The sequence below is a fragment of the Lepus europaeus genome, chromosome 16 (assembly GCF_033115175.1).
Source record: "Lepus europaeus isolate LE1 chromosome 16, mLepTim1.pri, whole genome shotgun sequence".
Taxonomy (NCBI): domain Eukaryota; kingdom Metazoa; phylum Chordata; class Mammalia; order Lagomorpha; family Leporidae; genus Lepus; species Lepus europaeus.
In genome coordinates, this window is record NC_084842.1 from 52,233,674 (window position 1) to 52,377,852 (window position 144,179).

The 144,179-nt window shown below is 38.1% G+C and overlaps 2 protein-coding genes across 4 annotated transcripts in view; both read left to right on the forward strand.

Moving 5' to 3' along the window:
* The first annotated feature begins 3,275 nt into the window (after positions 1-3,275).
* Positions 3,276-78,029, forward strand: GABRA4 (gamma-aminobutyric acid type A receptor subunit alpha4). 2 transcript variants are annotated; one of them, XM_062212926.1, is made up of 9 exons: positions 3,276-3,304; positions 3,795-3,913; positions 20,255-20,322; positions 21,353-21,573; positions 21,721-21,803; positions 24,385-24,528; positions 27,327-27,479; positions 35,394-35,653; positions 77,496-78,029. In XM_062212926.1, exons 1-9 carry the CDS (start codon positions 3,276-3,278, stop codon positions 78,027-78,029), a joined length of 1,611 nt encoding a protein of 536 aa, XP_062068910.1. The 2 variants fall into 2 exon arrangements, with proteins under 2 accessions (XP_062068910.1, XP_062068911.1); XM_062212927.1 differs by lacking the exon at positions 27,327-27,479.
* Positions 78,030-99,643: 21,614 nt separating this feature from the next.
* LOC133775336 (cytochrome c oxidase subunit 7B2, mitochondrial) overlaps positions 99,644-144,179 on the forward strand; it is a 155,970-nt gene continuing 111,434 nt past the window's right edge. Inside the window, exon 1 of one of the 2 annotated variants that reach the window (XM_062213599.1) lies at positions 99,644-99,697. The gene's annotated coding sequence lies outside the window, so the exon portion shown is untranslated. Of the gene's footprint in view, positions 99,698-102,410; positions 102,437-144,179 lie in introns of those variants that run through there. The other variant, XM_062213600.1, reaches the window with a different exon arrangement.

A 144,179-nucleotide genomic window follows, 5' to 3' on the forward strand; every position in this document is an offset into this window, starting at 1 on the left:
TAAATATGGGTACCAATTCAAGTCTCGGCTGCCCCATTTCCAATCCAGGTCTTTGGAAATGCTCTAGGAAAAGCAGAGGATGGTGGCTCAAATACCTGGGCCCCTGCAGCTACGTTGTAGACCCAGATGAGGTTTCCAGCTCCTGGCTTCCACCTGGCTCAGCCCTGGCTGTTGTGGCAATTTTGGGAGTCGACAAGCTGATGGAAGATCTCTCTATCTCTCTGTAATACTGCCTTTTAAAAAATATATAAATCTTTTGATAAAAATAAATGAAAAAAGAAGATATGGACACATTTTTCATATCTTCATATTTCTGCACATCTATATCAGAAGAATACACTCACAGTCTCGAGTCATCATGAATAGGAATTTACACGGAAAGCAAGAGCTTATTTAATGATATATAAACTTAAGGCAAATTGTAAATTTGGGGGATGCTGGAATTTTAAAAAAGCTCATGCGACAGGCAATATATTTTTAAAAAAGATTTTAGTTAGTAAAACTCAACACATATCTTCTTTAAGTAGGATGAATGAGAGGTTGTGAGCTACAATAATAAATAGTAATATAAATGATAAATACTAAAAACAATTAATATTTTCTTCAGCTGAATTTAAGTTAACAAAAGTGTAGGCTAGTTAACAAAAGTGTAATTGAAAGTAACTATACAGGGGCTGGAGCTGTGGCTCACTTGGTTAATCCTCCGCCTGCAGCACCGGCATCCCATATGGGCACCGGATTCTAGTCCCGGTTGCTCCTCTTGCAGTCCAGCTCTCTGCTGTGGCCCGGGAAGGCAGTGGAGGATGACCCAAGTGCTTGGGCCCCTGCACCTGCATGGGAGATCAGGAAGAAGCACCTGGCTCTTGGATTCCGATTGGCATAGCGGCCATTTGGGGAGTGAACCAACGGAAGGAAGACCTTTCTCTCTGTTTCTCTTTCTCACTGTCTGTAACTCTACCTGTCAAATAAGAAAGAAAGAAACTACACGGAAAGGAAGAATGCTCTTTTTATTTGAAGGGATTAGTTTCATATATTTAAAATTGCTTGTCTTCAACAACATGGAACTTTGTTTTGATTGTTTATTTTTGATATATAAAGGTTTAAAGTGGAAATTGTAAGGGAAATAGTTCAGAAAATACTGATTTAGGTTTGAGAAAGTATAGGAAAATATTAAGATTTGAGAAACAATACAATTAGATGTACTCTTATGATAATAAAGTGTATTATAAGATTTTATGTGGAGGGGCCAGCACGGTGGCACAACAGGATAAGCCCCTGTTTGCAGAGCCGACATCCTATGTGGGTGCTGGTTTGAGTCTGGCTGCTCTACTTCCCATTCAACTCCCTGCTAATGTGCCTGGGAAAGCTTTGGAAGATGACCCAAGTGCTTGGGCCCCTGCACCCATGTGTGAGACCCAAGCTCCTGGCTCCTGATCAGCCCAGCTCTAGCCTTTGTCACCAGTGTAAACCAGTGGATGAAAGATCTCTCTCCCTCTATGCCTCTCTGTGTGTGTAATTCTGCCTTCAATTAAATAGATATATCTTAAAAAAACAAACAAACAAACAAACAAACAAAAAAAAACAACCTTTCAGAAGTCGTTTATTTAAGAGAACACTAGGGGCCGGCGCTATGGTGAAGCGGATTTGTCCTCCGCGTGCATCCCAAATGGCCAGTTTGAATTCCGGCTGTTCCTCTTCCAATCCAGCTCTCTGCTATGGCCTGGGAAAGCAGTTAAATGATGGATCTGATGCTTGGGCTCCTGCACCCGTATGGAAGATCAGAAAGAAGCTCCTGGCTCCTGCCTTTGGATCCACCCAGCTGCAGCCAATGGGGCCATTTAGGGAGTGAACCAGTTGACGGAAGACCTCTCTCTCTGTCTCTCCCTTTCTCTGTCTGTAACTCTACTTCTCAAATAAATAAATGAAATCTTAAAAAAAGAGAGACAGAGAGAGAACACAAAAGTCACAGTGCTTAGTGTTCCCTTTCAAATTATAAATAAGTTAAGACTTGTTCTAGGGCCGACATGGGGTGAAAGGGGCTATGCCCTCCTGGGTAAGCCTGCATCCCCTATTAGAGTGCCTGTTGGAATCCAGGCTACTCTGCTTCTGATCCAGCATACTGTTAATGCACCTGGGAGGCAGCAGGTGATCCTGCCACGCACCTGGGAGACACCAATGGTGTTCAAGGCTCTTAGGTAGGGCCGGGCCCATTCCCGACTATTTCTGTCATTTGGGGAGTGAACCAGCAGATGGATGATCTCTCTGTTACTCTGCCTTCCAAATCACATAAGTGGACTTGTCCCCTCCATTTTAATCACTGTATCGTCTCTCTCTGTCTTGCAGTTTTTTTCTGTTCTCTTTCTTCTCCAGAATCCCGGGCGTCCAGCTCTGGACGGAATTTAGCTCCATTCTGAAACGGAAGCAAGTCCAGCGCTCCAGGAACTGAAAGTCGTGATGAGCAGAGCTCCCGGGCCTCTGTGTCTGCCCTTCCCTCTAGAGAAAGATGGAGCAGCCAAGCGGAGGGCGGCGGGTGCCGGGCAAAGAAATTTCGCATCTATAAAGCAATAGTTTGGCAAATGATCTGACTATGGCTTGAAGCTCCAGGCCACTTCCCAAGAGTTTGGCCATTCTGCCCAGGGAGTTGTAACCCCTCCAACCAGGCCAAATCTTCTTTCGTTTGCAACTGCCCCAGCTCCCAGAAGCTGTTTTTGCACACTCTTGAATCCCTGGGCTCACCACCGCCTCCCACCTTCACGCCCAGCAAACCCAGTCATCCCGCCCTTTGACAATGGGTACAGACCGGGTCGTCACACAACCTAGCAGCCTCCTGGGTTAGATCCGAATCTTCGCGCAAGGGAGGGGGGAACAGGAGGGAGAAAGGAAGGCCCAACACAGCTGCAGGTGGGGGACCCTCCTGCGGCGTCGCGGCCAGGGTCCGGGCCGCCAGAGTTACAGGTCGCCCCAAACTCGCTCAGCCGTGCTCGCCAGCGCGCCCAAGTTATTCCTCTGGGAGGCGCTGGGCGCGGGCGCGAAAGGGTGCGCGGTGTGCAGCGGCATGCACGGCTCCACTCACCCAGCGAACCCGCGCGGCAGCGGGAGGGGGCGCGGAGGCAGGTTCCGCCTCCCCTGGCCGGCGCGCACTCACGCCCACCGCGGCTCGGGCTGGCGGAGCGCCGGCGAGAGTGCGCGCGCCGCGGGAGCCGCTCCGGCCTCTCCACGCACTCTGCTCTGGGCGTCTTGAGAGCCTGGGAACGTGAACCGGCTTGAAGTATGGCATGTTGCGAAGATGGTTTCTGCCAAGAAGGTGCCCGCGATCGCGCTGTCCGCCGCGGTCAGTTTCGCCCTCCTGCACTGCCTGTGCCTGGCGGCTTGGTGAGTTCCGCGCGGGTGTGGTGGGGCCAGGGGAAGGCGGAGAAGCGGTGGGCTCCTGGCCCGCTCCAGCCACCCGCTTCCCCCTGGGCTAAGCAGATGTTCCTGTCTCCGTTGCAAGATCCGAGTCTGGGGCCACAGCTAGGCTTTCCTGTGACCGCGTAGAAGCAGAGCACACACGAGGGACTCAGGGTCCGGGAAGCGTGTTGGTGCTGGGTTGTGTGCGCGTGGGGTGCGCTTTTCCTGACCATTTTGGTCTTCCGCATTCCAACCCCCAGCTCTGCTTCTTGTAGGGACTCAATCCCTAGAAGGCAAACCTGCTTCCACCTGTTCGCTGATCAGTTCTTAAAATAGTCCTTTCCGCCCCCGTTTTATTTATTTATTTATTTATTTATTTATTTATTTATTTATTTTTGCGCTTACAGTTTAAACGAATCCCCAGGACAGAACCACAAGGAGGAGAAATTGTGCTCGGAAAATTTCACCCGCATCTTGGACAGTTTGCTGGATGGTTATGACAACAGGCTTCGTCCCGGATTTGGGGGTACGATTGCAAGTGCACGCGTGTGTCCCGTCTGTCCCTCTGGTCTCTCCGTCTGCCTGTCTGTCTCTCTGTGGGAAAGTCAGTAGGTATGCAAAAGAAATACCTCTCCCTCTAGCTTTCCCTCTTCCTCCCCCCCTGCCTGCCTCCCCCACCCCCTCTCAGTGAGACCTGTGACAAGAAGCCCGCCCCCACTCCTCCATTCCCATCTCCCTGCCCCCTCAGGAGCTTTGCCTCTCCCCCACATTAATTACCTCCGGGGACCTGACTGTTGGGTGGGGGAGGTTGGAGGGGAAGAGTCAAAAATGGAAACTCAGGGCTCTGCCGTGCCCCACAATGGAGTTTGGCTGAGCCTGGCCGGTTGGCCCAGTGCAGGTCTTTCTGAAGGCAGCTGATCCCAAGTCCTCTGTCCTCCCACGTGTCCGACCCTCTGCCCAGAGCTCTCAGGCCAGGACGTGGATCTAAGGCACTAAGCTGCCTGCTTTGCTAGGGAACCCAGTCCTTGCCTGTCCTCTTCTAAAGCAGGGTACATTTTTTACTTTCTTTGGAGACATGACATTTGCTTTCCTCCCTGAGGCTTTGGACCCAGAGCTGTTGAGCCTTTCTTCCTTCAGCAAACATTTATAAAAGGCGCACTAGAGGCTCATCCATTAATAGTATCGCTGGTCTTTTTCCTGTTCTTATTTCATTTGCATATGAAAGGAGAATCTATGTGGCAAGCTTTGTGCCAAACACTAGGTTCACAGAGCTCTAGATATAAAGGGTCCAGTTGAGCAAGGACAAGGGACTTGCTAGGGTGCTGGTCATAGAGTTGGCTAAGGTCTTCTGATGGCAAAGTCCCTGTTTTTTCCAATACGTGAGCTAGTTCCCTTCAGCAAAGGAGTTGAACTAGGCCTAATCTGTTATGTAGGCAGTTATATTTTTATAGTTAATTAATTATATTTATTTTGAAAGAGAGAAATAGCGATAAAGAGAGCTCCCATATGCTGATTTACCCCAAAAATGCCTGCAACCGCCAAAGCTGGGCCAAACCAAAGTCAGGAGCCAGAAACTCAATCCGGGTCTCACAAATGAGTGATAGAGATCCAACCACTTGAACTGTCACCTGCTTCCCCCAGGGTGGAGTCTGAAGTGCAGCATGTGCAAGAATGCAGAGACTCTGACATGGGATAAAGGCATCCCAAGAGGCATCTTAACTGCTGTGCCAAACACTGGCCCTTGAGCTTATATTTTAGTAGCAGCAGTTCGAGTGACAATAGCATCCACCAATATAGGACTTATTTAATTACATTTTCATATATATTAAAGGTTCTACAAGCATTTCTCTCTTTAACTCTGGCAACACCTAAGAGGAAAGCCATTGTTATTCCCATTTTACAGGTAATGAAATGGAAGCTTGTGAAATCTGGTCTGAGTTCACAGTTAGTAGGGGGCCAGACAGGATGTGAGCTGAGGTCAGGTTATAGACGTAAAACGTAAATGCATGCAGATTTGGATATCAGATACTGTGTGATTCGATTTGTATCACAGCATTAGAAGCACAGAGAAATTTTATGCTTCCTATTGAAAGTGGCTGGAGAATGGAGAATGGAAAGAGTGAGGAACAGTATAACTTTGGAAAAGAGGTTTCAGTGTGGTCCAATTTAGTAAGAATTGTTGGAGACAAAATAGGGCTGGTTGGAGGAGAGCTGATGATTCCTTGGAGTTCCTTTGCCTGGTTTTCTCATTTAACAGATGAGGGCACCGAGGACTAAAAAGGGAAAATGATACACACAAGGCATAGAACATCTTAATGGTAGATGGGGATCAGGTCTTGTGAATCCCCAGCCATTGAGATTTGGGGTAGCTCTTGAAGGAACTGATTCAGTATTTGAGGGTTGAGTGCGATAAAGATGGGTGAGAAGGAAGAAAGTTTCTCTTGGTTCTGTTCCTGCTGCCTCTGCAGAGATAGGTTGCCCACACTGCATTTGCCGTCGTGCAGATCTGAACAGAGAACTTCAGAGCAGAAATGAATCATTTGTCAAGGCATGATCTTTCATAAGTGACTAGGAAATTATCATTTTAGGTCAAAAATAGTTTTGTGGAGAATTTTTCAGACGATGTGACACCATTTAGGACTACATTTATCAATAAAATGGGATTTAACTACCTATAGAGGTTTTCAACTTGACATTTCAAGTAAAGAAAGAAAAAACAGGAATAGCAAATCACAATGGTTTAAATATTTATTAGAGAATTGATGTCACGGAACATAAATGAAAGTGAAAAGTTACCAAATGAAATCATAATGGTTTTATTATTAACTGTTGAAAGTCAAAATAGTATCTGCCAAACTGCTTATAAAGTAAGTTATAAATGTAAGAGGAAGAAGGGGTCCGTTGTAAATGAACCTTTTTTACCATGAACATAATTTGTCATCTCACTTAATACTGCCAAGTAATTTGCATTATCCACCTAGAGATTATATCCTTATAGCTTTATGAAAAGGGGTTGAATTTAAGAAATTAACTGTACTTTTATAGAAGTTGGCTGATCATTAAAAGTTTACTGCATAGCACCCACCATGCATTTTTTGGCTGTGCTCATAAATAACTGCGGTATTTGTAATTCACTTTTTAGAAGTGGGTCATTTTTGTAAATGTGCAGTATTCCAATTGAGACAGAGGAATCATGATTATCATCTGCAGAAACTGTATTATCTGTCTACAGGAAGCTGTAAATGTACACCATGAAAAATAATAAGAAAAATTATAGCTAGCACAAACTTTTACATATGTAGTTAGACCAAACTTTTAGTTTGATCTCTCTTATGACATTTTACACTTTGTGGAAATTTTGGCATTTTAAAAATAAAATGAAAACAATTCAGATTTTGACCAGTATGCTATAAATACAAGTTGACTTCCTGGTTCCTTTAATCCTGCTTCTGCTCTTTGTGGAACATTTACTTTTTATCTGTTTATACAACTTTGCTGTGTTCTATTTAAAATAAAGCTAAAAGCAAAGATTTGAATTGAAATTGGATGGTATGTGATTGCTCAGTAGGCCAGGCAGGGGTTGAAATAGATTTGGAAACTAAATTACATATTTTTAACTCAGCAGCACAGCTTGCGATGGGGAAATAAAAGGAACTGGAATGGTACTCTTCTTTTCATCCCTCCAGGATCTTCTCTCCTTTGTCCCCAGGTTCTCCCACTGGAGAAGAAAAGGGGAAAAGGTGAGAAGAGAAGGAAGGAGGCATGGGGAGAGATGCTGGGTTGGGACTTCTGAAAGAATGTGGTTCTTTGAGCCTGTGACAAATCAGTTGCAATGATCCTGAAGTAGTTTGCACCTGCTTAGAAGTGGCACACCAGTGGGTTTTTCCAAAAAGGAAATAGAAGATCATCCCTCCTTGCTCCAGCCCACTTTGAACACTTACTTGTCCTTCTTAACAATGAATGACTAGGGCACTAGCCACCCAGAGAAAGCTTAGAGACCCTGCCCTTACCCATTCTGAATTTATCTTAAAGATTGCACGGCCTTTTGTGCGTCTCAATCTTTTGAGGCACATTCTACAGAATAATAAGTACTTCAAATATAGATGGTTTTTCCTGTTGGGGCACATTCTATAACCTCTCTGAAATAGAACGAGATCATTAGGGCCAATTTTGCAAAGTTGCTCACTAACAGAGTAGGATTTCACATTAGTGGGGTCCTTTATGGGTTTGAAAACATTTTCACAAGCAATATTTATGAAGATTGTAACAAAAATGCAAGTGATAAACAGAGAAAACATCATCTTTCTATTGGAGAGAGACTGGGAAAAGTTCCAACAAACTGTCCAAGAACCCTACAGCTAGTATTTAGGGTCACAGCCCACACTCTGGTTCTAAAACCCTTAATCAGGCAGCTAGTCTGTTGCTATATCCCCTTCTGAGGACTGTTTTACTTTCTGTTTTTGCTTCATCTTATTTAACAAGAATCAAAATTTCCTGAACAGATATTCCTGTTACTAAATTGAATGAGTCTTATACTAAACAAAACTCCATTTTTTCCAAAGAAGTAAAATGAGAGCTTTCATTCTACCTTTAATAACATTTAAGATGGAGAAGTTTTACATGCAAAATTCCATATGTTTAGGTTAACTTGGATGTTTTACGGTATGTCAAATTGTTTTAGCAGTATTTATAGATGATCTATATCTTATTCTGAAAATTAAATTTCTGTGGCATATTCAGGCTTTATTAATTGAATGTCAAGAGAATATGTTTTTTAAAATATACAGATGTCAAGAACTCATCAAATCCACAGGGCAATAGAAAGTTAGCCTTCATTTTCTTCTGATTTGTCACATTCATTCATGTGTACTGGGAGACTGCAAAGTGTTGGGAACAATATTGTGTTGTGAAGATGTGATTCCGACCCAGTATTGACCCAGTATTGATCCTCATAGACTTTACAGCTAAACAAGGTAGAGAGATAAAAATAGCAATGATTAAATGAAGATGATATGGGAAAAATCTAACAGCTTGCAAGGGAGATAAAAAATTAAGTGAGGAATCTACTTCAGTGATAGTGGTCAATGTCTTTAGTAGAGACCTAAAGGTACTAGGCTTGGAAAATGTAAAGGTAAAGGTTATTCTCAGGAAGAAAACAGAACACAAGTCCAAAGATCCAAAGATAGAAAATAAATTTAAATTAGTGTCATTCAAACAGTGAGAGGAGTCTGGTGTGCCTGTAGCCAGAAAGTAAGAGGAAGACTCTCTAAGAATTCGGTGGGGTGGTGAGGAGAGGTCAGGTCATATAAGGCCTTTGGAATCCTGCAAAGGAAGTTGGATTATTCTCTCTCTCTCTCTTTTTTTTGGACAGGCAGAGTGGACAGTGAGAGAGAGAGAGACAGAGAGAAAGGTCTTCCTTTGCCATTGGTTCACCCTCCAATGGCCGCCGCGGGCGGCGCGCTGTGGCCGGCGCAAGGCGCTGATCTGATGGCAGGAGCCAGGTGCTTCTCCTGGTCTCCCATGGGGTGCAGGGCCCAAGCACTTGGGCCATCCTCCACTGCACTTCCGGGCCACAGCAGAGAGCTGGCCTGGAAGAGGGGCAACCGGAACAGAATCCGATGCCCCGACCGGGACTAGAACCCGGTGTGCCTGCGCCGCAAGGCGAAGGATTAGCCTGTTGAGCCACGGTGCCGGCCGGATTATTCTCTTAATGAACCTGGAAGTCCCTGGAGTTCTTTAAGCAGCAATATTGACTTCATGGCTTAGGTGTCAATATAATCCATCTGGCTGGCCTACAAAAGAAAGCTTAGGAAAGAAGGTGTTTCCAGTACTGGAAATAAGGACCCCAGTGAAGAAGCTTTCTCTTTCTGGGGGGTGGGGCTCTCCATTAAGTAGATGATCACTTGGAGTATGTTATTAGATGTGGCAAATATTGATATAAGTGGGTAAAATAGATATATTTCAAAGGCTTAATTTGACAAATAATTGCTGTTAGAGTGGTCAATTAGATAAAATTAGTGGTAAATTATAATGAATGTAAAATTTACTGATTCCCATTTTGAGAAACTGAGCAAAGATGATGTTGTTTATAGGTAGGGAGAACTGTGTAATTCCTTGTCCTCATGAGGCCTACTCTAATGGAAAAGACAGGAAATAAGCAAGAGAAATAAGTAAAATATAGAATTCTCAGATGGTGCTATAAGTACTAGAAAGCTCAAACTCCCATAAAGTAATATGAATTGCTATAGAGTAATATATTGTCTCAGTATTAACCTGGGTAGCTGAGAAGATGATATTTGAACATTGACTGTAAGTGGGTAAGAGCAAAAGCTGCACTTGAGGTAGGGTCTTGTTGTGAGAAAGAATTCCAGGTGCACTCATGGTAAGCATGGGCAGCAGTGTTGCTGCAATGAAATTTCAGAGGACTGAGATGGTAGAAGGGACCAGTGGGATAGAAGGATGAGGATGGGTAAAGCCTGCAGGCTGGTAAGGACTGTCCTGTTACTCTGAGTCAGATGAGAAGTCATTGGAGGAATTTTAGCAGGGGGAGGTCCTGAGATGACTCATTTTAAGGCTCACCTTGGCTGTTGTGTTGAGAACTCCTGGTTGGAGGTCAGGACAGCTGTGGGGAAGTTTTTCACAACAAATGAGACAACAGGTGATGGGCACTTAGACCCAGCTGGTAGCAGAGAAGTTTGTAAATTTCTAGAAATAAATGGCTTCTGGCTATATTTTGAAGTTGGATTCAACTGACAACAGCTAGCATATGGGATGTCAGGGCTGACTCCAAAGCTTTTGACTTGAACACCCAGGAAAATGGATTTGTCAAGACTGTGGTGGAAGCTGATTAGGGTATAAAAGAACAATTTGTGTGTGGTGTGTTAACTTGAGATGCCTACTAGGTATCACATGGAGATGAGCCTGGGTATTTAAAGCTGAAGACTAAAGAGAATATCAGGGGGATTAAGGGCAGTAAAGAAGAGTTACAGGTATTGAGCTCTGATGTCTCCAGTGTTAGGGATGGGAAGAGAGGTGAAGGAATCTTTGCTCCGGGGAGACTGAAGAGTGGCCTGTTAGGCTTTGAGTAGGGAAATAGAGAGAGTATAATTAAAGTTAAAAAAAATGTTAAATAAACAAAAAAATGTTTCAGAAAGGAGGATTGATTGGTTAAGTCAACTTCTCCCAACAAATCAAAAAAAAGTATGTACTTAAAATTTATTTATCAATGTGTGCATCTTCAGTGATTTTGACAAGAGTTTTGGTGATATGATGAGTGTGAATGTGTGAATGACTGAATGTGTTTGAGAGAGAATGGGAGAAGTTATTTTCTGGGCATTTGTATAAAGGAAAAGAGAAATGGCATAGTAGAGGGAAGCAGGTAAAATTGAAACAGCTTTTTTTAAAAATTGGAAAAATTGGATTACTTTTTAAGTATGTAGGAGAAATGCTATGCATGGAGAAAAGCTATGCTATTGACAGAAGGTATTTTAGTGGATCCTGATCATGAAAACCAGAGTAGAATAAACAATGAAATTAATAGGAAGGGAAGGATTAGAAGCAGTGTATACAGACTCTTTTTCAGAAGTTTAAATATGACAGGGAGGAGAAAGGGGGAGGACTGCCTTTTTATAAGACTGCAAATACAAGGGCACTTGAAAAAATTTGTAGAAAACTTGAGTTAGAAGATAAGTTTATTTTTGTGCAACAATTTTTTGAAATACAAGTATAGTTTTTTCATTATACACATTTCCATGAGGTTTTTGAAGACCCTCTCATAGAGTAAAATGACTGTGTACTACTGAGAATAATCTAGTAGGAGTTGATTTAATATGAAAGTGGAGGGAAGAGAAAGCTGAAAGTAAGGTGTCTTTGAGAACACAAAGAATATGCAATACAGAATGCAAACTCATTTTCTTATGTTCTATGTAATATATAAAAAGTTGTGCTATCATATATTTACATTTATTTAGGATAATGATGTGCAAAATGCATTTAGAGTTTCCTGAAATAGGCACTGTAAAACATAGATCATAGGATATTGTGCATTGGTAGATATTTAGGTAATACATCACTGAGTTATTAGATTCTTTTAGATGGAAAAATACATCAGCTTGCATTTGTGTATCATTAAAGATTGCTGCCTTATACTCTGATACTTTTTAGGTGCTTAGAATTGAATTCTGGGTAAATAATCCTTGGTTCATGAGACATTCTCTTCATTGGCCCACATATACCTTCTTTTCATTCATCCATTTATCTATTAAAATATAATAAGCATACCAGTAAAATCACCGATCAGCACAAAAAGTGAGACTTTGACAACAACTTTTATTCTAGTGTGTGCTTCCCCCATCCTACCTTGCTGTCTTCCTTACCTAAAGTAATCTCCCTTTTGATTCTTTTTGAAATTATTTAACAAGATTTCTCTGTATTTCATTTTGGGTCATCTTTAGTTTTTAAAGTGTGTTTAAAATATTTGCTTGTTTTGGGCCTGCTATATATAATCTTTTGATGCTTTTTTTTACTTAGTTGCATGCTGCTAAGATTCATTCTGTTGATGTTGCTAGATCATTCATATTAACTACCGTGTGATATTCCCATAGCACAAGAATCAGTTTATTCTCTGCTCTGTTGGCAGTAGGCTTTTTGCTTGCTTCCAACATTATATTGCTGTGAATATTCTGGCCCAAATTCCCTGCTGTAAATGTGCAAGAGTTTCTTTTGCATATATCTCCAGGAATGGATTTTTCTGGATCCTAGTGTAAGTGGGAGTTCTACTTGACAAGATAATGCCAAACTGTTTTCCATGGTTAGTTTACAAAATCAAACACCCTTTACACAATGGACATGAGATTTAGGATCCATGTATACTTTAAAACTGTAGAGAGTTGAATATATGTGTATATATGTATGTACACAGTGAACGACTTCAAATGATATTTTATTGTGTAGTTATTTTAATTTTTTTTTGTTTTTTTTTTCTAATGTGGTTAAACTTGTTTTCAAATATCTATTGGCCTGAAGTATTTCTCTTCTAAGAATTGCTTATTTTCATTGTTTTTTGATTTTCTTATTGATTGTGTGGCTTATATTATTTACAAAGTAGACTGGGATTGATAGCAGACCCATATGATTTAGATTTCAGTAAACTTTAATGTCTTCTAAGTAGAAGAAAACAGAACTTGTTTTCTGTTTTCTCAATGATATCAGTAGATGTCTATTTTAATGTTTTTGTTAATGACAGCACATTTTGAGATTTCTTTACATATTTTGCTTAGAGTTCTAGTTGTAGCTCTTACGTATTGTAAGTCTCTTCATTTTTGGAGACATGTTGCTGGAGTTCTGTAAGATGTAGGTGGATGAATGATGTAAGTAGCTAAAAAACATTCTGGTTTTCAAGTTTCCTCAAGTTCATAGCTGGAGAGAGTGGCGATGTGGAGAGAGCAAGGATTAACTAGTTTCAAGATCAGGTCTTTCTCATAATGTAACAGCAAATTGGACATGATTTTTGAACTAAAATGAAAATAGGCACCCTGTAACCAGGTCTATATTGCCAAAGTAAAATAAACAGTTGGAAATTTTCTGATGCATTGCTAACTGCTTTCCTACTTAACTGGCAAGTTATCTTCATCCGTTAGAGGAGGCTGTTTCCCTGAACTGGTCTTGCTGATCTTAGTTCTTTCTCCCAAAGACTGTTGAAGATCACCTTGTTTGCCTTATGGACCATCCACTATATTTTGAGAATTAAAGTAAACCTATTTCTTCATAATCAAAGAAGTAAGATTTTAATATAAGAGATGTCTTCTATATTAGATGAGTCCATATAAAATTATGGGAAGAAGTCCTTCCCAACAGGTTTAAAATTATCTGGTTTTATTATTTCTATGCAATTATGCTCTTAGTAAGGTTGATTTCAACACCCTAAACAATAGTATTAGAGGAAGTGTTTAAAAATTATTCTTAATTGCTTAGTGACCATTTTTTTTTTTTTGACAGGCAGAGTTAGACAATGAGAGAGAGAGAGAGAGAGAGAGAGACAGAGAGAAAGGTCTTCCTTTCGTTGGTTCACCCCCCAAATGGCTGCTACGGCCGGCGCGCTGCGCCAATCCAAAACCAGGAGCCAGGTGCTTCCTCCTGGTCTCCCATGCAGGTGCAGGGCCCAACCATCCTCCACTGCCCTTCTGGGCCACAGCAGAGAGCTGGACTGGAAGAGGAGCAACCAGGACGGAATCCAGCACCCCAACCGGGACTAGAACCGGGGTGCCGGCACTGCAGGCAGAGGATTAGCCAATTGAGCCATGGCACCGGCCAACCATTATTCCTTGACAACTAATTTATTACAGATATTTACATTTAAGGCCTGAGATTGGTTCTAGGAGAGGAAACACATATAAACAAGACATAATTTCTACTTTCATGGGAAATATTTTTAGGTTAACTGATTAGCAAATGAATCACACTAAGTTTTCCTTGGGAGGGTGCTTAAAGTCACTACTGGAATGATATTAGGATCACCATTAAATATATAGCTATTCAGCACCTAATTTGGACTTTTTCCACTGTTAAGGGTAGAATCAAAGAGACTATAACCAGAATGAGAGTAAAGCCATAAAAAGGAACAGAATTTAGAAACTTTATGAACAAAATGGGAAATATATATAGAGCATGTTATATGCTAGACACAAAATTCCACATTTGCTTAAGCAACCAATTATTGACTTGTTATTTTACGGTATAATTTGTGAAAGTTTTGTTTATTTGAGAGGCAGAGTTACAGACACACACACACACAGAGTGAGTCAGAGAGAGCATTCTTCCATCTTCTGGTTCACTCCCCAAATGGCCACAATGGCTGGAACTGCACCAGTCCGAAGTCAGGAGCCTGGAGCCTCTTCCAGGTTTCCCACATGGATGCAGAGACCCAAGCACTTGGGCCATCTTCCACTGCTTTCCCAGGCCATAGCAGAGAGCTGGATCGGAAGAGGAGCAGCTAGGACACAAACCTGTTCCCATATGGGATTGCTACTGCTTCAGTTAGAGGCTTAGCTTACTATGTCACAGCGCTGGCCCTGCTAGAACACACTTTTAATATCAGTATCAGGGAATTAGAATTTTGGCTCTGTCACACAATATGTGACCTATAGAAGCCCAGTGTCCAGATCTTTGAAATTCTCATGATAATAGCACCTTCTGAGTGTGGTGTGAGGATTAAATGAAATAGCAATGGTGGGGAGCCTGGTGTCCTGTCTTGACTATTTACCAGTTATAGTATCTCTGCTTCTTGTTCATTGGGAAAAGCCTATCCTCTGTGTTCAGTTGCACGCAAGTCTGCCCTTTGATCTCCATGTCACATTCTTCGTCTGGATCACCATTCTTCCAATGTCACTGGGATAATAGTCCTTTATCTACTTTTGTCTTCCTATAATTTATTTCCCACATATTTGCTGGAATAATTTTAGAAAAAGCACATAATTCAACCATATAATTCAAGCTGTCAGTGGTCTACTGATGACCCTGGGATACAAATCAAACTTCTTACCATAGCCTATAAACAAAGGTAGAGTTAGACTGAATATCAGAGGAAAACCAGGAGAAAAAAAGAGCATATGAAAAATGATTAATCTCTGTATTCTTTTGCTAGGGCTCCCTTAAAAAAGTAACATAATGGATGCTTAAATATAAAAATTAATGTTTTATAATTATTATTTTTTTTATTTTTGACAGGCAGAGTGGACAGTAGAGGGAGACAGAGAGAAAGGTCTTCCTTTTTGCCGTTTGTTCACCCTCCAATGGCCGCCGCGGTTGGTGCGCTGCGGCCGGCGCACCACGCTGATCTGATGGCAGGAGCCAGGTGCTTCTCCTGGTCTCCCATGGGGTGCAGGGCCCAAGAACTTGGGCCATCCTCCACTGCACTCCCTGGCCACAGCAGAGAGCTGGCCTGAAAGAGGGGCAACCGGGACAGGATCGGTGCCCCTACCGGGACTAGAACCCGGTGTGCCGGCACCCCAAGGCGGAGGATTAGCCTACTGAGCCGCGGCGCCAGCTATAATTATTTTTAAAAATCAATTTGAAAGAAAGTTTTAGAGAGACATACACACAGAGAGAGGCAGATAAGAGACAGAGAGAGATAGAGAGGTCTTTCATCTCTGGTTCACTCTCCCAATGCCTGAAACAGCGAGGACTGGGTCAGGCCAAAGCCAGGAGCCAGGAATTTCATCTGGGTCTGTCTCATGGGTGGTAGGGCCCTAAGTACTAAGCCATCATTCATTGCCTTCCCAGGTGCATGGGCATGAAGCCAAATCTGAAGCTTATCTGCTGTATTGTGTTATGGGATGTGGGTGTCCCAAGTTGTGGCTCACCCAGCTGCACCACAACACAGTTCTAGGAGCATTAAGGTGTCATCCAGTTTGGTTTCTTCTGTGACCTTTCTCCTTGGTTGCAGCTGGCCTTCTTTTCTTCTGAGTATCTGCGTCCCAGTCACTTCTTATAGGGATAGCAGTATATTGGATTAGATCCATCCTAGTGACCTTGTTTAGCTTAGTTATCACTTGCAATCCCCTATTTCCAATTATGATCCCATTGCAATGTTCTGAGAATTTGGATTTCAGCATATGAATTTGGAGGAAATGTAATTCAGCTGTCACCTCTTTATGCATTTCGCTGTCTTTCACTGGCATTTCTACAAGTTTTTCTCCATGTAGTTTTAGCAATGATCACCATAAACCTATATTATAAATATGTCGCTTAAAAGATGCCAGGGCTCAGGAATGGTGCTGTGTCCACTGCATCCTGGCTTCCATTCTGTCTTTGTGGCTTTCATTTCTTATCATTTTCTTCTTCGCTTGCTTTGCTTCAGTTCTACTAGCCTCTTTTCTAGAAAGTTCCTGAATACACTAAACTCCTTTTGTTGCCTCTGGCCTTTTCCCCTTGTAGTTCTCTCCTCCTGGAACTTAGTTCTAGCTCTCCCAGTTTCTCATGCTCATCTTTACAGTTTCAGTTTAAAAGTCACTGCCCATATCTCACATTGGAGTGATCAGGTTGGATAACTCTCTTTAATAATGACACCTAAGCCTGGCTCCTGGTTCCAACTTCCTGTTAATGGAACTCTAGGAGGCAGCCTCAATGGCTCAAGTAATTGGGGTTCATGCTACCAATGCAGAAAGCCTGGATTGAGTTCCTGATTCCATTCTTCTGCTTTGGCCTCCCAGCCATCCTGGGAATCTGTCAATGGGGACTTTCTCCTCCCCCAGCCCAAATAAATTTTTAAAGTCACTGCTCTGAAGAATTAACTCTAACCAAATCAGGAGTGCTCCCTCTTTTCTTTTACTATCTTACAAAACTGGGTTTTTATCCTCTTATAAATTGTAGAATTCTGTCATTTGATTTGTTTCTTTACTATTTATACTCTTTTAACTTTTTGAAGCAGGGACCTTGGCAGTCTTGTTTACCACTAAAGCATCAGGACCTTACATGGAACCTGGCATACATCTGGGGCTCACTCAATAAAAATTTATTAAATGAGTGTCCCAATGAAAACCCAAAGTAATCATGTTTTTAGGATATGAAACTCAAGGATTTGTGTTGTAATTATGTTTAGAAGTTATGGAACAATGCCACAAATACCAAGGTTATAACTCTTAACACAAAGCATTTTTCAAGAATCATTGAAAACACTGTGTTATGTAAGAATTTGACAATGCCTGTTATTATTACTATAGAATCACTATAACTACAAGAATTAATATACAGTTACATATTTAAAAAAATTTATTTATTTATTTTAAAGGCAGAGCTACAGAGAGAGAGAGAGGAGAGACAGAAAGACACAGACATCTTCCATGCACTGGTTCATTCCCCAAATGGCTACAACAGCCAGGGCTGGGTCAGGCCACAGCCAGCAGCCAGGAGCTTCTTTCAGGTCTCCCATGGGTGCAAGGGCCCAAGAACTCAAGCCATCTTCTTCTGCTTTCCCAGGTGCATTAGTAGGGAGCTGGATTGGAAGTAGAGCAGCCAGGTCTTGAACTGGTACCCATATGGGATGCCAGTGTTGCAGGTGGTGGCTTTACCTGCTTTGCCACAGCAACTGGCCCCCAGTTGTACATCTTAAAATAAACTTATGAAGGAAATTATTGGCGTGGCCTACTTCCTCTTTCTCCTAGAATTCCTCTCCTTGAAACACCTATGGCATTAATATTTTATAAGATGCAGTATTGTAAATATTGATCTAGAAAACAGGTGAACACTGTGTGTAAACTAAAGTTAACAGCCTTCCCTAAGAATGTGTTAGAAATGAAAATTGTGATACTCCACATTAAACCTTCTAAATTAGCTAATCTAGGGGTAGCATCCAGAAATCTGTGCTATAATAAGCCCTCTGGGGGCTACTTATGTAGTTGGAGTTATTCTCACACTTTAGTTAGTTGAAAGTGTGAGAATAACTTCCTAAACTGATCTTCAAACTAACTTTTAAAAAAGATTTATTTATTTATTCAAAAGTCATAGTTACTCAGAGAGAGGAGAGGCAGAGAGAGAGAGAGAGAGGTCTTCCATCCAATGCTTCACTCTCCAATTAGCTGCAAGTGCCGGAGTTTCGCTGATCCAAAGCCAGGAGCCAGGAGCTTCTTCTGGGTCTCCCACGTGGGTGCAGGGGATCAAGGACTTGGGCCATCTTCTACTGCTTTCCCAGGCCATAGCAGAGAGTTGGATAGGAAGTGGAGCAGCTGGGTCCTGAACTGGCACCCATATGGGATGCTTGCTCTGTTGGCCAGAGCTTTAACCCTCTGCTCCACAGTACTGGCCCCCAAACTAGCTTTTGATTTCATGAAAATCTTGTCAAATAGGCCAGTTGTCAGGATGTAAGCAACCTTAATTGTTCTGAGCAACTTATCTCCTGTTGCCATGGCTCAATGATATGAAGATAGTCCAAAAGTTCATGAGAAAATAGTTATAAATTAAGTTGTTTTCATGAAATTAATTCATAGCTTCTTCAGTATATGTGCTGCCGAAGCGAGCACGATAGCTTCTTCATAATGCACATTTCCATGAACTTTCTGAAGACCTCTCATATATTATTTCTGCTCTTTAATACTTTCACAATTATCTTTAGAAATCTAACAAAGTGATTTCTCCAACTCTTGAATCCATTTGATAAAACTTAATTCTTCTGGGGTTCAATATACACTCTCTGCTTCCTGGATTACCTTATTGTTGCTGGACCAAACAATTTAGCTCCAATGAACTCATTACTACTATTTCTGTTGCTTCCAATTTTTCATTTCAATGAAAATTTAGTAAACTTATGTGCTTTCCAGAGATATGACATTTTAAAAGTGAACACTGGGTAGATTAGGCTGATTTATACTTTTTCTCTCACCGTACTTCCAAAGGCTGTAGTGATATTTTTTTTTCTTACAATACTTATTCAATAAAAAAATTTTGTCATTCTCCCTCCAGCTATCTTTCCTTGTATGGCTCAATATTCACCCTTTAGAGTGAGAAATACTCAGTTTCATTTTTATGAGAATAACTTCAGACCTAGGTCATTAAGCTGTACCAACTACTTTTTGCCTTTTTTTGGCATAAATGTAATTTCCAAACCAATATCCAGGGGAGATATATCATCTTGATAGCAGATGTTATTTTGATCACTTGTGGAGTATTTAGCCCCTGGCCATACAGTATTATAAATCATCATTTAAGGAAATAATGTGCAAGGGGGCAACTATTTTTCTATTTTTATTAATAATAAAATGTTATATTATCTATAATAACTACTGCCATTATTGAGCATAACAAGTTCTGATGATAGGATGTGTGACTTAACATTGAGGTTACTTCAAAAAGTTCATAGAGAATTGAATTAGAAACTAAATATCTAGCAACTTAATACTCATTAAAATCATCTTTACCTGGGAGGATCCTTGACCAAGGTCATACAATTAGAGGTGTTAGAGCCAAATTTGAACTCCAAAATCCCAGATTTTTCAACATCATGCTAAACCCAGATTGTGGGAGTGATCTTTATTAGCTAAAACGTTGCCATGGTGCCACCTTTGTTTTCTTCCAAAATACCCACATAGTTGTTCAAGAACCAGTCTTATTTAGACATAGAAAAGAGTCTCAGTTGTGACAATTATCAGAAGCCAAACAAAACTGATATGGAATGAATAATTTCATGAGAGAATGACCTCGCTCAGCATCTTACTTCAGCAACATCATTTTGTCTCTATCAAAATGTTGCCCAACAGGTGTGATTGCTGCTACCAAGGGCTTCAGTGACTTGTCCAACATCACACAGCAGTAAGTGGCAGAGCACGAATAGGTGTGACTTTAAGGAGGGCTGTCTTTGCTCCCAATCACCAGTGGATGGTGAGCCTGTTGTTACAGATGACAGGGATCACTCTTAAAGTCATCTACCAGTACCCTCAACTCTCCAAAGATGCATTCCTTACAGTGTTTATGGTTTTTCTTCTCTTCGCTTCTGTGGCCACATATCCTCTTTTTAACAGCTTACTTCTTTAGGGGCCAATCCATGATGGGCTCTAAAAAAATCACAAAGACTGAAAGCTTTTGTGTATCTGCACTGCCTGTTGTAACAGTGCCCAGGGGTGATGTATCTTTGAAGAAACAAGGTTCCTGGTAAGTAATTGGGGTTTCTCTTTTCCTTTATGTAAACACTATTTTCCAGTTTTGTTGTGCTTTGGTCTACATTTTTTTTTTTTTGTAGAGATTCATTAGCTCACTGAAAACATAAAATGCTTATAAACACATGATATGATGTATCTGTATTTATTCTTTAATTAACTAACTCTCCTAGTCTGTAAAAAAGATAATTATTTTTCACACTTATTTACTTCAAACCTACTAGGTCCTGTTACTGAAGTAAAAACTGACATATATGTCACCAGCTTTGGACCTGTTTCTGATGTTGAAATGGTAGGTATTTGGGAAATTTAATGTACCTTTTGAGATTTGAAGAAAGTATGTCAGAAAAGAAGGCAATTAATATTTATTTTCTCATCAGTCAGCACAAAGCTGGAAAGCCAAAAGAGTGACCTACTCTACTAAATAGTAATAAAGAATTAGACACTGAATTTGCCTTTCAGCTCTAACATTTCAGTATTTGTTGATTTGGAGTCATTCTCAACAAAAGGAACATTTTTACTAATCCCCATTGCACAAACTGTGTGTAGTGTTTTGCTTGTGTGCTTCCTTGTTTTTTTTTTTTTTTTTTTAGAAAACTTTGGAGGACAAAATTATAATTAGTTTTCTTATAAAATAATTGTATACACTGTACTGTACTACTAATTGCAAATAGTATTTGCTTCTTACCACTACCCTACTCTCCCACCCCTCTCTCATGCTTAAAGAGCTTAAAAAAAACAGAAATTATTCAAGAGAAATTCATCCATTCAGTAATACTATAATATTAAATATATTTATTGTCCATGATAAAGAACGTACTTTATTTTTTCTCCTTGACCTTAGACTATTGGTGATGTGAAATCCTTGGGTTATTTGACTAATGTTAATAACCTTTGTGAAAATAAAATTAATCTTTTACATAGTATACTTTGTCTTAAAGAAATGCCTTCAATTTTATGATTAATTATGCAATGATATTTGTTACACATTTGACTGATTTTTGCTATCTGGTCTAAAGTAAAGCACAACTGTAATTACCGGTGCTGGCAGTTTCATTTAATTACAGTAATTATTCTTGAATGATTAATATGTGTGGTAATTTATTTCTTACGAATGTGGAAGACAAAGGTACTAAAATGGACATAATATATTCTAATTGCTGAGAATATTTTTGCTCCATTGATTTAAGTTCATTTCCTCTCCTGTTAATTTCATTTGGGGCAGGCATTTTTTTAGTTGGAAAGAGGCTACACTTGCATTCTTTCTGTATATTTATATGTAGTCATCTGTGATTTGAGTATATCACAACTGATTTCCTTAGGAATACACAATGGATGTATTCTTCAGACAGACATGGATTGACAAAAGACTCAAATATGATGGCCCTATTGAAATCTTGAGATTGAATAATATGATGGTAACAAAAGTGTGGACCCCTGATACTTTCTTCAGGAATGGAAAGAAATCTGTTTCACATAATATGACAGCTCCAAATAAGCTTTTTAGAATTATGAGAAATGGCACTATTTTATATACAATGAGGTAATGTTTTCTTTTTCCTTCTTTCCATTTTATCCTGTTTTCCCTCAACTCCTCCCTCCCTTCCTTCTTCCTCTCCTTTCCATTTTAAGGAGCTATAAAATTATTAAGAAAGGATTGATTTTATTTAATTGCATTTTTCCATCATAGACTCACCATAAGTGCGGAGTGTCCCATGAGATTGGTGGATTTTCCCATGGATGGTCATGCTTGCCCTTTGAAATTTGGGAGTTGTAAGTTACAATAAGAATATTGTTAGAAATTGTGATTTCCTCATGCAAGCAGATAATATTAATATAAGCATGTGATTTTTCATGATCCAACAGTTAAGTTGTGTCCAAGACAAAAATGACAGTATGAAGTTTGATTTTTAGGAGACCATTCATTAATTAGTATTTTAAAATAAATAAAGAAAAGCAACCTCTTTTCCTCCACAAAGCAAGAAACCCACTTGTATACATAGTAGAGGTAAACAGAGTCATAATTAATAGTTGGGGGTCTGTGGTGACATTTAAGGACCTCTGAACTCCATGTACTGGTGATATGACATAGAAAGTTATTTTGGCAACTTGAAAGTTTACATTTCAAGCAGAGCCCTTTATGGCAGTATTGGGAGAAAGCCAGAGAAGATTCAGAGCTTCCAGATATGACATGGGTTAAAATAACGTAAGCAGGACTGTTGGAATAAAAGTATTTAAAGCCCCACAATCACATAGAAGGAGGTGTGGTCGGAGTTCATATTGCACTTATCTACCACATTCAAGAGCTTGGATTCTACCTAAACTTTGAGGAGCCTTGGAAAGTTTTACAAAGAGGCGTGGCATCCTCTGATTGACACTTCCACAGTTTCCCTTTAGCTTTTGCATGGGGTTTGGATTTTGGAAAGGCCAGAGTGCAGCACAGAAGAGTTAGAGGCGTTGGGTTTTGTACACGTGAAGACGCAGTAGATTAGAAGAGGATGGTCCCCTAGGAGGAGGACTGGGCTAGATGAGTGAGGGAAATTTTGTAGAGTTGAAAGCAAGAGGATGAGCTGAACAAATCAGAAAAAAAATATCTACTATTCCCTTCCTCAAGCTCCCATCTCTGAGGTGGTAGCAAAATGTGATTGCCTCTTCTAAGGTCAGCCTCAAGTATTTGATTCAATCAGAATCTAACAAAAATAGATGCTGGCTTTTACTATTGCTTCAGACTCTTAGTTGTACTGATTGTGAAACTGTGTCCTGCTGTTATCCTTGCTCCTCGCTTAACTTAATGAGGATCTCCAGTCATCATTCTTTTTATAACCCCCGGTATTACAATATTCAGTGGGCTAACTTGAAGCCAGAGATAAATCATTTGCTTCGTGACCAATGACTTAATGAGAGAAGATAAATCAGAAAAATACACAGATAGAGTGGTCTCATCCTGTCCAAAATTAAAATCCATTTGTGCTATAATAATTCAAATTTCATTTAAGACACTTCTTATTTAGAGGAAGTTTTTTGCATCTCTTATACCCTCTAGTTCTCATAGAAAGAGTGACTTGAAGATAGCTGGTGCTCAGGGAGTGTTTGTATAAAGCAAAGAAGTAAAGAAATCACATCTTGGTACGTGGTGTTTTGGACTGAGGGTTAAAGAGTCGCACCCTACTCAGTGACTCAGGAAATAGGAAAATATTATTTCACTTTATTTATAATTCAGAGGAATAAGAAAGTTGAGGAAAGAGTTTATTCTAGGAAGGAAGGGTAGCAAAAAGAAGGATGCCTGATTTAAAATGTAATGGACAAGAACATAAAAGACAGGGGTTTTAAATATGACAAAGTATGAATATACTTCAGGAGGTAAACACTGACACATAACTGTAAAGTGCTCAGTGGCAACAGGAGCCTCATAGCTTGTTTTGCAAGGTTGTTTGTAAAGAGAGTCTCCCTAGGTATCAGCTCCTTTTGTAGAATTAAAAGAATTTCACTGAGGACCTACTGTGCTCTAGCCATTTTCGGATGGTTTGAAGGAAGGGGGGTGGCACAACATTCATTTTGGTTCTTTTGAGCTATTTGTGTGTGAGCCAGACGATCTGTTCTGGGTAGTCTGGGAGGCAAGCAGCTGGTCTCGATTTGAACTGAACAATAGCAAATGGGTCTAAATTGCTGCTGGGAGGGATTTGTTGAAGATGGAAGGGAAAATGTACTGATTGTAAGAGTTTAAAGGTAGTGGAACTGGTTGTATAATTATATTCCCTGGAGAGTTTTACAAACAGCAATGCCAGTTGTCACTGTAGAATGGTTCCTAAATAGCCTGGATTTTGCCCAGAGGCAGAATCCAGAATAGGTGGCCCCTGGAGAGCTCTCCCACCAGTAGGATTTTTTTTCTGTTATGTCATTATAGGCAACAACTGCTGTGCTTCTAAATGGCAGAACTGCATCAGGATGGAAGATGTCAGTATTGGTCGATCTTTGATGAGTTAGAGGTGGAAGAAGTAGGAGTTTGATAGTATTGTTCAGGGGTTTAACATATCTGCTTTTCAATGGCTTATCCTATTAGCATGGAATCACACCTATGAAAATTGATGCATATGGAAGATTGTAAATGTTTCAGTTTCAATCTCCCCTCCCCCAACATTTTGGCGTAAAAGCAATTCTGCCGAGTTGTAAGACTATTTAATAGTCCAGTTTTTTAAATAATGGACATCTTCATAATGAATGACAAATGATAAATCAAAATGAATATCATTTGTATGTACTCAGTTTTTTTGGACATGTGTAACATTCTTCCGTGTTGGACACCAGTGCTAATGAAAAGAGAGCACTGACTTGAACCATCTGTGCTCTCATTCAGATGCATATCCGAAGAGTGAGATGATCTACACCTGGACAAAAGGGCCAGAGAAGTCAGTCGAAGTGCCAAAGGAATCATCCAGCTTAGTTCAATATGACTTAATTGGACAAACCGTATCAAGTGAAACTATCAAATCGATTACGGGTGAGATACTTAATGACTGAAGTTGACATGCTCCTTGGCATTAGCGGTAGAGTTGTGTCCTAACCTTTTCACTGAAATATCTAGTGTTTTCAGGGAAACAACAAACATTTCCAGACAGAGTTGATGCACAAACTACAGCTCAGAATTTTATTCATATATACAATCTTGCTTTAGTTTAAAATACATCATAAGGTGGTGAGACATGATAAGTGACTTGGTTTTCATATTCAGAAATCAAAGTCAGTAATCAAATAAATTAAAACTATTTTTAACAAAAATATGTGGCAGAAAGTTTAGCCCTGTATTTTTTGGTGCTTTCCAAATTTCCTTTTTTTTTTTTCTTATTTTGCTCAATTTTATAGTGCCATCCTCTCTCTTTTTCCTCCAAAGTAAAGCAAAAGTCTAAATTTTAATTATGAAAAATATTGATGTATACATTAAAATGGTCACATGAGTAGATAGGTAGTTATAACTGATGATTCTTGGTCATTTTGGGGGGAATGTGAATGGAAATAATCATAGGACTTAGTTTTTTATCATTTTTAATGGGGTAATCAGCTGATTATAACCTGTTCCTTGTATATACATCATCAGGAAAAGAATTACTTGATGGTAGTTGTCTGTTATAACAAAATGCCATATACTGGATAGTGTTTATTTCTCAGAGTTCTGGAGGCTGGGAAATCCAAGACAAGACACCAACAGATTCAGTGTCTGGTGGGAGTTCATATCCTGGTTTATAAATGGTGCTTTCTCAGTGTATCAGCACATGAGGACTCTCACATATGGGCTGGGGTGGGAGGTGGGGACGCTCACACTAGGGTCTCTTTTTAAGGGCACCAATCCCATTCATGAGGGCTCTGCTGTATGATCTAATCACTACTGACAAAACTCACCTCCTAATACCACTGTGGGTGATTAGATGTCAACCTATGAATTTTGGTACAATGCAATATTTGGCCATTACAATAGTTAAATTTATTCAGAAGTTAATGGTCTCTAATATGCACCTTTCTAAATTCTTTTCATATTTCAACTCATTAAATTCTCAAAATCATCCCATGGCCTGGATGCTATTACTATCTGAATTTCACAGGTGAGGATCATATGAATACAGTGTGTTTTTATCTTGCTTGAGTCATTTAGCTAGTAAGTGACAAAAAAAATTCAAACACAAACATCCTAACTCTGCAGACCTTCTTAAAGGGTCAGATCAGGATGTTAAATTTGTATTAGTACAAAATGAGCAGTCATTACGTATCTGGAACAAAGATGAGAAAGACTGGAGGGGTTTTTCGTTTTGTTTTATGAAAAAAATGATCAAGCAGTGGTGTGTATGGGTAATGAATCTAAAATAGTCAAATTCATAGGAACAACATTGTCAGGGACTGGGGACAGGGTAATAGGGTACAAGGAGTTGTTAGTCAAAGAGTGCCAAATTTTAGTTGAAGAGGAGGAAGTTCTGAATTAGTAACTGGACAGCATAGTGCCTGTAGTTAACAACACCATATTGTATTCTGAAAATTGTCCTAAAAAAGAGACCAGAAGTCTCCTCATCACAAACAAAAAATAATAAATAAGGTGGAAAACCACTTTTTAGGCGATGGACAGGCTTTTGCCGTAGATTATGGTGTTGGTTTCACAGATGTGTACTTTTCTATGAAGTCATCTACTTGCATACATTCAACATGCACAGAATTTTTATGTCCATCGTACCTAAGTAAAGGGGCTTGACAATTAAAATAAAATATTATTCTATGAGGAAATAAAATTAATATGTGAGTTTTTGTTTAAAAGGAAAAGAATTTAGCCTGCTCCTTCCTGTATTAGAAACATTTTGTATAAATCTACACACCCTGTTATGAAGTCAGTGGTAGTGCATCTCTCTTCTAAATTCCCATGACTTTTGTCTTCATGACACCTGACACACCTGCCACCATTTGGGGGAAAGCGTCTTCACATCAATTATGAAATGACACAGCAGCCTTTGTTTCTCATCTGTCCAGAAAAAGTGACTATTGAAAGATACTCATTTTCCTGTCTGTGAGATTTAAACTGAATCTGGAAGAACAGGAGTCTGTAACTATGGCCACTGCTTCAGATGTACCAGTAATGAAGTTTATCCACAGCTCCCAGACATCTTACCATTTGTTTCACTCATTAGCTTTTTTGGTTTTCATCTATATGCTAGTAAAACATGCTTGAACTGAAGGGTGTTATACAAGGCATATCTTTATGTTCTATGTGTCTATTTGTATTTTTCTAAATACAAATAAAACTAACATAACTTCTTGTGTGTGTGCATGTATGAAATATATATATGAATGGCCTACATATCCATTTATATACATAATCTATAAAATTTTCTATGTAAATGAAATACATAGAGACCTTATTAATTTCCAAAATCAGGCTTTCCTTTTCCATATATATGTTGTATGAATGTATGTTTGGTTCTCAAAAAATACTAAAAATGAAAGCTAATTGCTTTAGCACTATTAGACCTTCATGGTAGAGGAGGGCATTTCAAGGTTTTTGGAAAATATAGCATTTAAAAAAAACTTACAGCCCAATTTATTAAATTGTTTAGTCACTAAAAGAACGAAAATATTTTTCTATGTAATGATGTCAAATTTCATTTTTTGCCTAGTTAGGAAACTGCATACTTTTTGTTTGTGTTGAAGTGAACTAAAGTTCATTTATTTGCCCAGAATATTGTTTGTTTAAAATATGACTATGAAGCTACTGTCTAATTGCCTGCAGGACCCATAATGCCATTTCTTCATGTTTCTTTGCAGGTGAATATATTGTTATGACGGTTTACTTCCACCTCAGACGGAAGATGGGCTATTTCATGATTCAGACGTATATTCCATGCATAATGACAGTGATTCTTTCTCAAGTGTCGTTCTGGATAAATAAGGAATCAGTTCCAGCTAGGACTGTATTTGGTAATTGTGATTCATTTCTTGGGTGCCTTTGTCCACATTAGATTTTGATCAGGATTCATGGGAATTACCCTAAGATAGTAAAAAAAATATAAAGGCTAGTAGGTTAAGCTGTATGGAATGAAGACTCAAGTAAGCTCTCATTTTTATCAGCCAATACAAAGTATTAAGGCTTGGGGAGGATATGGGCAATTGGCGCCTTTCTTGGGCTGTGCATACGATATTTCTTCCTAAGAACTAGGAAGTTGTAGACCACATGTGAATCTAGATACGACTTCATTTTCGGGATATCCTTGGGCTCCTAACATAATGCTGTGTAATTGCATTAAAATTATATCTAGGTGTTAAAATGAGCTGCACTGGTAGCTAAAATAAAACAAATAAAAGTCATGGCTGAATGGATATGAAAGTCTTAGAATAATTTGGCTTTTAATGAAGAGGAACAAAATGCAAATGGTTTAAATGCATTGAGTTGGAAAGTATTAAATACTTAGTTTATAAGTTCATTTTGTCCTCAATCAATATTTTTCTTTTTCTCTTTTTATAATTGCTTCTTACAGATAGTGTTATAAATCCTGTGAAGTCCAGACATACATGTTTAAAGTTTTTATAACTGTTGATAAGTCTTTCATGACAGCCATACTTTTAAATAATAGAATTAATTATAATTATATCCATTTAAGTTAATATCTTTTTCCTTTTGCTGTTTATTGTGAGTAGCAAAAGCGTGGGATAAGAAGGTAAATGACCAGAATGAATATGGAATGGAAGCTTAGTCCTCGCTATAGGTGGCAGTTTCTCTTTGCTTGCTATTTGGTGTAATCAAACTCAGGGAATGACATTCTCTGTCATTCAATAACTGAAGGAATGATGGAGAGAGGGAACTGGAGGGAGCAGGGGCTTTTCACCCTGCTTCCCATTCTTTCAAAGAACTGCGATCAAGGTATCTTAGTATCCTTGGTGGACCTGAAATACTCCTGCGAAGGTATTTTCCTCCTTAGACAGCCACTCTTCCTGTAATCTTAGGGTGATCCAAGGTGGAATCCTGCTGGAGAAACTCATAGGGAAGCTCAGTGTGGAAGGCAGGCCGTGACCCCAGGAGGGCAGTGAGCTGATGTAACAGTGCTGATTACATCATAAAATGATGAGGAGTTTATTTTGTAACCTGCAACTCTACTGAACTGGTTTGTCAGTTCTTTTTTTTTTTTTTTTTTTCTTTTTGACAGGCAGAGTTAGACAGTGAAAGACAGACAGGAAGGTCTTCCTTTTTCTGTGGGTTCACCCTACAAGTGGCCACTATGGCTGGCGTGTTGCTGCCGGTACGCTGCGCCAATCCGAAGCTAGGAGCCAGGTGCTTCCTCCTGCGGGTGTAGGGCCAAACACTTGGGCCATCCTCCACTGCACTCCCTGGCCACAGCAGAGAGCTGGACTGGAAGAGGGGCAACCGGGACAGAATCCGGCGCCCTGACCAGGACTAGAACCCGGGTGCTGGCACTGCAGGTGGAGAATTAGCCTAGTGAGCCGCGGCGCCGGCTGGTTTGTCAGTTCTAATCGCATGTTGGTGGGGTGTTAAGGTTTCTCTATAATGTAAATTAAAAATATCTACCTCAAATACTAAAAATGAAAAGAATAAAGGAAGAGAAGGAGAAAAAGGGATGTATTTTATTCTTAGAATTGTATCTAAGAACTACATTGAATCTATTCTCTTTGTATTAATGTCATATTAACATGAGAATTGATGAGCATTGTGTTGTAATAATTACCATGCATTTGTTGTAATATATTAATAAATTCTTTATAAAAATAAAACATGCATCCCTCAAAAATTATGAGGTTTAAATTAAATGCTAGTAGTATATTGCATATGTTGAATAAATTTAGCTATTGGATATAGATGTGAAAATGAAAGAGAGAAAACAACAAATCTAAGCTTTGGGTGCCAAAAGGTTGGAGTTTAAAACCCAAAAATACACCTTCTAGTGTGTACTACCAAACACTCTGCTAAGTCCTTGATGTTAATTAACTCATTTAACACACCAATCTTGAGTTCTTTTTTAAAAATACTTACTTGAGGGGCAGAGAGATAGAAATAGTGGAGAGAGAGGGAGGGGAGGAGAGAGAGAGAAAGAGAGAGAAAGAGATATAGAGATCGAGAGAGAGATCTCCCATATGTCCTCCTCAAAAAATGAAATCAATCCAGGTCTCCCATATGGGTGACAGGTGTCCAAGTACTTGAACCATCACCTTCTGTTTCACAGGGTGCACATTAGTAGCAAGCTGCAGTGGAGCAAGTGTTTGAACTCAGACACTCTTATAGGATATGGGCATCATAAGTAGTGACTTAACTTCTAGGCCATATGCCTACCCCTAATCTTGAGTCTTTACACATCATGTTCAGAGGAGCCTGACTAGGTAGAAAATATCTGTGGAGGATGAGCATGAGATCGAAGTCCCTTAATTATTCCTATAAAATATTAATAATTTGGAAGCCATCATTAAAAAATAAAGTCCTTATTTCTATTAAGTTTTACAACTAAAAATACTCACTGTGCAAGTATTACCAGCTTTTTGCTAAGATCCTAAAAAACTTCCAGAATAGAAAATATTGAGGGGCTGGTGCTGTGGCGCAGTGGGTTAGTGCCCTGCCTTAAAGCGCTGGCATCCCATATGGGTGCCAGTCCTAGTCCCGGCTGCTCCTCTTCCGAGCCAGCTCTCTGCTATGGCCTGGGAAAGCAGTGGAAGATGGCCCAAGTTCTTGGGCCCCTGCACCCACATGGGGGACCTGGAAGAAGCTCCTGGCTTCAAATTGGTGCAGCTCCAGCTGTTGGGGCCATCTAGGGAGTGAACCATTGGATGGAAGACCTCTCTTTCTCTCTCTCTCTGCCTCTCTTCTCTCTGTGTAACTCTGACTTTCAAATAAATAAATAAATATTTAAAAAATATTATATAGGATAAAAAATTATAAAAAAAGAAGATATTGATGCATCTTAGGTGACAGTGATGAAGAGGTGATAATGCTGTGAGTATAGACTCCGAGACAGAAATCCCAGATTTGAACCCCAGCATCTACCACTTATACTAATGTTAATCTTCAGTGTATTATTTCTACCTGTTTCCTCATGTATACCTACCTCATAGGGGTGCTGTGATAATTAAATGAATTAGTTGGGATAAAGCACTTTAAATAATGCCTGGCACATAATAAATACTATGTAATTAATATTTATTTTATGTCATTCCATGCTGTCATATACTCCATTTGAGAACTACTGCTTAAAAATAAAATATGAATATACTCTGTATTTTATAATTGGTGTGATTGGTTGATAAGCTTTGGGTATTTTTTCCATTGATTTATAAACTGGCAGCTACTATTATGTCTCAAGATAATGTAAATTTCCAATGGTCTAGAGAGGAATATCGTTTATTACAACTGTAGTCAGCAAACATTTCCCATCCAAAAAATATATTATAAGGAAGTAGCATATAGTAATTGTACTGGTATTACTAGTGCCAATGATGAAATGGATTATCATATTTTGAAGGGGTCATATTATTTAACCTTTGCAATAACTTAGCAAGGTAGGCATTGCTGATTTTTGTTTTTATGCACAAGGAAAGTGACTCAAAGATATAAGGGAACTTGTATAAAGTCACATAATTAAAAGTAGCAGACCTAATCTGTTTAATTTGGAAAAGTCAGCCATTCTGTCTTTACCAGGTGTGTGAGGATATGGGGACTTTGGAGAATTTCTGATCTATTGGGTGAGATTATATGGATGTGTGTTAGTTGTTGGATGTGGGCAAGTCTTTCCATTTCAAATATGAAGCTTTCATATCATGTGCCCATATATCAATATATTGGCTCTCAGGAAAAATATGCTAATAATTGTCTTCAAAGTGCCAAGAACTACCAACATGGCTAATATTAGACTATCTATTGAGGATCTAGGATGATACTTTCTTAAGGAAGTAATGTTTTAAGTATTTGGGGGACATTAGCAGTCAATTTCATATGAGATTTAGGTGAAAAGTGATTCTGGGCTTGTATATTTTCCCTCCCTAACTTTTACTTCTCTCTTTATGCATAAGGACAGACTCTTTTGGATCAGAGATGTTACCATAGGCCTTGCAAAGCTAAAACAAAACAAAACAAAAAATCAGTGTAAATATGAGAAGCAGAGTGTTTGCTAAATTGTTTCCAAAAAACTTCTGTTTCCAAAGTTGTATTCTCTAAGTGTTCTAATTATTTCAGGATTGTAAACCCTTAAACACAAGTAAACGCCAGCTGGCATATCTAAATCATTGCTATTTTATTTTCTAGGAGTGGCCAACCAAAACTTCATTCTTGTATATGGTCTTAGCCTTTTCTTACACATTCCTTCCCAGCTCCTAAGACAACCAATATGGTGTAGGTTCAGCCTTTGTAAACTAGGGAAATCAGCCTGAATATACCAAAAAATTAATTATGGCTTTGAAATGCCCTCAAAGTTGATGGTGGAAAAGTCATTTACTATGTACACCGCCTAGATGCAGAGAAAGCACGGGTTCTTTTCTGGTGGGTTGGTTTCTGCTTCCTCTCCGCTGTGTATTTATTTAATTATATGTTCCACCTAAAATCAGGGGCAATGTGAACATCCCTATCATGGTAGTTCATTCTTCATATCTGAACACCAGAGAGAACATTTTAATGTCCAAAGAGATGGTGACTTTCATACATGCAGCCAGTTGATTATGCCAGATACTTTCCGAATTTTGCCTACAGTCATAAAATAGAAAACATAACATCTGCAGGGCTACTACACAAACTTTGAAATCAATGAAAGAGAAGCAATGAAATTTGAAGCAATGGGAAATGGTTAGTAGTAACATATCCAGCATCGATTTTGGATTGGTGTCCACGGCATCATTTAAATCATAAACCTGGCAATCTATCCTCCTTAGTAAACACAACGTAAATTTTTGGATTTTTTGTTCAACTATTGCATTAGTTGTTAGCTTATTAGACCTCAATAGGGAATATTTTTTCATATAGAAATCAGAGAAGGTGGAGATGACCAGTTTTAATCCTCAGGAGAAATCATTCTGTTACAAAAAATGTTTAAAGTAACATGGGAAATCTTAAATTTCTTATGTTTAAATTTGAGTTTCGTTTATGATTATCACATTACAGTCCTCGTAGCTGAGTATCGAGTAGTATCCTTTTCTTAAGAATTTATGTATTTGAAAGGCAGTTACACACACAGAAACACACACAGAAACACACAGAAAGAGAAAGAAAGAGAGCAAGAGAGACAGGGAGAGAGAGAGAGAGAGAGAGAGAGAGAGAGAGAGAATGTCTTCCATCTGCTGGTTCACTCCCCAAATGGCTACAATAGCTGGGAGTAGCCCAAGTCAGAGCAAGGAGCCAGGACCTTCTTCTGGATCTCCCATGTGAATGCAGGGGCCCAAGTGCTTGGGGCATCTTCCTTTGCTTTCCCAGGCACATTAGCAGGGACCTGGATCAGAAGTGGAGCAGCTGGGACATGAACAGGTGACCACATGGGATGCTGGTGCCACAGGTGGCAGCTTTACCTGCTACACCACAGCACCAGTCTTGTTAATATTCCTATTTATACTGCAGTGTTCATATTTTATTTCCCAAGTCCTTTTAGTCCTTTAGGATTTCCTTGACATTAAAGGAAACAAGCTTATATATGTAAAAAATTGTAGAGCAATGTTTAATGCTTAATATTCCCATTAACTTTTTTATGAATAAAAAGAAACATTTTGATTTATTGCCAAATTTTGTAACTAAAATTTTCCAGGGCCCACATTGTGGCATAGTGGGTAAAGCCACTGTGAATCTGGCATCTCACATGGGCACCAGTTCGAGTCCTATCTACTGTGCTTCTGATCCAGCTCCCTGCTAATGTGCCTGGGAAAGCAGCAGAAGATGGCCCAAGTGCTTGGGCCCTTGCACCCATGCAGGAGACCCAGATGAAGCTCTTGGCTCCTAGCTTTAGCTTTGCTCAGCCGTGGCCATTGTGGCCATCTCAGGAGTGAACCAGCAGATGAAAGATCTCTCTCTCTCTCTCTCTCTCTCTCTCCCTCCCTCCATTTCTCCTTCCTTTTCTCTGTATCTCTGATTTTCAAATAAATTAAATTTTTTTAAAAAAAATTCACCTTTGGATTTATTCTGTACCTCACAGTCAGCATGGGAATGGTGCTATTTTTCTGAGATTTAAAATGGAAGCCTAAATATTCTAAGGTGTCTTTCTGAGATGATGTCTATTGATTTTAAAGAGTTTCATAAATATGTTTCATAAATATGTAGGTATATATGTATTTGAACTCATTTTAAAATCTATTTTAGAATAATAAAATGCTAAACATCACAGAAATTGAAAAAAGAGAATATAACCAAATCCTCAAATTTATTTCTGTATGTAGTTTATAGAATGTTTCTAAAAAGATCTATAGCTCATGTGATAACACAGTTGCTCCAGTTTTTCATCTTCTGTGCACTGGAGATGGAGAAGACAACCAGAATTCAGAGAAAATGGATTGGTGAGGAGCTGGAAAAATGAGTTTTTCTTTACTTTTCATTTATCACGTGCCCGGCACCATGTGAAATATTATGCATGTGACTCCTAGAAGCAATATTAGACATGTCTGTCCTCAAGGAGGTGATGCTCAACCAAGTGGAAACAAGGCTTGTAAATGTGGAGCAGTATGGGGACAGCACAGGGAAGGATGTATTTAAATGCTGAGTTCAGACAACAGTGCCAATTCTAAATCAAAATACTATTATTTTGTTATTGTTGTTTGGGGTTCACTATTTCTTCAGTTTAACTCATGTTATTTTCCTTTCAGCTGGGTATTGACATGGACTGGAATATCCAATTTATATACTTTCTTCATTGCCATCATCATCACCACCACCCTCACCATCATCATTACCCCAAACACCTCAATGTGTCAACTTTGGACCTATCCTAGGCATTGAATAGAATAAGTTCAAATGGAAAGGATAAATCCCCCCAGAAATTTTCAGCCTTAACTCCATAATGTGAATCAGACACAAAAGGACAACTGCAGAGATATTAGCATCTTTCAATAACAGATTGCTCTCTACTTCAATGACAAGAGGATTTTTTTCCAGGCTGAGGTGATGGATGCAGTGTTTGAAATCTGCTGATAGAAGAGCAGTACCTCTGTTCTTGCTGCAAATATTTTTCTCCCAGCCATAATGTGTTGGGTTGTACATATCCAATATTTTAAAAGCTAAATTGCTTTAGAAATTGTTGAGGAACATATTTTGTTGCTTTTAATAGACTCCTCAACAACTTGTAAATTTATTGTCCTAATTCAATAGATAACTTTTGATTAAAAAGGTAAGAAAGATCTGTATATTACTTGTGTTTTGTTTGGCAGTGAACCTCACTAGCTGTAGGCCACGCTTAGCACAGACATTCCGATGCTCCAATTCCGGAGGCCCATATTCCCAACATCCCAACAATTCTGGTTGAGAATCACTGCTTTGATGAGTCTCTTCCTGCTAGGCGGGTTGAATTCCACAAGTTTGTTGGCTCAGATCCAATATACTATTATGTACAAAATACCTTTTCTATGCCTTTAGTCTTTATAGAAAACCTAATAGGTAGGTACAAAATAAAGCCCAGTGAATATTCTAAACTTGATCCAAATCAAGTTCTAATGATTAGAAGAGGCAGGATTGGAACCATATCTGTCCCACTACAAAGCCTGTGCTCACCCATGAGGCTCTAAAACCTGCATCCAAGATGGTTTTGTTGAGTTGTTACTAACTGTGTTAAAACCTCTCCCCACCTCATCCTGTAGGGTTTTTATTCATTTGCTTGTTTTGCACTGAAATAACAGTAAGATTTTTTGTCTGTTTACTTTTTTGCCTCCAAGGAATAACCACAGTTCTCACCATGACCACACTGAGCATCAGTGCACGCCATTCTTTGCCCAAAGTGTCCTATGCTACTGCCATGGACTGGTTCATTGCTGTCTGCTTTGCTTTTGTGTTTTCGGCCCTTATTGAATTTGCTGCTGTCAACTATTTCACCAATATTCAAATGGAAAAAGCCAAAAGGAAGGCATCAAAAACCCCTCAGGAAAATCCAGCTGCTCCAGTGCTAAGAGAAAAGCAGGCTGAAGCACCTCTGCAGGTATTTGACTTAATCTCCTTGTGTTTGAAATTCCAGCTTCTTGGTCAAATGAATATTGCCATGGGGAAAACAGAACTTGAAAATTCCATTGACAGTGTCTTAGTCATTTAAACTCTAGAAAAATATAAAAAAGACATTTATGAATCCAAACTTTAAAATAATGATTAGATGTACCTGAAAATTTAAACAAATATGAATGAGTTAGAAGCAAGTGGAGCTAGTTGTTTTTGTTTAAGTTGCTTTCCAAATTAAAACTTTTGACAGAAGGGGGAAAGAAACTAAGAGGGGCCTGTGTACATATTTGATTGAGTTGGGTTGGAAAGGGTTTTAATAGAATTCTTTGAGCAGAGTAAAGTTCTCAGTGTGATTCCACCTTACAACTACCCACTATGGCTTAGTGGATCCTATGCCTTAGAATAAAGAAGAGAACAAGATCAATAAGTAACAAAACTCATAGTTGAAACTGATGCAAACCTAGGACTGAGAATTTTTATCCTAAAGGGACACATGTAAGAGAGTGTAGAAAACATAATATGAACCCAGTGTAATTTAAAATTGGCAATCAGAGATTAAAAAAAGTTTTCTTTGTTCTTCATGAATTCCAGTTGTATAAAAGTAGCAAGATATTCATGAAAATGGGAAGGGGAACTGGAAGCCTTTTCTTTTTTCTTCTTTCCTTCTGTACTACTCCACTCTCTAACACCTCACTAACTCCCTGTATTCAGCTTCTTTCTTGAATGAGTAGACAGATGTCTGTAGCCACTTAGATATAGTCTTCAATGACATAAATGGTAGTGTCAAACTTTTTGTCTTCATAAACCCTTATCAAAGTGTATACAAATCATCAGTGCTATTCTCTGCAGATAACAACTCAGTATCTTATTAGTTTGTTCATTTTATATGTGTATATATATAAAATTTATAAATATCCAACTAGTTGCCAGTCCCTGTTTGGGATCTGGGAATCAATATTGCACTATGAAAACTCCAGTGAATATCTTGCATTTATTTGTGTGGAGCAAGGGAGAGGAGGTAGATAATTTTTAAGCATTTAATAGTAAAGCAGCTAAATAGTAAAGCAGGTGGTGTGTTAGTGATAGTCCTATTAGCAGAGGACACAAAGTGCTAAATAAATGAGGGATGTTGTCACACAGAAATTGACAGTTGAACAGATCAGGTTAGTTGTCCACACTGGCAGAGAAGTACGGGTCAGGGTCCTGGAGTTTCTAGCTGTCCTCTTACAGGGGCTGTGGTGCTGTTCTCTTCAGAACACCATAGGAACAGGTGGGAAAATACATGCCTCTGCACTGAGTCAAAATAGTCCATAGTTTTCCTCTAAGTGAGTCCAGTTCATCAAGATTTTCACAATTGTCAGAGTGCAGTTCGCATTCTAGTTTGCTTAAAAATTACTGATCATTTATGGAGTTTTGTTCTCATTTTCTATAAATGCCCTCTTTTGCCTATCTTTTTTTGTAAGGTTTATTTACTTATTTGAAAGGCAGAGCTAGAGAGAAATAGAGAGGGAGAGGGAGAGAGGGAGAGAGGGAGAGAGGGAGAGAGGGAGGGAGAGAGAGAGAGAGAGAGAGAGAGAGAATCTTCTATCCACAGTTTCTCTCTACAAATGGCCACAATGGCCAGGTCTGGGCTAATCTGAAGCCAGGATCCAGGAGGTTCTTTTGGGTTTCTCACATGAGTGCAAGGCCCAAGCACTTGGGCCATCTTCCACTGCTTTTCTAGGCACACTAGTAGGGAGCTGGATTGGAAGTAGAGCAGCCAGAATGCAACTGGTGCCCATGTAGGATGCTGGTGCCACAGCCTGCTATGCCACAGGGCCAGGCCTCTCTTTGCCTCTTAACTTGTTGTTTTCTCTTTGGTTTGATGTATTGAAACCTTCCTGGAAGAATTCTACTAGTAGTTTTTTATTTAAAATCCAGTCTTGAATTTATTTATTTTAGTGTTTTTGTTTTCTTATTATCAATTCAAAATTGTATTTTAATTGCATCTATTTTATGGGCTAAATTTATTAATGATTTTCTCATTTCTTGAGTTTACTTTTTATTAATGTATTTTCACTGCTTTTTATTCAATAATATTTCCTTTGTTGCAATGAGATTTAGTTTGTACACAGCTTTGGTCATAATTCATAATAATTAGCATATAATATCACAATTATTTGCTAATGTTCTGTAATTATATTGCTGCTTTTCTCTAGAAGCTAAGAGTTATTTGTGGATAATATCAAAATTTCAATGTGGGTATTTTTGTTTATTTAACCCATTTCTAATTTTTGTTGTTTTGTATGTGTTCAAAAATATTACTTTTACAGATTTGAATGTTACAAGTCTTCTCATTGTACCTTGTTAGGCTAAAAGCTTATAAAGGTTTAATGAGAATTTGAAAAGAGTTACTTTTTAGCTACTTAATCTATTTTACTTTAACCTTATTATTTCCCTCTTTTAGTAGTTCACCTCTAGAGCAGGTGATGGCTCAGTGGGTTCCTGCCAGCATATGGGTGACCTGGGCTGAGTTCTAGGCTCCTAATTTTGGCCTGATGCAATGCCAGTGATTGCAGGCATTGGAAGACTGAACTAGCAGATAGAAAAATATTTCTCGCTCTCCCTCAGTCTGTCTCTCAAATTAAAAAAATGTTGCCTCTGGTTTTTGCGATTTTTCAAATACCATGAAATACGTGAAAAATTTTCTAGCTAATATTACAAGATTTCAATTTTTTTTATTTCAACTATTTTTAGTTTACTTGGATGATATTCTATTTAACATGTAAAGATTCAAACTATTCTATTTCCATATCAATCTATACATTTAATCATTGAATAAGTATTTTGTTTTTCTCCTATATAATATCTTTTCTTTTGAAATCAAATTGTCTGATTTTAGTATTTTTCATCATTTTTAAAAAATATTAACTTTGGCATTATATTTTTGTCATTTAATTTTTCATTATTCATTCTTTGTGTTCTTTTTAAGTTATATATCCTTTTTTTTTCAAGATTGTTTTGGGGAGCCAGTATTGCAGCATAATGGGTTAAGCTGCAGACAGAACTATTGGAGTGACAGTTCTAGGGCCACCCACATGGATAGGGTTCCTAACTCCTGGCTTCAGCCTGGCTCAGCTCCTTTCTGTTACAGCAATCTGGGGAGTGAACCAGTGAATATAAGATATCTCTCACTCTCTTGCCCCCTCTCTCTCCCCTGTCTCTCTCTTTCTCTCTCTCTTCTTCCTTTTCCTCCTAATTCTCTGTTGTTCTGCCATTTAAATAAATAAAATAAATAAAACTTTTAACATCTGTTTGGGGGCTGGCATTGTGACACAGCAGGTAAAGCTGCCACCTGCAACACCATCATCCAGTATCATGCCCCGGCTGCTCCACTTCCAATTCAGTTCCCTGTTAATGCCCTGGGGAAACAGCAGAAAATGGCTCAAGTGCTTGGGCCCCAGCCACTCAAGTGGGAGACCTAGATGAATATTCTGGCCTCTGGCTTCAGCTTGGCCCAACACTGGCCATTGCAGCCATCTGTAGGTGAACCAGTGGATGGAAGATTTCTCTCTCTGTCTCTCCCTCTTTCTCTGTAACTCTGAGTTTCAAGTAAATAAGTAAATAGATCTTTAAAAAGGATTTGGGGTGTGAAATATTTGCTTCCTTCCCCAAAACATTATCTTTAGCAAGATCAAACAGGCTGCCCTCCTTCCTTCCAGGTTTACCATGAGAATAGCAAGGGAGCTCTTCCTGACCTCACAGCTTATTGTGAAAAGAAGTTAGTTACCTACCCCATCTTTCTGTATGGTTTCTTGCTTTGGCAGGCCAGACAGGATGGGGAATAGTAAATCAGGCCTTTTGATGGGTCTGTCCCCACCTGCTAACTGAATGCCAATCTGATTGTCAAGTTGTTTTTTTTTTTTTTTTTCCTCCCAAACTGTACTTAAAAACCCAAATGCTGTGGGGCCTTTTGGAGTTCTTTCCTCTCTTGGAAGTCCCCACCTCCATGCCGCTCTGGCTGGAGGGCCTTGATTCTAATAAATACTTTTAAATCTCAAAAAAAAAAAAAAAAAAAGATTTGTTTAAATTTGCACTTCAGTGGATACCAGATGAGGGAAGCCCTAGTGGTGGTTTTACCCAATGCACTGTAAAACCAAACCTGCTTGGCCCTTTGTATTATTTTCATATCAGTAGTGATAAATTTGAGATTTTCTGATAATGTTGAAGTTATAAAATAACTGACTCTCATATTGATATTAACTTGCTCCAACCTCAAGATTGCTGTAGGTGTAAGCTTTCAGATTTTATATATGCATTTGTATTATTTTCATGTTTAATATGAGACAATCTAGTTCTCTTTTCATTTTTGCCAAGTAATGAGGCTCATTGCTCTAGTGCTACAAGAAAATATAACTACTTGAATGTGCCGATTAATTAGAAAAAATTATTCAGCAGAATTTCCAGAAATGAACCAGTAGTCTTCCCTGAAATGTATCTCTCCTCTCCAGCAGTTCCCATGGATAGTGAATGCTTAGTGAGTCTCCTCTGTTTGGCTCAGCCAGTTCTGATTCAGTCAGTGTTCTCTGCATCGTAATCCAGAAGCTCTGGTCACATGACACATCAGTGTCAAGAAGATGAAATGTGTGATTGGCCTAGAGTTAAGCATTGGGAGGGACTTTAAAATATATCTACTCAAAAATATGCATTAAAACTTCATGTGCTTTATATGTGTGCCTGTGTGTGTATAACAACTTAGATCTCCACAGCAGTTTACTTGAAGAATATCTGTGTTCTTAGGGTGGTGATTAATGGCTTGGGCCCACCTACCCTCCTGCATCCAGATCCCTGCAAAAGCACAACTGGCTTTGGAATGTCAGTTGTAATTGAATGGCTTCAGTATCAAGTTCAACTTTGGAGCCTGAAAATAAGGGAGCGTGAGATGGGAGTTGTGATGCAGCAGGTTAAGCCAATTCTTGGGACACTTACATCCCATATTGGAGTGCCAGTTTGAGTCCTGGCTACTCCACTTCGAATTCATTTCCCTACTAATGTGCATGGGAAGCAGCTGATAGTTCAAGTACTTGAGTTCTTGCAACACACATGGCAGACCCAGGTGGAGTTCCAGTCTCTCAACTTCAGCCTGGCCCATCCCTAGCTTCTAGTGGCATTTAAGGAGTAAAGCATAAGATGGAAGATCTCTCTCTCTCTCTCTCTCTCTCTGTCACTCTGCCTTTCAAATCAATCAATAAATCTTTAAAGGAATAAATAAATCTTCCAGTCCAGCTCTCTGCTGTGGCCCGGGAATGCAGTGGAGGATGGCGCAAGTCCTTGGGCCGTGCACCTTCATAGGAGACCAGGAGAAACACCTGGCTCCTGGCTTTCGATCAGCGTGGCCATTGAGGGGTGAACCAATGGAAAAGGAAGACCTTTCTCTCCGTCTCTCTCTCACTGTCCACTCTGCCTGTCAAAATAAATAAATAAATAAAGATAGATAAATAGAAGAAAATCAAGAAGAGGAAGTGTATTAAGAGAAAATTATACAATGCATTACTGAAATTTTAAAAAATCTGCTTAGATTTGGAATTTCAGTAGAGATTCTAATCAGACAGCTGAAGTTTGCTTATTCAGATATATTGTAGAGTTATTTATTTATTTGAATGGTACTGCCTTTCTTTAAAATGTGCTTGAACCCCTCATTTGGAATTGCCCTAAGAGTCCACGTGATGTTGATAGTTCAGTTTATCCTTTGAATGAACTCAGTACTACTTTGATTCATTTTTCACCAGTTGTGACCTGCGGACTGCTAATGGCTTATAGGGACTCTTTTTGTTCTTTGAATTAGAAAGTTTGTGGTTATGGACTATTTGTGAAACAAGGAAAAAAGGCCAATTGGCAGAATCTAAGAACAGCTCTAAGTAGCTCAAGTATGGCCTTGACCTCAGGAGACAAAGTGGCTGTTCCGTTTCTGCTCATCATTGAAGGGATTCTGCATTGACTCTGTCCTTTCAGGGTTTGCATTTGACTCCATTCATTCTTTACATATCCTTGTTAATCTTCATTTATCTGCTCTCATTGATGCAGGCAATTTGGATGAAAGAATGGTATGAAAAATAACTATAGAATTTTAAAAAATCTTTCTTAGTCATTACACTTAAAAATTCCTTGAAATATTCTCTTTGGTTTTGTTCAATTAAAATGTATGCATTAATATAGGCATGTTGTAATTTATGGAAAAATTCAATGATATGAGAATGGCTAACATTGATTGAATGCATTTTTGTGCCAGCTACTGTGTGATGTGCTTTATGTGTGTTACCAAATTTGAATAGTAATTGCTTTGCAGATAAAGAAACTGAGGATGATGGTTGTTATGAAATATATTCAAGATAAGACAACTAAAAAATGACAAGCCTAATAGTTAAATTAACTCAGCTATGTCTGAGTACAGAGCTTGTTTTCTTAAACTCAAATTTGTAGCATTTACAATGTCACTATGAGAAATAGCTATTAGAATGTGTGTATGTTTGTGTATCTAGATGTCTGTATGTATATACATATGGTGTATGTGAATATTGATACAGCTACAGAAAAGTATCAGCCTATATAGTCTTTTTGTTCCTATTTCTATGAATAATTAGTGATCACATAATACTCTGAATGCTTTTTATGTGCTGGTAATAAGAGCTTTTACAGATATGTCATCCATAATTTAATTCCAATTACTTGTAAGATACATCATTCTAAAAAAAATATGTCCTAGCAATGGGGAAATCAGTGGTTGGGGATTGAGATATCTGCCCAAGGTGACCCATGTGGTAAGTAGCGGGGTGGGACAGTGGGCCACATGCTTTCAAGTCTTAAACCTCAATGTCCAATTATCTATAATGGATGAAGGAAATAAAAGCTGGGCTGGGAGTGGTGGTATCATTCACCAAGAGCAGTGAAGCACATTGGATAAAGAAATTAGATCCATTTAGATAGGTGGGCATTTCCATAACTAGACTATTTGTTATTTCTCATAATAGTGATAACTTTTTGTTTTCAAACTATAAAGGCAAACTTTTTGCCTATGCATATTTTATTCCCTAATTCATTTTCTCCTTATTTTCATTTCATCCTAACTATTCTCTAGGAACTTCTAATTTTATAGTGTTCATGGATTCTTACAAGGATGTTTCCAAAATTTAAAAGCTATTTTCTCTTCTTAAAGTCTTTAAGAAAAAGGTGATATAAAAATTATATATAAATAATTCAAGATACCCCTTGGATTCAATAATTCAAATGCCCTCATGAGAATCCCTTTGTTTACTATCCATTCTTCAAAGTCACACTCTAGTCTTATTTTCCATATGGAGCTCATTCTGACTGAGCTCTTGGCCTCAAGGTCCTGATCTCAAAGGTCTACCTCTATCAAGCTGGGGGTAATAGTAGAACATATTGGGCAGGCTTGAGGAGGTGACTATGTTACATGATACATGTGAAGTATGCAGTGAATACTTATTGCCCAGCAAGGATGCCTGCAATTAGTACTATCTCATCTTTTAGAATCTTCTGACTTATAATTTTGTAATATTCTATGGTATTTTGCTTAAATTTTTTTCATATTCAAGTGCTGTATTTTTATAGCACTTGAGTTAATTACTATAACAGATATTTAAAATAGATTTTATTTTGTTCTTCCATACAGCATATGGTATACTTATCTATTTTGATGATTGGCCAATTATAGATACTGTAAAATATGAAATTTTATTTTTCTAAAACCCAATATATTAATCACTAACTTTCAAGTATAATTATTTTTATGTAAAGTTCATTTTCCCTAGAAATAAATATGACTGTATGGAAGATGTTACTGTGAGCTTTGGGGTCAGAAGATATTAATTTTTTGTATTTTTTTTTGACTGGCATGTAATTGTTGTCTGTTTTGTAGACGGTGATGTTGTGGTCCATATGCACACTGTGTAATAGTCAAGTCTGAGATGCACTTGTCAGTGGTTGTGCTTCAATAGTGTGCAGCAAAACAAAAAGTTGTCAAATCTACACGTGCAGCTGTGTATTCTGAGGACAGGGCAGTGAGTTACCCTCCGGCCCTCTTAGTTGTATCACAGATAGCAGTGGCTGTGAGTGACATCAATGTTAAACACAGTGATTTCCCAGTTGATTGATACTGTAAAAGCTTCATTCTATCCCTAAAGGGTATACTAACTGGATCAATTTCAGATTTTGACTTCAGTAACTGTCAAAATTTGTCTCAGAAATACTGTTCTGTAGTTTAAGCTAATGTGAAAAAAAAAATGAAAAAACCCTACTTTTCCATTTGTTGTTTATTTCATTTCTTAACTTAGTGTAAAATTGCTTTACTTTGCAGTTTGTAAAAGGACATGAAGTCACACTTCCAGTTCATTTGACATTTAGGTATGTTTGTGATAGAAGTTTAATGCTATTCCTTTTTTTTTTAAAAAAAGATTTATTTATTTATTTGCAAGTCAGAGTTACACAGAGAGAGGAGAGGCAGAAAGAGAGAGAAGTCTTCCATCTGATGGTTCACTCCCCAATTGGCTACAACTGCTGGAGCTGCGCCAATCCGAAGCTAGGACCCAGGAGCTTCCTCTGGGTCTCCCAAGTAGGTACAGGGACTCAAGGACTTGGGCCATCTTCCACTGCTTTCCCAGGCCATAGCAGAGAGCTGGATCATAAGTGGAGCAGCCGGGTCTTGAACCAGTGCTCATATGGGATGCCAGCGCTTCAGGCCAGGGTGTTAACCCACTATGCCACAGTGCCGGCTCCTAATGTTATTCTTTAGATTTCCTATGCACAAGTACCTCCACAAACTCATGTTTATAAGTACTAAATGTTCCCTGGGTATTCATGGTCTTTAGATAGTGAGTGAGTGTTTAATTGGACAACTATCAAACTGTGTAAGTGTTAAAGTGCCAGGATTATGTTTCATGTCCAGCCATTTTTAGAAATTTTTGTACATTTTCATATGTAGAGAAATGGCATGCTAGCAAGCATTGACCAGCTATTACAGAGCAGTCACCATGCAAGGCACTGAGTATTCAAAAACACACCTGCAGTTAGTATAGTAAGAGAGACAGGTATGATCTGACTATTGGATTGAGAATAATTTAGTAAGGTTTATAGTAGTATGACCTTACTCTCAAATTTTTACTTCTACCTTGAATCTATCAGCTATCTCTACATTCTATGCAATCTCTATATTCAATGCATACTGGGAAACTAATATATTTATGGAATATCCATTAAACTGCAGTATATCAGGAATACTGTGTTCATTCTGTTCATAGATATGATTTATCAGAGAAGATAAATATTCCACAATTAATTCAAAATAAATATTGACAAATGTGCAACATGCTGTGAGGTAGAGGTAGAGTGAGTAATGATGTATCAGAGAGAATTAAACTGAGATTTTGAATTGGCTTTGAAATGCTAAAATGGACAAGCTAATGGATATCATTGAAAATGGGGAAAAAAGAACAAATTTCAGTAATTTACTGGGAAGATACTCTATATATTTTGATAATATTTGTAATATGTCACATGGAAAGAAAAATACCAATTTAAACATCATAATTGAAGAGTTAGGCTTTTCTCTCTTTCAGAAAGGGAAATGCCATTAGGGAGATTGGCTATATTGGCTAGTGTTTATGGAAAGAGTAAGGCATGTTTTTAACCTAGTATAATACAGAGGTGTGTGTGTGTCTGTGTGTGTGTGTGTTACAATTATAGATGATGTAGATTATAGTATGTTTGTTCATTTATTTTTGTGTATTTGGTATTTATAAATATCATGCCAGATGAAGCAGCTCTGAAATCTATTTAGTGTAGAGTTTGGAAAAGTGGTTGATTATCAACATCATCATCGCTGAATACCTACTGTGCACCATTTGTCATACTAATTTCGTTATGTGTGCTGTTTCTAATCTTCACACCAAACCTCAAGATAAGTTGTGTTGTTATACACATAATTTTATGGTTCAGAAAACTGAGCCATGGTGAAGTATTTTGGTAAGTTGCCTAGAATATATGTATAGTAAATGGTAGACTTGGATTTGAGCCCTATCTGTTTGGCATCAGAAAGCTGGATGCTTTCAAATGCACAGTGCTGCCTCTCACCTAGAAATAACTGCAGGCAGGCAGTAAAAGATTTTTGTCTCCCTTCTCAGTTCTCTAGTGTAGCTTCGATCTCACAGCCTGATACTTGGGTTTCCATTTCTCCATCTGTTAAATGATGAAGTTAGGCAAAATTATAGATAAATTTCCTACTAACTTAAATGTCTGTTAACTACATACTCATCCACTCTGAATAAATAATGCAAGTTTGCTTTCTACCCTTTAACATGTTCTTGCTTCACAACACAGGATACATAGGATACATGAAGAGCTGGTTAGAAAGAGGGTGGTTCTTTTTTGGGGGAAGTTGAGTCAGATCAAATGAAAAAATCAGATTTATTTTATGCTTGCCTATATAGCAAAAATCCATACTGCTCCACCAGCAAAAAACCAGTCACTGATATTGTGCTTACTGTGTGCCACAGAGTATTTTAATAAATTTACTTACATCAACTTAAATTCTTCATAGATTTTTTTTTTTTTTTTTTTTTTTTGCTGGTGAGGAAATTGAGGCACATAAAGATCTAAATTATTTCCCAGTCATACAGCTGCTAAATACCAGAGCCACGGTTAAACCCAAGGATTCTGGATCCAAAGTTTGTAAAACCACAACCACCACAATGTGCTTCACTCTGGGCTAATCCACCACTGCCACTGCTGCTGCCCCCTGCTGTTCCCCTCACCACATACTCAGTTTTTTTAAAAGCCATATTAGTTGTTCACCTTGCTGAAAATATAAACCATGCTTTGAAATTCTACCCCATTTATAAACAAACCCTATATATGCCTTCCAGGGGTGGAGAACATACAGCCCATGGACCATGTAATTCTTTGTTCTGGCCCTGCCAGTGGGACTTGAACTTCAGTAAATCCGTAGCAGACTAATTTTTAAGTTGATAATTTTTATGATCTGCAGTAGCTATTACAAATATCGAAAATGTCCTTAGCAGAAAAAAGATTCCACACTCCTGCACAGTAGTTTAGTTTAAACAAAAAGTAAAGTCCTAGAAAAGTAATAACACTCTTTAACCTTCAAGTATGCATAAAACATATGTGGATTTTTTTCAAGGCTAAAAATAACAAATTAAATTATCACAGTCATTTCAGCAAACCATAGAAGAACCAACCCATATTTTTTTTCATATTTTTTGACTTTATAAACATTGAAAAGTTTTTTAAATGTCACTGTTAGTTTTTGGTGTGCATGCATCAATGTATACAGGTAACAGTATGTATTTATAACATACATTTCAAATAATTGTTTTAAATGTTAGGGGAAATGTTTAAAGAAATCAGAGGGTATCCTTTTGCCATAAAAGAATTTATATCACATTGGTTGATGAATTTAGTGATGTAAATAATCAAGAGGTGTAAATATTCTCTAAGGAACAAGGAACAGTGTAAAGAAATGTGCTGAGCTTTGGGAGATGGGGCCTGATGAGACAATTCAGACTGATGGTATTGTGTATTTTATTGACAGTCAGCAGCAAAACAGCCCCTTACTGTAAATATTATTAGTTGGTTTGTGATAATTATGGGCTAACTTAAAGATTATCTAGAGTTGCCATAGAATTCATAAACCATTAGCAAATTATTAGAATTCTAGTTAACTATCTATTTACTCCATTACTTCTTTAGCATAGCTGGTACATTTCCACTGGTGGACTTTTATTGATAAAAGTTATTTTAATGATGATTCAGTTATTTATTTGGTGATTTTTTCCCAGCAGTCTGAGTGGGCCAGCAGATCTCTGTAGAAAGGAAAAATAAAAGCACTTCAAAAATACATAACTACCTTAAACAACGTCTCTCACTATTTTGCTGTAAGTTCTCATCCCTAATAAACGGAGTAAGATTATTCATTCTTTCTGGTGTTTTTGGCTAAGCTGCCAATTTTCCCTTTTGCTATTTTGAGGAGCTCATTTTCTCACAACATAATATATATTACTAAGTCTCCAGCTCTCTGCTCAGTCTCAGATGACTTAGCAGTTTCAAGAAACATCAGTTTGGATATGACTTATCTCATTTCACCTAAATGAATTAGAGGATATTATGCATGAAAATGTCTTTGATAGAAGAAAATTATTCTGTGTTTTGGTAAATTTTCCAGCAGTTTTTAAAAAAGATTTATTTATTTGAAAGGCAGAATTACAGAGAGAGAGAGAGAGAGAGGGAGGGAGGGAGGGAGGGAGGGAGGGAGAGAGACAGAAAATCTTCCAGCCATTGGTTCACTCCCCAAATGGCCGCAATAGCCAGGGCTGGGCCAGAGACTGAACCTGATTGGAAGTGGAGCAGCTGAGAATCAAACCAGTACCGATATGGGATGCTGGCATTTCAGGTGGCAGGTTTGCCCACTATGTCACAACATTGGCCCCTTTCCAGCAATTTTAAGAAGAAAATATTTTCCATTCATATTGTACGCCAGGAAATGTTTTTCTTAATGATATCTCAAATTCCACAAGAGATTATCCTGTCTAGATTCTTTGCTTGAATAATACATTTTATGCTTTCCAAAATAATCTTTTTCTTCCTTTATTAGTGTGATCTAAATTTTTACCATCCTCTTCCTTATTCTATAAGATTCTATTTCTGTCTATAGTTCTTGAATTCTTCATTTTTCATGACTCTGGCATCTTCTTATGGATGACGGGCCTTGGGATTTCTTCATTCTTGTGACTCTCAAAATATCGTAATCCACAGATTTTTTTCTTCTTTGAAGACTCTTTCTTTTTGGAGGGTGAGTTGGCTAAAACAAACTTCTTGTTGTTGCTTTTAATTTTTCTTTGCTTTGCTATTTGAAAATAGTTTTAGATTGCACAGTTAGAGAGAAAGGCTATTCTTAGGGAATTCACAGCAGGGAATAAGGGTGGGGACACTTTGTATTTTTGCTTCCCTAAATTTTTTTCTATGCTCATTCAGTGTAATGGGAATATTAGGATTTTCATCAAAAGTAACAACAATACATAAATCTTGAAGGGTTAAGTAAGTGGAGGTGGTATAGAGAAGAGGGAGCATATCTGCATTTTCTTTTTTTCCTGTCTTTGGGACTTGAGGATTCCAAACTATGCTTGACAAAAGGTGTGTGGATTCTGTGAATACAAAGAGCAGAAGGTCAACTACTGCCCCTCCTTTAACAAGTTTGAATGCATGTGAACAACTGGGTTCATTTACTAGATAGATTTTTTTTTTGAAGAGTATAAACTTTATGTTCAGTGGTCAGTACAGAGTGGGAATTCAATGTTTGTTGACTGAGTCAATGAATGGAAAGATAAAATAAGATCTCTAAATATCAATAATCCCAAGAAAGTCTTAGATAACAACAATAATAGAGAAGACTCACATAGACTCATTCCAGCACTGTTGTGTTCTTTTTGAGGACCCCACAGAGTTGTGGGATAACTGAAAGTGATCTGTTTAACTTGTCTCTTAACCCCAAGCCCCTCTGGCCTCTTTGGAACTCTCCCATAGGAAGAAAATACTATCCCTGCCCTTCTATCAACTGTGCCTTTGACCATACCTTTCTATTTTTAAGATTGACTTATTTATTTTAAGGTCAGAGTTGAGAGAGAGAGAGAGAGAGAAAGAGAGAGTCTTCCACCTGATGGGTCACTCCCCAGATGGCCGCAATAGCCAGTCCTGGGCCAGGCCAAAGCTAGAAGCTTCATCAAGGTCTTCCAGGTGGGTGACAGGAACCCAAAGACTTGCACCATCTTCTACTGCTTTCCCTGGTTCCTTAGCAAGGAGCTGGATCAGAAGTTGAGCAGCGGGACATGAACTTTACTTGTTACAACACAACACTGGCCTCTTGACCTTAATTTTATTGAGTGAATTATATCTGTCTCCTAGCACAGATGGTATTAAATGGAAGAAGAAAGTCATGCTGAGCTCTGCTGGTTAGGTTTTTACCTGGATACAAGTGCATCTTCTAGTTGTATATAAGGAAAGAATCTAGTGCTATGGCATCTTCCTTGGAAGGTGAGAAAGGAAGACCTCTGTGTACTTTGACGGATGCTTCCCCACAGACTAAAAGCAAGAGCAGGCCAACCATATATGGCTTGAGAGCTATTTTCTTAGAGCACATCCTTGGCTTTAAAAACTGGGAGGGCAGTGATTAAGTGGATAGCAAGGGCTAGGCAGTTGATCTTTGCAAGTTGTCTTGCCATAAAGAAATAAGCCTGTAGTTTGTTTTCAGAAAAGCTAGATGCTTATTTGATTGACCATATGAAAATTCCATTTTTGCTGGTCAAAAAGGTCTACAAAAGGCTGAAGTAAAGATGAGGCTTAAATCTGACTTATAATTGCATTTATCAGCTGTCTTGTTAAGCATCAAAACAGATGTATAATAAGTAAGTGTACCAGTGATGACAATGATTAATATATTTTAATTTATTAGACAGGTTTTTTTTTTTTGACAGGCAGAGTTAGACAGTGAGAGAGAGAGAGAGACAGAGAGAAAGGTCTTCCTTTTCCGTTGGTTCACCCCCCCAGATGGCCGCTACGGCCGGCATGCTGCGCCTGTCTGAAGCCAGGAGGCAGGTGCTTCTTCCTGGTCTCCCATGCGGGTGCAGGGGCCCCAGCACTTGGGCCATCCTCCACTGCCCTTCTGGGTCACAGCAGAGAGCTGGACTGGAAGAGGAACAATCAGGACAGAACCAGCGCCCCAACCGGGACTAGAACCCGGGGTGCCGACACCACAGGCGGAGGCTTAGCCAAGTGAGCCGTGGCGCCAGCCGACAGTTTTTCAGATAAAATTATTTATCTGTCAGTTTGCTTTTGTTTTGAAAATTATTTATTAATTCATTTAATTTATTTGAATGACAGATGAAGATCTTGCATTGCCTCAAATACCTGATTTAATCAATAAATGCCTACCACAGTGTGGGGTAGGCCAGGCCAAAGCCAGAAGCTAGGAAGTCAATCCTGATCTCACATGGGTGGCAGGGTCCCAACCATTTGAGCTATCTATCACCTGCTGCCTTCTAGGATGCCTGTTAGTAGGAAGTTGGTATGGGGGTATAGAGTCAGAACTTGAACCAAAACCCTCCTATATAGGATGCGGGCATTCCAGGCAACACCCTGACCCCTGTGTTAAACACCCACACCCTGTTTATTGCTTTTAAGTAAAAAAGAAGAATTGAGCTGAGAGTATGAACACCTTGGAGCCATACTTTGTGTCTGGGCATCTTAATGCTCCCGGTAAGATTGGTTTTTTTTTTTTTAATCTATTTTCTCTTATTTTGACTTGGAGTTTTGAGGCTTGTATAGATTCCAAGCTTCAACAGATACTCTCCCTTGTACTTAGCTCTCTATTTCTTGCTACTCTAAGCAAGAAACCCACTTTTCTAAAACCTTAGCTGATCCAGAAAAATGGTAACATGCTTTTTGCCTAATGTTTGCCGATGGGCTGATCTAAAAATGGCACCAAGGAGGTTAACTATTAGCCACAGAACAAGAAATAGATTATGTTCGATGGAGCCCTGATCTGCTAACAGAAAGTTATTTTAGTATCCTCCAGCAATTCATAAAAAATAGCATGAGATTTTATATAGTGAATTCGGTTTGTGTTTGGTTAATTAAAAATGAATCCCTCTTCTAGTAGTTTTTAATATTTAATTTATTTTTCTTTCTTATTTGTTTTCCCACAGTGTTTCTCTATTAATTACATTCTTCATTCAAAATTTAATCAATGATTCATTCTGCACATTTGCCATGAGTAATATCCCTGTGGAATAGTTAGATTTACTTTGTTGAATTCATTACTACAAATGATTGTTAAAAAGTGCATTGGTGCATCATTAAGACAGGATATAAAAAGGTTTAGAAATCACTATTTTTGTATGTGACATATATATTTTTATGTTGTCTTCAAATTCCTAACAAATTAGAATCCTTTAATTTTTAAAATTAATTTTTTGAATAAGATATTTATTTATTTGGAAGTCAGTGTTACAGAGAGAGAGAGAAAGATCTTCCATCCCCAGATTGTCACAACAGCCAGGGCTGTGCCAGACCAAAGCTGGAAGCCAGGAGCTTCTTCCAGGTTTCTCACATGGGTGCAGAGACCCAAGCACTTCGGCCATCTTCTGCTGCTTTTCCCAGGTCATTAGCAAGGAGCTTGATGGGAGGTGGAGCAGCCAGGACTTGAACCAATGCCCATCCTGGAAGCAGGTATTGCAGACTGCAGCCTTACCCACTTGCTACAGCGCCACCCCTTAAAATTCATTTCTAATGGAGAAATAGACCTTGTCCTCATTTGTCTGCATTGCTGGAATTTATAACAGTCGTCCTCATAACCCCCTCAGCTTAACATTTGTTCTGTACGAAAGCAACATGGCTTGACCAGTAGATCACACAGTCACCCTAACAAGAGAGAAAATGTAAAAGGCGGTCTCCTTCTAGCAGTGAAAAATTTCTATTTAGCCCTTAATAGTAATCTATGTATATGTGACTGTTATAGACATATTATTATAAGGTTAAGGGTTAAAACTACAATCAATAGAGGATTTCAGCCTCTCATGAGACAATTTTAGAAATTATTGGCTACAATTAACTTCCTGATTGTTTTCCGGTCATCTTGTAGCCATTAAATATAACTACTTACAGTTTAGAAATCATAGCATTACGGAGTTTGAAGTTCCAAAGCACATACAATTGAAACCAAAAATAGATAAGTAAAAGGATCTCCAGTCATTATTGTGCTGCGATGTTTATGCAGGAGAAAGGCCAATTGTTCCATTCCATAGGACAGATGAATTTCACTGCTTTCCTCTCAGATATTTTACTGGACTGTCCTCCTCATTTAGAAAAAATAAAAGAAGACTGAAAGAAGTAAAATCTGGTGCTGAAACAAGTAGGGTGAAATCAGAAGTATGAAAGGGAGGAGAGAAATCCTGATTAAGATATTCTTTCTTCCACCTGCTGGATCTGCCTTTTCCATTTCCATGTGTAGGTCTGTTTTATGAGGCCGCAATTAAGGATACGCTAGTGGTTCATCAGATGGGGTGGTCGGAATGAGAATAGATGCTGCACTTTTATTGGGAAGAGAGTGGTATGAATTCCAAGTGTCACATTCTAGATAGAACAGTGCTGTTGTTTAGGATTATGGTATTCTGCTTGATAAACCTGATTTAGCACTGTATAGCACAGCTTAATTCATGATAGAGCTGTTCATCTCAGAAATAGCTACATGAAATAAAACATTATGTATGTTTATTCGAGGCCAATCTGCCAGCACAGTAGAGTGAGCACAATCATACACTCTCAGCAATGCAAGAAATGAGATGTAATTTGTTGCTTCTTTTTGACTAGCTCACATAATGTTCTTCCCTAGTTTGAATGTTCCCTCCACAATCTGATTATTGTGTTTACTGCACTGAGTTCTTTCTTCATGCCATTAATATCCTATTTTCTAACTGAGGGTCTCTTTATTTGTAACAGTTTGATAGATTTCCAAAGGGTAAACGAATGTGATTGTTTTGGTAGTTAAAGTACATATTGTGTGTTCAATGGAGGTGCTATGGCTGCTTCAGATCCGCCGGATGGGATTCAGGTTCATGATCTAGGCCACCTAGGTTCACTACTAGAACAAGTTTAAAGAGTGCTGCGAAGACAGTCAGTGTCTGTCTTGAAGCCTCTTGACATATTGACAAGAGGTATTAGAGCAAGAACATAAGAACGCAACTCCAGTGGGCTGTGTGTATAACCCTCTTAAAACAGCATTTCACTTGGTGCTACTCTTCCAGATATGCTGGAGGATATTCTAGCTGTCAGCACCAGCACAAACTGCCAGGCATGTGAGTAGGATGCCTTCAGAGTGACTGCCCATCAGCCCTTCTGACGGACAGCATGTGAAAAACTCTAAGTGAAAGCTGCCTAGCTGAGCCCTGTGAACCTCCCACTCCTGAAAGGTGACATTGCAACATTTGCTGCTGCTTTAAGCCACTATATTTGGGGGCAATTTGTTATCCAGCACTGGATAACTGGGAAACACACGCTTTTAAATTAGATAGACACAAGTTCAAATACTGACTCTGCTTCTGGCTGGCAGGATGTCATCCAAGTCCTTAAAGTTTGTATTTCTACATGCTCATCTGGAATACTGCAGGGGCTCAATTTTATGAGCCTGCCTTCCTTCCTCCTTCATTCCTTCCTTCCTTAGTTCCATTTTTCTTTCCCCTTTTGCTTCCTTCCTCGTTTCCTTGCCTTCTTTCTCACATAAATCCCACGGAGTGCAGCTGCTTTTGTGGTAGGCCATTTTAAAATCAAATATGTTAGTGCCAGGTGTGGATTTAATTGGACCTTTACTTAGAACACAGGCAGACAGAATTCAGGATGATTTTTTTTTCGGTGCAAACTGCTGATTCACTGTTTCCAAAATTGGCATAAAATATGCTCAGACCTTCCACAACCAGCATGTGTGATGTGATCAAATGCCTTGCAGGAATGGGGTAAACACATTTTTTAAAAAGAAGTATCTCCATCAGTTCATGGTGGATATTATTTGAATTCAGTTCAGTCAAAAATATCTTTAAGAGCTAGATAAAGGAACTGAAAGCTTGAGCAACATGTTATTTGTGGGAATGACATACATTATCTCCTTGGCAACTGCAGGGTGGCATGCAGTTTGGCAATCTATGTTGTGTCGTCTTGGATGCCTGGAAGTCACTGTTTCCTACAGAAACAAAGGAAAGAACAACATAGGAAAACAGTTCTGATTTTAGTATGCAAAAAAAGGATTTTAAAACCAAGGGAGCAGCAGGCTGCCACAGCATAACTAGAACTCAAATGGTATTAATTTTTCATCTATTAATTTCACAATGTTTTTGAATATGGTTTAGATCCAAAATGTTTTTGGCCCTGCCAAGCTTTTCATTCATGCTTGGTGGTCAAATGATGCCCTAAAAGACATTTGTGTGAAGCTTTCAAAGCACTGGTGTTTTAGTAAGTCTTTTATAAACATCAGGATCTCAGCTCATTTACATTTATTTATCCATTCCTTCTATAAATATTTGTTGGGTCTAATTTGTGCCAGGTGTTATGCTAGATGCTGAGGCTGTGTAGATCCCCTTAGTTTATTTATGTTTTACAGCCATCCTGCTATATCTGTGCGATAGTATGACATTTACTTACTTGAAGTGAATCAGTACTTTAGTAACCATTCACTTAGCCCCAGCCTGGAGACCCTATTATAATGGCAACCAAAAGTTAGTAGAAATGAACCACAAGGCAATTCTCTTAATGCCATTTCTTTGACCAGGGATTTTGGAGAACTTCCTTAGGTGCAGCCCACTTATTTTCAAGAAACTTCAAGTAAATGCCTTCAAAGTATTTATAATGGGGATTCATGCTCAATATAATTTCATTTAGTAGGGTTTCAACTGAAATTGAATGGCTTAGTGAAAGAAAGGCAGGTTGCAATATCGCTGGCTAGAATAGAAAGTTTCCATTTTGATGAGATTCAAAGAAGTATCAACATTACAAAATGCTGCAAAGGCAGCCTAAAGAATTGCCAAGGGGCTTGTTGATTACAGCAGGAGAATGATATGGCTGCTTATGTAAGATTAAAGCATCACATTAGTGTTGCCAGGATCACCAATGGGTTGCTGGAATTTTTTTTTTTTTCAAAAATAGTGCTAGAGATAAAAATTTGAGATTTACTGTGGAAAAGAAAGTTGAGTTCAACAATCAGCTCTTCCCAAGGATGACATAGCCTTCCATTAATCTGCTAGTGATTTGGTTTCATGTTTGGTTATTTTATTTGAAAGGCAGAGTTACAGAGAAGGAGAGGGATCTTCCATCCACTGATTCACTCCCCAAATGGCCACAATGGCCTAGGCTGAGCCAGGCCTAAGCCAGGAGCTTCATCAATGTCGGCAGGGTAGTGCCATCTTCCACTGCTGTCCTAGGTCCATTAGCTGGGAGCCAGATTGGAAGTGGAGCAACGAGGATAGGAACCTGCCCCATATGGGATGTTGACATAACTGGCGGTGGCCTAACCCACTATGCCACAGTGCTGGCCTCTGTTCGGTGTTTCTAAAACCTTGCTTTGATGCTTGTTCTTCATACATTTCCCACCTCATTATTGCAGAAGGTGAGGCACTTATCCACGTTTCTGGGGCTTGTTCAGGAATGACTTCAAAATAAAATTATGTCCACATGTAATGTCACAGAAAAACCCATTGGTTGATCTTCCAAACAGTGATTTCAACTATTTCTGTAGCTTAGAGGAGTGCAAACCATATGCCTGATCTGTATAATTTCAATATTAAAATTAACGACTGGATTTCACTTCCTCAATTTTTCCCCTATGGAATCTTATTTTACTATGTCCTCTCCAAGAGCAGTGTTTCAGATTAGAATTTTCTTGGGTTTGTGTTGATATTCATGGAAGATTTAAATAGCATTGCAGCTGTACAGAAAAGCTGTTCTAGTGTGTGCTTGGAAAATCAGCTTTTCAATAAATGATAGCTTTAGAACTATGATTGAGAGTGAAAGAAATCAGTCCTTGTTAAACGGGCTGTTGCGACCACTGGCTACATGTTCCAAGTCATTTGAAGCGGAAGTTTATATTTCTTTTAGCTTTGCTCTTATAGAGGCAGGTTGGTGCCTATGGGTCTCATGCCTTTGCTGTGTATCCCCAAAGGGAAAGAGAAAGGTGGGAGTTAGTCCAGGCGCTGATTATCTCATGCTTAGTAGCAGTCGCTTAGTCATGCTTCTCAACAGGCAGATGAATGCAACAGAAGAGGAAAAGTGTTTTATTCTGCTTAGCAATTAATATTCCAGGATTAACTCATTAAACAGTCCATTAACTACTGTAGTGGTCCAGGAAGTGTAATCTGGATAGAAAAATGACTGTCATCTGGTTTTCAAGTGCATTTAAATATGCTGCTTTTGGCTATGTAGTCTTGCCAGCTATAATCTCCTGAGACACATTGCTTGAAATTCATTTTTGCTATTTTGAATATACAAGGTGGGGGGAATGCTTTTGTTGCTGATTTATTTTAATACAACTTATTCATCATTTATTTGCATTCATTCAACTTATTTTTATGGAACTCTTCTCAGTATTTGGTTCCATGCTAGTTGATGGGGAAAGAAAAGTAAAACACTGTTGCCTCCCTAAACATACTCACAGCTGGGAGGGCTCTCACATGAGCATGTTAAGTGCTAGGCTAGGAAAGAGCATTAGGGAACCCCATGAACATATGTCAGTCTGGAAGTTCCTAAACTGGCAATGCTGACAGGGGTGGTAAAGTATCAAGTTAAACATCTCAGAGGAAGCAACATTTAGGTACTCTCTTGGAAAACATGTACAGGAGGCGATGAAGTCAGAGAAAAGAAGACCGAGAAGAGTCTGTGCAAAGAGCCAGACGCAAAGGAAGGTTGCTCAAGCTGGTAGGAACTAAATTAAGGACTAAAGTAAGACATCCTGGTTAGAGTACAGGTGTTTTAATTTGGGATTTCCTCAAATCAAATTCTGTTGCAAGGATTTGTGTGCAAGCAATTTATTTCTGAGTTGATCCCAAGAAATACTGAATACTCAAAGTTTATGAATGAGCAGATTCAATGCTATATGCTCTTCAGGACAAAGAGCCTACCTCTCCCAAGCATGTGTGGAAGAAGCCTCAGGTCTGGCTCACTAGGTGGCAAAGAGGTTGAGATACTTATTCTAAAAAATGCCATTTCTTTACTTATTTGAGAGGCAGTGAGCTTGGAGACAGCTTACAATTACTACTCATCTAAAATTTATATTCTCACTTATGTCCAAAATGTAATCAATGTGCAAATAGCCAATGAATCGAAAATATTTCTCCAAATATATCATTCATCAAATGCTGATTCACTCACTAAATTCTGGCAACAGCTAAAGCTAGGGCCAAATCTGGGAGCCAGGAATTCAATCCATGTCTCTCATATGGGTGATAGGGTCCCAGTAACTTGAGCCATCATCTCTGCCTCACTGGGTCTGCATTAGGCGGAAGCTGGAATCAGAAGCCAGAGCTGAGGATCAAACCTATATACTGACCTATGAAAGTAGCTGGCATCCTAGCCGAGAGGCTGTAGTTCCATCCTGGTACTTACCAACTCTTATCTCTTGTTGATTAAGGGTATTTTTCATTTGCATTGTATCTATTGAAAGTTTATCTTGGTAAAGTTTTGCTATACATGTCCATAGTGAACTGATGACTGCACTCAAACTAATTAACAAATCCACCTATCCACACTGTTTCCTGTGTGTGTGTGTGGTGTTAAGAACACTTAAATTCTATCTTAGCCCATTTAAAGTATATAATACAGTATAATTAACTATAGTCCATATGTGTATATTTGCTCTCTGGAGTGTATTCATCTCACATAATTGAAATGTTGTGCCCCTTGAGCAACTTAGTCCCTCTTTCCTCCTCTGTGTTCCAGTAATAGCCATTCTGTCTCTGAATTTGAAATTCTTGGAATTCATACATAAATTTGATCATGAAGTATTGTTTAACTCTTTCACACTTCTGATCCAATCTTCTCCCCTGGTCTAGTCAGGCTCTTGTAGACAGAGCACCTCTCAGGCAGTAAACCATCCATCTGTCCCGAGTAACCTCCTGGGTAAGCCAAGTGAATATGGACCAGACATTGGCAGCATATATTACACTAGGGTACCTGGAGTGGGTAAGAAGATGGTTTGGAGGTCAAAAGGAGATGAGCGGAGGCTTGACTGGTATGCAGGGTCTAGAGTATATAAAATTTTATGCTATATAAAATTTATATTATAAGTAAGTAAGCAAAAAACATCAATTTCCAAAACTTCAAATTTTTGATCCTTCCCTCAACTATCACTACTAGTTTTTGGAAAATTGTCTACAAGTATTATTTCTACTTCCTCATCTGTAATGAAAGTAATAAGGTGCCACTAAAAAGTTTAAGCAAGGAAATGAGATGATCAGATTTACGCAGTATAAATGTTATTTTAGTGGACTGTAGACAGAGGGAAAGGGCATGAGAATATATTGTCAGTGAATGTTAGCCTGTGCCGTAACCAGGTGAGAAACATTAAACATCTGTACAATACTGTGAAGAAGAAAAAGCAAATCAGAAAGCTTTTGAGGAACCTGAATGGAAGAGAATAAGGCAGAAGGAGACAAGAGAGAAGAAGTTTTGTGACTTAAAAAGCTAGCTGGAATGTGTGCTCATTTCAAAGATGTAGAATATAGCAGGAGTGATATTATTTGTGTGGAGAAATATTTTGGGTTAATTGGCTATGGATAAATGTGAACATTGATTACATTCTGGACCTAAGTGAAAGTGTAAATTCTGTCTGAGTGGGAATTGTAGGCTGTCCCCAGGTTTATAACACCAGAGTCAAGACCAGTGCCTGAAACCCCAGGAGGCACTAAGCAAATCTTTGTTTAATAATTAAATGAACAACTGAATAAATTTAAAGTTTGGTATGTAATTAGAAGCTGGAGAAAAATTAGGGAATAGACGTCAATTTTATGTCATTAATATAAATATTATAATCAAAGTCAAAGAGCACTTTCATTCAGTGAAGACTGAGAAAACAAAAAAAAATTGACTGGGAGCTGAACCTTATAGAAAGATAATGTTTTAAGATTTGGTAGATGAAGAGTATCAATGCTAGACATAGGGAAGGTAAATAGAGTTAGAATCATGAAGCAAATTTAATTAAATGAGGAATAAATAATCAACAATGTTAGATACTACTGAAACAATATGTAAGACTTAGATTTTTAAAAACAGGCCTATTAGAATAATTTATAGTTACAAAAGAAAAATTGGGAGGAGAGTCAAATAACAAAGTGTGGAGGAGTAAATTACAGATGAGGAAGTGGAAACAATACTTGTAGATAATTTTTCTAAAACTAGTAGTGATGGTTGAGGGAAGGATCAAAAATTTGAAGAGTTTTGGAAATTGATGTTTTTTGTTTACTTACTTGTAATGTAAAATAAATTTTAGAATATTGTATTTTTAGAAGATGTAAGTACTTTTTTAAAATGGTTACTCTAATTAAGTACAGTAAAGTTCACAGAAGTCATGATTTCCTGTCTCTTGAAGACTATCAGCTCAAAGGAAACCTTTTAATTAAGAGCCCGTAACTATTTCTTCCTACAGTTGGCAGGTCTGGGCATGCTGGGATTTAGCTTGTTCTTAACATTGCTCCAAGGAATGGATCTGATTATCCCACCAAGGAATAATAAAGAAAATGATTTATGAATATATAGGTTCCCATGAATTTCCATTTGGTGGAAAGTTACAGTATTCATTTGACATTTATTTCTGTTAAAAATACAGTGAATATCTTTGCATAGGGATAAATAAATTTCTATAGTGAATTTTACTTTACTGGGGATATGTGCAAGGAAGTGTCTCTTATCTATCAACAAGTCTAAGAGGTAGTTGTCATTATTATCCTCACTGTACCCAAGGGAAACCAGAAGCACCAAAAGGTTAAATTAACTTCCCCATGGTTACACAGCTGGTATTAAGCAAAGTTCAGGAGCCAGAGCTGTGGCATAAAGGATTAAGCCACTGTCTGCAGAGCTAGTATCCTTTCTGGGCACTTGTTCGATTTCCAGCTGCTCCACTTCCAATCTAGCTCCCTGCTGGTGTGCTTGGGAAGGCAATGGAAGATGGCCCAGGTCCTTGGGCCCCTGCACCCATGTGAGAGATCCGGAGGAAGCTCCTGGCTCCTGGCTTCAGATCGGCTAAGCTCTGCCCTTGTAGCCATTTGGGGAATGAACCAGCAGATGGAAGATTCTCTCTCCTTATATTCTTCTGCCTTTTTTTAAAGACTTTTTTTTCTTTATTTGAAAGACAGAATTATATAGAGAGAGGTAGAGACAGAGACAGAGACAGAGACAGAGACAGAGAGAGAGAGAGAGATCTTCCATCTGCTGGTTCACTCCCCAGATGGCTGCAAGGGCCAGAGCTTAGCCGATCCGAAGCCAGGAGCTTCTTCTGGGTCTCTCACGTGTGTGCAGGGGCCCAAGGACTTAGGCCATCCTCTGCTGCTTTCCCAAGTGCATTAGCAGGGAGCTGGATTAGACGTGGGACAGCTGGGACTCAAACCAGCGTCCATATGGGATGCCGGCATGGCAGGCTGGAGCTTTAACCCACTGCGCCACAGAGCCAGCCCCCTGCCTTTCAAGTATATAAATAAATCTCATAAATAAATCTTAAAAATAATTCCATAACTTACCTGCTTGACCTCAGAACCAAAGATACTTACTTTAATACTTAGCTATACTGCCACATAGAAATGGAAATTAACATTAATGGTGGTTTTAGGGTGTGTGTTATAGATGTTGATAGAGCACATATTTCCCCTGTCTGACTACCAGATATTTGGGCTTGCTGGTTTCCAGCCTGCCTGGTTGAAGTTCTTATCTTGGCAGTAGACATTAATGTGCTGATGAGCCATTTGCCATAAATTGCAACTCAACTCCTGGTTCAATTCATGCTAAATTTGCAATCTGCCTTTACTGAAGTGCAAAATTGGCTTTCTTGTCATAAAGTGGTAGAACATGCAAAATAGTCTAATACCTTATTTTCAAGCTCAAGTAAGATTAGCTAGGCTCAGAGAAAGTTTAAAAATTTTCCACTTTGAATGAACAGCTGTTTTCAACTTGAGAGCATTATTAAGTGTTGAATGATTTGATAATGGAAACTATGGCTGATACCATGAGGCTTATTCCTCAGGAAAATTATTTCCTGGAAAACACACAAATGGCTAAGCTATTTGGTGGTTGTCTATTTGACAATATGAGCACTATGAAATGATGTCACAAAAGAGCATGGATTTGTTCTGCTGACTTAAAGTGTTATTTTACCATAGATGGAGTAGATTTGGAATGAATTGTGTGAACAGAATAATTCAGCCTCTGCTTTATGACCAATTGACTGTGCTTCCATTTGTAAAAATACTAGCAGAGGGATTGCTTTTAAAAATACAAGAACTTGGCCGGCGCTGTGGCTCACTTGGCTAATCCTCTGTCTGTGGTGCCGGCACCCCAGGTTCTAGTACTGGTTGAGGCTCCGGATTCTGTCCCAGTTGCTCCTCTTCCAGTCCAGCTCTCTGCTGTGGCCCGGGAAGGCAGTGGAGGGTGGCCCAAGTGCTTGGGCCCTGCATCCGCATGGGAGATCAGGCAGAAGCACCTGGCTCCTAGCTTCGGATTGGCGCAGCGCGCCAGCTGTAGCAGCCATCTGGGGGGTGAACCAACGAAAGGAAGACCTTTCTCTCTCTGTCTCTCTCTCTCTCACTGTCTAACTCTGCCTGTCAGAAAAAAAAAATACAAGAACTTACACAATAGGTGACTTAATGAGCCATCCTTTGCTGCATATGCATGTGTACATACACACTTACCTTATACACAATTTGGTACAATGCATTGCTGAACTGAGCTTGAAGAATTTGTAGAGAAGTCACATATGTTAAGAATCATTTTCAAGTCAAAACCTAGAACTGGTGCTCATGTAGCTGAACTTTGAAGTGTCTTGCACTGGGGCTGACAGGGTTATATTTCAATCAGTTTTGCCATATATTTGGGATGGTAAAAATTTAAGCAGCTTTTTAAAGTGATGTATTTAAACTTAAGGGAGATTTCAGAAAATCAGGTTGACTAGTAATTTCCCCAATGCAGAACATCATGATAATATTTTTATCCTGTATTAGATGCAGATTTTGAATGGTCACATTGGTTCACTTTTTTACAATGATTTATTTATTTATTTATTTGAAAGGCAGAGTTACAGAGAGGCAGAGGAAGGGAGGGAGGGAAGGAGGAAGGGGAGAGAGAGAGAGAGAAAGTCTTCCATCTGCTGGTTTACTCCCCAAATGGCTACAACCACCAGAGCTGAACCAATCTGAGGGCAGGAGCCAGGGGCTTCTTCTGGGTCTCCCACATAAGTGCAGGAGCCCAAGGACTTGGGCCATCTTCTACTGATTTCCCAGGCCATAGCAGAAACTGGATCAGAAGAGGGGCAGCCGGGTCTCGAACTGGCACCCATGTAGGATGCCAGCTCTGCAAGCGGAGGCTTTACCCATTGTGTTACATTGCTGGCCCCATGTTGGTTCATTTTAGGAACAACTCAGAGAGAGTTTCTTCAATTAAAAAAAACCTTGCTAAGCTAAATTGTGTTTATTGTTGAGATATAGTGTTCTGTGCTGTGAAATAAATCCATGTATATGTGGATCTATTTATAAATAAATCTTGCTTTAATGGATATATATGATATAAAATAATGTCTGTAAAGCAATTAATGACATACAAACACCTGAATAGTAAGAATGATATGAATGAGAGTAAGAAAATTCAGAAAGAACTGTACAGCAATTTTTACATATATCGCAAAAGTAGATTATCTACTCAGAGGAAGAATTTTGTGTGATACAAAGAGTTGGTATAGTCTTTAGTGAATATTCAAAGCTGCATAAATATACATCAAATCCAAATATAAAAAGACACAGTGTTTACAAATGTCATTCATTTGACTTGGGTTATGCTGGATCTTTTCTGCTTTCTCTTTAATTCTGTAAACATATTTATTTGCTGTTTTGGAAAGACCCCAGAAATGGTTGAGTATCATTTGAGATTCAATTCACATCACCAACATTTTTTAATTATATGAATTTGACTGAGATACTCAACTTTTGTGGGATACATGTCCTCATTGGAAAAATAAGAATGCTAATACTATCCCATGGATTTTTGCAAGAACTAAGTATATTTGTGAAAACCATTTACTGTAGTGCTTGTTCTACAGTAAGTGTCTCCTGTGTAGATAATGATGATTAAAGATTTCACTCTGAAAGTGATACCATTAGACATTAACTGTGTAGGCTAGAATGTACAGCCTTGTCTTAATTGTTTCTAAAGAAATCAGGAGTAAGAGGAAATGGGAGATCCCTCAGGGATCTCAAGTTTTTATTGATAAGGAATATTATTGGCCTTCCATATCCTCACTACTTCGGGAACTCTTTGAAAATTATTCCTACCACCACTACTTTCTACGCTTGCCCCCAAACCTCTCTTTTACCTGGATATACCTGCTCAACCCTCATAGCTCAGTACAAGTATCAATTTCACAAAGATTTTTCCAATGCTCAGGCTAAGTTATGTACTCCATAGTTCCTCTAATTTCCTGTATAGCACTCACTGGTTATTATAATGTTTCTATGATTCCTAAGAAAAATTTCAGACTGTAATATTTCCCCTTTTTGGCCGGCACCACGGCTCACTAGGCTAATCCTCTGCCTTGCGGCACCGGCACACCGGGTTCTAGTCCAGGTCAGGGCACCGATCCTGTCCCGGTTGCCCCTCTTCCAGGCCAGCTCTCTGCTGTGGCCAGGGAGTGCAGTGGAGGATGGCCCAAGTGCTTGGGCCCTGCACCCCATGGGAGACCAGGAGAAGCACCTGGCTCCTGGCTTCGGATCAGCGCGGTGTGCCGGCCACAGCGCGCCAGCCACGGCGGCCATTGAAGGGTGAACCAACGGCAAAAGGAAGACCTTTCTCTCTGTCTCTCTCTCTCATTGTCCACTCTGCCTGTCAAAAAAAAAAAATATATATATATATATATATATATATATATATTTCCCCTTTTATACCTGAATACCCAGAAAATACTTGTAAGAAAAATTACCCCAAAAATACTTGTATATATTTATTGAATGAATTAATGGATGGATTGAGTCAGTGTCTTTAATAAGTCATTTATTGGTTATGAAACATAGGGATTCAGCTTTTTATCCCTTAAACATGAATCCATTAAATTTGTTACAAATGTTTGGTTCAGTAGGAAAAAATTCCTTTGCCATCCCAAAGAAATTTGACAAGGTTCGTGACTCATCTGAAACTTCTTTTGCCTGTATACCTGTGCTTTTACATTGGAATGCGGCTGACATTGCTTGAGCTGTGGAGTGTTTTCCCCTGCAGAAGTATCCTGAGGATTTGGTCTTGACAAATGATTGTGTTTTAGGCAGTGCCCCTTAGTTTTTTTTTGCTGATACAGATAAAACTGTGACTCAGACTATTTGCTTTGCCAGCCTCCTTCTTAGAGGACTGGCACAGACCCGAATCTTTCTGGAGGGCTATTTATCATAGCACAATTTCATTATGATCAAATCGCATCAAGTCTATATTAAGAATAAAACATTGTTCAAATGTCTGAGTTTGAATGTGATTTTCTGAATTACAATTCATTTTGAAGCTGAAGGAAATCATTTCAATAGTATGATGTGATTGCTTTAAAGTTGAATTTAGGGGCCATGTTTGTGGTATAGCAGGTTAAGTTGCTATCTTCAATGCTGGTGTCCTATACATGAGTGCTGGTTTGAGTTTCTTCTGACCTCCTTCTGATCCAACTCCCTGCTTATGTACCTGGGAAAGCAAGAGAAGATGGCTCAAATATTTGGGCTCCTGCCACTCATGTTGCAGACCCAGATGGAGTTTCAAACTCCTGGATTTGGCCTGACCTAGTGTCATTAGAACCACTTGGGGAGTGATCCAGAAGATGGAGGATCTCTTTCTCCCTTTGTCTGAATCTGTCTCTCTCTGCTCTCTCTCTTTCTCAGTCACTCTGCCTTTCAAATAAATAAAATAAATCTTTAAAACCATGACTTTGTTGGGCAACCTGAATTAGTACTTGGAAAACCTAGATTTCTTATCCGATGTTGAATGAGAAATTTACATATATTAAGTTTAGTATTATTTCTTTTGACAGGCAGAGTGGACAGTGAGAGAGAGAGAGAGAGAGACAGGTCTTCCTTTAGCTGTTGGTTCACCCTCCAATGGTCGCCGTGGCTGGCGCGCTGTGGCCGGCGCACCGCGCTGATCTGAAGCTTGGAGCCAGGTGCTTCTCCTGGTCTCCCATGCAGGTGCAGGGCCCAAGGACCTGGGCCATCCTCCACGGCACTCCCGGGTCATAGCAGAGAGCTGGCCTGGAAGAGGGGCAACCGGGACAGAATCCGTTGCCCAGACCGGGACTAGAACCGGGTGTGCCAGCGCTGCTAGGCGGAGGATTAGCCTGTTGAGCTACGGCACCGGCAGAGTTTAATATTATTTCTTATATTTTTTATTTACTTGAAAGACAGAGGGAGGGAGAGAGAATCTTTTTTAAAAGATTATCTATTTGAAAGTCAGAGTTACACAGAGAGAGGAGAGTCAGAGAGCGGTCTTCCATCCAGTGGTTTACTCCACAGATGGAGGCAATGGCTGGAGCTGCGCTGATCTGAAGCCAGAAGCCAGGAGCCAGGAGCTTCTTCCAGGTCTCCCACCCAGGTGGAGGGGCCCAAGAACTTCAGCCATCTTCTACTGCTTTCTCAGAGAGAAATATAATAGAGAGCTGGATTGGAAGTGGAGCAGCCAGGTCTCGAACCAGCACCCATATGGGATGCTGGCGCTTCAGGCCAGGGCGTTAACCCGCTGCATCACAGCGCCAGCCCCAAGAGAGAAGGGAGTCTTGAATCTATTTATTTACTATCCAAATGCCTCCAAGACCCGGGTCTGGGCCAGGCAGAAGCCAGCAGTCTGGAACAGTTTTGCTCTTTCAGGTGGTTGACATTGTTCCAAGTACTTGAGCCATCATCTGCTATTTTCCGTGGTGCACATTAGCAGGAAGCTAGAAACAAGTCTGGAACAGAGCCAAGACTCAAAACCAGGCACTATGTTATTAGAGTGGCAACTTAAGCAGCATCTTAATCACTATGCTGAATGCCTTAGTACTCAATACAAAATGTAAAAAAGTTATAAATCATGTTGTTAATGACATTTCCACTATTCAAATACCTGCTCCGAAATTCAAACATGCACACACACACACTTAGTCTTAGTTACAATCTTAAAGGATGAAAGTATTTATGAAAAAATATTGGATAATTGAAGAAAGAGCTGGAACTCTGTCTAAGCTGAAAAGTTAAATAAAAGCTCCAGTTAACTGGGTTCTTCTGATTAGGGTTAAAATGAGCTACAAGTGAAAGAGTCACAAGGAGGGTGTTTTTTTGAAATTAAGTGATTCTCTTAGTCTATACAACCTACAGGTTGCCATAACAAAATGCCATACCCCAGGTGGCTTAGATGGGAATGGGGGTGGGAGGGCAAGAATGGGGGGAAGAAACACTGTATCCCTAAAAGCTATAGATGTGAAATTTGTATTCATTAAATAAAAACCTTCAAAAAATCAAATCTATTTCTGACAATTTTGGAGATTGGGAAGCCCAAGATCAAGGTTCCCACAGGGTTCATCTCCAATAAGGACCCTTTTCCTGGCTTGCAAATAGTCACTTTCTGACTGTGTCCCTACAGAGTAGAGAGTGGGAGTTGGGGAAAGGTGTGGGGAGAGAAATCTCTGATGTTTCTTTTTCTTTTATAAGGACACCAGTTGTATAATACCAGGGCTTCACCCTATGATTCCTTTACCCTAACCACCTCCTTAAATGTTTTTTCTCCTATACATTCATATGTACAGTTAAGGCTTCATTAGATGAAGTTGGAAGGGACATAATTAAGTTCAAACAGTAATCATTATAATGTCTTGCTATTTCCACTTGCAATCTTCTTTGACATTTGTTCTTTCTTGTCTGGCGGTCTCCATTGCCCCATTTCATTCTTTCAATTTATATGTGGATGGAAGTCCTTTTGACCATTGCAATTAAAATAGATTAAGAAAAAACAGTGTCAATATATGCCAAACCAGCATATTCACAGATAAAATTCTTTGTAATATTCCATTATATTTAAGAGGTAGGCTGACCAGATTGGATAGCCAACATTGTAATTGTGGGCCAGTACTTTATGTCTGTCTTCTCATAGCATAATGAGATGTGAATATCATCTTGTAGGTTAGGATTACAGTTGTCCCTCAAGTCCTTGATGTTTCCCTGATGGCTACTTTCTAGATTTTACTGATAGTTGATAAACTCCTAACATAGACACACACACAAACACTCAGAGAAAGAGAAAGAGAGAGAGAGAGAGAGTGATCTGATATAATAATATCTGAGATGCCTTTCTTTTTATATCCACAGCTTTTTTAGACATTGAAATTCTTACAACTGTAGCTTTTCCTATATGGAGCATGGCATATAGTTGTGGTAGCTAGTTCATTTAAATGAGTGTTACCTGAGTGCTAGGTGGGACGAATCTTAACAAAGGTTAGCCATTGTTGCTATTGCTACCATTGCTATGTTTTTCCTAGAGTTCCCTACAGTTGGCCTATACAGTGTTAAGTCTTAACTTTAATACAAATAAGTATTTTCATTTTAATATTGCATTTTGTGTTTTGTATGTATTTGTATTTCTTGTATTGTTTGTATTTCTGCCAGTAACATCCTTTTTATGGTTGACATCACCATAGGTGTCTTATTTTCTGATGATTAGAAATGGGCATAATTTGACATAAATATATATTTTAAAACTTTTAAAACTTGTGTGTTGTATCTCTTTGTTTCTGAATGGCATGTTTTTCTGTAGGAGGCAGAACGTTATTAACTGAACTCAGTCGAGTTATTTCTTTATACTGTTTGATGCCCTCTGTGTGCCAGACATTGTGCTAAGTGCTTTGCTGTATTATCTTATTTATTCATGATGGGGAAGAGACTGTTATTGCTTCTGTGGCAAGAAAGTCTTTGAGACTTCAAGAGATTAAGTAAAACTTGTTGAATATCTTAATTGTGAATGGCAAATTTAATATCTGAATCCAGGCCTATCTGATTTAGCCAAGTTTTTTTTTTTTTTAATTGCTGACCCCTAGATCACTGACAATACAGCAGCTAATCAATAAACTTCCTACAAAAAAGAATTGATACTTTTGAAGTTTTTACTAGTGCCTAGATTATTCTCATAAATGCTTCAAACAACTACACTCCTGCTTTTCCTTTCTGAGAGAGAGAAGAGATTCATCATGTATGACGTTTAGGTTTAGAAAAAATGAATGCAATGGCTTTTACCTTCTAACCTCCAGAGTTTTGTTAGTGAGAACAGCCAGTGGTGCAATTGTAGATAGGGTTTTAGAGAAGTCCACTTGACCAAGCCAAGAACTTCTGCTCTGGTGTATCTCCAACAAAGCCGTGTCCTCCAGTGGAGCTATATGTTTAATACAGAAAGCATTTACACACAAAAAAAAGCTCTAATAATCACTAGGAAATAAAACTAACCACAATCATATATCTGAAAGAAATCCTAATTTTTTAAACCTTTAGCTGTAACTGTATAAGGACAAGATAAGTGAATTCTTTAAGATTTATTTTTCTTTCTTTTTTTTTTTTTTATTTATTTTTGACAGGCAGAGTGGACAGTGAGAGAGAGAGAGAGACAGAGAGAAAGGTCTTCCTTTTGCCGTTGGTTCACCCTCTAATGGCCGCCGCGGTAGCGCGCTGCGGCCGGCGCACCGTGCTGTTCCGATGGCAGGAGCCAGGTGCTTCTCCTGGTCTCCCATGGGGTGCAGAGCCCAAACACTTGGGCCATCCTCCACTGCACTCCCTGGCCACAGCAGAGAGCTGGCCTGGAAGAGGGGCAACCGGGACAGGATCGGTGCCCCGACCGGGACTAGAACCCGGTGTGCCGGCGCCGCAAGGCGGAGGATTAGCCTGTTGAGCCACGGCGCCGGCCAAGATTTATTTTTCTGATAACTCCAAATTGAAGATATAAATGTATCCCAGTGTCTGCTATTGAAAGTAATATTTTCATAGCTTATGGAAATGCAAACATTGAATTAAATACTAACATTGGATGGAAATGAAATACAATAAATAGAATTCTCAACATTTTCATTTCCACATTTTAGACCTCAATATATGATAGAGTCCCTTAGTAACTATTTGTGAAATATTTATCATGTTTATTTGGAAGTTTTGTTTTTTATTTCTTCATGGCGGCACTTTCTAAAAATGCTACTGAGAGACTTCAGTAAATCATTGCCTTGAGGTTTAGTTTCAGCTGCTCTCCTGTACTTATTTCCTTATTTAAAAAGATATTTGACTACCCTTTGATGCCCTGTCCAGTGGCCTTGGATAAATGTCTTTATGTATTTATATTACTGGATTTAGTTTTTTTTTTTCTTGAGTATGTGACTCATTGAGATTCTAAAAAGATAAGTCTGTTCATTATTAGCTTTGTTAGTTTTTAATTTAGAAAAGTTAAATTACATTTTATTAAACTTCATTAGCTTTTCAAGCAAGCAATATGAATATAGCTACTTGCATTCTGCAAACCTAATCTTAGTCACTTTATCTCGTTGCTGGTACAGTAATAAGTTGAGATGAATATTCTCCTTTGCAGTTGATAATCCTTCTTTAGAAATTGCGTCAGATCACAGTCATGATTGATGAATTGCTTGGATCAGCTTCTGTTTGCCTGTTGCTGCTTTAATTTGTTGGTAAAGTTTGAATCTGCCACCTCACATCCCACCAGTTTCTTTGCTTCAGGTTATTGTGACTAATGAAAAAATAATTTCAAACTAAATCATTTTTTAAAATTCAAATGAAGCTTAGGTGCTTTTCCTGTTTGAAACCACTGTGTATCTGCTGAATACCGATGGGGCTGCTGAAGTTTCTACACTCTGTGTAAAACATAACATAATTCTCACTGACACATTAGTTACTCCAAAAACTTGAGAGCTGTGTGAATATTTTTACTAGTGAATCCTGTGCCAAGTGGGTCAACAGATTCCTCAACCCCTTTGTGATTTGTCATCATGAAAAATGATAACTAAGTTTTACACAGTAGACCTTGAGACATAAGCACAAAATAACTTGTGTATCATTTAGCTGTTTGGCAGAGGGCACAGATTTCAGCCTCAAATCAATCCAATTCCACGTCCCTTCATAGAGTGTGTGACACACAGATATTGATGTTTTCACTATAAAGAAATGTTAAATGTTTGAGGAGATATATTTCCCTCTTTGGCCATTACACAAATGTATACATATATGGAAACATCACATAGTCTGCAATAACTATGTCCAATTTTATGTATGTTAAATTGTTTTAATTTAAAAATTCTGTGAGACCCCTTAGGAATTCTCAGTCAGACTTGGGATTGAGTCAACATAATTTCTTTGTCTGCGATGTTATTGAAATCAACCCTATAAACAAAGAAATATTAATATTGAGATAGGAACTTGAAAAAGGATTTTGATTCTGTACTGCATTCATTTCAAGGCAATTTATCATACATGAAATGGTTTCCCACTGTGTGCATTATCCTTCAATGATTAATAAGACAGTGTTTGTACTCTAGAAGCTTACTAACACTTTGCAGTTGGGGATGGAAAGATCTGATATTTGTTTTCTGATAGAAATCCTATTGATATTGCTTGCTCCATTTTGAGAAAGTCTGTTATGTCTAGATTCATCATTCTAATCACCTTAGACACATCCTTAGACAGATCCTATGTCTTTTGCTTTGGCATTACCTGTTTTCCAGGGATGTTCTTCCAGCCTAGACTTTTATATCTTTGTTGTGTATGACTTGTCCAGTAATAGATACTATCTGAATAAAATGTCTTTAAAATTTTTAAGTATTTTAATTTACTCAAAAGGCAGAGTGACAAAGAGGAATACACACACACACATACACACACATATTTAGAGAGAGAGATGAGTTTATTTCCCAAATGCCCACAACAGCCAGAAACCAGCGAGGCCTAAGTCAGGAGCTTGGAACTCCATCCAGGTCTCCCCCAGTGGCAGGAATCCAAGTCTTTGAGCCATTACTTGCCACCACTCAGTATGTCTATTAGCAGGAAGCTGGAATGGGAGCTGGGAGAGGCCTTAGACATTGCCACTCCAATATGGGCAACCCAAACATCAGCTTAACTGTTGCACTACAATGTCTGCTTCAGAATATAAATTTCGAGCTGTCAAAAACATGAGTAATTAAAATTTGGAGTGGAAATGTCAAAGATGTGAAAAGTGTACTAATAATCAAGGAATCACTTAGATGGCAAAATTGGTTCAAAATCTTTTTGAAGAGTGGCTATAGGCTTTTTAAAAAGGAATACTAGAATTAAAAAGCTTGATTAGAGATTGAATGGCTTAATATCCCACAGGGCAATAAAACCATAACCTTTGGTGATCTTTTTTACTAGAGAGAAATCTACAAGTTTATATTTAAACTTCACAATATTTGGGTTCTAATCAAATAGTAAGCAGCAAAATCACACTCAGGAATGTACTGCTAGAGACTTAATAATATGTAAATGATGCTCCATTAAGACACTGAAAGGATTTGCTATATTTCTTTCTGATTCCCAAATGTTGGTTAATTTTTCTTTTCTTTTTTTTTAAGTTTGTTTATTTGTAAGGCAGAATTGTAGAGGCAGAGACAGAGACAGAGAGAGAAAGAGAGAGAGAGAGAGAGAGAAAGGGAGAGAGAGAGAAAGGTCTTCCATCTGCTGGTTCACTCCCTAAATGGCCGCAGTCACTGAGCTGGGCTGATCTGAAGTCAGGAGCCAGAGCTTCTTCAAGGTCTCCCATGTGGGTGCAGGGGCCCAAGGTCGTAGTCCATCTTCTACTGCTTTTCCAGGCTATAGCAGAGCTGGATTGAAAAGTGGTGCAGCTAAGACTCAAACTTGAGTCTGTATGGGATGCTGGCACTACAAGTGGCACCTTTACCTGTTACGTCACAGTGCCAGCCCCTTGATTAATTTTTCTTAACAATGTACCTGACTATTAAAAATGTTTGCTGACACAAGTAGACAAGTGCAGTTTATTAAAACTTCCACCCTTTTCCTGGCTGCTGGCTTCGGATCTACACAGTTCCAGCCACTGTGGCCATCTGGGGAGTTAACAAGCAGTTGGAAGACCTCACTCTCTGCCTCTGCATCTGCCTCTGCCTCTCTGTAACTCTGTCTTTCAAACAAATAATAAATCTTAAAAAAAACCCAACTTCCACACTTGTGAATAGATAGACTGTTCAATGTAACAGTAAATAACTGGCTGTGTGACTTCCAGCCAAACATAACATTTGTGTTCTTACTCTGCTGTGAAATGAGGAACTAGATTAAGATGATTGTTAAAATCTCCCCCAGTTTTAATATGTTGTAATCCTTAAAGGATGGGATTATGAATAGCAAGCTATCTTGTTCATTGGCTAGTGTGTGGAATTATGCTACAGTGCCCCCTAAAGGTACTTTATGATTTGGGGGCAGGCCAACCTAATCCTAGAACATCTAAGGAACTTCCTCTTAGAAGAAGTTTGGCAGCACATCCTGTTAGGACCTTTGATTAAGTAGTCAATATTTGTTAGCTATTTTCACAGAAATTCTGCATCACAAACCATCATACAATAAATATTTATTTTCACTCCCAAGCGTATAAGCCAAATGGGGAGTTCTGATAATCTTGATGAAACTCGGTGGGAACTTAAATTATTCTTGGTGTTGTGTGAACATCAGGGCTGTTTTCTCTAATCTTTGCAGATGGTTCTTTTTTCAGTGTTGAGTAGTTGCTGCACACTCATAAACCCATCTGTGCTTAGCAAAGTGTTTAAATGTTAACTCTCTTCAGATTTTTTGGAGTATGCCTTTGTGCAGCATTCTCCTTTCTGGTACTTTGTCCCATGGAGTCAAGCCACCTTGATGTGCCAAAGATCTTTAGCTCCATCTCTTCAGTGTGGCCAGTTTGTCATTATACTCTACCCCTTTCCTGCACCAAAGTATAACTCTTGCCATCTTGTTTTTCTCTCCTAGATATTATGGCCCTGTGTTGTCTAAAGCCTAGTATCTTCAAAAAGTCATTGTTTTACATTTTTGCTAGTTCATTGTCATTTCAGGCAGCAGAGATAATTTAGTCTCTGTTACTCAATTTTAGCTGGAAGTCAAGGAAAAAATATGGGTTTCTAAGAATTGTAAACAACCTAACTTTTGGTGGAATAAGACAGTATACAACTATCGAATTATATTTGAATGTGTGTATGTATATATTTCCAGTTTGTCCTATTTGTCCTCTAGCAGTCTGTTTCCTTTTGTTCTTAGGATATTTAGGATTTTATCACAGTTTGGCATTGAATATATTTCACTTTTTGTTGTATTTTTTATTATATGTGTGAGCATATGTTATCTGACCAATAGTAGTATATGCTCTTTAAAGGTTGGAGCTATACTTTATTACTTTCAAAATTTTTATTTAGTATGTGTATAACATTTAAAATAATCAATTTTCATTCCATTTTGTAAAAAGAGATTAAAAATCTGAGGATTAATTAGGTGTCATTTATAATGTGTTTTGTACTGGAAAAGTTCAGCATAAGTGATGATGTCTTTAGCATTTAGGTTGATATCAATTTGAGTTTCAGTTGTCTTCACCAAAATTAGGTGCCATATGTTAGGCTGCAATTTCTCATGAGTTCAAATGCAACCTGCTTAGAAGAATACTCCAAGCTTGCATGAAGAATGTTATCAAAACCTCTCAGAGTCATTTTGGCTTTGTGTTTTCTGATGCTGTTTTTCTTTCTCTACTCAGTGACTTTGACATTGTAATTCAAAATACATGGGAGATGGATTGAACACTTTAAAAATGCTTGATGAGCATGGTATTGAAGATTATATTTATTGAATAAACCTTTATCTCTAAAATGAGTTTTCAGTTATACCTAATCTACTTTCTGTATTATCTGTGAGTTTTCCTGCAAGGAGGTTGCCTCCTTCCAATCACCCATTGGAGAGCTGCTTCTCTTCCTCTTTTCTGACTACTTTTTAAAAATTATTTGTTTATTGGAAAGTATTACATTGTACATCTAGAGTCAGGACAAGAGCTGATCAGGTCATTGTTTCTTATAGTGTCCATTTCACTTCAACAGGTTTCCCCTTTGGTGCTCAGTTGTCGCTGATCAGGGAAAACAAATGATATTTGTCTCTTTGGGACTGGCTTAATTCACTCAGCATGATGTTTTCCAGATTCCTCCATCTTGTTGCAAATGACCGGGTTTCATTGTTTCTTACTGTTGTATAGTATTCTATGGAGTACATGTCCCATAATTTCTTTATCCAGTCTACTGTTGATGGGCATTTGGGTTGGTTCCAGGTCTTAGCTATTGTGAATTGAGCTGCAATAAACATTAATGTGCAGATGGCTTTTGTATTTGCCAAATTAATTTCCTTTGGGTAAATTCCAAGGAGTGGGATGGCTGGGTTGTATGGAAGGGTTATGTTCAGGTTTCTGAGGAATCTCCAGACTGACTTCCATAGTGGCTTAACCAGTTTGCATTCCCACCAACAGTGGGTCAGTGTCCCTTTTTCCCCACATCCTCTCCAGCATCTGTTGTTGGTAGATTTCTGTCTGTGAGCCATTCTAACTGGGGTGAGGTGAAACCTCATTGTGGTTTTGATTTGCATTTCTCTGATTGCTAGTGATCTTGAACATTTTTTTCATATGTCTGTTGGCCATTTGGATTTCCTCTTTCGAAAAATGTATATTGAGGTCCTTGGCCCATCTCTTAAGTGGGTTGTTTGTTTTGTTGTTGTGGATTTTCTTGATTTCTTTGTAGATTCTGGTTATCAACCCTTTATCTGTAGTATAGTTTGCAAATATTTTTTCCCATTATGTCGGTTGCCTCTTCACTTTCCTGACTGTTTCTTTTGAAGTACAGAAACTTCTCAATTTGATGCAATCCCAAATGTTAATTTTGGTTTTAACTGCCTGTGCTTCTGGGGTCTTTTCTAAGAAGTCTTTGCCTGTACCTATATCTTGCAGGGTTTCTCCAATGCTCTCTAATAATTTGATGGTGTTGGGTCGTATATTTAAGTCTTTAATCCATGTGGACTGAATTTTTGTGTAAGGTGAAAGGTATGGGTCTTGCTTCAAGCTATGCACATGGAAATCCAATTTTCCCAGCACCATTTATTGAATAGACTGTCCTTATTCCAGGGGTTAGTTTTGGATCTTTGATCAAATATAGGTTGGCTGTAGATGTTTGGATTGATTTCTGGTGTTTCTATTCTATTCCATTGGTCTATCCATCTGTTTCTGTACCAGTACCATGCTGTTTTGATAACAACTGCCCTGTAGTATGTCCTGAAATCTGGTATTGTGATGCCTCCGGCTTTGTTTTTGTTGTACAAGATTGCTTTGGCTATTCGAGGTCTTCTGTGTCCATATGAATTTCAGCATCATTTTTTCCAGATCTGAGAAGAATGTCTTTGGTATCTTGATTGGTATTGCATTGAATGTATAAATTGCTTTTGGGAGAATAGACATTTTGATGGAAAGGCAGAATTACAGAGAGAGAGACAGACAGACAGAGAGAGGTAATCTCCATCCACTGATTCACTCCCCAAATGGCCACAACAACTAGGCCTAGGCAGGGCCCAAGTTAGAAGGATGAACTCCATCCAGGTCTCCCACATACATGCAGGGGCCCAAGCATTGTTTTCTCAGGCCCTTTAGCTGAGATCCAAAGTGGAGCAGCCAGGACTTAAACCAGCATCTCAGGTGGTGACTTAACCCACTGCACCACAATGCCGGCCCAACCTGACGACTACTTCATCTCTTTCCCTATCATTTGTTTCATAGAATGGCATAAGAAGATCTTATATAACCTTTATATTACCTCGGAATGAACGTGATTAGGGAGGACAAATGATTGCAAATCCTATATTATGATCTGAAGTCACACATCATTATTTGGGGGAATCATCTGAACAATCACTTTGCTTAATTAACATAGCCTTCTCTAGAGGACTATGTACTTATTTATTGTGCCTGTCAAAATTATAGGAGGAATTAATTTTAGTGGTTTATACTCTTGTTCTATAAGTAAAACAATTTGATGGAAAATAGTGAATTACATTTTATTTTAACCATTCTTCATTGGTTAATGATTTGAAAGCAGGTATCTGTGCAACTACTTGGTGATTATGTCTTGTGTTTATACAGTATTTTATTTAAAAGTGTATATTCTTTGTATTTTCATTATTAATTGTGGTAAAACCTAAAAATGTATCTGATTTTTTTTAATTTTATAATAATGTGTATGATTGGCTATTAAAGAAGTTCTTTTATGAAAATGGAATTTAGAAATTAAAGTCTTGAAATGTTTTTAAAGCACAGTTATGCACATATAGATAGTTGTTATTATTCTGTACATAAGACCAGGTCCAGTTCTTTTATTTATAAAACAAACATGCAACATTCTTTGAAACATATATGGCATAATACAGGATATTATTTATAATTAAACTGAACAAAGAACTTGTATACCTATGTCATGAATTCCTAAAATAAAATAACCAAATGTAGATCTCCCATGTAGGTTGCAGGGGTACAAGCACTTGAGCCATCATCTACTGCCTTGCAGTGTGCATATTTCCAGGAAGCTATAACTGGGAGTAGATTTGAGCCTAGCCACTCCAGTGTTGGATGTAGGATGTGGGCACTCTCACCAACCTCTTAATTGCTGCCCTGATCTCCTTCCCCCATTATCATTTAATTTCATTTTTGACAATCATTTTTATGTACCTTCTTAGAACTCTTGTTTTATAGCCCTAAAAACATAATCTCCTTAAGCAGGATTCTTTTGATTTAGAGTTACAAATATGTGCTCACTTCTTTCACCTATTTTAAGATTTTTCATTAAATTGAGTGGTTATGGGATATTAATGATTTTTTATGGACATAGTTAATTTTATGTACTTGCATTCTTTTTAGTTTTGTAGAAATCTTAATTAATTTACATAACCAATATAGTTTTTAATATACCTTTTCAGAATACAAATGCCAATTTGAACATGAGGAAAAGGACAAATGCCTTGGTTCATGCTGAATCAGATGTTGGCAGCAGAACTGAGGTGGGAAACCATTCAAGCAAATCTTCCACAGTTGTTCAAGAATCTTCTGAAACCAAACTTCAGACTTACTTAGCTTCCAGTCCAAACCCATTCAGCCAAGCAAATGCAGCTGAAACTATATCTGCTGCGAGAGCACTGACACCCGCTCCTTCTTCAGCTACTAGTCAGACTGCGTGTGTGTCTAGACGGGCTTCACTTGGATCTGCTTCTACTCAGCGTGTGTTTGGATCAAGACTGGGGCGGATTAAGACCACAGTTAATACCGCAGGGGCTTCTGGGAAGTTGCCAGCCTGCACTCCTCCTTCTGCTCCTCCACCCTCTGGATCTGGCGCAAGTAAAATAGACAAATATGCCCGTATTCTCTTTCCAGTCACATTTGGAGCATTTAACATGGTCTATTGGGTTGTTTATTTATCTAAGGACACTATGGAGAAATCAGAGAGCCTAATGTAATTTTGTTGTATAGTAGTTTCATAAAAGATGATTTAAATGTAGACTGTCTTTTAAAATGTTTTTAAAGATAGCTATTCTTTACTAAAATAAAAAATTATGTGTAATTTCTCAATTTAAAAAAATATAACCCAGTTACTGGGAGAGTTAATTTTTCAGCAAAGAATAAGTGAACCATCTTACTTCTGAGAAAGACACTTTAAAAGTGATCAGTTCATCATTCAAGTAAGATGGAGTGTAGACTGTACAGAAAGTTGAGAAGATAAATAAGGCTATTAGAGGTATGGGTTACACATTTTTGCATTGAAATTTGAAAAAAGACTATTGAAATGTTTAAACATACCCTATAAATATCAACAAGCCATCCCAAATTTCTCAGTGGCACCGTCCTTAACCAGAAGTGTTTATCAGATATCATTTGTAATGAGCTTTGGAGATTCTTTCAGTTCCTGCAAGAAAGGGACTTTCCTTGTTAAGAAAACATGGATAAAAGGAAAATGGAACAAAACAAATACTGATCAAGGGAGCGAAGTCTCCTGCATGAAAGACAAAGACATAGACCAGGGAAAATGTGTTCCCTTTCATATGTTGGCCAATAGTTGACTTGAAATTTTGTGCTCTGAGCCAAAGTTCAACTCATTGTAGGAAATATTTTTTTACAGTAGCTCATTCAGTTATGTGCTCTGTTCATTCACTACATAGTTACTCAGCATAGAGCCTGCTGTGCTAGGCACTGTCTCCTAGGAAAGCCCTTTCACCTTTATCTACAATATTACTTAAATAGAGTAGTCAATGCATGCTCAAGAACCATAAACCAGCAGAGGACATTGCATTCTTTAATGAAAGAAATTTATTTAGTCTGGCAACATATCCAAAATTATTTGTTTCTCGTATATCGATAGAGGGTAACTAGTATATTTTTTCACATAGCTACTTTGAGGTACGTAAATAATAGTACAACTTCAGATACTGGTTTTCAAAATATAATGAAAATGTGGTGCAGATTGTTCTGTAATTGAAAAGTGCTATGTACCTGCAAATAAAAATCTGGGAACATGAGGCAGAAAAAATCTGGGAACTATAAAACTGAATAGATTACATGTCTCAGATTTTATCAGAGTTACCTAATAGAATTAGATCAGAATCACAGGATCATCAGAAATAGGAATTCAACTCCCTTTTCAGATGTTTTTCCAAACATAGATCTATATTTGATGGTGAAATGCTAATCTTCTTGGGAATTTGGTGTCTCTAGTTCTGTATTTCTGGGCAAGTTTTGTGTTTGTGTTTTGGGAGTTTTGTTAAGGTTTCATAACTCACATGAGTATTTTAAAGCTAAAGGAGCTGCAAAGACAAGGAGTGAGGGAGAAATCATAGTCACAGGGTACAACCCACTGACTATTATGCAATTTTTCAGGATTTTCATGTACTGACTTTCCTTTCATTAGGTAGGCTTAACAAAATAACTGACTATCTGGGAGCTGTCTTAAGCAGCTCAGTTCAGGTCTGAATTGGTGTTGTTTTGTTGCTTTTGAATTTCTCTCCTATACCTCTTCCTACCTGTTTCAGATGATACGAATGAGTGTTTCTGGGGAACATTTTGATAGAAACAGCCACCCTGAAAAGAGAATCTCTTATTATTTAAAAACAAATGATATTAATTGACATTGATTTACTGCACTGATTTGCATTGATTGTATCAGACCTGCAAAATGTGAAAATGCCAAATAGTAACTGTTGTTCATATCTGATAATACTTTCATGGCTGTCTTTCTAGGTATTTCATAGAATAAACATATTTTAAAGTTCTAAGACTCTATAGAAATCATCCAATCCAGACCCCTCATCTACAAAATTATTATGGTAAAATGAGACCCACTAAGATCTGTATATATGTATATAATTAATAAAGAGTACTTGTACAAAAAGGTTGATCATAAATTATTTCATGAATGTGAATAGATTTCTGGCCTTGAATCAGTGCTTGTAATTGTGATTGGAAGCTATGATCATTAACTATTTCTTTGAAATTACCTTACTTCTTTGATGAAGAACACTTAGTCTTTGCTTATCTGCTAATCTGCTCTTTAGAAGTATTTCATTGCTTTCATTTTTTTCCCCAAAAATTTTTTTAAATTTCATATGTTTAAAATATATAAAAATAAATTATTTTAGATTTGTAGAGCAGAGATCAAAGAGAAATCTTGTTTTTTTTTTCTTACTTTTAGATATGAAGAATTAAAAATAAATCAGGTAGCCAAACAAACAAAAAGAACAAAATTAACTAAGGATTCATAACTGTTAATTTGGAAAGAAAATTGACTCAAAAGTCCAAATATTAGTATAAAAATTATAAAAACACAATGATAATTATAACACTGTGTTGATTGTTTCCTCTAACTCAATGTTAGGAAATTTAGTCGATAATTTTTTTTTTTTTAATTCTGTACATCATTTTTGTCTTCCCCAAAACTCAGAACTACATTAATAAACACACTTTTGTAAAAATCCAGTTACTCTTCACAATTAAAAAATGTCAAAAGATTAATTAGGGGAAGTCAAATCCCTAGTCATCCGTAAAGAAGAATGCTGGCTGAGAATGGTACCTTGTATGTCTCTTTTAAAGCTGACCTTTGGAATTTTTTATTTAGTGCTAGTACAATATTTGTATTCCAACTTTCAATTCCAAGTTAGCCACTAATTACTACAGAATAATTTTCAATTTCCTTCAGGCAGGGCTAGGTATAAAAATATATTTGTATGATTAATTCACATTTAAAAATGACTTACATTTGTGTGTATGCATAGTACTTGGAATAATGTATTGTATAATTTTGTTTCAAGTAAGCAAATTTCATTCATTTCATATAAACAGGTTTAGGGACATAGTGATACTTCCCACTCTACCGTCCCTCCTGCCCACACTCTCACCCTCTATTAATATTTACAATGATCTACTTTCAGTTTACTTTATACTCATAATATTACCCCTACACCAAAAGTTCAACAAATAATAATAAGAGCAAACGTTGTTCCTCAACATTTAGAGACAACTGCTATAAGCAATCATGGAATATCAAAATGTCAATTTTACTCCTATACATTACATTTTTGGTACTGTATTATTTACTGCAGATCAGGGAAAACATGGTATTTGTCTTTTCACAACTGGCTTATTTCAGTAAGTATAATGGTGTCCAGTTGCATCCATTTTTTGCCAAAGACAAAATTTCATTCTTTATTATCCCTGAGTATTATTCATATTCCATTCTCTCTCTCTCTCTCTCTCTCTCTCTCTCTCTCTCTCTCTCTCTCTCTCTCTCTCTCTCTTTCTCTCCCCCCATAATTTCTTTTTCCAATCATCAGTTGATGGACATCTGGATTGATTCCATAGCTTAGCTATTGTGAATTGAGCTGCAGTAAACATGAGGGTACAGATAACTATTTCATATGCTGATTTCATTTCCTTTGGGTAAATTCCCAAGAGTGGGATGGCTGGACACATATAGTAAATGTAATTTCAGCATTCTAAGGTATCTCCATTCTATCTTTCACAATGGCTGTACTAGCTTACATTCCCACAAACAGTGGATTAGGGTACATTTTCCCCCACATCCTTGCCCCATTTATTGTTTGTTGATATGTGTATGAGAGCTATTCTAAGTGTGGTGAGAAGACACCTCATAGTTTTTATTTGAATTTGGATTTCCCTGATGGCTAGAGATCCTGAACATGTTCTCATGTTTCTGTTGCCATTTGAATTTCTTTTCTTGAAAAATGCCTGTTCAAGTCCTTTGCCCATTTCTTAATTGGATTGTTTGTTTTTGTTGAGTTTCATGAGCTCTTCATGGATTCTGAATATAAATCGTTTATCAACTTTTACCTTGCAAATATTTTCTTCCATTTTGTTGGTTGTCTCATCACTTTGCTGAGTGTTTCTTTTGCAGTACAGAAGCTTCCCAACTTGATGTAATCTCATTTATCTATTTTGGCTTTGCTTGCCTGTGTTTTTGGGATCTTTTCCAAGAACTCTTTGCCTATTCCAATGTCTAACAGAGTTTCACTAATAACTTGATGGTATTGGGTCATGGATTTAGGTCCTTGATCCATTTTGAATGGATTTTTGTGGGAGGTGAGAGGTAGGTATCTTGCTTCATACTTATGCATGTGGATATCCAGTTTCCCCATCACTATCTGTTGAAGAGACTGTCCTTGCTCCAGGGATTGATTTTTAGCTCCTTTGTTAAAATAAGTTGGTTGTAGATGTGTGGGTTGATTTCTGGAGTTTCTATTCTGTTCCATTTGCCTACACATCTGTTTTTGTGCCAGTACCAGGCTGTTTTGATTATAACTTCCCTGAAATGTATCTTAAAATCTGGTATTGTAATGCCTCCAGCTTTGTATATGATGTATAAGATTGCTTTAGGTATTCAGGGTCTCTTGTGTTTCCATATGAATTTTTGCATCATTTTTTCTAGATCTGAGAAGAATGTCATTGGTTTTGGTTGGGATCACATTGATTCTGTAAATTACTTTCAGTAGTATGAACATTTTGAAGATATTAGTTCTTATAATCCACATGGAAGATTTTTCTGTTTTATTGTGTCTTCTTCTATTTCTTCCTTAAATCTTCTATTTCTTCCTTGAATCTTTTCTGTTTTCATCATAGAGGTCTTTGATCACGTTGGTAAAATTTATATCAAGGTATTTATTTTTGTAGCTACTGTGAATAGGATTGATCTTACAAGTTACTTCTCAGCCATAGCATTGTCTGTGTATACCAAGACTATTGATTTTTCTGTGTTGATTTTATATCTTGCCACTTTACCAAGCTCTTTTTTGAGTTCCAATAGTCTCTCAGTGATGATTTTTTGTTTCCCACTATATAGAGTCATATTATCTGCAAATAGGGATAATTTGACTTTCTCCTTTCCAATATGTATCTCTTTCATTTCTTGTTGTTTAATGGCTCTGGATAAAATGTCTAGGACTATATTGAATAGCAACAGTGAGAGCAAGCATCTTTGTCTGGTTCTGGATCTTAGTCAGAATGCTTATAACTTTTCCCCATTTAATAAGTGGTCGGTTTATCATAAATTGCCTTGATTATGTTGAGGAATGCTTCTCCATATTCAATCTGCTTAAGTTTTTCATCTTGAAAATATGTTGCATTTCATCAAATTCTTTCCCTGCACCTATTGAGATAACCTTATGATTTTTACTCATCAACTTGTTAATGTGATGTATCACATTTATTGACTTGCAGATGTTGAACAACCCCTGCATAATAGGGATAAATCTCACTTGATCCAAGTGAATGATCTTTCTGATGTTTTGTTGGATTCAATTAGCTTGTAATTTGTTGAGGATTTTTTTTTCATTTATGTTCATCAGGGATGTTTGTTTATTGTTCACTTTCTCTTGTTTCTTTTTCTGGTTTAGGAATTAAAGTGATGCTGACCTCATGGGAGGAGTTTGGGATGATTCCCTTCCTTTTAATTGTTCCTAATAGATTGAGAAGAATTGAAATTATTTCTTCTTTAACTGTCTGATAGAATTCAGCAGTGAAGCCATTTGGGCCTGTGCTTTTCTTTGTTGGGTGGGTCTTTATTACTGATTTAATCTCTATCTTCATTATAGGTCTGTTTAGGTTTTCTATGTCTTCATGACTCAAGTTTGGTAGATTATATCTGTCCAGGAATCTATACATTTCTTCTAGAATTTCCAATGTGTTGGCACAAAGCTGTTTGTAGTAAGTTCTGATGACTGTTTTTATTTCTGTGATATCTGTGGTTACATCTCTTTTTTCATGTCTGATTTTATTGATTTCAGTTTTCTCTCTCATTTTTTGCTTGGCTGGGCCAATGGTATATCAATTTTGTTTAATTTTTTCAAAAAATAGTCCTTCATTTCAGTTATCTTCTGTTTTTTTGTTTCATATTTGATTTGTACTTCTATAATTTTAATCATTTATCTTCTCCTACTAATTTTGGGTGTTTTTTTTTTTTTGGTCCTTAAGATGAATTGATAGCTCATTTATTTGATGCCTTTCCAATTTAGTGATATAGACACCAATTGCTATATACTTTCTAATTAACACTTATGCTATATCTAATAAGTTTTAGTAAGTTTTATTGTCATCTTCATTAATTTTGAATAGTTTTTTAATTTCATTTTGATTTCTTCTATGACCCACTATTCAATCAGGAGTGTGTTGTTCAGTCTCCATGTGTTTGCATATTTTCTAGATATACTTGAGCTTCATTCTATCAGGGTCAGAAAAGATGCACGGTATGATTTCAAGTTTTTGAACTTGCTGAGTCCTGCTCTTTGTCCTAGCATATGCTTTATCCTATGAAAAGTTACACACACTGACGAAAAGAATATGTATTCTGCAATTGTAGAGTGAAAGGTTCTGCTTATATTTGGTCTATTTTGTCCATTGTGTAAATTAGCTCTGTTTCATTATTGATTTTCTGTCTATTTCTCCTTTTGATGAAAGTGGGGTGCTGAAATCCCCTGTTATTGTATTGTCATCTATGTCTCTTTTACATCATTAACATTGGTTTTAAATATCCAGATGCCCTGGCATTAGATGCATATACATTTATTATAGTCACATCTTATTGTTAAGTTGATCTCTTAATCATTATATAATGTCTTTCTTTGTCTCTTGTAACAGTTTTTGTGTTAACGTCTATTTTGTCTGGTGTTGGGATTGCTACTTATGCTCATTTTTTTTCTTTCAGTTAGCATGGGATATCTTTTTCTATCCTTTCACTTTTAGTCTGCATGTATCCTTGTTGGTGAGGTATGATTCTTATAGGCAGCAAATTGATTTTTTTTTTCAATCTATTCAACCAATGTGTATCTTTTAATTGAAATACTTAGGCCATTTATATTTGATATGTAATGACTTGTCATTGCCATTTTTTAATAAATATTCCTATTGTTTGCTTTGGATTCCCTTTGTACTTTTACTGGGAGATGTACTACCTCCACATTCTTTTATAATTATTACTATCTTTCTGTGTGTAGCTCATCCTTAAGTATCATATGTAATGCTAGATGAGTGGTGACAAATTCTTTCAATTTGTTTGTTAAGGAAGGTCTTTATTTCACTTTCATCCATAATTGAGAGCTTTTCAGGGTGCAGTATTTTTTTGGTTTTCAAGTTTTTTTTTTTCCTTTAAGCCTTGGACTATGTCTCTCCGTACTCTCCTAGCCTGTAGATTTTCCGATGAGAAATCAGCTGTGAGTCTAATTGGAGATCCTCTGAAAATAATTTATAATTTCTCTTGTGCACATTTTAGAATCTTCATGTTTTACTGTTGAAAGTTTGACTACAATGTTTTGTGGTGAAGATCTTTTCTGGTCATGTCTATTAGGAGTTATATGTGCCTCATGTACTTGGATGTCCCTTTCCTTCCATCAAATTAGTGAAATTTTCACTGAATAGACCTGCTAATCCATTCTCTCTCTTTGCATCTTAAGGAACTCCTCAGACCTGTTTGTTGGGTCATTTAAAAGTATCTCATAAATCTTTTCTGAAATTAGGATAGCTACACAAGCTCTTTTTTTGGTTTCGATTACCATGGAATATCTTTTTCCATCCTGTCACTTTCAGCCTGCATGTATCTTTGTTGGTGAGATGTTTCTTGTAGGCAGCCAGTAGATGGGTCTTATTTTTTAATCCATTCAGCCATTCTCTGTCTTTCAACTGCAGAGTTGATTCCATTTACATTCAAGGTGCCTATTGATAAGTAATGACTTGGTTCTACCATTTTTCCATCTATATTCCTATCATTTACTTTGGATTTCCTTTGCGTTTTATTGGGAGATTTTCTGCCTTCACCTTTCATAGTGATGACCATGTTTCTGCATGCAGCACATCCTTAAGTATCTTTTTTAAGGCTGGACAGTGGTGACAAATTCTTTCAATTTCTATTTGTTATGGAAGGATTTTTATTCACCTTCATTCACGAGAGAGAGCTTTGAAGGGTATGGTATTCTGGGTTGACAATTATTTTTTCTAAATATTTGGAATATATCTTGCCATTTTCTCCTAGTTTGTAGGGTTTTTGATAAGAAATCAGCTATGAGTCTACTTGGAGATCCTCTGAAAGTAATCTGGAATTTCTCTTGTGCACATTTTGGAATCTTTTTTGGGGGTGTGTATGTTTTACTGTGGAGAGTTTTACTACAATGTGTTGTGGTGAAGATCTTTTCTGGTCATTTCTATAGCATTCTATGTACTTCCTATACTTGGATGTCCCTTTGTTTCTCCAAGTTGGGGAAGTTTTCTGTAGTTATTTCACTAAAAAAGCCTTTTAATCTATTCTCTCTTTCCAGGCCTTCAGGAACTCCTAATAGTCATACATTGGGTCATTGATAGTGTCCCATACATTTCCAAAACTGTTTTTTATTTTTCTAATTTCTTCTTTTTTTAATCTGACTATAAAATTTCCAGACTTGTCTTCTAACTTGGATATTTTTTCTTCTGTCTCAACAATTCTATTGTTAATGCCTTCCACTGCATTTTTTATTTGATCTATTAAATTCTATATTTTCAAATTTCATTTTGATTTCTCTTTAATATCTCAATTTCACGACATACACTTTCATTCATGTTGTGTATGGATTTCTTTAATTTGTGAATTTGCTTGTGATTACTTCTAAGTAATCCAATTGTTTGAATTCTGTTTCTGGCATTTCTTTATTTTCTTCATCTTCACATTCTGGTATTGAAGTGTTGTGTTCCTTTGGGGGTATCATCTTTTCTTCCTTATTCTTGTTTCTTGAATTTCTGTATTTATTTTTAGGCATTTGTAGAGATACTTGTGTTTTTTTTCCCTTGTGATTACTTGTATCATTGTTCTCTGCCTCTCTGGCTCAGTAGACTGTCTGCTGCTTTAGTAAATACTCAGAGGCATATGCTAGGTGTGGCCTGAGAGCTGTAAACAGTGCTCCAGGGTTAAGGGAATGTCCAAAGTGACACCCAAGTTGAGTGTGGAAAATCTCTCTGTTTTTTTAAATCAGTGGGTGAATGTTTGGTCTGCACTGTTGGCATAGTCTCATACTCACCTCCTCTCCTCCAAGGAGACCAATGCCCAGGCACTCGCCCCAGTGGATGCAATAATCATTGGCACTGCCACAGGATCCAGACAATCTGTTCAGACCTCAGTGTGAGCAAGGATCCCACAGCAATGAGCCTCACCAGGCAACTAGGGAAGCCCTGAGTGTGTGGAGCTGCCCACAGTGACTGCTTGGAGACCCAGCCATGCCCTGCCCCCTTCTACGCAGCCACAGTGTTTTTACAGTCCATTCCAACACACAAGAATCCCTCAATCATGAGTGCCCAGTCCCCTGTAAATTCTCCCAGCCACACTTAGGCATCTCCTCTCAGCTGGTTGCTGGGCACACGGACATAGTCTGGTGCAGCTGTTACATATGTCCAAAATGGTGCCTGCACTCACTTGATTAGTTACAGAATGCCGGTGCCAGGTGGTCGGGAAGAGAGAAATGTGCTCCTCCCCTTTTTTCCTCTAGGTTTGCAGGTACACTGTCTCATACAGGGCTCTAAGCTGGACTCACCTTAGGCTCTTCCTGCAGCTTTATCGCCAGTGGCTTGGGCTACTGCAGTCTGGTCCCACCTCACTTGCCAAATCCAGTGCTGAGGCTCTCAGCTGCTGGGATCCTGAGTCATCTGTATCCACACCCTCCTCAAAAACCCACCATGTCCCTCTAATTTGTGTGGACTTTCCTCTGCAGTTTTCTCCCCAACTCTTCCCTGAGACTGCACTCTCTCCACATTTTTTTCTTAACTATTTTCCCTTAGACTAGAGCAGTAAGCTCCCTCCATATTCTGCCATCTTGGAATCTCTCTGTTCCATTTAATGTGCTTTTAAAAGGCATATTAATATGTAAAGTATAATTTCCATGGATATCCATACATACTGAAGTCAACAGAAAACACGTTCTAGGAGCCAACATTGTAGCACAGCATGTACAGCTCCAGCCCGTGACACTCGCATTCCATATGGGCACCAATTTGAGTCCAGGCTACTCCTATTCAACAGTTTCCAGCTAATTCACCTGGGAAGGCAGAGGAAGAGAGCCCAAGTGCCTGGTTCACTACCACTCATGTTGGGGACTGGGAGAGTCCAGGCTCCTGGCTTTGTCCCTTTGCAGCCCCAAACCTTGTGGCCATTTGGGAAGTGAACCAGAGGGTGGAAGATCTCTGTTTTTCTGGCTCTCCCTCTCTCTTCACAACTCTAACTTTAAAGTAAATATATAAGCTTTAAAAAAAGAAAAGAAAACACATTCTTTTTGGAGGAAGAAAAAGACACTGATAACATGAAATGTATATTATTGCACTTAACCTTTGACTGACATATTCTTTTTAGTCTTATATTTGTGAATCATAGTCTGTAGTCCATCCTTGCTGATGTTGCTGGTACCTTGCATCATGCTGGTTTGTTACTTTCTGAGAAGTATACAATATATTACAGCTTTAACTTTTCAAGATACAGAGGAATTGTTGATGGATAAAATAAGGTTTTAGGATTTTAAGAGTTTTATTATATAATGAGTGAGAATTTAGTTTTCATACAAAGCCATACCTAAGCAATAAGACACTGAATAGTTTTAATTTAAGTAGGAGGTTAATTTTTCCACTTGTTTACCCTTGATGAAGAAAACTCTCCAGTAATTACTTTGATGCTTAAAATGTTGCAACTCAAGAAGAAATAAAGGCTCTCTTTGGATTTTCAAAAACAAAAAACTCTTGGCAAGAGATGCAGGTGTTTTGATTTCAAGGGAAATACCATTTTCCTACAAAGTACACATGTCTTGACGTTTTAGCAATCAGATTTGACTCCCTGAAATTAGTGGTTTTATTCTATGTGGGAACAAAAACTTGACATATAGTGAAGAGCACATACTCTTTAAATTTCGTTTAAAGAGAAGACACGTTTTCAAGTGTTAGTTGAGTATTTTAAAATAATTCATCAGGATATGATTTTAAATTTTTTATTCATTTATTTTCACTTCATTTGAAAGGTAGAGAGATGGAGAGATCATGTAACACACACACACACACATAAATAAAGCTTTTAAAGAAAATTTACACCAGAGCATAGCGTTTTAGAATTTCCCACGTCTTGATTTCTCACTGGAAAATGAGTCTTTAAAGTAGTAGGGGTTTAAATTTCTATTGAAGTTTATCACAGACACCTATATTTTAGGGTAAATGTGCTGAAGCTAAACTCTGGAATCATTGACTATAAAATAAATTGTATCTCCCTAATACATTTTTTCCGTTTTGAATTTGAAGCAATAAAATCTTTGTTTTTTGTTTGTTTTTCTGAGTACAAATATCTTTCCTTTAAGTTTGCCACAGTATTATGTCTGCCGTGATATTTCTCTATTGAATATTGCTGTCATGAGTAGTCCTAATTTTTATTGTTTCACTTGGATGACTAATATCTCCATCTAGATTGTAGTTTTACCATGTTTTAATGGTTGAGGAAATTCTTTTTTGGTGACATGGATGAAGAAAAGTTATAGTATCTGTGATATCAGGTGTGGTATATTAAAAATCTTTATGTTATTTTGATTTACTAAAAGGGTGTCAAATGTATATATACATAATTTTTTTTCTGATGGAGGCTACCCAAGGGAAAAGGTAAAAACTAGTGAAGCATAGTAATCAATCTACAACTTGTTCCCAACTTGGAAGATCAGAATGAATTTCCAAGAATCTGAGTGAGATTAACATATACTAGAAATACATGAACTTATGCTTTTTAATTAATTAAGAATATTTGATGTAATTATTTTGATGAAATGAAGCACTTGTAATAGTATGATGGTTTTTAATGGAAGTTTTGATTTTATTATTTATTTTACATCTTGTACCATTCCATGAAATATTTTAAATATAACATTCTAAAAGAACTGCTTGAATATAACTTTTATAAAAGATAATGTACCCAAGAGTAGAAAAATTGATCACAGGCTGTCCACAATATACACATGCACATTCATATATGACGACATATTAATACAATATAATACATAGTTGTCTTTTGTCTCCTTGTTATATGAACTTAATTAAATATTCTCCATATTTATTTATTGGTTAGTTATATATAATTCCTTAGTCTAATAAGAGAATTGCTGTTAAAATTTAATATTTAAATTATACAGCCTCATTATTGTGTAGTGATAAATATATAATACATATACTATATTAACCACAAATATAGCAACATATTTGGTACATATTTATCTTACACACACATATATGTTTCATATCTATATCTATGTTTTAAATTTGTTAAGGTCTCATTGGTTACCATACCCTGTTCCCAAGTGAATGGAATATTCTTCAGAATGTTCCTACTTCTTGTTTTCAGTGTTGATTATAAAGATGTTAAACTGATGCAGAAGTTAATAGTTAAGATCAAGTAAGTAAAATTATTCACAAAAAGAAGCATAGAGATATAGAAAATATGAATTGGTGGAAGATATGGAATATAAAGACTTTTCAAGCTGGATTAAATCAATTGCTTAAATCATGCTAGCTTCATTAGTTTTAGTTTTCTACAAATAATTTTCTATATAGGTCATTATTTTTAGAAGTATAATAGTCTAAGGTCAATTTACTTTTGATTAATTGGAAGTAGAAATTCAGTGCTGGTCTCTTAGTTATGAAAATAAATCCTGAGTGGTTCAGTAATTGTGAACTTGTTTACAATATTACATAATCTGCATTATTATCCTTTGTGTATTCTAAAAATTAATCTCTCTCACAAGAAAAATTACATGCATTCCCTGCTATTCTAGTATATTTTGCTGATGTCAGATACATATCCAACATGAACATTTTAAATGTCATCCTTTTCATTTTATTCCACAGAACAGAGAATAATGTCAGCCACTTAATACAGGTTTGGATTATGTTTGTCTTTGAAAACTCTTCTGGGTAACATTAATCATCTCTGTATTCTTGGCAGATCCATTAATCTGTATCTTTGGCATTAAGATAAATGCTAATCAGTGACACCATTTATTAAGTAAGCCCATTTGTTTGCTTTTGTAATAATACTATTGTCAAGATGCCTCATGTACAGCTATCAATTTATATATAAACAGATTCATACATATTTACTTTTAACAGGGCATATATTTCAATTACATGGTACTCCAACATTTTGATAGCATTTACAATTCTTCTTTGACTTCAGTTGCCCACATTTTGCCTACTCTCCCTTTTTTGTAAACAACATATGTGGTACCCAAACTCCATCTCTTACTGTTTGTGGTGTTCCTACTGGTCCCATGGAGAAAAAACAAAAATCTCTGCTGTATGCAAAATGGAAATGGTAATGACATCTTTCTATTTTTCTGTATTTTCAAGTGCATAATATTCTAAATACTATATTGTATATAATATTCCAGTAAAATAGCACAGTATATCATTCTCTCATAATTAAGACTAAGGTTAGGGGCCAGCTCTGTGGTGTAGCAGGTAAAGCCACTGCCTGAGGCACCAGCATCCCATTTGGGTGCCGGTTCTAGTCTCGGCTGCTCCACCTCCGATCCAGCTCTCTGCTAAGGCCTGGGAAAGCAGTGGAGAATGGCCTGAGTTCTTGGGCCCCTGCACCCATGTGGGAGACCTGGGAAGAAACTCCTGGCTTTGCTGTCAGATTGGCGCAGCTGTTGCTGCCATCTGGGGAGTGAACCAGCAGATGGAAGACCTCTCTCTGCCTCTCTGTAACTCTACCTTTCAAATAAATAAATTAACTAAAAAAAAAACCACTAAATATAATGTTTCTTTTAACAAAGCAAATATGAGGGGAGAAAACTGTTAACTATTTATTTTAGAATAGATTGCATTGTGAACAGAATAATACCTTCTGGCCACTCGATAGGATTGAAAATGCCCTTTAAAGATTGTATTCACTAAATTATTCAAATATATCCCTGACAGAGCAGACTAAAATGCAGGTGTTCATCATAAAGGTTGAGTGATACATAATCCATTTTCCATTACACGATTACTCTTTGCATTTCCGCTCAAGTGATGGACTTATTATGGGCTTCTTGATTGTGTTGTTCCAGATTCACCCATTCTACATGATGGTGTCAGAATATTTGTAAAGCATGCTTCCATTCATTTCTCACTTGCCTCTGAAACTCTATTGGCTCTCCAACACCATGAGATAAAATATGAATTATTTACCATGAGATTCAGGGCCCAACACAATCCAACCATAGGTCATCTACATCTTTTCTCCCCACTTGTTTTATGATTTAGCCACCCATGTTTACATGAAATTCTCTGATCATATGCTAAGTGACCATACCTTGATGCAGTGTCAAGGAAAATCCTTTGTCTGGATAGCTTCTCTTTTATTGGCAACTTTATTTAAATCAAAGCAATGGTCACCGCACTTGTTGAGGCCATCTCTGATTTTCCTTGAAGAATTAATCCACAGCATTTCCCCCATCCACACATCTCTTTTGTAGGAACTTTCATAAGAAATCATGAATATATGGCACCATATTTTTTTTTATTTGTAAATGGTGTATAAAGGATGAGCAGCCATACTCCTTGATCACAAGTTCAGAATTTTATTTGGTAATTATAACAGTATTAATCTTCCCCATTTGAAGACCCTAGTTCAGTACTTGGCAATTTGTAGATTTCGTTTTTTTAGGTAATTTTAATTACAGGAATAGTTGATGAATAAGGAGGACAAATGACAGCAACAAAGTTGAATCCCAAATTTCTCAGGTTATGTTGGAAATGGATTATGTTTAAAAGAATCATGTTAAAAACTAATAGCAACTACAGGAAAGGAGTTTGAATACTTTCACCATAAAGAAATGTTAACTGTTAGAAGAGATGAATATGTTTAGTCCAGCTAGATATTGCACAGTGTATACATATAAATTGAAACTAAGAATAGTACCCCCTAAATAAACATTTTGGGGTAGATTTTAAATATACACCAAATACATATTTAAATACATAGAAGTAAAAAAGAAACAAAAAGAAATCGTCTGACCTACCTTGTCTGGTAGTAAATGATGAAAGCTCCCATTTCTGAAAAGGTTTTGCTCCATACCCATGAGGAAGCAATGTTAAAGAATCAGGGCAGAAAGACCTCATTGGGTTTTCCCACCTAGTTTTTAGTATTGGATCAGACCTTTTCTGTCAGGTTATATTTTAGCACAATTATCCATGCTTCAATAATACATTTGCAATGAAACCTTCATAAAATCCCCAAAGAACAAGGTTCAGAGAGTTTCCAGATAGCTGATCAAGTAGAGGCTCCTGGAGGATGGCGTGTCCAGAGGAAGCATAACAACTCTATACTCCTCCCATTCCCTGCCCAAGCATCACTTCTTCTGTACCTTTTACAATACTCTTTACAACAAACTGATAAAAATAACTAATAACCTAATGTCACCAGCATATTTTGTAAATAAAACTTTGCTATTTTTCACATCAAAACTGATCTATAAGTACATGCCAACAACTAGCTTTCATTTTATTCAAACATTTATATAATATAATATTTAACCACTTAAAAGAAGCAGTCATAATTCATGAAGTTACACCTTAATATTGTGTACTCTGATTAAAACAACCATTTTTTAATGCTCTGGTATTACAATTGTTCTGTAATCACAATTCTGACATTAACAACAATTGAAGAGGTACTCGTGCATACTTTGTGGTTTTGAGAGGTAGTTCACTGTTTTTAACTATCTTTCCCTTGTTGGTTGCTTGGAAAGAGAATGTGTATTAAACAGAAGGATTAACATCACACTCATTTTGTGGTTGAAATCTTTCTCTTCTGTTTATACCGATGAAAATTTTTGTTTGCCATAAAAGTGCTCTAGTAAATTTGTGGTTGTTTAACAGCAATCACACACTTAAGAAACACTACTTACTTAGACTGATAAAAATGATTTTGAAATAAATGTTCTGCTATGTAAGACAGTTTGTTCCAATGGTTTCTGAAGTGGAACATATACATTATGTTGTTCCATGAAAACCTCATTGTAGTTAAAATATATTAGTACATTTGCTTGTGGCATGCAAAACTCCTTTCTATAGTGACAGTAGAGTGAAAAAGATGATATCAAGGAGGAAAGAGGGAGAGAAAAATTAAAAACAAAGTAAGGAGTGTTGCTAAAGAAGTTCCACAGTGGTTTTTAAAGTTGCCTGGGAGACCAAAATGAAATTCTGTCCATGACAGGGATGCAGTTCCACTATTTCAAGATCAATTTTCAAATATTGTATAATTAGAAGTTCAACTTGGGGCATAGGAAACAAGGTTTGATAATGGAGATGACAGTATGAAGAGCTTTTCTGAATTAACATTTTTAAAGGGATTTACTTAAAAGTCGTAGTTACAGTGAGAGAGGGACAGACACAGAGACAGAGATCTGTTTTTCTCAAGCCTCTAACAGGGAACTGGATTGGAATTGGAGCAGCCAGGCTACAAACCAGTGCCCATATGGATTTTGATGGTGCACGTGGCAGCTTTACCAGCTGTGCCACAATGCAGGCTGCAACTTAACATGTTTTTATGTATATTTAAGCTTGTTCTTATTTCTGAGTTGTTTGAATGGAAGCATAAGCATTTATTATGGTAATTCTGTGTTGTCTGGGGATCTGTTTCTCGCCATGTGAGTACCTAGGGCCTTTTCATGGCATGGCAGTCTCAGAAGTCAGACTTCTTATGTAGCAGCTAGCTTCCCTCAGAGTAACCATTTCAAGTGATAGAAAGTGGAAACAGTAAGTCTCTTAATGCCCAGTATTCAAATTGGCACTATGTTCCTTCTGCCATAATCTATTGACCAAAGTACTTACAACAAAATTCACTCAGATTTAAGGAGAAGGGCATAGATCTCACCTCTTGACAAGAATGTCTAAAAATTGTAGCCGTCTTTGTTACATATATTGGCATTTTTCAGACATCTATTTAATGAATGCTATCATTTCAAATTTTCTTGGCAAAAATAAAACTTCTGTGGAAGTAAGATACTTTGGCCCTAGAATCTCCAAATGAGATATTTTTAAAAATGTGATCTTTGAGTGATTAGCCTTGTGGTTAGTAGAATTGTAGTCTGAAAAAATAACCTAAGCTATTGTGTTCCTTTGACCTGTGTTATCTGGTGTGTTGTTGGGTACAATGTCTTTAATAGTCGAATACCAGTCCAAATAGGCAAATGAATGTAGAGGAAGAACCATTTATCCTAGGTAAAACCCATAGAGGATATATAGCTACATATTGAAAGATGACTGTGAGATAACTGGATCACAGATGTTTTCTAAGAAGAGTGTTAAAATCATAGGTCATTCAGGTTTCAGTAAAAAGTATTACCATAGCAGAGGGGATTCTTACCAAACTTACGTAAAAATAGCATTACAATTCAAGACAAGTGGTCTCTGACTATGAAAGAGACATATCCTTCCTGTTGGCATTACAAGGTTCGTGTATTTATTAGTTGATTGACTCCAAACCTGAGGGTTGGCAATTGAGGCATTAAGTGACAATTCGAACCTAGGCAAATTGGAATTAGTTTTTGAGATTCAACTCCACAAATCTAGACAATCCATATAAATAATCAATTCACATGATCTAAATAAATGGAGATGTCAGTTATGTCAAATATAACTCACAAATCTTTAGTTTAAAAAAATAATAAAAACTGGCCAGGAAGTGCAAAGCAGGATCTCTCATAAAATTTGTTAAAAGTGAGGCTGTGAGGCTTTTTAGGCTGGCATCATGAAGCAATTTTTTTTTTTTTTTGACAGGCAGAGTTAGACAGTGAGAGAGAGACAGAGACAGAGAGAAAGGTCTTCCTTCCGTTGGTTCACCCCACAAATGGCCACCATGGCAGGCGTGCTGCGCCAATCTGAAACCAGGAGCCAGGTGCTTCCTCCTGGTCTCCCATGCAGGTGCGGGGCCCAAGCACTTGGGCCATCCTCTACTGCCTTCCCCGGCCACAGAGAGAGCTGGACTGGAAGAGGAGCAACTGGGACAGAACCGGCGCCCCAACTGGGAGTAGAACCTGGGGTGCCAGGTAGAGGATTAGCCTCGTGAGCCGTGGCACCGGCCTTTTTTCTTTTTTTTTTCTTTTTTTAAACAGGCAGAGTTAGACAGTAAGAGAGAGAGACAGAGAGAAAGAAATGCATTTCACAAGGGCTGGTGTAGCTGGATAATATTTTTATACTTGAACTCTTTCTTGATCAAGATATTTTGCGAAAATTTCTCCTATATTCAATTTGTTGTTCTGTTTTTTCTTTTTAAAACTATCCTATCTAAATCATAGAGTTACAGTATGATGGTTAAGGAATCACAATGCAGCAATCAGAAATTAACTTCCAAGCAAATCAATTTATTTTGATTTTTAAACACAATGAAGTGTATACCTATAACATTAACAGGCACTTCTTTTTTCTTTTAAGATTCTAATTATTTACTTGAGAGGTAGAGTTACAGACAGTGAGAGGGAGAGACAGAAAAGTCTTCCATCCGCTGGTGTACTCCCTAAATAGCCACAATGGCTGTAGCTGTGCTGATTCAAAGCCAGGACCCAGGAGCTTCTTCCGGGTCTCCCAGGTGGGTGCAGGGGCCCAAGCGCCTGCCTGGGCCATCCTCTACTGCTTTCCCAGGCTATAGCAGAGAGTTGGAACAGAAAAGGAGCAGTCAGGACTGGACCCAGCGCCCATATGGGATGCCGGCACCACAGGCAGAGGTTAACCTAGTGCGCCACAGCACCAGCCCTGGACACTTCTTATAATCCTCTTTTATCTCTCATCCCTTTCCCTGTTTTCCACAGTTATTTCCATGTCTCTGTCTCAAAGTCTATGCACGTCCTATGTTTCTCCCAGCCCTCTAATATCACTTTATAATTAAAGAAAAGAACTGATATTGCAGTTCTGACTAATTCTGCTTTAGAGAGTTCCACATACTCCTTCTCAACTAACTTGGACTTTATAAGTGGAATGTAAACTAAGGTAAAGCAGAATGTTGATATTTTGGACAAAAAAGAGAAAGAGTTATACAAAAAGAAGAGAGGTAAACACAGTGTGCCTCTTCCCACGTCTAAAGCTCTGGGGCAGAGTCAGAAACAGGAAGTAAACAACATTTATGTTTTGAGAGAAATTAAGTGGGAGGACATCTTATTTCCACTTCTTATCTGGAGAATTCTGAAGGAATCAGGCTCAACAGAAGTATAAAACACAAAAAAGATGCATTCCATTTCCTGGTATTTTTTTCCACCATAATATTGATCTCAAATTTTTTTTGAAAAAAGTTGTATTCATGTTTGCATTAATGTAAGTCAGAATGGGTTTGTTAACTCTTGACCTTTTGATCTTGTACTTGTGCTTCTGTCTTCAGTATAGTTTTATTTAAAAACATATAAAACATGTCCAGTCATATAATTTTGACTTTATAAGATGGTTAAACTGGGCAAGCAACCAACAATACCTTTGCTTTAGTTTTTGAACCTTCCAGACCCAACATAACCAACACCTTTTCTTGTATAACTTGTAGCACATTTTCTAATAAAGCAAAGAGACTTGGAACACCAGTCTTGGAGAGCCAGGGAAGTTAATTCCCAGTCTTAGGTGGTGGTGGGAAAAGAATCTGATACTACTGCCATTGTGGTCCTCTTTGGGTACCATCCAATTGTTGCCTGGTCATTGAGCATGTAGGTTTTATTGCACCGTGTTAAAAATCACTTGGAAAATTTTAATCAAATAATTCAATTGTTGTGAATTCAGATATTGAAGGTTTTTCAGATTGCAGTTATCAAAAACAAATCTAGTGGCATGGGGAGATATTTAAATTTACCTCTACCAAATTAAGAGATGACATGAACAAAATTAATTATTAAATAATAATACATAAAAATAATATATTAAATAAGGTATAGTATTAATTTTAGAATTTATAATTGTGCTTTGTGATTTTTAAAATCCACATGAAGCATACTTTAATGAAGCTCTTTCATAATTTGTATAAATTAACATTCTTAGGGAAATGAATTTAAAAGGACCTAAATTTAACAAAATCTTCAAAAGAATCATGAATAATGGAAAGATTATTTTATGAAGTTCATCTCATACAAACATTTTCTGAAGATAGGTACCCTGAATAGAGGCAAAAAAGAAAGTATTTGAGCTGAAAATTACATATTTTAAGATAAAAATAAAAATGATATTTTCTGTTTATCAGTATTTCTGTTTTATCAGTTTCAAATATGACTTACATACACATATGGAAAAGATTATACATAATTTATAGTTTTAAAAATAATGTTAAAGTATATACTTCACCAACGGCAAAAGGAAGACCTTTCTCTCTGTCTCTCTCTCTCACTGTCCACTCTGCCTGTCAAAAAAAAAAAAAGGTATATACTTCAAAAAGTATTAGTTTACCAATATTAAAGAAAATTATGGCTGAACATTAATTGAAATATATTAACTTATGCCCAACATTTTCATTCTATGTTATTTTTGATATTCACATTATCAATGTCGACATTTCAAAATGTTTTGCCTTAATATACACAGGCTATATATTATTTTTTAGAAATAATTTCATTTTTTAAAATGGATTTTGAATTGTAATTTTTAATGGTTCAACAATATAAAATCTCATCATCTAAAAAAATCCCATGTAGCTTAAAAATAATTTTATTTAAAAACTTTATCTTCATTTTATTTGAAAGGTAGAGAGGTTAGAGGAAAAGAAATGCAGTGAGAGAGAGCTAGTGAGAGAGAGAGACCTACTCCCCACTGGCTCACCTCATAAATGGCTGCAACAGCTGGAACTGGGCCAGGCCCAACCCAGGAGCTAGGAACTTCATCCAGGTCTCCCAAGTTTGTGGCAGTGACCCAAGTATGTGAACCATCTCATGCTGCATTTCAGTATGCGTATTACTAGGAAGCTAGAATTGGAGTCAACCTGAACCGAGGTGTGCCACTTGAAACCAAACAATCCATTCTGGCATGTGGAAATCCCAAGGGGTGTCCTAACGATGGCACCAATGTCTTTCCCCATATATTTGCAGTTAATTTTATTTCCCCCTTTCACATTCAAGGGTCCTCCTCTGGGCAAAACATACAGTCACGTAATCAGCAGCCTGGCAGGCTTAGGAGAGGTCAGATACACTCTCTCCCTGGGACTTGTAGCTTGCTTTGGGGTTGGAGGCAATCTCAACATTCCCTCATGACCAAGTAGGATAAAGATGTCGTTGAAAGAGCCCATGTCTTGCCAAAACAGTCATGCGATAGATATGGAAGTAAAGGTTCCCAGCAGGCATTATGTGTCATATCAAGGCCAGGGACATTTACTGCTAATTTCTATTGCTTCCTTCATTGCTCAGGACATATGGACAATAAGACTCTTAAAATTGTTTCTTCTTCCTGTAGCGGTGGCAGGCGGTGATCTGATTGGTCAGTTTCTAGGAGGTGAATGGCAGCATGGATGACCCGCCCTTTCCTTTCCTCTTGGGCGGAAGCTGCGCACAGGAAGTGCTCCTTGTAGTCTGTTCCTCCAGGCTGTGACGTTGGCTGGCGCAGCGTTTGCCTCCGCGCCATCTTGTCTCGCCTGGCGTCCCTCAAGCTGTTGGTAAGTCTTTCTAATTCTGGGATTCAGCTTCGGTAAGCCCGTGGCTGGAAACCACGAGAGGAACTTCAAAAATTCAATGAAAATGTGCTTGTCTGAACTTTTTGAAGCTCCCACGGAAATTAAAAGGAAATATTGGTGGTTTTTGCTTTTTTAAATTGCTTTTCGGCTTTTGTGACATTACGTTACACTTTCTTCACATCCTAGCATCTGTGGCATAGCGTAGAGATAAAGAGAAAATGGAAAGGAAAGGACTTGTATGTCGCAGCGGGATTTGCGGAGTTTTAAAACTCTGACGTGGCTCAGGCAGGGCGTGGCTCAGGCGGGGCATGTTAAGCTTTGGCAGAGTTGGTATTTTGAGCTGTAGTTGTGGCTTATGGCGTATAACAACTTTGTCCACGGGAGCCAGGAAGACTGGCTGTTTTTGTATAAGCAAATGTATCCCCCCCACCCCCACCCCCCACCCCCGCCCCGTAGACGCAGGTTTGTATGTCTAGGGTTGTAAACAAAGGCAAGCAAGCTTTGAAGGGCTCCACACGCAAAATCTGATCAGGAGGGCTGAGACATCCTTATTACATGGATCATAATTGGATGCTTGCTACTGCTTGTCCTTAAAATATGCAGATGTACGTTTTTCTGAGTAACATTTTCTGAGACTATGGTTTGATGATAATGTCCTTTTGGGTTCCAGCCTTTTAGGCACTGAAGTGTTGCTTTCATGTCTAGCAGTAGCTGCACATGGTATTATAAGACCCTTACAGTATTTAGTGCCAGGACTTGGTAGGTGGTGTAGACAGTCTCTCAGATTATGATCTTTTCTATTCTGACTCCTATTTGGAGTCAAGAGGGATCTGTGGAGGGACAAATCTTGAGTCCTGTGACGTGATTGTAGTTTTAAGAGTTGCTCTGACCTCTTGATCTCAAGTTGGCTTTGAATTTGATGATTCTTTATGCTCTGGTGATAATTTTTATCATTGAGATAAAAACTGTGACTTCATCCAATGAGATGAATAAGTATCTTAGATTATGAAGATGAATATCAATATTAAAAATAGCAAAGACAGTTCCTGTAAAGAGCATATATTGTCTTCATAAACTGAGGTTCAGAAACAGTTAAAGAAAATCACTGCAAAAAATGTGGTTAATAAGGTAATTAAACTCATTATTGAAATGTTTGGTTCTAGCATTCAGTTTTGCATAGGAATTTGAGAGGTTTTTGAGTAGTTGAAACCAAATGTATTAGTATTAATATGAAGAAATGAAAAAATGGAACCAAAGCATAAAATAGGTTAGAGTGGGAAGAAAATATTTTTGGGAGACAGTTTGAGAAATTGGGGGATAGATTTATCAGAAGTGACATAGAAAATGAAATTTGCAGTAGATATCTACTTCTGTAAGAGAGAGGTGGTGAAAAGGGATCTAAATGCTGTACAGGAGAGTATCACAAAAGGGAGAGATGCTGTTACTAGACTGAAACAGAAGCCCGTGTCCAAATTAATCAAAAGAGGAGGGATGATAGGAAACAATCAAGAGTTCACAGATAAATTAAACATTAAAGGCAATTAGAACCACATCCAAAAGATTGGGAAAGACTAGGAAGTATAATACACAAGTATCATTTGTGATTTGCAAAATAATATAGCCATTGCAGGGTTTGTATATAGATGCATTTTGTGTTTGGAAGGAATGTATCCAATTAGGAGTCAAGACATTCAGGACAATCAGGTTCAAGTTTGGATGTGCGGAGTACTGGTTTGATGGGAGGAGTTCCTTCATAGAATTACCCATCCTATCGTAGTGAAAGAAGCTGGAGAAAAGATTTGTTTGAATAGTAGATATTCAGAAACTCAGAATTCAGTAATTTCATTGTTACTGGTAAAGAATATTCTGGAATTTAAAAAATAAAGAAGTTTATTACAAAAAAATGCCTAGAAAAAATTACAAATGTGGCAAATACTCAATTTCCAGCGAACAGCCTTATTATCCATAATATATAATACATATATAGTTACATAATGTATTATATATAAGAGTAAATTAATAAACAGTTTAAGTAATTAGAAACTAAACCTTAGTAGATTAGCTAAAAACTCAGCTCAAACTTCCTGAAAGGTGTAGGAGGAGGATAGAAGTATTAAAAACTAGAGGCACACTTCATTGCACAGAAAAATATGCAGCAGAAAAAAAATACTGTTCAAGGTCCAAACAATTCAGTGATGAAAGACAGTGCCTAACGGAGCACAGAGGAGAGGAATTAGTTCTCACTGAGCTCCTTGGGCTCAGGCTTCAGAACCATCAATTGCAGGTTCAGTTCAGGAATCTGCTGAGAGTAATTTGCCAGCTAAAACAAATGGGATAAGATAGAAACCCTCCCTAAGAGGCAAGTGTCACTAGGATAATGTTTCCATAGCGAGAGGCAGTGGAAAAGAGTCATTTTGGCATAGGATTGAACATGTCTGCTCAGGGAAGACAGTAGGTCTTGTAGGCCTACTGTCCAGCAGCACTGGATTTCCAGAAACTGAAGAAGCGGGGAGTAAATGGACACAAAGAGGTTTTTATACAGGCTGTACAGGAAGAAATACACTTTAAGTAAAACTGATGCTTTTTTTTTTTTTTTAAAGATTTTATTTATTTGAGAGATGGAGTTGCAGACAGAAAGAGGAAGACATGGAGAAAGGTCTTCCATCACTGGTTCACTCCCAAATGGTTGCAATGGCTGGGGCTGGGCTGATAAGCCAGGAGGTAGGAGCATCTTCTGGGTCTCCCAAAGTTGCAGGGGCCCAAGCACATGGCTCATCTTCCCCTGCTTTCCCAGGCCATAGCAAAGAGGTGGATAGGAAGAAGGGCAGCCAGAACATGAACTGGCACCCATATGGGTTGCTTGTGCTGCAGGCCAGGCCTAGCCCACTAGGCCACAGCATAGGCCCCAACAACTGATGATCTTGATTGAAATTTTTAAAATTTTCTTCAAGACAAGGATGTCTCAAATGTCAGTCTCTGAGAAAAAATATGATAAGTTCATTTTTCTCCCAGATATGATGAATCTGTTGTGTCAGAATAAACATACTGATAAGAATTTTCTAGATTATGTGCTATTCACATAAACTGACAAGCATCTTAGTGAGGCTGAAACTAATGATATTTCTGTTTTCCCAGCTTTCCTGAGATGCCATTCAGATGTGGTTTCTGAGAATACAGTGTTCTTTGGAGTAACAGCTGTTCTAGGATCTGGGAGGGGCTTGTATTTAAATTTCATTTTGTTAAGCTTATTTATTTTATTACTGTTTTTGAATCATACATTTATATATTTGAAACACAAAAATACTATTAGTCTTGTCTCTACCTATTTCTACTCACTGCTTGTTGAATTCTTTATTCAGTGGGAAGTTAAGCTTGTGGTTATAAAGTAAATTGAAAGTATATTATTATAAAAATTAAAAAAAGGAGGAGTGTGGGAATGAGGAAGGGAGAGGAGGATAGGTTGTACGTATCATTACGCTCTTAAAATTGTGTATTTGAAATACATGAAATGTGTTCCCTTTATATAAATAAAAAAAAATTGACCTTAGCTTCCTTTCTCTGTCTTTTTCTGTCTCTTTCACATAAGTGTGTGTATTTATACATACCTCTTATTAATGTTTTAAACCAAGAATGGGAAACATTTTTCTGCCAAGAACCATGCGGATAATTATGACATCATTCATAGGTCATACAAAATTATCAACCTAAAATTAATATGCTATAGATTTATTGAATTTTGAGTTTTACCTGTGGGTGCCTTGGGGCCAGAACAAATTATTTCATGGCCTTATACAACCTGTGGGCCAGATGTTCTCCATCCCTGCTTTAAACCATTTGATTTTTTTATAATAAGTGTTCTGTTGTTTATGTAAATAAATGGCATGTACTCAAAACTAACAATAAAAATTGTAATGTAGTAAATACATAAACCAGTAATATAGTTATCAAGTCTCGTCTACTACACATAATTGTATTGCTTCACATTTGTATATGGTAGCATGGTTGATTTGTTTACATCAGTATTACCACAAATGAGTGAAACTTTGTTTGCTATATGACCTTATAATGGCTTCAACAATACTAGACAATAGGAATACAGGAATTCATCTTCTCTGTTGCAGTTATATGGGATTGTCATCATATATGAGATCTGTTCTTGAGTAAAATGTCATTATGTGGTTCATGACTATATTTTGCAAATGTTCATTCTGTCATGTTTCAACCTTCTGAGATAAAAATTCCAATCATGATCATTTAGAAATAGACTCAAAAATATTTTAATTTCTAAGTAGTAGGAACAGAACCAGGCAAATTTGGCTTCATTGTCAGAACTAGATAGGTAAATTATTTAATAGGTTCTAACATTCTATTTATACTTTTTCTGACATTCTTTAAATGTAGATACATGCAAAAATGTTATATACATTTTAATGTTTCTTTTTCTGTTCAAAAGACAGCAAACTTTTACATTCTGTACAACTTTTCAGTTAACTATATATTTTGCATATATTTCCATACCAGTATGTAGAAAACTTTTTTTTAAAAAAAATTATTTATTTGTTCAAAGGCAGAGATACAGAGATGCACAGGCAGAGAGAGAGAGAGAGATGTCATCCATCCATTGATTCACTCCTCAAATGGCTGCAACGGCTGGAGCTGGGTCAGTCGGAAGCCATGAGCTGGGAGCATATTCTGGGTCTCCTGTGTGGGTGCAAGTGTTCATGGATTTAGGTCATCTTCTGCTGCTTTCCCAGGCATAGCAGGGAGCTAGAACGAAAGTGGGGCAGCAGGACTCGAACTGGTGCCCATATGAGATGCTGCACTGCAGGCGGAGGCTTTACCTGCTGTGCCATGGCGCCAGCCTCCTGTAGGCAACTTTTTATCCTTTCTTCTGCTGCATGACATTTATATTTTGTTATGTCAGTGTATAATTGTTTATTTAAACAGTTCCCTCTTAGTGAACATTTGGGTGGTTTCTATTCTTTTGCAGTTAAAAAAGTGTGCTAATAAATAAATTTATATAAAAAAAACTTCTGAGAAATGAATTAATAGCAAAAATTCCTAAAAGTACAATTGATGGATCAAAAATTAATGCATATGTTGTGATGTTTATACACCATCATGTTCTTCTCCATGAGTGCTGACCCATCTTGCATTCTGCTTACATCACGAGAGTTCTGTTTCTTCATAGTCTTATCAACAGTATTACAAAATCGTTGGTTCTTTGACAGTCTGATAGTGAAAATTTTATCACCATGTTAGTTTTGATTTAGATTTTTTTCTTTATGATTTAAGATATGAATGAATTGAATATCTTTCCATTTGTTTAAAGGCCATTTGAACTTCTTTTTCTTTGAACCAACTCCTATATTCTTGACACAATTTTTTTTTGGAAGATATCTTTATTTATTTTAAAAGCAGAGTTAGAGAGAGTGAGTGTGTTCTTTGATTTATTGGTTTCACTCTCTAAATAGTTGCAATGGCCAGGGGAGGGCCAGGCCTAAGCTTGGAGCCTGGAACTACATCTGAGTCTCCCATGTGGATAATGGGGCCCAGACACTTGGGTCATCCTCTGCTGCTTTCCCAGGCTTATTATCAGGGAGCTGAATTGGAGTGGAGTCATTGGGACTGGAACTGGATCTGGTACTCATATGGGATGTGCGCATCTTAGGTGGTGGCCTAACCTGCTGCACCATAATGTGGCCCCATGGCTGACCATAATCTTTTTTTTTTTTTTTTTTAAGATTTATTTATTTATTTGAACATCAGAGTTACACACACAGAGAGAGGGAGAGGCGGGGGTGGGGGATGGTTTTCCATCCTCTGATTCACTCCCCAGTTGGCCGCGGTGGCCAGAGCTGCACTGATCTGAAGCCAGGATCCAAGAGCTTCTTCCAGGTCTCCCATGTGGGTGCAGAGGCCCAAGGGCTTGGGCCATCTTCCACTGCTTTCCAAAGCCATAGTAGAGAGCTGAATCAGAAGTGGAGCAGCCGGGACTTGAACAGGTGTCCATATAGGATGCCAGCATTGCAGGTGGAGGCTTTACCCGCTATGCCACAGTGCTGGCTGACCATAATCTTAATGATTAAACCCAGTGGCTTTAGAGAACAAAATTCTGATGCATATTGGTATATGGGAAGGATTACAAAATGTTTCCATCTTTTTCTGTTTTCTTTTATGTGGAAAAGTCATTGTCTTCTCATTCAAACTTTTTTTTTTTTTTTGACAGGCAGAGTGGATAGTGAGAGAGAGAGACAGAGAGAAAGGTCTTCGTTTGCCGTTGGTTCACCCTCCAATGGCCGCTGCGGCCGGCGCATCTCGCTGATCCGAAGCCAGGAGCCAGGTGCTTCTCCTGGTCTCCCGTGTGGGTTCAGGGCCCAAGCACTTGGGCCATCCTCCACTGCCTTCCCGGGCCACAGCAGAGAGCTGGGCTGGAAGAGGGGCAACTGGGATAGAATCTGGCACCCCGACCGGGACTAGAACCCGGTGTGCCGGCGCTGCAAGGCGGAGGATTAGCCTGTTAAGCCATGGCACCGACCCAAACTTCTTAAAAATATTTATTTTCTGGGGCCCGAGCCGTGGCTCACTTGGTTAATCCTCTGCCTGCAATGCCGGCATCCCATATGGGCGCCAGGTTCTAGTCCCAGTTGCTCCTCTTCCAGTCCAGCTCTCTGCTGTGATCCAGGAAGGCAGTGGAGGATGGCCCAAGTGCTTGGGCCCTGCACCCACATGGGAGACCAGGAAGAAGCACCTGACTCCTGGCTTCAGATTGGCGTAGCTCCAGCCATAGCGGCCATTTGGGAAGTGAACCAACGGAAGGAAGACCTTTCTCTCTCTACCTCTCTCTCTCACTAACTCTATTGCTCAAATAAATAAATAAATAAATAATTTGCTTATTTGGGAGGCCAAGATAGAGACAGAAAAACTGTTATCTACTGTTTCACTTCCCAAATACCCATAAATACTGGGGCTGAGCCAGGCTGAGGCTGGCCCTATGCCAAGCTGAAGCCAGAGAACTGGAATTCAATACAGGTCTCTGTCTCTCCTGTGAGTGACAAAAACCAAATCACTTGAGCAATCACCTCTGCTTCCTAGATTCTGTATCAGCAAGAAGCTGCAGTCAGGAGTTGGAGCCAGGAATCTAACCCAGAACTGTGATGTAGGATGTGAACATCTTCATTGGCATCTTCAATACTAGACCAGATTCCTATCCCTGAAACCAGATTTTATATGAGTAGTTAAGGGAGTTATATGATTATTAAATTTGAAGAAAAAAGACTTTTTCCACTTATGGGATTCAGCTATTCTCAGGAAGTTGCTCTGTCTGCTTTCCCCTTTTACAGGGGTATTAGAAGGATGATCCTCATATTGTGTTGCTAAGACTGAATGGGAAAGTCTACGGATAATAGATGTATTAATCGTGTCTCCACAGAGAAATAGAACCAATATGGTGTGTGTGTGTGTGTATGTGTATGTATAAACATAAGAAAAGATTTATTATGGGGATTTTTTTACACTACTATAGAGTCCTGTGATATGGTGTCTCTAACCTACAAGACCAGGAAAGATGGTGAGGTAATTCAGTCCAAGTTCTAAAACCTGAGAACCAGAGAGCCAATAGTGTAACTCCTATTGCAAGGTCTAGGGCAGAGAATAGGGGGACCACTGCTGTTAAGTTCTAGAGTCTGAAAACCCAAGAACCAGAAACTCCAGGGTACAAGGGCAGGGAAAGATGGATGAGGGCATCAGAAGAGAGTGGTTTCACCTTCCTACCATTTTATTCTGTTTTGGGTCTTCAGTGGATTAGATGATTCCCATCTACATGGGTGAAAATGGGTCTACTTTGCATAATCTACAGATTCCACTGCTAAATCTATTCTGAAAACACCCTTATAGACATACTCAGGAATGTTTACAGGATACCTGAATATCCCTTTACCCATTCAAGTTGACACATAAAACTAATTGCCACAATAGATAAAACACATGCTTTGCTCTGGGGTTCAGATAGAGGTAATATTTTGATCTCACATTAAGCCAGCTCCTTTAAAGTTTTTGGGACTTGGATAAGTGTGCTGGTTACTGACTTTCCCCAGCCCATGCCCTGTTGAGTGGAAAGCTTGTGATGAGGACAATATGATGATGAATTAATTGAAATTTCAAATGCCATATAAAATGTTTTTAGTTTCTTTCTACCAACAAGTTTAAAACACATGATACACAGATTCAGGTCACACAAATTAAAATATATCTTTGATTGATTTTAGCAGCTTTAATTTGTGTGACCTGAATCTGTGTATCATATGTTTTAAACTTGTTGGTAGAAAGAAACTAAAAACATTTTATATGGTTGTGCTTAAGTTTACTGGTTAAACAAACTACACCATGTTAGATATTTAAGAGGTGTTTTCAAATACATGATTCTTAAAATTTTATAGAAGGCATTGGACCTTCTGGTAAATGTTTTCTTAAGTTGTTATCTAATGGTTGAAACGGTTTGCTAAGTATTCATGTAATATTGCTATTGTCAGCAAGTGATCTAGGACTTGCTCCCTCATTTCTCTATTCTAAGCCCAACTTGTTCTTTCATTTCTCTGTTCTCCTCAAGTTAGGAAACTAATTCTATTATGAAGGAATCTGTAGGACGCACAATTTAATCTTTAGACCTTATAAAAGAGATGGCTAACATTTTTCTGTAATAGCATAGCCAAAATAAGAACTTAAATAATAATGTCATAGCTATATTCTCTTCGCCATCAGCGAAGTATACAGTAAGTAGAAAAAACCTCCCTTTCAGACCAAAGGGAAAGAAAGTTTTAAAGTGAGAATATAATTTTCCTCATGGGCATTGTCTACCTTAGAAAAACTACTACAGAACATGCCTGTGACTATAGACTTGTAGTTCAGGCCACTGAAGATTAGAGATGGGACTTGGGCACTCCCTTGACTTGCATCCTCTGGTCTGCTTTAACACAAACCAGGAGGAAAAGAAAGCTCGGCATCAGAAGCAATGGGTGGCAGGCCTATTAATGGCTGATCTGTACAGTGATCTGCCCTCAAGGAGACCCAACAGGCCAGTCCACTGCAGTGACTTTCAATGTGGTAAGTCTGGGCTTCAGCTGAAGTCAGCTATGAAGAGCCCTGGCAGCTCTGCCAAGAGTTGGATCACTGGAAATGGACCTGCCCTGGAGTCGAAGGATGCCCAGGTCAGAGCCACAGATCTTATTGGCTCTAAGCTGAAAAGCCCTTCACTCAGCCCAACTTCCAAAGTAACCACTGCAGCTGAGGGTATGGTCAAGTAGGGTCAGCAACATTGCAGGCAGAACTGTAAATTTCTTGTTAGAGATGCCACCTTCCTTTACCTGGCCAGCTCTCCTCCCAGGCCAGCCAAGTAATGAAAGTCAACAGAGTGCCTTCCCCTAGGAGGTTCACACCTCCCTTAGGATATACCCCATGTGAAGAGATAGATAGGTCTGGGCCTCTTAACTTACAAGGCCTAAAGCCCACCAGATTATTATCAAGCCCCTTCTATCAGGTTCTATTTGCCTCTCAATCAGAAAACTTAATTGTAGCTTAGACAGCGCCTTTCTTAGCTCCTCTAATAATGACTCTGTCCTTTGTTCTAGACCCTGTCTAGCACACTTGGGCCTCATTCCTTTGTAATCATAACCTCTACTCTACCACCAATGGCTCTACTCTCAACCTGTGTGTACTGATTGTCCTCTTCCCCACTTAATGCTGTATAATTGTTCAAACCTGGTAAATGCCACTCTTAGGATCATTGGTTACTATCCTCACGCTGTCTTTTATGACCTTGTCTAAATATGATCAGAGTCGGCAAACTTGGAAGGCTTCCATAGCCTTGGCAACTCATGATGACAGCCTAGGGTGGTTATTGGCGCCATAAACTAGAGTGTCAATTTGTTGGGTCAACAACAGGAGCCACTGTGCAGTTGCTCCTCATGTGGGATCTCTGTCCTTAATGTGCTGTACATTGTGATTTAATGCTATAACTAGTACTCAAACAGTATGTTTCACTTTGTGTTTCTATGTGGGTGCAAACTGTTGAAATCTTTATACTAAATTGATCTTCTGTATATAAAGAGAATTGAAAATGAATCTTGATGCAAATGGAAGAGAAGAGGGAGCGGGAGAGGGGAGGGTTGCGGGTGGGAGGGAAGTTATGGGAGGGGGAAGCCATTGTAATCCATAAGCTGTACACTGGAAATTTATATTCATTAAATAAAAGTTAAAAAAAAAAGAAATTTCAAATGCTTAACTATGCCTCATAACTGAGGTGAGAATCAAGTCAATCAGTGTGATCATCAACTTCAATAAAAATGCTGCAATAAAAATTTTTGATGTGGAAATACTATATGTCTCAAAAATGTGTAAAATTATGTGAATACCACTATTCATGCCTCAGTGTCACATACGCTTTTACTGAAGCCAGAGTGAAAAATCACAGGAATGGCTGAATTTAAAAATGAATATTGAATTTTTTTGCTAGACTAGGTGATCAGATGAAGAAATTATGGTGATGTATTAAAATACAGTTACTACATGTTGCATAACAGAGCTGACCGGCTCCGCGGCTCAATAGGCTAATCCTCCGCCTGTGGTGCTGGCACCCTAGGTTCTAGTCCCAGTCGGGGTGCCGGATTCTGTCCTGGTCGCTCCTCTTCCAGTCCAGCTCTCTGCTGTGGCCCGGGAGTGCAGTGGTGGATGGCCCAGGTCCTTGGGCCCTGCACCTGCATAGGAGACCAGGAGAAGCACCTGGCTCCTGGCTTCAGATCAGCGCGGTGTGCTGGCTGCAGCGCGCCAGCCGCAGCGGCCATTGGAGGGTAAACCAACGGTAAAGGAAGACCTTTCTCTCTGTCTCTCTCTCTCACTGTCCACTCTGCCTGTCAAGGAAAAAAAAAAAGAAATAATGTAATGCTTACATCATGTTGAGTTGTTAATATTTGTCTTAGTCTGTTTGGATGATATAACAAAATACTATAAAATAGGTACTGTATAAACAACAGAAGTTTATTTCTTAACGTTGAGGATGCTAGGAAGAATAGGATGAAGGTGTCAGCAGATCTGGTGTCTGGTGATGACCTGCTTGCTCATAGATGGTATCTCCTTCTGTGTTATCACATAGTAGACGGAGCAAACAGGTTTCCTCAGATCCTTTTTTTCTTTTAAGGCAGAGAAACAAAGACAGTCCTGAGAGATTTCCCCATCTACTGTTTTACTCCCCAAATGCCTGCAACAGCTGAGACAGGGCCAGGTTGAAGCCAGGAGCCTCAGTTGCATCTTCCACATGGATGGCCAGGTGTCAGTTGCTTGAGTCAGCTACTTTCCATGGTGAACATTAGCAGGAAGCTGGAATTAGGAGTGGAACTGGGAGCATGGCAAGCAGTATCTCAACCATTGCAGCAAATGACACTCCCTCTTGCTTTTTATTTGAGTGCAAGGGCACACATCTCATTCATGAGGTACTATGGTTCTGTTACCTATTCACCTCTCAAAGCACCCACTTAATTTTTTTTTATTATTTTTATTTTTTTGACAGGCAGAGTGGATAGTGAGAGAGAGAGAGACAGAGAGAAAGGTCTTCGTTTGCCGTTGGTTCACCCTCCAATGGCTGCTACGGCCGGCGCATCGCGCTGATCCGAAGCCAGGAGCCAGGTGCTTCTCCTGGTCTCCCATGCGGGTGCAGGGCCCAAGGACTTGGGCCATCCTCCACTGCCTTCCCGGGCCATAGCAGAGAGCTGGCCTGGAAGAGGGGCAACTGGGATAGAATCCGGCGCCCCAACCGGGACTAGAACCCGGTGTGCCGGCGCCGCAAGGTGGAGGATTAGCCTGTTAAGCAATGGAGCCGGCCAGCACCCACTTAATTAATATGGTCACCTTGAGAGTTTAGATTTCAGCATGAGTTTTGAGAGGACTCAAACATTCAGGTAGTAGTAATATTCTTACTAATTTTATTCTGAATTGGAATTTTTCTGTGTTAGTGACTGATTTCTTAATAATGACAACACCATCGCTACCCCAGTTACTACATTTGTAGTGACCATCGCAATGAGATTCAAGTCAGCTCTACTCAGGAAGCCAAACTGACATGGGAAAGAATGAGAAAACACACTTTTTCCTTGGCTTATTAAGAGGTAAGCAGGCAGCTATCCCCCTCTCTTCCTTAAAAAAAAAAAAAATCTTCTTAGAAACATAGTGGATTTGATTCCTAATGATATAACTTCATTGTATATTACTAAAATGTTTGTAGGAGTCATGTAGCTGTGTATATCTCAGACCTGGAGAATGTCTCCAAATACTGTCTGTGTCCTCCTTGAACTTGGGATTGTCTCCACTAGTACTTTTATCCAGTACCTGAGTATATACCCCTGTATGTAACCTTTGACTTTGGGAGATCTTTAGGTTTCTATTCTCTACAGAGGTTAATAAAAGTGAGTTTATGCCTAACAAGGGTTTTATGCTTAATCTGTTCCCTGCTAGTAGCTTAACCAAATAGATCAGTCTCTCTCTCTCTCTCTCTCTCTCTCTCTCTCTCTTTTTTGTTTGTCTTTCTTAACTCATCTTTCTTAACTCATTTATAACCACAGATTGTGGTTATAAAGTTTCAAATTCTTTTTATTTTCTGTCTAATGTTATGACAGTTTGTCAGGAAGGGTATGTTATGCCCTGTTCAGTCGTCCCCAAAGACCACCAAGGAGCCGATACCGCTGTAAAGCACACGAGAGTCTTATTGCAGGTCCAGGCCTGGACTCTCAATCAACACCGATGCAGCGGGTCTGAATTGAGAACCCCGACCCTTCAGTTAACAGGGTTTTTATAGGGTTTTTAGAGACATTCTATACATCATGGTACCATTTAGCAAATCATCTCATCCCATGGGAAATTTAAAGGACATCTCTTAGAATTGATTAGTGCATCCAGTGTCGGGAACGGACCTACTAAAGGTGGTTGGATGGCTTTGGGGTTGATGCCTTTTGAATTGATTGGCCGAAGCATAGGGTCCGAGCTGCTGGGGTGTACGTGCTGAACTGCAGGGTCTCGGGTAGCTATCAGTCACCTTGTCTGCCCTGAGAAGACACCAGGAACTCTAGGTATTTCTCTGTTATCTGTTAATTGGCTGTTTCTAGGAGAGTTTATTGCAAGGGAAGTTTATTTATTTACTTTTAGGAGCTCCTGGCTCAGAGTTCAGGGCCTGGTCAGGCCCAAGTTACAAGATGGAGGCCTACTTAAAAATAGTTACACCTTGATCCAGGCTCAGGTCTTACAGGGTACAATGAAATATAGCTAGAAATACAAAACTACCACAAATTGAATTATTAGTATACAGTAAATATAGAATATTTGGCCGGCGCCGCGGCTCAGTAGGCTAATCCTCCGCCTTGCGGCGCCGGCACACCGGGTTCTAGTCCCGGTCCGGGCACCGATCCTGTCCCGGTTGCCCCTCTTCCAGGCCAGCTCTCTGCTGTGGCCCAGGAGTGCAGTGGAGGATGACCCAAGTGCTTGGGCCCTGCACCCCATGGGAGACCAGGATAAGCACCTGGCTCCTGCCATCGGAACAGCGCGGTGCGCCGGCCGCAGCGCGCCTACCGCGGCGGCCATTGGAGGGTGAACCAACGGCAAAAAGGAAGACCTTTCTCTCTGTCTCTCTCTCTCTCACTATCCACTCTGCCTGTCAAAAAATAAAAAAAAAAAAATAAAAAAATATAGAATATTTTATTAGCTAAAAGGAGAAAGTTGATACTGTCATATTGGACTAATTGATAATATTTAGTGGAGGAGGAAGTACATGAATTGGACTTGTTTTGTATTAGAAGTAGAGAAGCCAGTACACTTACAGAAATTAATGTGAACCAAGACCGTTTACTCATGTTTCTTAACTCTCTTCTCCAGGTATAATGGAATAGAGTGATGAACAAGGGATGAGTAGCTTCTTCCTTCATGAATTTACAGTACAGCAGGTTTATAGTACACTGTCATGCATTGATTAGTTCTGTGATTAGGGAGAAAACACTGGCAGCAATGAACATAACCAGGTTAAACCAAAAAATTTAATCTAGATGTTGTAAACAATATGGTGTCAGCACAGGTTCTTTGTATTAATTAATTGATTTTTCTAATTTAAGAATGATTTTCCTTTATTTGTTTTAAAGGCAGAGAGAACAGATCTACTTTTTTACTTTTCAAATATTTGCAATCTCCAGAGATTGGGCAGGCCACAGACAGAAGCCATAAACTCATTCCAGGTCTCCCACATGGTGGCATGGACCCAAGCACTAGAACCATTACTTGCTGCCTTCCAGGGTATGCGTTAGCAGGAAATGCAAATTGAGAAAGGAGCCAAGACTAATTAAGGTAGCATTATATGGGATACAGGTGTTCCTACTGGTAGATTAACCACTGCAACAAGCAAACTTCTATCCTTCAACTCAGTTTTTAAACAAGAAACTAAAAGAACAAAAACCGTTATTTTTGGGAAAATTGGCCAATGATAAGTTGAATGGGAAGAGTTGTGAGTCAGATCAATTAGGCAAAAATTGCAATAGCCTAAGGCCTAAAATTATGAGAATACCAAATATAATTGTGGCTTTTAGAACTGAGAATTCAAAAAAAATTCTTGTAGACCTCACTTATGAATGGAAGGAAAGAGGTGATTCAGAGGCAATGTCATAGGGGTTTAGTGGAAATAATGCAAATTTGGAAGGATAAGTGGCAAATTTATCTTTATATATATTTGGATATGTGTATGGCCAATGACCATATACAGGAGAATGCTGTCTAGATATTGAACATGTAGTATCAGAAATCTAGGCAAGCGTAAAAGTTTACAGTTCACGAACCTAAAAGTAACAGTAGTCATGAGAGTGTGGACGTCCTTTGAATTACAAAGCCAAACAGAGTTTAGAGAAAGTCCATAGATGGTTAGGCGGAGAAACAGAAGTAGAGGTCAAAAAATATAATCAAAAAGTTAGGAAAGCTGAAGAAGCACTGATTTTAATCAATGTGGTTAGTAATATCAATTTTTTCTGTCAAGTATAAGAAAATGAGTCTGAGAAATCTTCATTAATGAACTGGTATAAAATATTACTCAGAGTAAGGGAAGGATCTACAATGGAGAGACCTGAGTTGTTATGTCTGTGTATATACATACTTCAAACTACTGTTATCATTATTGAAGATGGATTTGTGAAATATATTGAGAATGGGTTATTTAATTTGAACAGTGGGAAGAGATGAAGAATGGGAATGTGAGTGGAGATCGGTGAGCAGTGATGAATTGGCAGCCATTAGGATTATCCTGGGAGGGTGCAAGAGATAGAATACTTGAGAGGGAACAGTAATGGACTGGTTCATAAATTAGTGTCTTCTGATCCTATTTGGTGAATGGACCATTCTGTTTTTTTAGCAGAAGACAACAACCAGATGTTGTCTGCTGAATGGTGATAAAGTAGAGGAGACTGGGAAGTACAGCTTTTCTTGTACTCAGGAAGGCACATGGTTAGCATTCTCCTGATACAGAAAGAAATAACCCAACTGAGATGATATTGGATTGATATTTTTTACATGGTTAAAAATGAGAAGAAATTGGGAGAGATGACATTTCCTTTTCTGTCTTCAGCCTTAAAACAAGGGTGGTGGAGGCAAGAATGGAGCCAAAACCTTAATTTTACAAAAAAGCTAGCAGTTCATGACAGGTTCACAGCCTGAGTGACCTGTACTTCCAGACAGTTGCCCCTGTCTTGATCCTGTTTATTTCTGGTTCAGTAGTCTGTGCCCCTGGGCTGAAGCTAAGGTAGAGGACAATTGGGAAGCCTGCCATGTCCTACAAAATAAGCCTTCAGTTGTCATTTTAATGGGTCTACTATTTCACCTTAATTTAATTTTCCTACATCCATGAATATATCTTGTTTTGTAAGTTCAGAAGCTGACATATCATCCAGAGAGACTATTTATTTTCCCTATCTTCACACAAAGGCTGAGATTATTCTTACAGCAGTAATCAAGACCTTCTGTTTTTGGGTTGCAAAGAAAATGCTTTCAGTGCTACTTGAAAGAGAAAATTGAAATTCAGTTACAAATGATAAAGCACATTTTCCTTCTCTCATTTTTGTCTGCTCATATAAGCTGAACTGTGTTAATAAAAGCAAAGGATATCTGTAGCTTGCTTTTGACAAAAAAATGCAGTATTCAATTGCCCCAAACGGTGTATTTATTAGGTGTGTTGAGGATTACTCATATTATTGAGCCTTGTGCTTTTAGTACATGCTTTTTTTTCTGTTGTTTTTCTGTCTTTCCTTTTCTTTCTTTTTTTTTTTTTTTTTTTGAGTTTATGAGTTTAGGCTGGTGCAAAATGAACCAGGAAAATGGTGGAAAGATTTTTCCACTGAGTTTAATACCTGAACAGCTGTGCATCTTCCAGAAAAATGATCAAATCTCAAGTGTGATTGGCTTGCCTATCTGCCTGTTGTCTTCTTTTTACATTACTGGTATAAATGTTTTTGGAAACTATCATGTAGACTTACTAGAATGCTTAATGCTTAATTATTTATCGTATTTATTTGGTATATAAGTCAAGAAATTGCTGCTGGGTGTGTTTTTTTGTAATACTACCACAACAATAATGAAAAGCATCCAGAAATAAAAGTTGGTTGATACCTCAGAGATAGACATTTCCATAAGCAAAGGGTGTACTCTTCATATTTCATTATCCTGATGATGTCTTGTGGGCATGACAATTGTGAAACCATAGTTAAATTTATAGAAATGCAAAGGTAAGGAAAAAATAAAAGTTTATATTCATGTATATTCAGTAAATAATTCTTTTAAACCAGCCCTATAAAATGGAGGCCAGCGGGACAAGTATAGGTGAAATTGTGAAGTAGGAATGGTATATCAGGTCCCTCTAGCCTCATCTTTTTGTGCTTAATAATGTCACCTAGAGTCTCCCTAGAGGCTTCATTGGTTTCTCTCCCCTCCAAATTTACCCTCAGTAGCAGATGAAATTCTTTCTCACAGGGGTTTAAATGACAAAGGTGATGATGTTACTGTAGGAAGAAGTTTTTATTTATTTATTTATTTATTTTTTGACAGGCAGAGTTAGACAGTGAGAGAGAGAGAGACAGAGAGAAAGGTCTTCCGTCTGTTGGTTCATCCCCCAAACGGCTGCTATGGCCAGCGTGCTGCGCCGATCCAAAGGCAGGAGCCAGGTGCTTCCTTCTGGTCTCCCATGCGGGTGCAGGGCCCAAGCACTTGGGCCATCCTCCACTGCCTTCCCGGGCCACAGCAGAGAGCTGGACTGGAAGAGGAGCAACTGGGGAAGAATCCGGCGCCCTAACCGGGACTAGAACCCAGGGTGCCGGCGCTGCAGGTGGAGGATTAGCCTAGTGAGACGCGGCATCAGCCTAGGAAGAAGTTTTTGAGACCAGTCAGCCCTGACTTTTGTAGTTAAATGATGTAATTAATAATTTCTCCTTCCAAGAGATTACGATTTTATGTAGCTTGAAGTTTATACAACTTTGGGGACCTTTAAAAAATATATGTACAAAACTATAGACATCTACTTTAAGAGTTAATATTAGTGTGGGCATTTGGCCTAGCAGTTAAGGCTCTTGTTAATATGCCTGCATCCCAAATTGGAGTGCTTGGGTTCAAATCTAACTCAGCTGACAATTCCAGCTTCCTGCTAATGTGCCCCCTGGGAGGCAGCAGGGTAATGGCTCATGTTATTGGGTCTCTGCCACCCATATTCAAACTCCTGTTGAATTCCTGGCTCCTGGCTTTTGCTTGACTCAGCTCCAGTTGTTCTGGGCATTTGGGGAGTGAACCAGTGGATGTGAGCCCTCTCTCTGTCTCTATCTCTGTCTCTTGGCTCTAAAATAAAATAAAACTTAAAAGTAAAATGAATATTTAAAATTACACATTAAAATGACAAATGCAACAAAATTAATTTTTAATTAACTCCATAATACCTCTAAGGTTATTTTTTGCCTACATTTTTAAGCCATTTACTATTTTAATTTCTTTCTATGACATTTTATAACTTTTTTTATAGAGTAAAAAGGAAGATTATTTTGACTCCTTGAAACATGAGTGGTATTTTTTCCATAGGTTGGAGAACTTTCTTGTACTTTGTCACTCACTTTTAGAAATGTCACATCTTGACTTTATCCACAGGTTCTTGCTCAGATTGCTTAGTGCCCAAGTATCAGCTCTGGAAAATTTCAGCACATTGAAATTTCCTTATAGTCCCCTCATCTGATATCATTTAGTTAGGTAATTGTCACTCTAAAAAAAAAAAGATGAGCCAGAGAAACAAAAAACCCATTTGTTAATTCAGTCATTCATTATTTATTTGGGCTTGAATGGATTTATTCACTGTCTTCTTTCTGATGTTACGCTAATTCTTGGTAATAAAGAAGTTTAGGGGGCCAGCACTGTGGAGCAGCATCTTAAAGCCCTGGCCTGCTCCCGTATGGGCGCCAGTTCGAATCCTAGCTACTCCTCTTCAAATCCAGGTCTCTGCTGTGGCCTGGAAAAACAGTAGAAGATGACCAGGTCCTCGGGCCCCTGCACCCCATTGGGAGACCTGAAGAAGCTCCTGGCTCCTGGCTTTGGATCAGCTCAGCTCTGGCAGTTCTGGTCATTTAGGGAGTGAACCAGCGGAATGGAAGACTTCTCTCTCTCTCACTCTATCTCTCTCTGTAACTCTTTCAAATGAATAATCCTTAAAAAAAAAAAAAAAGAAGTTTAGGAAACATTTCTGCCCTCGTAGAATTCACACAAGAGTGTAAATGGATATTGCATAGTATAATATGAACAATTCAACAACAAAGTAAGAATCTTAGAGGACTATGGAAAAATTAATAAAGAGAATTTAGATAGGCTAGTATAAAGGATATCACTTGTGTTATAATTTTTCAAAAATATTTTCCAGAGAACATTAATCTTGTAAGAAACTATGAAAGAAAATGCTTTTTACAGGCAAGTTGAGTTTAAGAGACAAGTAATACCACATATTCCTCTCAGAGGTTCACAGTGCACCATTGCCATAGTTCAGGCTGTAAGAACATCTTCACCAAGAAACCTAATTGCTTGTTTAATTAGGCATTCCTCAACTTTATTTGAAGTTATTTTCACCACAACAAAAAAAGCCTACCAAAATAGGTAATGGTTTGTGGGTACAGTGATCTTTTCTTTTCCTTATTTTCTAAAAATGTGGGAGCTACTTTGATTTTTGTCTTCTTACAGTCACTTTTTTTGTGATTATGGAAATTGAAATGGGAAGGAGGCCCAGGGTTGGGGGCCAAAGTGTAAAGCATCACTGAGTAAATCACATATTCGGGTACCCCAAGTTCTACCTTCCATGTAACTTGATGTCATGTGCCCAAAGTAACTTGACTAGAATGAATTATGTCTGTGGGTACTTTAGTTTCTATATCATGGCCAAGGCTTTAAACAGCTCTTATAAAATGAATCACGAATTCCATCATGAATACAAATAAATTTACGTGGTAGTGATTCAAATGATGTCTGCCTTTACCATCTATATGTATTGACTCATATGTTGTTTCCGATGGAACTATTCTAACGTTATTGAATATATTAATCAAGTCCAATAAACAATCAGTGCAGTGTTGCTTTTTAATCCATACTATAAAATATGACAGTGATATTGATAGTCCCTGCAGTTAACATCAAAGTCAGGAAGTCTAACAGACTTCTGCAGTTCACCCGAATCCTTGACTCCCCTTTGAAGAAAGTGATAATTTTTCCTTTGACACTGATGTGGTAAGTAGGTTATTCTTTGGAACTTGTGGGTTGTACTCAATTATAGCCCTTAGTATTTGCCTCTCCTAAAGGCTGCCCAACAATAGCTAAAAATAAATTGAACTGAATAGGGTGAAAGAGTAAAAGGAAATAAATGGATACAGAAAATGTCCATTGCATAGGGCTGGAACAAAAGAAACCTACTTACATCTGAGACTTATTTTCTTTTCCATGAATCATAATAGCATGCCTACAGTTTAACTGACTTGATATTCAGGATGTATTACCCTAAAAATATGTAGTTTTTAAAATTTGAGCTTAATTCACTATCATTCCCTAGTGACATCAGCTGGAAGAGAAGGGGAAGAAGCAAGAATGGACTAAGGCCTAAACAAACTATCCACTAATAAAGTGGCATCATGCTCACTAGTCTACTACAGAAATTTCAAAAGAATGTGGACAACTTAAATTTGATCTAAAGTCATGTCTAATAGCCAGGGCTAGAGATAAGACATGGAAATTTTAGACAGTCGTGTTGTTTAAAGTACATCCTCTTGGAGGATTTGTTTAGTTGACTTTGGGGCATCTTTCCTCTAAACTCCCCCCCCCCCCCCCATTTCATTGCTACACCCTTGCAATCCTCTTTGTTAGACCATCTTTATTCTGACCATCTTTATTCAACATCTAAATGTTGAAGTCCCAGGACTCAGACCATGGACTGCTTTTCTTTCTTCAATATGTTCACCTCCATACATTATTTTTTAATTAATATCCCTACATTGGCGACTCCTTGGGTTCTGTACCTGGCTTGGATTGCGGATTCATCTCTAACTGTCCACCTAAATCTAACAAATCCAAACTTGAATTCTTAATTTCCACTGCCAAATCTTTCTCCTGCAATGTTCCCTTTCAAGTAAATTGTAACATTAAATGCATAGGTAAAAAAAAAAAAAAAAGTGGCATCACCTTTATTGTCTCTCTTTGTTTTACATCTCACATCAGCAAAACTGTTGGCTCTACAACTTATGAATTTTATTCTGAAGCTGACATGTGTTTTCCCTTTTCCTTGTGCCCCATTTTCATTCAAGCCACCATCATCTCTGGTCTGTACTCTTTTACCATACCTTCAATCCTTTGCGTCCAGTCCTCTACCATTTTAGTTATGCTTCACACATGGCCAGAAATATCCATTTAAAGTGTTACTATATTACCACCATCTGTATAAAATCCTACACGGTGACTCCCTGTCATGTCCAAATTCAAAATTCTCTTTGTGTCCAAAGGAATTGTGTTATCTAGCTACTCTACCCTTACTTGCTTTTCTGCATTCTGTTACTCAGAATTTTGAGAACACTATCTGAGTCCCTCTGTTTGGTATGATCTTGACCCTGATGTCCACTTGGTTCACTCTTTTAAATCTATTTGTCAGCTTGGCTAAGAAGCCTTTACTAACTATTCTAATGAAATTAGCATCCAGAGTCAGCATTGTGGTGTAGGGGATTACCCACCGTCTGCCCATAAGAGTGCTGGTTCAAATCCTGGCTGCTCCACTTCCAATCCAGCTCCCTGCTAATGTGCCTGGGAAAGCAGCAGAAGCTGGCTCAGGTCCTTGGGCCCCTGCACCCATTTGGGAGACCTGGAACAAGCTCCTGGCTCCTGGCTTTGGATTGGCCTAGCTCTGGCCATTGCAGCCATTTGGAAAGTGAATCAGCAGATGGGAGTTCTCTTTCTTTTTTCTCCCTCTCTTTGTGTAACTCTTTCAAATAATTGAAAATAAATCTTAAAAAAAGAAAAATAGCATCCTTCTGCTTTATTTTTCTTTATGCTGTTATTTGCATCTGTTAGGATAATGTAAGATCTATAAAAGAAGAGACACATGTCCTTGTCTTATTTGTCTCCCTCTTTTTTTTTTTGTATATCCAGAGTGAAAAATGTCTTTGCATAAGTGGTGAGTAGGCACTCAAAACCCTCAAAAATATTTAGGGACCGAATAAATAAAGCATAATTAGTTCTAAGGGTTTCATTTGCTGTTGAGCAGCATTGTTTGTGTTGGGGCAGGCAAAAGGAGTATGGCTGCAGACAAATCCATGTTAGTTGACAGCCAGTTGCCTGACCAGTCTTCTAGAAGCTAGTGTATCACTAGAACAGAAACCAAATCCTTTTGATTATGAAAACATGGTGTGTAAGGTAAGTCTAGCTTTGCTTTTCTGCTCACACAGTCCAAAGTAATATAAAGATTCAGGGTTGATTCCCTGTTGTCTTTATTGCGGGCTACGTTTGCTGAATTAGCTCCCTCCATGTACCTCCATTATTTCTGGAGTTAGACTCAACTGGCCATGTGGGTTAGAGATGTCAGTGCCTAGACAGATTTACTACCATTCATGACGCTGGCCTTTATTCATTTGTATAATTTTTCCTTATAATAAAAAATCACAGAGTAGATACGTTAGGAAACATTGGGAAAATGTGGAAAAATGAAACAAATGCTAAAATTTAAAAATAATTGCTAAAAATTAGAAATAACCACTTAATTTTTTGATATATTTCTCTTTTTTATCCATTTTCTCTTTTTTTTAGTTTGATGAGAAAAATTTTATTTTATTTATAAGGTTTTTTTTTTTTTGCATTATTATTTTTCCCCTAAGAAATCTTTTATTTAAGAAATATAAACTTGGCCGGCACCGGGCCGCAATAGGCTAATCCTGCGTCTGTGGTGCTGGCACCCCGGGTTCTAGTCCCGGTGGGGGCGGCGGTTCTGTCTCGGTTGCCCCTCTTCCAGGCCAGCTCTCTGCTGTGGCCCGGGAGTGCAGTTGAGGATGGCCCAAGTCCTTGGGCCCTGCACCCCATGGGAGACCAGGAGAAGCACCTGGCTCCTGGCTTTGGATCAGTGCAGCGTGTTGTCTGCAGCATGCCAGCTGCGGTGGCCATTAGAGGGTGAACCAATGACAAAAGGAAGACCTTTCTGTGTGTCTCTCTCTCTCACTGTCCACTCTGCCTATCAAAAAAAAAAAAAAGAAATACAAACTTAATGCATTTCATAAATACAATTTTAGGAATATAGTGGTTCTTCCTACCATACCTGCCCTCCCACCCATTCTCCCAACCCTCCTCCTCTTCCCTCTCCCATTCCCAGTCCCATTCTCCACAAAGATCCATTTTTGGTATACACAGAAGACCACCTCTCTACTAAGTAAAGAGTTTAACAATTTGCTCAACAACAACAACAAAACTGTTACTCAACAGTCAATATGGGCTGTTCAAAGTCATTGCATCTTTAAGTTAATTTAACTTTTTTTTAGAAACTTAACTTTCACTAAGCACTGAAGAATGATACATCTTTTGGGAGCACTTAGACATGGTGAAAATATAAGTCTTTGAGGGGCTGGCGCTGTGGCTCACTTGGCTAATCCTCTGCCTGCAGCGCTGGAATCCCATATGGTTCTGGTCCCGGCTGCTCCTCTTCCAGTCCAGCTCTCTGCTGTGGCCTGGGAAGACAGTGGAGGATGGCCCAAATGCTTGGGTGCCTGCACCCGCGAGGGAGACCAGGAGAAAGCACTTGGCTCCTGCCTTCCAATCAGCATAGCTCCAGCCGTAGTGGCCATTTGGGGGGTGAACCAGCGGAGGGAAGGCCTTTCTGTCTGTCTCTCTCACACTAACTCTATCTGTCAAATAAAATATATATGTATATATATATATACATACATATATATGTCCTTGAGGACAGAGGTCCTCCATGTGAATTTAGGGCACAGTGACTCGTTAATTTTACAATGAGCACTCTTACGTATGATATCAGTGATCACCCAAGCTCTTGACTAGAGATGCCTAGGCTATGGAAGCCTTTTGAATCCACAAATTCCCTCAGTATTTAGACAATGCCATAAGCAAAGTGTAAGTTCCCTCCTCCCTTCAGAGAAAAGTACCTCATTCTTGATGACCACTTTTTTTCCACTGAGGTATCAACAACAAAGGTCCTTCATGTAGGACATTTTTTGTCACTGTCTTGATTTTCCATGCCTGAAGTGCTTTTGTGGGTTTTTCAGCCAGATCAGAATGCTTTAAAGGCTGATTCTGAGGTCAGAGTGCTATTTAAAGTGATTTTCATTCTATGAGCTTGCTGTGTGGACTGCTTCCCATGTCACTCATTTTTAATTCTATCTATTATTATTACCAGTCACTCAGTTCTAGCCATATGATTGCTTTAACGCTTCAGATGTTATTTTTACCACCCAGCCCAAGGGGTCACATGGCAAGTTTTTAAACTGTATCCTGAGAAGTAAGTCCCTAGGAATATATGCAGAACTATACAGTTTACAGTTACAAATTTCATATATTCATAATTACAACTTTAGGAACGTGGTGATTCTTTCTACCATGCCTGCCCTCCACCCATACTCCCACCCCTCTACCTTCTCTTCTCTTATTACCAATCTTCTATTTTCAATTACTGAGATCTATTTTCAATTGACTTTATACACATATGTTTAACTTGATGTTAAATGTTCTACAAATAGTTTATATTAAAAATAAACTGTTCCTCAACAGTCAAGACAAGGGCTGTTCAAGTAACTGCTTCTCAAAGTGTCAACTTCACTTCTACAAACTGCCTTTCAGGTATTCTATTAGTTATCACAGATCCTTTTTTTTTTTTTTTTTTAAGAGCATGTGTATATGTGTTTGTAGCCAGAGTGAGTCAACAATAACTTTTGAGTGCTGCTTGTGTTTCAAGCACTTTGTTCATGTCCTAAATAAGATTAATAAAAACAAGAGAATTTTATTTTCTGTCTTCATTCTGAACTGTTCCTTGTTTTTTGGAATACCTTCTCTTTTGCCTGAAATTACAACTTTTTTTGCACCATTACCATTAGCTTGTGCTTGATTGTACAGTTGTCCTCTTTGTCATATCTGGATAGCTTCTGTCTCTTGATAATATTTGAGAGATGACAACCTTATCTAGCTTGCTTTCCAGTTTGTCAGTTATTTCTGCTCAGGAAAAAAAGTAACATTGTGAAACAGAAATTGGTGAAAACAAGGATTAAAATGTGAGTGAGTATCCCTGCGTTGAAGAAAAGTGAAGTGCTACTTTGGTGTCAGGTCTGATAGACATGAGGAAGAGGGAATGGTAAAATTGCTTTTTGACAGAAGCTAGGGAACAGCTTAGCTGTTCTGTAATATAATGGGACCACACTTTGAGATTTAGGGTCAGGCCTACAAAGTAAAATGTTAAAGTCCTAGCTAGAGAGAATGAAAATAATAATCATATTGGGAGGAAGAAACATGGGGGAGTATTTATAAGTGTGGGATTTAGCTGGTCCTATCAAATGCATCTTTTCTTCTTGGATTCATTTCATTAATATATGATGATTTTAGGAATACTATAAAGTACAGATAAATAATTGCTATACTTATTTTAAAGGTATCTGCTTGTGTTTACTGGTGGTATATAAGATGGGGATAAGGTGAACAGGTAGAATTGGAATTGGAGGAAGTGTTAAAAAAAGAGGAAAATAAAATCAATGAAATATAAAATGTCTAAGAAAAGATAGTAATCTGCCTCTGTACATGACTATTATTTAACATACCTTTTTTGATTACAAAACAAATTTAATATTAAATATTAATTTTTAAAGATAACATGAACATGCTGGTAGTAGAAAATTGAAGGGACCAGAGTTTAAAAGTGGCTTATTACCTGTGATACTAAAGGAATTCACTGAAATATTGGTGGAATTCATTGCCTGTTACCTGAAGGCACCCCTCTGAGATACAAAAATTCTTTACGTCAAAGGAAAGCACTAAGCTCTGTGGCACCTTCTAAGGGACACCACTTTGCTACTCCTGTTGTGCTCCTAATGCACAGTGCACAGCATGTAAGTTATTGCTTATCAGTGAAGTTCTGATCATCACTGTGAAATGTTGTTTTCCAGATGTTTGGGTCATTAAGAGTGGCATCAGCACAGCAAGCAGACCTTCCATTTGGGGCATCTATGCCTTCAGCAGGGGTTAGTAGCCTACTGGTTCTAACCTGATTAATGGCTTCAAATAGGAATGAGGCATGTCCAGGAGATGACAAAGGAATTCCTGGACTAGATCAACTCTTACCTTTATTTTCATTTTCCAAGCTGCATGCAAGAGTCAGAGGCTAACTGTGAAATGACGGAACTGAGGCTAAGGTGGATAGTAAGACTGCTGTTCTATTTGGTATAAATTGCCAGTTAAGAATAAATTATCTTAATGATCAGCATGAGATATTTACTTTCCAAAGTAATTTTATGTGCATTACCTTAGATGAATCCTCTATGATCTGAGATCTGGTTAGTAGACAATGTGCAGATAGAGGACATGAAGCAACCATTTCCTCACAAAGATCAAACCAATCAAGGACTAGTTTGGCTTTTAAAATGAGTGTATTTGCTTTTTTGCTCATACCCTTTGATGAGGAAGACACAAATATCATTCTTTGGAAAACTCATGAAAATTGTATCCTGAAATGTTACTTGAAAAACAAGCAGAATGTGGAGATTAGGAAGAAAACATGGAATTCAGTACCTCCTTCCCTGTCTTCTTTCATTCTTTCCTCCTGTCTTCATGCATGATTTTTACTAAGCCCTCCTTGATATAAGGTACACACAGTTGTTCTGTTGCCTTTTAGAATTGTAATACTAATTATTTTTTTAAATTATATTTTCATTTTGTTGGAATGAATTCCACCTACAGCATAAAATATGTTTGTGATATTTTCCCCCTGAACCATTTGATAGTTCTGTCCAGTAGGTGGACTCCTACTTGTACATATAGGAGATTTCTTTTTATTTTAATCAAGTGTTCCTTAAATATGGAAAAAAGCATTTCCTTATATTGAACTTCTGGTTTTACCAATTTGCTGTCTGAAAAGCTGAAAATAGATTCCGCCTACATCTCTTTGGGAAATAATTTCATCTTTACTTACTTTTCTCTTTTAGCATATTGGCATGTTTAAAAATTAATCAGGGATCTGTTACAGAAACTAGCTACTTTTCTATGGTTTAACTTTACCATCTACCTTAAATTCTTTTAAAACATTACATTCCTGAGCTGATATTTATCACAGTGTACAAATGTGGGAATAATTACACCTATGACTAATAATTATAGTTATGTGAATAAATTTTTTGTAGTCCCCATTTTTTTAACCATGTTGTCCTGCAGTATTTTTTTGTGTTGTTATTTTTGATTTTTTTTTTCTCTTAACGAAGAAATCTGGAATGTGAGTCATTTTAAACCACTGTAGCTTCCAGTACGCTCACCAAAAGTTTGATGGCTCTGGCTATTCTTTGCTGCCTCTGTGACTACTGGAATGAGCACAGCTTAACATTTTGTTAAATGTTAAATATCAGCTTTCTTTCCTCCTTAAATCCTTACTTTTAACCCCTGTTACTAGAAAATCTTGCTGCACCATTGGCTTGTGGACAATAAAATGTCTACATGGTTAAGTTTTTAGAAATTGATTTAGTACTTTTACTCCAACACAGTAAGAAATCTTTGGACCTGAAAACCCAATTTTAGGAAGACCTCATTTAGGTAAACTTTGTGTGCTACTTTGTATGACTGGGCCAATGATGATAGTGTGTAACCACAAACCAAACTTTTCTAACAGTTTAATGTCTTCTCAAATAGTACAGGTTCCACCTCCAATGGAAAAGTTTAAACTGTTGAAGTAAATGAAAACAAAAACAGCGGTGTTTTTCTTATGCAATCAAGCTAAAATTTGCTACTTTTAACTTATATTTTAAACTTGTTGAAGTAAAGGGTTATACGTTATCCATCTTTATATATCTATCTTAGCTTCTGATACTAAATATGGAGGAATAAAGTTCTGCCCTTAATTGCTTGTCAGTTGATGTCTCTTGATTAGAACAGGGCATGTTGATTCATTTAGCAAATAGTAAAGGCAATAGTCTGGAATAAATTCACAGAAAGTACTTCATAAATGCACATATATCAAACCTTAGTAGGGCATACATTTAGTTAGAAATTTGTCATTGTGTTGTTTGGAAGGTTGTAAGGGTTTTTTGCATTATTATGAATACAGTTTTATATGTATATACTATTTCTCTTTGATAGAAGAGTTGCGTCTCAAAAATTTTATATTTCTGTTAACTGATGCACAACTTTACATGTGTTTATTATTTTTGTACTTATATACATATTTTTCCTATCAAAGTTTTCTAATAAGTAGCCTTAGTGTTTAATACACATTTATATACTGCAGAATCTTATATATTATAATTTTCAATAAATATATGGAAGGAATGGGAAGTGAAAGTTAAAGCGACTTTAATAATAATGAAAATAATTTAGATAGTTCTAGTGGTCATGTATTCTCAATTATCAAATACAGTTACAATCATGTTTGAAGTATTTTTATTTTTGCAACTTAATATATCAGCTTTTCTGGGTAGGTTTTCTGCAAAATAGAAAACTAGTTTCTGAGATAAAATATGGGATTGGGGCAGATCATTCAAAACCAACTCACTAACAGAAATGTAACAGTTTTAGTAAAGATAATAACCAAAAAATATATTGGTACTGTTTGTATCCAATACTCAGTAAGGTACTTAAGCAGCAAATAAGCCTGAAAGTAACTTGATAGAAGAAAGTGTGAAGGGTTGAGACTTCCAACCAAATAAGGTCAGAATTCAAAGATTGAGGCAAACCATTCAATGAACCCAGAATTCAAAGGCAGAGCAATCAAGGAAATCAAAGAGGGGAAAATGTAAAGAATAAATGGACAATGTGTATAGCATTCTGTTCTTCCCTGGATTGCTAGGTACATCTGGTGGTACTTGGCATAAAACCTTAAAGTGCTAGAGAAAAAAGTCATCAATGTACTAATATTTCTTTGTTAACTAGTGGTACTTCAATATTAACCTATCACGTAAGCTGATTTGCTTACACAACAATGAGTAGAATGCATTTTACTGCTTTAGAAATTGAGGTAACCTTTTTAAGAGCATACTTCAAAAAGTTTGTGGCCCCACTACCTTGGTCTCTGCCACTCATAAGGGAGTCCTGGATGGAATTCCAGGCTCCTGGCTTAAACCTTGCCCGGCCCTGGCCCTTGTAGCCTTTTGAGGAATGAACCTGTGGATGGAATATCTTTCTCTTTCTGTGTCTCTTCCTCCATCTCTGTAACTCTTGTCTTTCATATAAATAAAATAAATCTTAAAAAAAAAAAAAAAGATAGTGCAGGGAGCCAGTGTTGTGGAACTGCGGGTTAAGCAGCAGTCTGTGATGCCAACATTCCATGTAAGAGCACGGGTTCAAGTTCTGGCTGTTTCACGTCCAGTTCAGCTTCCTGATAGTGTGAATGGTAAGGCAGCTGAAGGTGGCTGAAGTACCTGGACCCCTGCTATCCATGTGGGAGACTCAGTTGAAGTTGCTAACTCCAGCCTTAGCCTGGCCCAGCCCCAACCATCACAGCCATTTGGAGAGTGAACCAACTGATGGAGGATCTCTTTCCTGCTTTCTATCCCTCTTTCTATCAGTCTGCTTTCCAAATAAAATATATCTTTTGAAAAAAAAATGCAAAATTTCCATGAACTTTAAAAACTCTTCAAGTTAAGCAGAATAATTAAAGATGACATTACAGAATAGAAAACTTAGAAAAAAAATCCACACAAAATTTAGAATGGAGGAATGTGTTTGTGAATCGTTGCTTATTTGGAGATTCAGGATTTCAATTTCTAAACTGAATAAAGGATATTTTGTAGTTTAGTAATAGGCTATGAACATTGAAGACTTAAATTGAGTTGTTCTGATTTTTGCCATTTTTTTTTGTCTTTAAACACAGACTTTAATGGTAACAATTCCTTTAAGCTCAATTAACTTTAGTTATTACAAGTCTTAGGCAGATGTCACAATATATTAGACAATATTTAGTGACTTGCACTGGGTTCCTCATAAAATAGAAGACAAATTCACTTTAAAGTGTAATCAACAATCATTTAACAGTTTTGTTAGGTCAACACAAAACATGGCTGAGTCATCCCCCACCCCAAAATCACTAACACAGCATGATCAGTATCTTATACTTCAACTAAGCCATTGGAAAAAAAAAAAGTGTTTCACTACCCCTGAGACCACTAGTTAACTGTGGTTCATACTTTAAAATGTGAGTACACCCACACAAGAAAGCAAACTAGTCAGTTTAAAGTAAAATCTGATTATCACATTGCAAACTTGCCCAGGAAAAGTCACTTGAAATGTAAATTTGCTATTAACAGGCCAACTGGACTCTAATTCTTATAGGTTAAAAGAAATTTAAGTTTATTCATTGAGATTGAGATTAGGAAATACATAGGAACAGTCAAAATCATTTCTTAATCTGTTAAAAATCCACTTCAGTCCTACACATGGCACTAATGTTAAATTGCTACTTGAGCAAAGAGGGTAAATTTGTGGAATCTTTTGAAGGTTTCAGTGTTTATGATCTGAAGTCCAGTGTCCATATATTCAAAAAATGTTGGTTTTCCAGGTCCTTTAAATTACTGTTCTCTTAAACCTGGAGAAGCCTTTATGGCTTATTCCCTAAGAAATAATGTATGAAATGTTGTATAAGCATCATGTCAAAGATAAACAGAACTAGACATACCTACTAGTTATTATGACAATCAATGGTTTAAGGAAGTCAACTCCATATACCTAAGGAGTCTAAGGCTATATAAAGGTCAGTTTTTGAAAGCCAATTAGGGATATACTATATCTTATAAAAGTGTGTTTTTTTTTTCATGTTTGGCTTTCAAGAAATGATTTGCCTACTAATGCTGTTATTTTGATGATTTTTGCCATTTAACACTGAAATTGCCATTGTAAATTTGAGTACTTATGAAGTAAGTAGAGGAATTCTCCACAGTAATAATACTCCATTTCCAGGACGATATAGAAAAAAGAAAATACAATGCTGGAAACCACATTCTGAAAATAGATTCTTTAAATTTTGAGTCCCTTACAGAATTTTCAATTAACATTCAGGAAATGTCATTAAAATTTTAAGACCATACAATTTGGTAGGTAACAACTAATTTTAAGGAAAATTTCAGTGCAAAAATAGAGATTTCCAAAAGGGCTAGATCAGAGAGGTTGTTATTTATGTGAATTAAGTCAGATGAACAAGACACATACCAATGGCCGGCGCCGTGGCTCAACAGGCTAATCCTCCGCCTTGCGGCGCTGGCACACCGGGTTCTAGTCCCAGTTGGGGCACCGATCCTGTCCCGGTTGCCCCTCTTCCAGGCCAGCTCTCTGCTGTGGCCAGGGAGTGCAGTGGAGGATAGCCCAAGTGTTTGGGCTCTGCACCCCATGGGAGACCAGGATAAGCACCTGGCTCCTGCCATCGGAACAGCGCGGTGCGCCGGCCGCAGCGCGCTACCGCGGCGGCCATTGGAGGGTGAACCAACGGCAAAAGGAAGACCTTTCTCTCTGTCTCTCTCTCTCACTGTCCACTCTGCCTGTCAAAAAAAAAAAAAAAAAAAAAAAAAGGACACTTACCAAAATACCGAGTCTACAAATTAATTTGAAGAAAAGGTGAGTTAAGTAAATGATTGGAATTGTCAAGGCAATTTAAGAAAATTGATGGTAATTCTCTTTTGTACAGTTTAACATTTCCCCCTAGAATAAAAACATGGACTAATAGATGTTGCTAATATACTCAAGATTGGCACCAGTTGTCAAATGTTTATGATAGAGATTTGTTTTTATGTTACTTTACTGTCTTCCAAAATAATAGAAAGTTGGTTTTTTTTAATCAAATAATAGCCTTCAAATTAGTTACCCAAATGAATGATACCCATTAAATGTATGTGAGAAATTAAGTCTGTTTGATATTCCAATATTATGCACAGCTAATGAGGAAATAGTGCAGAAAATATAACAATAATGATAGTATTCTGCTAGAACAATGACTATAATACTGTTAAAAATGTAGCAAGAGTCTACTATTTCAGTCTTATCCTACTGTGCAGGCTATTTCAAATACCACCCAAATTATTGCTTGATTTTATGCTCTATGTAATGTATTTGGGCCTTTGCAAATGTGATGCTACATAGGAAAAAACTCAGCTTACAATATGTCATATTCAAAGTGTACAATAAAGGTCCAGCTTCTCTATCTTTGTTAAGGCTCCTCTTGAGATATTAGTGTAAAAGTTTACCAAAATCTAGAGTTGAATTGTAGCATAGATTCAGATGGATCCATTAAAATGGTTATACTTCAGGGTAATTCATGAGATCTGTATGTATATTGGTAGTTTATAATGTCATATAGATGACTTACAGGTGAAGTTGAGGAAATAAATCATTTTTTGCTATCTCTTAGTCTCTTTTGCCTTTGAGATATGGCAGGAGTATAGTGGTAAATAAATAGTTAAACTGGATATCCTTTTTTTCTTTCTGAAAGATTTGGGGTAATATTCCAATTCCCACATAGATGATAAATGTAGAATTTAGAAAAATTTAGAATTTAGAAAATATAGAATTTAGATAAACTTTAGATGTCAAAGAGATGCTTTTGCTATCCTAAGATAAATACTAGGATTTATACATCCAAAGTGCTAACATTTTTCATTAAATTTTTTTTCTGCATGGTTTTTAGTCTACTGCACCAAAATAGCCACTTCTTTAGAACATCTTTTGTTCAGTAATGCCCATGATAGTGATAAGAGAAGAATTTCATATGCAGTAGACATAGAAGCTCTGTTAAGAGGTTTGTCTGGTTGCTGGCCCAAATTATTGAAGTACTTTATCTTTTCTGATGTTTATTAGATAAATAATGTGTATTTTGTGGTAGTGCTTTAATCATTGAATTGTTTTTCCTGAGTCTTCCGGTTAGTGAGGACAAAATCAGTCCACCATATGTGAACCTTAGGCAGTCATCATGAAGCTAGACTACCTTTCTGAGATTATTTATTTATTTATCTGTCTGTCTGTCTGTCTATCTACCTACCTACCTACCTCCATTCACTTGAAAGGTGGTATAGGGGGAGGGAGAGAAGGAAAAAGGGAGAGTGAGAGAGTGAGTTTGCGTCCACTAGTTCTCTCAAAATTCTTGCAGTAGCTGGGTAGGACCAGGCCAAGCTGAAGCCAGAAATCTGAAACTCCATTTGGATCTCCCACATGAGTGTCAGGAACTCAAGTACTTCAGACATCAACTTCTGCCTCCTAGAGTATGCATTGGCAGGGAGCTGGATCAGAAGCAGAGTAGCCAGGACTCAAACTGTGCCCTCTGATGCAGGATGCAGGTGTACCAAGCACAGACTTACCCACCACATCACGGCTCCTGCCCCTCTTTGATGGATTTTAAGAAACTGAAGTCTCTTGACTTCTTTAGTTCAGGAACTTCCCCAGCTCTTCTTTGACTTTTATGGTCTTGACACTGTGAAGATTACAGACTGGTCGTTTTGTACAGTGTTCCCTCAGTTTGACATTTCTCCATGATTCCATTCAGATTGGGCATTTTGGCAGAAAACCACAGAAGTTGTCTTTCTACTTTTCAGTGTGTCTAATAAGGTGCTGCATTATTTTAAATTGTCCCATTAATGACTGTGGTCACTTTGATTACTTGATTAAGGAGATGTATGCTGTACTCCTGCACAGTAAAGCAACTCTTTTCATCTTTGTTCTTTTTTAAAAAAATTATTTATTTATTTTAAAGTCAGAGTTACCCAGAGAGAGAAAGAGAGGCAGAGAGAGGGTTTATCTGTTGGTTCACTCTCCAATTGGCTGCAATGACCAGAGCTATGGTGATCTGCAACTAGGAGCCAGGTGCTTCCTCTGGGTCTTCACATGTGGGTGCAGGGGCCCAAGGACTTGGGTCATCTTCTACTGCTTTCCCAGGCCATAGCAGAGAGCTGGATCAGAAGTGGAGCAGCTAGGACTTGAATCAGCACCCATATGGGATGCCAGCACTGCAGGCAGTGGCTTTACCCGCTACACTACAACGCCAGCTCCATCATCTTTGTTCTTAATGAGTATTTTCTGAGAAGTTACTTTCAAACTATGCAATATGCTATTTCTCGTACAATCTGTCCTTTAATTTATTAATTTTTATCTGTGTAAATAAGGCTTAAGAATTTAATTTTTGTGCTTAATTGGTTCCCAATTTGGCAAACAATGGCCACTTCAGCTAACTTCTGTAATTGTAAAATAAGCCTCATTGTTTGAACACTGGCTTACTTTGTGGCTTATCCTGCACTTTCTCTGCTCCAGCCCAAAACCTGCCATTTTACCGTGTGGCCTGATTTCCTTTTTACTGGAAATTGGCAAAAGTTAAGCTCCAGGCCGGCGCTGTGGCTCACTAGGCTAATCCTCCACCTGTGGCGCCGGCACCCTGGGTTCTAGTCCCGGTTGGGGTGCCGGATTCTGTCCCGGTTGCTCCTCTTCCAGTCCAGCTCTCTGCTGTGGCCTAGGAAGGCAGTGGAGGATGGCCGAAGAGCTTGGGCTCCTGCACCCACATGAGAGACCAGGAGGAAGCACCTGGCTCCTGGCTTCGGATCGGGGCAGCATGCCGGCCATTTGGGGGGTGAACCAACGGAATGAAGACCTTTCTCTCTATCTCTCTAACTCTACCTGTCCAAAAAAAAAAAAAAAAAAAAAAAAAAAAAAAAAGTTAAGCTCCAAGAATTGAGTGAGCTGATGGATGCTTTTGGAGGGCATTGATTAAGGAATATAGTTATGTATCAAACACCAACACATGCACTACCAACACTGACGTCAACAACTATTTCTCTCTATGTAGTGAAAACTATGAGTTGTCACTAGTACAAAACAATGCTTGTAGAAAAGCCACAGAGTTTATTCTGTGGTACTTCCTGTAATATACTAGAAGTGTTGTCATTAGAAGGTCACTAACATTATTGAAATTATGCTACTTGACATCAACTAAGACAAAATAGTTCTCTATTGGTTTCTTTCTCTCTCTCTCTGTCTCTCTCTCTTTCTCTCTCTCTCTCGTAAAACTCACTGCAAGCAGAGCAATAAAGGAAAAATTATGAACATAATATAATGGGTTACAACTCAGAAAAGATGAAGAAAAGAGAAAGAAAGAGCGTGGCCTTAGTTTATTGTGTTCAGAAGAACTAAATACGTGTACCTTAATAGGAAGTTCAGAGTCAGTTAAGAAAGTATCTAATGACTATTTAATGCTATTTACCTGCAGTCATCTAGAAGCATAGGCTAATTGAGTAATACAATTTTTGTTGTTAGCTGAGTAAATATCTGACTAACAATGGCTTTATTTCCTTGACTCGTTGGGTAAGCTCTGGCCCATAAAATGTGAGTAGATGTGACTTGTGCATGTTCTGTGTTATATTGTTAGAGGGCTAAACTGTCACTTCCTCTCTTTTTCCCCCTCATTGTCTGGAATGTGTGTAAGATCATGCAGTATTTTTATCACTAAGGAAAACTGAAGGATCCAGAGAACATACACTGAGGAAGACTGATCAGCTTGATAGTAGCAATCTGAGTTCTTGAGGTTGGGCAGACATGATACAATGTCTTTTCTGGACTGTTTATGCTGAGATTATTATGTGAGAGAGAAATATATTTCTGCCTTGTTTGAGTCACCATATTTTTAGATCTCTTAAAAAGTTTATATTGGATATACTGAAGATAATGAAATGGTGTTCACACATGTAGTGAAATGATTACTGCAGTCCAGAGAATTATCTGTCCATCACCTTTTATAGTTATTTTTTTTGATAATTGTACTTAAAATCTAGTCTCAGAAAGTACTCAATATCTATTATTATTACAGCACTTATACTGTGTATTTCATCTCTATACTTCATAGTCCTACTTTCCTGGAATTTTGTATCCTTTTATCTACTTCTTTCTTCCCCTTCCCCAATCCTGGTAGCCACCATTCTATGCTCTGTTTATATGTATTTGAGTTTCTGTTTTTAGGATTTCACATATATAAATAAGATCATGCAGTATTTTTTTTTTATGTCTCTGGCTTCTTTTACTTAGCATAATGTACTCTAATTCATCCATGTTGTAGCAAATGGCAATATATTCTTTTTTTTTTGAATCCAAGTAATATTTCATTCTATTTATAAACCATAAGTGCATGGGAGTGCAGATACTCCGGGTGCTGATTTAATTTCTTTTGGATATCTATCCAGCAGAGGGATTTCTGGGTAATATGGTAATTCTGTTTTTAACTTTTGAGAAATCTCCACACTATATTCTCTTATGTAATTTACATTCCTGCCAATGACATACAAGAGTTTACTTCAATCTATATCCCCATTAATACCTCTTGTGTCTTGTTTTTTTGATAATATCTATCCTAACAGGAAATGAGGTGATTTTTTAAAAAAATATTTCTTTATTTATTTGAAAGGCAGAGTTAAAGAGAGGGATACACACACACACACACATCTTCCATCTGTTAGTTCACTGCCCAAATGGCTGCAAGAGCCAGATCTGGTCCAGATCAAAGCCAGGAATTAGGAGCTTCTTCCAGGTCTCCCATGAGAGTACAGGGACCCCAAGCACTTGGGCCATCCTCAGCTACTTTCCCAGGCATTCTAGCAGGTAGCTGGATTGGAAGTGGAGCAGCCAGGATTAGAGCCTGTGCACATGTGGGATGCAGGTGTCCCAGGCCATGGCTTGGCAGTTTAATCCATTAAGCCGTAATGCTGGCCCTTGAGGTGATATTTTCATTGTGATTCTGATTTGTGTTTTTGTGGTGGTTGCTGGTGTTGAGCCCCTTTTAAAATACTTGTTGGCTACTGTGGGTTTTCTTTGGGAAAATGCTTCAAGGGTTCTTAGCAAATTTTTCAACTGAGTCTCTCTGGGCAACCCTATTATGTAATGATGCCACTAGAACATATATCTATATAAAGACAATTAGATGTGTGCAGCAAGATTTATAGTCGTTATGTTCTCTATCAGATAAAATACTATCCAGCCTTAAATGACAAAGAGAAACAATGCATGCTAAGTGTCTCAGCATGATGAATATTTTATCCAAAGATGTGTCATGGTCACTGTAAAAGTATAGGTCTGGTGTTCAGATGATCCAGGATTTGACTATGAAATCTCAGAGCTGTCATTTAAAATCAAATCTCTAAGTTTTCTCATTTGTCTTATGCAATTACATATTCTATATATGTATCTCCTACCCCTTATCCTGTACTGACTACTCCTTGATACACTGCATTCAACCTAATATGCACCTTTAATTCATTTCTGTTTTATTTTCAGCAATCTTGGAGATCATTTTGCCATCTACAATTTTAAATTCAGACTGAGTTTTTCAGTTCTTAATGTAATAGCCTTATTAAAAAACTTAAAAATATCAACTCATAAAGATGGCAAGGTCTCCTTTCAAACTCATTGCAGATATATTAAGAAAAGATTTCATAAGACAATAAGTCAAAAATCTGTTTGAAACTCAGCGATCATTTTCCCTTTATAAAGAGATCAACAAAGATAATTAAATATCATCATCTAGTACATTTAACTTATAATATGTATCATAAAATGTTTTATCTTTAACCTTTTCACTGTATGTAGATTTGCCCTATTCATATCTTTTAGAATAATTCATCTCTCAGTGGTAATAGTACAGTTAATAATTTTACATTTAAAAAATGTTCCTTCTTTGTTTTTAAAGTGTATCCCAGTCCATTTTTTTTTAAATATTTTATTTATTTGAATGGCAAAGTGAGAGAGAGAAAAAGAGAGAGAATATATCTTACATCTGCTGGGTCACTCCCTAGTGGCCATAATAGCTGAGACTGGACCAGGCTGAAACCAGGAGCCTGGAACTTCATCTGGTTCTTTCAGATGGGTGGCAGGGGTTCAAGTGTTTTGGTAATCTTCCGTTATTTTCCCAGACCCAACAGCAGGAAGCTGAATTGAATGCAGAGTAGGCCAGGACTTTGATATCCCTATATACGATGCCTGTATTGCTAGTGGTAGCTTAATCTGCTGCAATGCAATGACAACCCCTAATCTGCTTTCTGTCTTTGCATATCTAGCGTGTTTTTGGAACTGACAAAAGTATAATGGTTAATATAAAAAATTACATAGGCTATGTTTGTGGCCTAGATCAATTTATAATCTGTTTGGAGTAGGGATACTTTAATAGGAGAAACATTGAAGGAACAGCATAGAAACTTCCCTGAATACATGGTCATATACAAGTATAGAGTAACTTCAGAAAAAAGAAAATGACCCAATAATTGAATTTTTTAAATAGAGTTTATAATATTTCTGTTGATATTGAGAACACCTAAGATTTATACAACTGAAGAAATGAGAAAAAAAGAGGTTCCTAGGAATATCACTGAAGAATTATAACCATGGAACATGGAGAATGGAAGGGAATTTTTTCTGATGACAGCAAAAACAAATTTGGAAGCCTTAGCATGTTAGATTGATAACTAGCAAATTGGTAACTAAAATGGGATGCTATTTTTGAGGCCTCGGAACTCTTTAGTGTAAGGAGAAGAGTGTAGGCTTTTGCCTATAAACTAGAAGCACAATAAGGTGTTGAGCAAGATTGTGACATGATAAAATGCTGTTTTAGGAAATTTAATCTAGGGGATTCATATAGTGTGTATTGGAGGTGGCAAAAACTGTCATTTAGGCAGTACAAATGAGTTGAAATTGTTCAGTACCAAGAATTGAGCTATGATCTGAGGATTGAAAAGATGGAACAATTCTGAGTTCTTTCCAAGGACAATTGAGAACAAGTGAGATGGAAAAAAAAAAGAAACGAATGGTTAGCTTTGCTCCAGAAGATACTGGACAAAATCAGTGGGTAGAACTTTGTCTCTTAGAATGAAACACATTACAATCTGTTTTGTATTTACCCCTGAATTAAAAATGCCTTTTAAGAATTATTTAGTAGTTATTTTGAGATTTCCAAAAAAACTCCAAATTTTCATTGAAACACAAAAATCAGAAATAGTTGGTAATGAATAGTGAGAAACATACTTGTGCAGAAGGTATCTCTATATGTAGAATAGCAGGTATGTGCTGCAGTTAGCTTCTGCAGCTTTAGTGCCCACCCATAGACCTAGAAGGAAAAGGAAGGGATGGAATATTTTTAATAAAAAGCACGGGAGATTAGCAATAAGCCTGTTATTTTCAGAAAATACCTAGGAGACCAGCCTGGTAACAGCAGCAGACGTAGCAGGTAGGGAGCATGTGATGTTGATTAGACACTATTATGATTATTTGTCTATATACAAACAAACAAAAGAGAAGTGACTAGGGTAGAATTGCATGTGTCAGTCTTAAAAAATACATAAAAATATCAGTGTCAAGAGAAATTTCCAGAAAACATCTGCTCATTTAGTAGTATTTAGTTGACAATTTTTTCAGTATTTTTAAAGGATTATATCTAGTCTACATAAACAGACAATACTGCATACTTTAAAAGTGAAACAGGGCCTGTATAAAACCTAGGTATCAAAATGTAAACTTGATTTTAAAATCTGATTAATGTAGCTGAGAATACCTTCTGCTCTTGGAACAGGAAAACAGGCACAAGAGAATCAAAGTGATGGGCCATATGTTCTTTTGGTAGTTACAGCAAAGGAATATAAATGAAGACTAGATCAGTTTCAGCTTGTTTGTTTTTAGTTTTGCACATTAGATGTTGCAACTGAAAAAGTATATCCCCAGTGAAGATTTCAGGGGTGAAATTGTGCTCACCACTTCATTCCTTTGGGATCTTCTCGTAACTTCATTGCAACTGAAAAATGGCTTTGCATATTGGCCTGAAGCATATTGCAAGGATCCTAAAAATATCACGTATTTAAACAAAGTCTGACTCCCCCCTCCCCAGCTATGTTGCTCTTACTTGAATGAAACCTAAAATTAGATGTTGGATTTTGGTTTTATGTTGTAAATTATAAATTTAATTTGCTCTTCACAAAAAGATGAACCAAATAACCACACTTTTTTTTTTAATTTTTTTTTTTTTTTTTGACAGGCAGAGTTAGATAGTGAGAGAGAGAACAGAGAGAAAGGTCTTCCTTCCGTTGTTTCACCCCTCAAATGACCGCTGCGGCCGGCGCACTGCGCCGCTCCGAAGCCAGGAGCCAGGTGCTTCCTCCTGGTCTCTCATGCAGGTGCAGAGCCCAAGCACTTGGGCCATCCTCCACTGCCTTCCCGAGCCACAGCAGAGAGCTGGACTGGAAGAGGAGCAACCGGGACAGAATCCGGTGCCCTGACCGGGACTAGAACCTGGGGTGCTGGCGCTGCAGGTGGAGGATTAGCCTAGTGAGCTGTGGCGCCGGCCAAATAACCACACTTTTAAAAGATGAATGAGCCAAAGTTCTCAGCCTGGCTTCAGTTTGATGCAAGACATAGGTAAAAACATGAACTATGACTCTTGACATCTTCACCTCTGAATTCATGTCATTAGCTCTGTGTATAGAGCTGCTCTAGTGACATGATTTGTGAATATTTGCTTTCCTGAGATGAAAAAATAAGAAGCAAAGGTATTTATTCCTGAAAGATCAAGGAATCTAGGTTACAGAATGTCATTAAGAATGTAAATATAACAATGGTGACTCCCCGACCAGACCTCTTAGGTTATTTTGTATAATTAATCCTCTGTTTCTCCTAGTACTATTTTCCAGATGAACGAAACTGTATCTCAGAGATGTGAAATGTCTTCTCCTAGATCACAGAGCTTGTAAATATCAGAGTGTAAATTTACATAATCATCTCTGACTCCTAAACTCTGTAATGCTTTTGAGAGCATGCAGGGGAGTCAAAAAAGGGTAAATAGAGGAAGGAGTGGACTTGGCGCCAGGCTCAGAGCTTTTTGACTGCCTGGGGTAGGTCACTGCAGAGGATTCTGTGCTCACACTGAGAACTGCACAGATCATTTTGTGCAGCTCAGGTAGCAGCATGGGTGATAGCTGTAGCCACTGTGGGCTAACCCCAGGATTTGATCACCTGGGAAAAGAATAGGTGAGGCTGTGATTATGCCAACAGGAGTGATCATAGCCTCCCCTACAAACCTTAGAGGAGGTCTACCACAACCAATTTGGCTATCACCTTGGATTCTTGCCCAACACTTGAGCTCTGAACAGAACTCCCTAATCCTACCTACCACACACATCTGGGTATTGACTGAAGGAGCAGACATTCTTGTAAATCACAGAGGCATAGTTCAAAGATAAAACCCATCAGTGGAGAAAACCAACAAATGTTTCTACAAATGCCTAAATATAAATACAGAAACACAAAAAACAAGAACAAGGGAGACAACGTGACTGTCTAAAGGAATACAACAATACTTAATATTAGACAGTGAGAGCTGGTGCTGTGGCATAGAGGGCTGAGCCTCTGCCTGTGGCACTGGCATCCCATATGGGCACTGGTTCATGTCTTGGCAGCTGCTCTTCTGATCCAGCTCTCTGCTAATGGCCTGGGAAGGCAGCACAGGATGGCCTAAGTGCCTGGGCCCCTGCTCCCACATAGGAGACCTAGATGAAGCTCTTGGCTCCTGGCTTCGGATCTTTCCAGCTCTGGCTATGGTGGCCATTTAGGGGGTGAACCAGTGGAAGGAAGATCTTTCTATCTGTCTGTCTGTCTTTCTCTCTGTGACGCTATCTCTCAAATAAATAAAAATATTAGAGAGTGAAAATGAAGAGATTGGTGGAATGCGTATAATGGAATTCAAAAGGATGATGATGGGATTATTCTGAAACAGTGTGAAGCAAATTTATAAATTAGATCCATAAATGACATGGGTGAAAAATTTTCCCATGAGATAGAGATTTTGAAAATAAATCAAACAAATGATAGAAATGAGGAACTCAAAAGTATGTAAAGTAGAAAATACAGTAGAAAGCCTTAACAATAGATCGGTGAGGCAGAAGACAGAATATCCCAGCTAGAATACAATCTTTGGAAATATCTTATTCAGACCAAAAATTGGAGGAATAAATTAGAATAATTAACAACAGTTTCCGATATTCATGGGATACTATCAAGTGTTACAACATATGAGGCTTTTTGAGTTCCTGAAGGTGTGGAGAGAGAGAGAGAGAATTGATTTGAAGACCTATTCAGTGAAATAATTACAGAAAATTAATGTGGAGAAAGGGATGTCCAAGTGCACAAGGCAAATAGAACTCCATGTAGACATGACCAAAAACATCTTCACAACACATTGTAGTCAAACTTTGAACAGCAATGTGCGAGAAATATCAGATTACCTTCAGAGGACTGCTGGTTAGCTTGACAGCTATTTTCTCATCAGAAACCCTATAGGCTAGGAGAGAATAGAAAGACATAGTCCACGTCTTGAAAGAAAAAATAAAGGGAATCCAAAGGAAACAAATGGGATATTTACAAAAAAATGGAAGGGCCCAGTAGTTGCTTATCAATAGTAACCTTGAATATAAATGGCCTAAATTCTCCAATTAAAAGAAACAGAGTGGCTAAATGGATTAAAACACACGACCTGTCTATTTGCTGCCTACAAGAAAAACACCTCATGAACAAAGATACATGCAGAAAGAAAGTGAAAGGATGGAAAAAGATATTCCATGCTAATGGACAACATAATAAATGTAGCCATCCTACTAGCAGACAAAATAGACTTTAAAACAAAGGTTGTTAAAAGAGGCAAAGACATTATGTGATAATGAAGAGATCAATTCCACAGGAAGAAGTGACTATAATAAAGATATATGCAATCAGACCGGCACCGCGGCTCACTAGGTTAATCCTCCACCTTGCGGCGCCGGCACACCAGGTTCTAGTCCCGGTTGGGGTGCCGAATTCTGTCCCGGTTGCCCCTCTTTCAGGCCAGCTCTCTGCTGTGGCCAGGGAGTGCAGTGGAGGATGGCCCAAGTGCTTGGGCCCTGCACCGCATGGGAGACCAGGAGAAGCACGTGGCTGCTGCCTTCGAATCAGCACGGTGTGCCGGCCACAGCACGCCGGCTGCGGCGGCCATTGGAGGGTGAACCAACAGCAAAGGAAGACCTTTCTTTCTGTCTCTCTCTCTCACTGTCCACTCTGCCTGTAAAAATATATATATATATATATATATATATATATATATATATATATATGCAGTCAATGCCAGGGCAACTAGCTATTTATAACAAATGTTACTGTATCTAAAAAGAGACATATACTACAATACAATAGTAATCGGGGATTTCAACAACCCATTTCATCAATGGGCAAATGGAAAAGGTAGAAAATCAATAAAGAAAAACAGAAATAGAATTAATCTACAGGATGGACCTATTTGATATCTATAGAACCTTTCTTCCCACGGTTGCAGAATGCACATTGTTTTCATCAATGTATGTAGTTTCTTTAAGGTAGACCACATGTTAAGTCATAAAGCAAGTCTTCCAGCGAATTTAAAAAAATTCAAGTATAATGCCATGCATCTTCTCTGACTACAGTGGAATTAAATTGAAATTAATAGCCTAAGAATCTGTAGAAAATATGCAAACACATGGAGACTGAACAACTTGTTCCTGAATGAACAATGGTCATAGTGGTAATCAAAGGGAAATCAAAAATTCCTGGAGATGAATGATGGTAACAATACAACATATCCAACTTACTGATACAACAAAAACAGTGTTAAGGGGGCAGTTTATATCAATTGGTACCTACCTGCGGAAATTGGAAAGGCATCCAATAGATGAAATATCAGTTCATTTCAAGGACCTAGAAAAACAACAAACTAAACTCAAAATTAGTAGGAGGAAAGAAGTAATTAAAATTGGAGAAGAAATAAAATTGAAACTAAAAAAAAATTAGAAAAAGTCAGTGAAAGGAAGAGCTTGTTTTTTGAAAAAAAAAAAAAAATTGATACACCATTGGCCTCACCAATCAAAAAAAGATAGAGAAGACCCAAATTAATAAAATCAGAGTTGAAAGTGGAGATGTAAAATTAGATACCACAGAAATAAAAAGGAAATCAGAAATTATTACAAAAAGCTATAAGCAAATTGGAGAATCTAGAATAAATATATAGATTTCTGGAAAAATACAATTTACCAAAATTGAGTCATAAAGACTGGAAAACCTAAACCGAAAACCTAAACCAGACAGATTGAATCACTAATATAGACCAATATCTCTGACAAACATAGATGCAGAAATCCTCAATAAAACACCACCTAATTGAATCAAACAATACCTCAGGAAGATCTTTCACCTTGACCAAGTGGGATTTATCCCTGGTGCAAGGATGGTTCAACATTTGGGAATCAATAAATGTTACACATCACATTAAAAACTGAAATCCAAAAATTTAATTATCTTAATAGATGCAGAGAAAGCATTTGATAAAATCTGAAGCAAATTGGGTATGGAATGAACATTCCTCAACACAATTAAGGCAATTTATGACAAACCCATAGCCAGCATCATATTGAATGGGGAAAATTTAGAAGCATTACCACTAAGATCTGGAACCAGACAAGCATGCCCAATTTCACCAATGCTATTTAATATGTTCCTGGATGTTTTAACCAGAGCCATTAGACAGCAAAACAGACATTAAAGGGATACAAATTGAAATGGTGGAAGTCAATGTATGCCTATTTACAGATGATAACATTCATAAGGAAGCAGAGACTCCACTAAGAGACTATTGGAACTCAAAGAGTTTGCTAAAGTGGCAGGACACAAA

Bases quoted from the DNA above. Each gene is read 5' to 3' on its own strand.
- GABRA4 (XM_062212926.1), top strand. From the start codon at position 3,276: ATGTTGCGAAGATGGTTTCTGCCAAGAAG. The intron at 21,804-24,384 runs GTAAGTTACAAT...GCTCTCATTCAG, and splicing joins CCCTTTGAAATTTGGGAGTT to ATGCATATCCGAAGAGTGAG. The intron at 35,654-77,495 runs GTATTTGACTTA...ATACCTTTTCAG, and splicing joins AGGCTGAAGCACCTCTGCAG to AATACAAATGCCAATTTGAA.